The 119,794-nt window shown below is 51.2% G+C and overlaps 23 protein-coding genes across 23 annotated transcripts; 12 read left to right on the top strand and 11 right to left on the bottom strand.

Annotated features, from left to right (window-relative positions):
• Nucleotides 1–6,193: 6,193 nt before the first annotated feature.
• PG998_002970 (uncharacterized protein) lies at nt 6,194–6,572 on the bottom strand (the record flags this gene model as incomplete). Its single annotated transcript, XM_066869788.1, is given in 2 exon segments — nt 6,194–6,206; nt 6,223–6,572. 2 exon segments carry the CDS (start codon nt 6,570–6,572, stop codon nt 6,194–6,196), a joined length of 363 nt encoding a protein of 120 aa, XP_066733538.1.
• A 2,523-nt stretch (nt 6,573–9,095) lies between these two features.
• On the bottom strand, nt 9,096–9,897 carry PG998_002969 (uncharacterized protein; the record flags this gene model as incomplete). The annotated part of the gene is made up of 2 exons (XM_066869787.1): nt 9,096–9,168; nt 9,599–9,897. 2 exons carry the CDS (start codon nt 9,895–9,897, stop codon nt 9,096–9,098), a joined length of 372 nt encoding a protein of 123 aa, XP_066733537.1.
• Nucleotides 9,898–12,298: 2,401 nt separating this feature from the next.
• PG998_002968 (phosphoglycerate mutase) lies at nt 12,299–14,494 on the top strand (the record flags this gene model as incomplete). The annotated part of the gene is made up of 2 exons (XM_066869786.1): nt 12,299–12,607; nt 12,665–14,494. The coding sequence occupies 2 exons, from the start codon at nt 12,299–12,301 to the stop codon at nt 14,492–14,494; spliced, it is 2,139 nt and encodes a 712-aa protein (XP_066733536.1).
• Nucleotides 14,495–15,719: 1,225 nt separating this feature from the next.
• Nucleotides 15,720–15,935, top strand: PG998_002967 (uncharacterized protein; the record flags this gene model as incomplete). Its single annotated transcript, XM_066869785.1, has 1 exon — nt 15,720–15,935. The coding sequence occupies one exon, from the start codon at nt 15,720–15,722 to the stop codon at nt 15,933–15,935; it is 216 nt and encodes a 71-aa protein (XP_066733535.1).
• Nucleotides 15,936–20,251: 4,316 nt separating this feature from the next.
• Nucleotides 20,252–21,529, bottom strand: PG998_002966 (fatty acid synthase beta subunit dehydratase; the record flags this gene model as incomplete). Its single annotated transcript, XM_066869784.1, has 3 exons — nt 20,252–20,387; nt 20,479–20,912; nt 21,521–21,529. The coding sequence occupies 3 exons, from the start codon at nt 21,527–21,529 to the stop codon at nt 20,252–20,254; spliced, it is 579 nt and encodes a 192-aa protein (XP_066733534.1).
• An 899-nt stretch (nt 21,530–22,428) lies between these two features.
• On the top strand, nt 22,429–22,929 carry PG998_002965 (uncharacterized protein; the record flags this gene model as incomplete). The annotated part of the gene is made up of 1 exon (XM_066869783.1): nt 22,429–22,929. One exon carries the CDS (start codon nt 22,429–22,431, stop codon nt 22,927–22,929), a length of 501 nt encoding a protein of 166 aa, XP_066733533.1.
• Nucleotides 22,930–25,345: 2,416 nt separating this feature from the next.
• Nucleotides 25,346–26,365, bottom strand: PG998_002964 (uncharacterized protein; the record flags this gene model as incomplete). Its single annotated transcript, XM_066869782.1, has 2 exons — nt 25,346–25,846; nt 26,279–26,365. 2 exons carry the CDS (start codon nt 26,363–26,365, stop codon nt 25,346–25,348), a joined length of 588 nt encoding a protein of 195 aa, XP_066733532.1.
• An 11,647-nt stretch (nt 26,366–38,012) lies between these two features.
• Nucleotides 38,013–39,699, top strand: PG998_002963 (uncharacterized protein; the record flags this gene model as incomplete). Its single annotated transcript, XM_066869781.1, has 3 exons — nt 38,013–38,241; nt 38,295–38,976; nt 39,042–39,699. The coding sequence occupies 3 exons, from the start codon at nt 38,013–38,015 to the stop codon at nt 39,697–39,699; spliced, it is 1,569 nt and encodes a 522-aa protein (XP_066733531.1).
• Nucleotides 39,700–41,907: 2,208 nt separating this feature from the next.
• Nucleotides 41,908–43,311, bottom strand: PG998_002962 (uncharacterized protein; the record flags this gene model as incomplete). Its single annotated transcript, XM_066869780.1, has 1 exon — nt 41,908–43,311. The coding sequence occupies one exon, from the start codon at nt 43,309–43,311 to the stop codon at nt 41,908–41,910; it is 1,404 nt and encodes a 467-aa protein (XP_066733530.1).
• Nucleotides 43,312–44,539: 1,228 nt separating this feature from the next.
• Nucleotides 44,540–45,459, bottom strand: PG998_002961 (uncharacterized protein; the record flags this gene model as incomplete). Its single annotated transcript, XM_066869779.1, has 2 exons — nt 44,540–45,087; nt 45,342–45,459. The coding sequence occupies 2 exons, from the start codon at nt 45,457–45,459 to the stop codon at nt 44,540–44,542; spliced, it is 666 nt and encodes a 221-aa protein (XP_066733529.1).
• Nucleotides 45,460–57,271: 11,812 nt separating this feature from the next.
• PG998_002960 (uncharacterized protein) lies at nt 57,272–60,466 on the top strand (the record flags this gene model as incomplete). Its single annotated transcript, XM_066869778.1, has 7 exons — nt 57,272–57,556; nt 57,649–58,168; nt 58,206–59,072; nt 59,123–59,416; nt 59,480–60,253; nt 60,308–60,324; nt 60,443–60,466. The coding sequence occupies 7 exons, from the start codon at nt 57,272–57,274 to the stop codon at nt 60,464–60,466; spliced, it is 2,781 nt and encodes a 926-aa protein (XP_066733528.1).
• Nucleotides 60,467–63,712: 3,246 nt separating this feature from the next.
• On the top strand, nt 63,713–64,612 carry PG998_002959 (glycoside hydrolase family 61 protein; the record flags this gene model as incomplete). The annotated part of the gene is made up of 5 exons (XM_066869777.1): nt 63,713–63,764; nt 63,819–63,867; nt 63,921–64,338; nt 64,392–64,475; nt 64,526–64,612. 5 exons carry the CDS (start codon nt 63,713–63,715, stop codon nt 64,610–64,612), a joined length of 690 nt encoding a protein of 229 aa, XP_066733527.1.
• A 3,812-nt stretch (nt 64,613–68,424) lies between these two features.
• Nucleotides 68,425–69,692, bottom strand: PG998_002958 (uncharacterized protein; the record flags this gene model as incomplete). Its single annotated transcript, XM_066869776.1, has 2 exons — nt 68,969–69,692; nt 68,425–68,901 (listed from the first exon to the last, which is right to left on the bottom strand). The coding sequence occupies exons 1-2, from the start codon at nt 69,509–69,511 to the stop codon at nt 68,425–68,427; spliced, it is 1,020 nt and encodes a 339-aa protein (XP_066733526.1). The 5' UTR covers nt 69,512–69,692.
• A 913-nt stretch (nt 69,693–70,605) lies between these two features.
• Nucleotides 70,606–71,691, top strand: PG998_002957 (uncharacterized protein; the record flags this gene model as incomplete). The annotated part of the gene is made up of 1 exon (XM_066869775.1): nt 70,606–71,691. The coding sequence occupies one exon, from the start codon at nt 70,606–70,608 to the stop codon at nt 71,689–71,691; it is 1,086 nt and encodes a 361-aa protein (XP_066733525.1).
• Nucleotides 71,692–75,662: 3,971 nt separating this feature from the next.
• Nucleotides 75,663–77,872, bottom strand: PG998_002956 (uncharacterized protein; the record flags this gene model as incomplete). The annotated part of the gene is made up of 2 exons (XM_066869774.1): nt 75,663–77,510; nt 77,567–77,872. 2 exons carry the CDS (start codon nt 77,870–77,872, stop codon nt 75,663–75,665), a joined length of 2,154 nt encoding a protein of 717 aa, XP_066733524.1.
• Nucleotides 77,873–85,854: 7,982 nt separating this feature from the next.
• PG998_002955 (uncharacterized protein) lies at nt 85,855–86,829 on the top strand (the record flags this gene model as incomplete). Its single annotated transcript, XM_066869773.1, has 1 exon — nt 85,855–86,829. One exon carries the CDS (start codon nt 85,855–85,857, stop codon nt 86,827–86,829), a length of 975 nt encoding a protein of 324 aa, XP_066733523.1.
• Nucleotides 86,830–89,703: 2,874 nt separating this feature from the next.
• Nucleotides 89,704–90,005, top strand: PG998_002954 (uncharacterized protein; the record flags this gene model as incomplete). Its single annotated transcript, XM_066869772.1, has 2 exons — nt 89,704–89,815; nt 89,911–90,005. The coding sequence occupies 2 exons, from the start codon at nt 89,704–89,706 to the stop codon at nt 90,003–90,005; spliced, it is 207 nt and encodes a 68-aa protein (XP_066733522.1).
• Nucleotides 90,006–91,869: 1,864 nt separating this feature from the next.
• PG998_002953 (uncharacterized protein) lies at nt 91,870–93,698 on the bottom strand (the record flags this gene model as incomplete). Its single annotated transcript, XM_066869771.1, has 2 exons — nt 91,870–93,278; nt 93,353–93,698. The coding sequence occupies 2 exons, from the start codon at nt 93,696–93,698 to the stop codon at nt 91,870–91,872; spliced, it is 1,755 nt and encodes a 584-aa protein (XP_066733521.1).
• Nucleotides 93,699–96,212: 2,514 nt separating this feature from the next.
• PG998_002952 (uncharacterized protein) lies at nt 96,213–97,212 on the top strand (the record flags this gene model as incomplete). Its single annotated transcript, XM_066869770.1, has 2 exons — nt 96,213–96,414; nt 96,470–97,212. The coding sequence occupies 2 exons, from the start codon at nt 96,213–96,215 to the stop codon at nt 97,210–97,212; spliced, it is 945 nt and encodes a 314-aa protein (XP_066733520.1).
• A 153-nt stretch (nt 97,213–97,365) lies between these two features.
• PG998_002951 (glycoside hydrolase family 18 protein) lies at nt 97,366–98,774 on the bottom strand (the record flags this gene model as incomplete). The annotated part of the gene is made up of 4 exons (XM_066869769.1): nt 97,366–98,354; nt 98,410–98,459; nt 98,504–98,602; nt 98,656–98,774. The coding sequence occupies 4 exons, from the start codon at nt 98,772–98,774 to the stop codon at nt 97,366–97,368; spliced, it is 1,257 nt and encodes a 418-aa protein (XP_066733519.1).
• An 11,194-nt stretch (nt 98,775–109,968) lies between these two features.
• PG998_002950 (uncharacterized protein) lies at nt 109,969–110,386 on the top strand (the record flags this gene model as incomplete). Its single annotated transcript, XM_066869768.1, has 2 exons — nt 109,969–110,074; nt 110,295–110,386. The coding sequence occupies 2 exons, from the start codon at nt 109,969–109,971 to the stop codon at nt 110,384–110,386; spliced, it is 198 nt and encodes a 65-aa protein (XP_066733518.1).
• A 141-nt stretch (nt 110,387–110,527) lies between these two features.
• PG998_002949 (uncharacterized protein) lies at nt 110,528–111,390 on the top strand (the record flags this gene model as incomplete). Its single annotated transcript, XM_066869767.1, has 2 exons — nt 110,528–111,350; nt 111,374–111,390. The coding sequence occupies 2 exons, from the start codon at nt 110,528–110,530 to the stop codon at nt 111,388–111,390; spliced, it is 840 nt and encodes a 279-aa protein (XP_066733517.1).
• Nucleotides 111,391–113,149: 1,759 nt separating this feature from the next.
• On the bottom strand, nt 113,150–114,017 carry PG998_002948 (uncharacterized protein; the record flags this gene model as incomplete). Its single annotated transcript, XM_066869766.1, has 2 exons — nt 113,150–113,461; nt 113,511–114,017. The coding sequence occupies 2 exons, from the start codon at nt 114,015–114,017 to the stop codon at nt 113,150–113,152; spliced, it is 819 nt and encodes a 272-aa protein (XP_066733516.1).
• Nucleotides 114,018–119,794: the final 5,777 nt, after the last annotated feature.

Raw genomic sequence — 119,794 nt, 5'->3', positions numbered from 1 at the left:
GCCGCGCAACTTTACTGTAGTTTGCGGTAGTACATAACACAATTACATCAGCCGATGTGTATGTGAGGGCCGGGCGGCGGCCAAATATGGAATGTGTCAGTGAAAAGGTTCGTTGGTCATTCGAAAGAGTGAATAACAACCGTGGTCGCTATGCTATCGTCTCTTAATTGTTGTCATGCTGCCTTGCTCAAGTCGCGAGCTTGTCCCCGCTCATGTTGTGCTCGCCGCCATGCTGTGTCGGATTTCGACTCATGTTGTCGGTCGTCGGTCGTCGGTCGTCGGCGTACGTTATGCGGCGCGTTGCCAGCGCGATACGAGGGATCGCCTTTTTTGTGCCTACTGAATTACGTCGTTATGTCGGGTAAGAAGTTGATCATGGCATTTGTTGCTGTTTCGAGCACGGACTGCAATTGAACTAGAAGCCCGCCCACGTAGCACAGCCACCGTCTCCAGTGGCTGACACCAGCCACCCCCTTAACCCGCTTCTTCCACTTGTCCAATATTCATGCTCTTTTGGCACGTGAGCCGAATAGTTTCCATGCAATGGTCACAATCGCAACAATCCTTCAATCCAGTAGTAAATTTTCATTTCGATCTTCCACCAACAATTCTACGGTAGGTCCTACGGTATCTTCCCATACTATGTAGAGCGTCTCCGTACTAGGCTGGCACTGCTAGGTTGTCGAGATCTCCAATTGCTGCAGTGGTCATGCATATCTCTGCCGTTTGTCCTCTCCATACAAGGCCTGGCTCGCCTCTCGCTTGTCATGACTTCCCTCGCGGCTTTCCATCACGGCCGACTCCGCCAACACCATCAGTGGGCTGATCGGGGGAGCGACGGGGCTCGACTGCCGTGCGGGCATCGACAACCATGCGCGGGCTGAACTGGTATCGTCGAATGGTGACCATTCAGCCCTTGCCGGCAGTGGTGCAGCTTGACCTGCGGTCGTGGTCTCCTTTCCGAGGGCGATAATGAGCTCTTGTTGGGTGTGTAGCACCTGGGACTGTAGTGCATACATGGTCTGCATCTTGGCAAGGCTTGCCGACAACTCTGCAACAATGGAGTGAAGCATACGATTCTCATCACTCAAGTTGACGGCGCATGCGCAGAGCTGGCGTCGCGTCTTTGCATTCTGGGTCGATGTCGTGAAAACGCCGAAGGGGGCTGTGGAAAACAGGGAAATGTCATGTCCGTCAATCATTGTGACAAGTGTTGTGTCGGTTTGAGCTAGGCTGAGATCAGGTGGACAGTGTTGAGCCAGATGGCTATTGTTCGCTGCCTACTAGAATATGCGAAATGGCGGGTTTTAGGTAGGAAGGCCTTTCGTAGATGAGTGTCCTCTGTCACACTCCACTCGGCCAGACAAGCTGAACAGGAGCGGACAGTCGCATGATTAGCAAAGGTTTCTTTTTCTCGTTTTGGCTAGTTCAGTCCTTACAACATACTGCGAGCGTTCGAGGGTTGCCGAAATGCATCTGGTCGTACTCCTTCCGTAGTCCCGGAGTAGCACGGGGTCACTGTACGCCCAACCTCCCGTGCTACTGTTCTGGTCCGTACTTTCCCGTATCTCTGGGTAAAGCATACCCGTTTTGCATCTTTTCCTGACCATGCTACCGAAAGCTACTCCGATATTCCAGGCTTCGTATCTCGAGGTCCAGTCTCTAGAAGTGACTAGCGCAGTACAGTACCCAGCCTGCCATTTATGGGTTGATCATTTTGTGAAGCTACCGAGTTATCGAGTAGGAACTGCTTTTTGGCAGCCGGTCTAACCATATTGCGTCAAATCGCACGCCGGCGTACTTATGGTCCCGTACAGGCGTACCGTAGATGACCTGCTGTATCACAGTACGTACTGAAGAAACGGCTCTCGGAACGTTTGTACCGCTTACCGGCCGCCTTTGGCATGCTGGTTGCCAGCGGTCGTCTGAAAACGGAGCTGGGCCATAGACAGAGTACTGAATGCTTCCAGTGCTGGGGGCGGTAGAAGTGCGCTTTCGCGGTTGTCATGGCGACGCTCATCAAATTCTTTACTACGGCTTCCTTGAGAGTACGGTATGTACATTATGGACGTGTGAGGCGTTCTAGCTGTCCGCTTGCGGCGCCATAGCTACTGCCCTACTGCTCATATGACTCACACGAGTGGTGACTCTTGCCGTCTTCTTCGTGGTAGCTTTTGGCTGGCACGGCTGGCACGAATCCTGATCCATGCCTGGACTTCGTCGACGACACGCATTCCGCCGCTCCCAATGTGTATGTAGTCCTTTAGCAGCTGCCGAAATGCTTCTGTGGCTCTTTGCTTTGGCTAGACCGGTCCTCTTCACGATAGGCAGCTGAAATGCATCTGTTCTCTTAGGTACCTAAATAGTAGCATGTGCTCATTGTACCCTGAAGTCTCAATGCAGCCCTTCTGGTTCGTACTTACCAGTATCATAGCTCAGTTGTCTGCACCTGTTTCTGATCATGCTACCCAAAGCTACTTCCGGTCCTATTATCTTCGTACCTCGAGTACAGTTGCCAAAAAGAGACCGGTGCAGTACTGACGGTGTGACTTATATGCAGTTCATCTTGCGAAGCTCGACTCTCGATCAGGAAATGCTTTTTCGTAGTCGGTTCAAAGTTATCTCTCCTGCTCTGCGTCGTTAAGCGGCGGTAGGGCAGATGTAGACCTCAGGATGCAGAGCTGCTGATGGCGCCGCCGGTCCAAAGGAGTAAAGCCAGCGAACAGCAGCGCCGATATTGTTGTGTTCCGTTGTTGGCCGTGGCGCACTTGCTGGCTCACACGAGGCACTTTCAGGTCTCTCCAATTCCCAACGAGTACATTCTGGTCCGCACCACCGTAGTCTCCCATTGCACCCTTACCGAAGTGCGCCGATTCCGAATAGAACCAGAGTCATCCAGTAACATACAGTACTGTCTTTTGCTGCGTAAGCTGGAAGAGTCTCACGGGCTGTTTTCGGTCAGGAGTTTTGTTGGCCCTTACTGCGAAGCAGAATGGGAACTGTTGCGCAAGTGGCTCTGAGAGACGGAATAGACGCCGGACGGACAGCTTGTGATGCAGCCCATGTTCTGGTGCGTAGGACAGAGCCTGATGTTCCCACCGCTCCGCTTGTACCGTTCCGATAGAGGTCGGTCGCCTCGGGGCCTGAATCATCCAGCAGCGTGTTCTTCTTTCGCTGCATCCGTCGAGAGCTCGAAGATTCTCGCGCGCTGTTTCCGGTCCTGGCTTCATAGCCTGCAGACCTGTTGGCCCTACTGTTGGAGTGCAGAGTCGGAAGAGTAGCAATGGCGCACTAGCGCACTAGCGCAGCCAGCGGGCCAGGTCTAGAACCCACCGTTATTAGCGTAGAGCCGGTTCGCGAGCTCGCGTCATTTGAGAACCAACTGCCCAATCCTCCTGAACTGCGCAAGAACTTCTCCTCCTCAACCTCTCGCCAACATGGGTTCGGAATCGAATCAGCAGCTCCCTTGGCGACGCTCGCCCAGCTCGACCTCATCATGTCATCAACGTTTCGCACCCGCAAACCAGCACTTGCTATATCTACCGTTCCGCGGGACTGTAGCTCAAATGGACACTCCACGAATATACCCCAAGAGGGTCCAGCAAGTGGCCCGAACCGCAGTAGGTAGCTAGGCCTCCGCCATGGCCCACACTAAGGCGCAGAAAGACAAGGTCCGCAAGAGCGGCTTGTCGCTGCAGAACAAGACAAAAGACCTCGGGCGGTACTGCGACGTCTTCAGCGCGCTTGCGTACTGGAACCCGACACACGAGCGGATGGAGACGGCGATGCACGTCCCGCGCGGGCAGCGCGTGCCGGACCTCAACAGGATTGTCCGTCCCCATGTCCCGGTTACCGTTCCGTCGAGTGTATCCAGCTCTGTTGCTGACAGCCGCAGTTTCGACAATCAGCCGCGTCCCACGCGAGGCCGAGCCACGGCCGAGCGACACGATCGAGCGGCCAAGTCGAAGCCATCCGTCTCGAGGCCCAGGCGGACGCCAGCGACGACGCGAATGCCGTTGCTGGCATAGACAGCGATGCGGATGCCGAGTACGAAACCGACCCCGAGTATATTGCAGCAGTTCCCGCTGCCGCGGCGGAGCCTCTGTCTGTCTACGACGTCATCCCCGACGATGACGGCGGGACTGTCATTCTCAACAGTCCCACGAGGCAGATGGGTCCGAGACAGCTGCCTCCACCAAAAACACCGCAAGGTGAGTACAGCTTCTCGGCTAGTAACCGCGTGACGCTAATCATAAAACAGGCGCCCGAGCTCCCCGACAGACAGTGGCGCAACCCGCCCGCACCGAGCCCAGCTCCTTGACGAACACTGCACCAACCGCCGCGACGAATGCAGGTGCCCGGCCAGGACCCACGAGACATCCCGACCACGGCGCGATGGATGCGTCGCTGCAGAGAGCTGTACGTTGGAACAGCCGGGTGGCGGCTAGAAGGCCCTTGGCGCCGATTATGACGGCACAACCACGGCAATGCCCTCCCAGGATCGGGGGAAACGGTGCAAAGCTGTCACAGGCAGGCCGTCCAAGAGGATCTGTGCAGAATGCGGCGAGGCGCACGCCAGACTACTACAAGGACTATAGACGCAAGTTGCAGCGGGACACCTTGGCAAAGAAGATGGTGGGAATGCTGGAGGACCTTCGATCAAGTCTCAGTGGTATGCAGTTCGGGTGAAGACGCGGCACATGTTAATACGTCAAATATCACAAGGCAGCTCTGTGTATGCTTATGTTGAAGCATGTTTTCAGCTCTAGTTCAGCAACCAATCTAACGCTACTGTCGTCCCTTCTGCACTCCCGTGACTCCCTGGTCCTAGCCTCCACGGTGATTCTGGTGGGAAGAGATTGTACGCGACGTACGGCCGGCGCACTTCCCATTCAACTCGGGGTGAGTTGGGAACATCCTTGTAGCAGATGATAAGAAACTTATTCCCAAGGATCCCTCCAGATAGCTGTCCTTAGTATCTAGACTGACTCGAAGTTCATTACTTTGTTTTCTGGGGTAGTCCTCTTCTCATGTTCTTGCGATGGATCTAGATGCAAGGTGTGAGCTGGATTCAGTCGATCGTTCAGTCCTAACTTCAACACCGACGCTAGCATTTATACGTTAAGATGTAATCCAGGCTCGTCTTTGCCCGACTTCGTATCCCCCATACATCCATGGAGGCCTCGTGCGGCCCCCGGCCCTTGCCTGATTCGACGGTCAGCCCTTGGGCGAAGCTTAGAGCAAGAGGCGCTGCCTGAGCAGGATATCTGACGAAAGGACTCCCACATCGAGGCTGAGGGCCCCGAGGTCCTTCTATAGCGGGGCCGCCTGCATCCGTTTCCTGTGCCAAGATCGTCGGGAGCATATTTGGCATCTCTACTGAGGAATCCCCAGCGTCCCCGTCTTGGTCATGCAGCCCTTCTTGGCCATGCATCCCTTCCATGTCCTGGTGTAAGCCGATAGTATGCCTATTGCCCAAGCCAGACGCATCGGATTCAGGATTTGGGGAGGAATCTGCACTCTGTCGCTTATACCCTCCCCCCGCCTGGCTGGCACCGACCGGCTTCCAGTGTTGTGGGCTGCGAAGCACCTGCCGTTGCTACCATGCCAGTTCCTATCGCTGCGCCTTGCAACTTCGAAGTCATTGGCGTCACCAGCCACCGCATCGCACATTGGAGAGTCGAGACGCTCATTGCACCCCATCGACAATTCTGTCGCCGATCCTTCGGCAACTCCATCGCCGGGCGGATGAGTGGTCTGCGCTCCCTGTTGCACGGCAGAGGATCCATCAATATTGTCCTGTGTCGACTGTGGGCGACCCATCAAACTTGCCATGGGTTGCGGGCTTCGATGGCCTGCTCCTTCACTGTGTTGCGTCTGGCACCGGAGCGGTCGACCTGCCGAGCCTTGCCTCGTATTTCTGGCCTGGCTTACTTTGAAAGATGGCTTCCGCACTGGTCTCGACGTGCGGAAGACTCGAGCCCGTCTGGTTACGCGAGCCTGACGGCCGCGCAAGCCCCGGACCTAGAATGCTCAGTCAGCGTGGGACATGCCCCAAGGAGCGAGTACACTCACCGCCTCGCACACACGCCCTGGATCGCGGTAGTCCATTCCCGATTGCCAGGCTGGACCTTCTTTCGTTTCCCGTCGCGATCGGCGCCCGTAACGACCATCGAGGACGCGATCTGGCCCATCATGAAGCCGGTCTCGTCGAAGTTGTACAGATCCTCGTCGAGGATGCCGTACTTTGCTTTCATGTTGCGGAAAAGCTCGAACCAAGCCGCGATCTCTTCAGGATCTTCGCAAAGGGCCCTCTGGTAGTCGTATGCACGCGAAAGACGCGTTTTCAACTGTGGTTGGCGCTTGACGAAGTTCGAGGCCCAATGCGTCCCGACGCGTGACGCGTCACGCGCCTCGGCAATAATATTGGCCATATCTTCCACGTCGCACAGCCGGGGCGAGAACCCTCGCGAATCCAGGTCAATTATGTATTCCACAATCACCCTCTCTTCTAGTTTCGTTAATCGAGAAGTTGCGCTGCCCTGCTCGGCCTTCGAAGGCGTGCCGGCCATTCTTCGACGTAGGGTGGTTTCTGGGACGTTGTAGATCTTTGCAGTCGCTCGGCGGCTACTTTGAGGGTTATTTTTAAGAGATTGTATAGCAAGGATCAATTGAGTTTCTTTAGAAGAGGCAGCCATCATCATTTGTGGATGTGTAATGACTTAAAGTTGAACGATCGCGATTTAGCAGTAGGTGCGCCACTTGGTTGGGTGCGCCACATGGGTGGTACCTACGTTAAGGGGTTTGCATCAGGGAGATAAATAGCGTGTTTTGTTTCTAAGTCCGCCTTTGCTTGAATAGAGTGATTGATAGTTCTAAGGGCAGTTTCGAGGTCCTTTGTAGCCGGGTTATGCTTCAATGATGTGATGGCAAGAAAGACTGCGGAAGATCTAGTATTCCGCACATCGCTTTCAAATAGCCTTTCGCGCCAGAAATAGGATAGACTCTTCGAACAACGGCATAGAAAGGACATTTCCCGTAGAGTGAGGTACTCTGAAATCTCCAGAACGATTTCGAACGGCAGATCCGTAAAATGTAAAGCCATTGTGCGGGATAAGCGGGTAGACCTGGGAGAAGACGGATGGGGAAATGCCTAGAAATTCTGGACTTCTTATAGCCTTTGGAGGTAGCTGCCTTTTTATCCTTGCCCTGTTCCCTGGCCAATAGACGCTTCGGTGAAAGGCTGACATATCTCTACTACCACTACGGCACCTTTGTGGCTTCGAGGCAGTTCAGTCCTTGGCCTATGAGTCAGATGTAAACGTAGTTGGCTCTATATTATTTCAAACGGAGGCCGCCTAATTAGGATCGTAGACGACCTATGTGGCAATGGAAATCAGCTCTGCTCGGTGGCAGCTCACTGCTATTAACATACTCATCTCATACATCTCTTCATCGACGAGATGAAGGCCTCAACTTTGGTACGTCATTCGATATCTCTTCTAGATGGAATAGCTAGCCGTGAAGGTATCTAAATGATCTCTGAAGTGCGTCATGTATTACAGATATTATCATGCCGGAAAATGCCTTCCAAGGCTGATAGGTATTGAATTACCTTCCGATCCGTAGTGGTCATTTCAAGCTGTAGGGCGCCGGCAGGGGTCTGTCAAGCTGTCGGAGAGAGAAGAAGAGTCCCAAAAGACCACCAGGCAGGTTCCCAAGCCGAGTATCGGTGTACTGTTTTCCAGCTACGTCACTGCCTTCGAATATCATCCCAGCTGTGGACGCCGGCCTGCCGAACCTGGTGATTTCCTCTCAGCTCTCCTATGGGGCTCAGGATGGCACCTGAACGTGGACGAAATCATCTTCAGTGACGCCTAGCCGCCATTCGAGCAAGGACAACATCTCGACCTCCATCAGGTTGACATCCGGTAGAGTGAACCGGAAACTGACGGGCCCATAAGACCAACGACTGTATTTGGCCCACTTCTTGTTCCTCGGCGACCAGTCATGTAGATACTTCGTCGCTACTATAAGCGCAGCTAGGAAGATACGGTACATTGTACATTTGTATTTGCGTGTCGCCAACGCGAGCTTCCCTTTCAAGCGGTGTAAGTACACCAAGGTAGCCAGCAATGTAAGCGAACTGGTGTTGGAGGCCTTCACCAGATAGGAAATGAAACGTTGAAGCAATAATGCCTCACTATCCACTGAACTATCGGAGGCGCCTCCGGCCCATCCTCGGCAACACCTGGAGGCTTGATGAATCCCAACTGCATCCAATGATGTTATGTGTGAGAGGAGATCATGGGTAGTACGTGTTAAAAGGGACGTCATGGCTTCGCTGTCTAGGCTTAGTCGTGCAAGCGCCGTCGTATCCATGGCTCGTTTGGTACCTGACTCACATGAGGGATCCAACCCAGTTGCCATGCTTCTTACACTGCGACTTTCCTCACTCACCTAAGCCCTAAGGACGCAGATCTGACGAGATGCCCATCTATGTATCGTACCTTCCCGTGCCAGAAAGGCCTACTCACAGCAAGATTTGTTTGACCGGGCTACGAAGAAGCACTTTCCGCTAGCTTCGTAAAAGCCAACTCGTTATTGATAGGCTGGAGTACCGTATTGTACTATTTCGTCTCAAAACGCCACTACGATGTTTCCAGACTTCACAGAACGGTTCGCGTCGCATGTTGCCTTTACCTCAGGCGACATTTGCGGCGCCAGCTGTATCCAAATGGCACTTAGTCCCAGCACCCATCTGAGCAATGTATATAAGCTCCATAGTGTAAAGTCCAAATAAATGGTGGCAATCATGTCTCTCAAGCGCATGCCAGACTTCTGCCGTGATCGCAACCTCGTGACGGTCCGGGCAAGGCCTCCGCTCTATATCGACCAAACTGCGCATACCCACTATCGCCACCTAGGCACCAACGGCAGCGGTTGGCTTGGAATGCACCGGTCGGGTAGGGGGCACGTCGTCCAAGTCCTACAGGTCCCCCAATTCACGGTCTCGGAGTTGGGGGGTCCTCTCCGAGATCAGCCATCCCAGTATTGCACAACTCCTAGGGATCTACTGCAGCGGTCGTACCACATCAGTGGTCCATGAACACTTGGACTTGGACCTCTTTGCCATCGCGCCACTGCAATCCGAGGTAGAGGTTGCGACTGTTATGATGCAGGTATGTGTGCTGGGGTTGAGCGAAATTTCTAGATACTGACTGGCGGCAACAGATCGTATCCGCCATCATGTATCTTCTGTCTCTGCCTACGGACGTCCGCGCAGCGGATGTACGTATTGCGTCTAATGGGACGGTGAAACTAAGTAACAGACTAGCATACCCACATCGATGAGTTGATCTAACGATGGAACAATAGCCCTCGACCTGAGTGGAAGATTATCGACAGACCTCAGTCGCCGACGAGAAATGCATCGGTTTATGGTCTCGTATGTGGAACAGATCATGGCGGGTTTAGTTCGCAAGGGGTTTTACTGGTCCTACGACGCTGCGGACTTCCTGGACATGCTATACTCCGGACAGCTGCCGCCGATGATTGTAAGAGACCACAGCATGCCATGTGAACGTCGCCGACTGACGTCTCAAAGCATCCCTTCTTCCACAAGTCAAAGTCTTCTGCTGGCTTGCAGGGTGTTGTTCGCACAGCAGCGCGCGAAGCACTGGTAAGGTTGGAGTGTATTCGGTACGAAGGAGACAGGCATGGTCTTCGCAGAGGTGTGGCAGTCAAGAGAGGTGCCGGAGGTGGGAGAGGGAATGCAAGATCACTGCTAGACTCATTGGACAATGATGGGACTAAAATTCTGCAGGCAAAGGCCCACCAGACTGCCTGATCTGCGTGGAGAGATGCGGTCCTGGCAGCGAAGTATCTCGAGGGCATGTTTAGCTGTGGAAGGCTGGATGGGGGTTGCTTGCGGTATAACCATAGGTGACGTCGTCGGGTTGGAGTCGAATGTCCTGTGTAGCTCGGATAGGGGCAATAGTAAACAGTGGCGAGAGAGTAGGCCTCAATGCCAAGAGTGCCAATGACACCTACCGTAAGCCAGACGCGAGCTCAGGCATATAAATTACTGGCTTCTCCGCTAGATGCTGCTCAACTCTATTGAGAGTGCGGATGAAAGACCCTTCAGTTTCTTAAGACGGACAAGGTCAATTACCAGAATACATCAAAGCAAACCCAAGAAGTAACCTTTTACAGCGTGACATAAATGGCCGGTGGTAGGATGTGCAATGGCCGGTTGGTTGATTAAGGCAGGGCAGGGACACTATTAAGTCATTCAAGATGTCAGAGCGAGATCCCCCATGGAAACTGGCCCCTTCCTAGTCAAGAGAGGACATAAGCCTTCCACCTTGTGATAGATACTGGATAGAGTAAGATCGCCTTGGTATGTACAGAGGGAGCTATATGATGAAGGAACAAACTCAATACTTCCGTCTAAGCGAATATTGTAACTAAGCCCTACTCCGTGGTCTTTATTGGCCCCCTATCCACTTATCGATACTAGTTGTATAATCCTCTCATGACGCATTGAAGCTATCGTTCATGTACTCAAGCCCCATTATATTGACCAAAAGTGGGCCAGCCGCATGGGATCTGAGACACGTCACCAGTAAGTATCAACCCGCTCTCCATGGCGTCCACTGCTCGTAGGACTAACCGGCGTTAGTCTAGATTCGCCTTCTTCCTTGGAGTCACAAGATAACATTTCATGGCCACGGTGGTCCCTCGAATTCATGCACGCCTCAACAAACGCGGACTCCGCACAGACTCCTGTCGGCATGCTTAGTCAAAGTTTAAGCTGGGACTGATCGTGCTGAGAACCGGTCATTGGCGTATATCAATACGACTAAGTCGCTATGGGGTCTGAGATTGGTGGCTATCGTAATTGTCGGCTTGTATGAGTTTCGTCTACTCCACGGTGCTATCCCGTCGCTCTGGGCTTCGGCCCCGACCGGATTTCCTGCGATCCCCCACCCTTCTCCTTTCCGTGTATAATCGTCCACTCCGCGTTCGGAGCTTCAGCTTCCACTCCTTGAGTAGCTCCGCCATGTCCACCAGATTGCTATCAGGCTCGAAGGTCGGCTCCCACTGGACCCTATAGTGAGTCGCACCGTCCAAAACTTCTTCTCCGATGATAGTACCCAGCCACTGATCACAACGTTGCAGCACCACATGGCTTTCCAAGACAGAATCACGGTTGGGAGTAACCGAATTGTCCATCTCGTCCTGCCACGTTTGAAGCAGCGTTGTGCTTACTTCCGTTTCAGGCACAAGAGTGGGTTTCCAGCTGATCAAATAGTACGTCTTCTCGCCGATGACTTCCTCATCCAGGATTTCCTGAGCCTCCCATTCCTCGGGAAGCCGGAAGTTGGTTTCCCGTGTCTTTGATATAGTTGAGCTAGTATCTTGGGAGCATAACGGGTTATGTCTTCCCGTGGGTGTGGACATTGGCAAGTTCTGTGAACAGTGTGCCATGGAGGATTGCATTGAGCCCATGTGGGACTTGTGCGTTACGGTGAGTTGATATATATTTCATAGAGTAGGTTTGGAGGGGGTAGCTGAGATGTAGATATCTACAGGCGATTGCTTATGTAGTCTGGGTGTACCACACTCATGGCGGGCAATAAGATATAATATCCATGTAATGACAACAAAATGACATCTGATATGGTGCAGATAGGCAGATATGGACAGTTTATTCATCGGCCTGGCCCTTGCTCAGTTCATTGAAAACTCCAGAACTAGCTTAGTACGGCTCTTCCGTTGCGGTCGTGGGATCAGGCCCTGATAACCTTCTGACGCAACACAATTCAAGGCGCATACCTTCTTCCGGCTTGCGCCCAAATCGTTTCTGACACACCCCAATTCCGTCACAGAACGGCTCCATTAATTACTCTTGATCGGGCCAAATTTGGCACGCTATGTGCGCATTTAGGCTTGAGTTGATAAAGCCTCCTATTTCAAGGTAGTAGGGATGCGAGCTACTGTACCCTAATAACGGCTTAAGCATTTTATACTTCATACTCGTGACTCTTGCCGTCTTCTTCCGCAGTGGTCGTGTCTAGCACAAGTCCCGACCCCATGTCTGGTTTCCGCCCTATGACGCTGCCTGCTTACCTAAACCAAATTTCCTGTGTATATAACCAAGTAGCTCACCTCCCATTTCTTGACTTCCTCCTTGAATACATACATCGTTTTCTCACATTGACTACGCTCCCAGTTGTATTACTGGCCCCTTACCTAGCCTTTACCCCCGACTTGTATCACATCATCATTCAATATGGAATGCAGTTACAAATTTTCCCGCGTCCCAGGTGTTTTCTACGATCACACAAAAGGAGCCGAGGACGGCCCACCATCCCCGACACCCATCGCGACTCAAGATCAGCTAGGTATCATCCAAGACTGCGAGGATGATACGAAACCCTTACCGCCAGATTCCCAATCCCAGTGGCAGCGATTAGAGAACCACGTCACTCATCTCAACAAGCACGGTGGAAGCAATGAATCATATAAGGTGATCTACGTCGTCCGCCACGGCGACAGTGTGCATAACGCAGTTATGAGAGCTGTAGGCGGACAATGGAAGGTATGAGTGCCTGGGTAGCTGTTTACCCGAGTACAAATGTCGACTAATCCATTATAGGAGAAATGGGCTTATAAAGCCGGAGCTAATCTGGAAGAACTTCCTCCACTGGGAGACCTTGAGTCACTCAGTGACGACGAAAAGCGGGTGACATGGGCTGACGCAGAACTCAACCCAAAGGGAATAGAACAAGCACGTAAGATTGGGGAGTTGTTTGTCAAGTGGAAGAAAGAGAACGGGATGCCATCACCAGGAACTATCTACACCAGTCCTCTGCGTCGCTGTCTTGGTACCACCAAGCAGATCTACAACGGCGTGCACCATCAAAACGGGCTCGACCCCCGGCGGGTCATCAAGGAGAACCTCCGTGAGCGACTGACGAACCACACTTGTGACAGCAGGAGCAGTCGCGCATGGATTGAAGAACATTATCCAGAGTGCTCCTTCGAACCCGGTTTCAAGGAAGAAGATGAGCTTTGGAAGCCCAAACCAAACGACCCAGAGGATGAAGATAAGCACACATCTCGCGTCAAGAGCGTGCTGGAGGATATATTCAATACGGACAGTTCCCAGTTTGTGTTGATGGTAACTCACTCGTTCGCTATAACTGCTCTCCACTTGGCCGTCGGGTCTCGTCCAATCCGCCTCCTAGAGGGGGCTATGCTGGCTATGCTGGTCAAAGCCGAAAGAAAGCCAGCGATCGGAGGATTTGAGGACATGTACACGGCGGAGCGCAGTCAGATGCAGTATAACTTTACCCCGAAGGGAAACGAGATCATTCGGCAGTTCTCGCAATTCTGGACGCACGAGTCGGCCATGAGAGACGTCCAGGCCTACTTCGATGGTGAGGAGAACCATCACTACGCTCCACTCAACAAATGGGTAAAAGCTGAGACACCGTTTACCAATCCATCCAACCCAAAGCTGGCAGAAAACGATGAGGTTTTCATCATTGGCAATCGAGCATCCTTTGACGTCGCACAGTACGATAAGCCCTCATCTGCCGGCATGTCCATGATCCATCTACTCGCTCTTTCTAGGAAGCGCATTTACAACGGTGTCTCCTTGAATAAGGAGAATGTCTATCTGATAGACAACATGATCGATCTCTTCAAGTCGAATTGGAAGAAAGCGAAATTTCGGAATAAGGTGTTAGCTCACCAAAGAGAGGCCATCGAAAATGCCAAGGGCAGCAAGGACGACGAAGGCTATAGGCTTGCATTGAAGCACTACGAAGAGTTGGAGAGCAGCATACATCAGCTCCAGGCCGAAGACTTCAAATTCGGCTTGCACCTCTTCCCAGATCAAAGCATCCCCCACCTGCACCTGCACATCATTGCAGCAACCAAGAGTATGCGCAAATACAGCACGTCGCACCATGACCAGAAGACAAAAGATGCTCTGGAGGTACGGGATATGATAAGGAATGGAAAGGTCCAAGTTCCGACGCACGATACGACTACAACCGTGACGGAGGCCGCAGACTGTACGACAGAAATCACCATCTGCGAGTGTAGTGACGGATGTATGGTCATTGCCGAAAATGGCAGGTTCGAGAAGCCTGATAATCTCGAAATTTGCATGGAGGAATACAGCAAAAGTCACACATGGTTCATCAGATTGGTAGATACTACGGTCAGAATGGTCTCAATCTTTGCACAAGACGTCATGGGCCAAGAGGTGCTCGAGATGCTGAGGGAAGACCACCTAGACAAGGCAAGACCCTACAATTACACTCAGTTGGTGGCGTTCCAAGCTGCCGAGCTACTTGCCCGCATCAGGGCAGCAAAAGCTCAGCCAGAGCCAGAAGATTGGCAGTCTGACCTGGACGCGACGCTTCTTGAGTTTGCCCGCATACAGGTGACTGGGGCAATCTACGAGACGGAGTGACAGGAGAAGCTGTTCGTGGAAGTAATGGCGACGAGGAAGCAGAAATTCGGGACGGATCATCCTTCCACGCTGACCAGCATGAATAACCTTGCTTATACGTGTGAGGGCCAAGGCCGGCTACCTGAAGCTCTTGCTTTGATGCAGGAATGTGTGCGGGCTAGGCGAGATGTCTTGGGTGCTCAAGATCCCCATTATCTATCTTCATTAAAAACATTACATGCTTGGGAGCTGAAGCAAGCTGGCGCAGATGCCGGTTGAGTATTAAATGGTCGATCGTGTTAGGATTCTGCATTTCGGGGTAACGATGGTGATCGTGGTCTCAAAGAAAATTATAAGACTAAATTAATAAAGGATGTGACGATCACGAGATGGGAACTCGCGCATACTGTGATAATAGAAGATGAAATGTGCGTCGAAGCTGGCGATGGCCGATTGCTTCTGTCTCATCTTCCTATCCAAATTGAAGTCTGCGGGCGAAGTCCCCGGAAACATCGATTGGAAACTCGAATGGCTCAGGCAGGCCGTCCTTGGTGAGACAAGAGTCATATCAATCACGAATGGCTTGCACATTTTCATGACAGGCTACAGGCACAGTCAGAGCTTGAAACAGCAACAAATACCATGGCTAGCTTCCATCCGACATAATTGAGCAAAGTCCAGGCATGGGATCAGGACTCGTGCCAGCCGTGCTTCTCGTGCTTTTTGGGCCCTCTGGGTTGGGGCAACAGGCACATAATGATGGATATAGTGGTGATAAAGGCTCGAGCTCCGGTGTAGAAAGTCTTACTATCTCAGGCGCTCTCGAACAGGCTGTGCTTCGAGAGATGAACGAGATAGGTTTCCCCCTGGGCTCCAAAACTTCATGGATGGAGCTTCACATTCGATAACTTGATCGGATACCCATTTCTGGCGCTGTCCTGGATCAAAGGCTTACCCCTCAACTGGACTTCTACCGACCCATCGAGGCCATTTCGAGACAGGGTGCTCGCCCAGATCGCCGAGATACATGTGTCTCTCATTGAGTCCACAAAAGAAAACAGTACGTAAGGCCGTTCCTACAAGTGCAACTACTTATCGAAGTTCGTAGAGGGCCCCGCAATAGAGTTGGAAATCGCCAGGCCTTTATACTCGCTTGACCAGAGCCTCGTTGTCTCAGACTTTGCTGTGGCAGTGCCCAGAAGCCTGACTCTCCGTCATCCCGGAAATGCATAGGTCGTCGGTAGCCATGAATGCCACGCGGGCGAACCTGGAGTCGTCGAAGGCGGAACCGGCTTCATCGCTCAAGGATATGATATCATGTAAAATATTCTACGATGATTCGATGCAGCCTGGGGAGCACCTTTTCGAGGGGATGCAACGCGTGGAGGAACTGGTCCAGCGGGCCGTGCGCAGCTTCCACCTCGCAATGAGGGGCTTAGGACGGGCGGGCAGGTGGATCTAGGTAGGCGAGGGTCACTGTGTATTGTTTTGATAGTCAAATAGTATATAGGGTGGGCATAAGGCCATTTAAGGAAACGATATATTCGGGAACGATTGTATTCAGTTAGGTTTAGTCCAGAATGCCACTCCACTTCCGTATGCACCAAGAGCAATGCTCACTGGTTAAGCTCCTACGGTGTCCTCCATACATCTCATATGGCTCGTCCAAGATGACACGAGTATGTTTTTAACATCTCGAGACGAGTTTACCCTTAGCGTCTGTAATGGCATCTGTCGTGAGCTCAAGGCACTCTTCGGCTTGGCCACAAGTGCAGACTTGGAGGCACCCATAACAAACGCAGGCTCCCACGACTAACGGGCATATTTTTTTTTTTTTTTGAATCAAGTTTATTGTCCGTATGCAGCTACCTAGCTATGACAGACACTATGACAAACCTAGCCCTGAAGAGGGCTTACTCGTTTGAAGACAGGAGAGTAAAATCCGGAAATTCCACGCTCAACTTGCTGTCCATGCACAGCCAGTTCATTGTAGTTAGCAAAAGGGAAGCTTTGTTTCCCGTAGAAACGAGAGCAGAGCTCCCCGTCCACGCATGGTAGTGAAAAGGACGGTAGTTGTGAGAGGGAGCCCCATGAGCTGCCTCCGTAGTTGCTGTCGCTGTCTGCTGAAGTGCCGACAGTAGAGTAGGAGATGTGTTGTCGTCTGCCTCGTTCTGGCGCAATACCTACAGACGTCCGAGTCGGTTTTCCCTATGAGGTTTAGGTAGGTTGCTATATGTCCGATACCTGTGCGTAGTTGGATATACGCGGACGTGACACTCCGAGGGACTCCAGAGTAGTCGAAGGGCTTTATCGCAAACTTCGGCGGTTTTCTGGTTAGCAATCGGTATTGCTTCCCCAGGCCGTGAGCGCGCCGGCCGTGGTCTTCATTCTGTTCTTCGAGGTCCCACAGCTGCTTCCATCTTTCTTTCACCTTTAGGTGGATCTGGCTCTTCAGCCAGCTGAGGGACAAGAGCTGGCCTTGCCGATCGTGTCGTGGGAGGGGCTTCTCAAGCCCCTTCTTCGCTAGCTTGTCGGCTATCTCGTTGCCCCAGATCCCACAGTGTGCCGGACACCAATGGAGCTGGACAGGATGTTGGAGAGATTCTGCAATGCTGTTCACTTGCCTGGCCAGATAGCTAGTTCCTTGCGTCTGGCGGAGCGCGACCTGGCTGTCGGTAAAGATGTAGCATGGAGCGTTCCACGATCGGGCAATTCGCAGGGCTTTGTGTATGCATGTGAGCTCTGCGTCCGCAATCCGGAGGCCTGGGTCCAGATTCCAGGAGTAGCATTTGGCTGCTCTCGTGTGCGGCGCGAAGGAACAGAGGCCCGCTGCAGACCTCGTTGTATTCCCTCGGGCGTCGAAGGAGCCATCCGTGTAGATGACGGCTGTGTGCTGCGGGATCGTTCGGAGGAGTTCCCGATGTCTCTTCGCTGCCTCCTCTTTCCCTACGCTGAGAATAACCGGGCGCAGGGGTGGGCTATACCGTGGAGGGAACCAAGATTGGTTTGTCCTCTCTATGTTCTGTGATTTCGAAAGATGCCTCAACAAGAGAATGAGGGATTGGAGTTGTGTAGAGCATGGTGTTGGGGACTGAAGCCCGTAGCTATGGTAGTTCCCCGAAACGGGCATGTGCTGTGGTCCATTGGAAAACGCTTGCTTGACGGGGTGGTTGTCAGGTAGCTTGGTGAAGCGAAGTGCATACTGGTATGCGAGCTTCGCATGTCTACATTCCGACGGGAGGAGGGCGGCTTCGACCTCCAATGCCTTGGTCGGTGATTTGGGGAACGCTCCCGCGATCGTAGCCAGTGCTCGGTTCTGGAGCTTCTGGTACTGTTCCCACAGAGACCGGCATCCTCTCTGCCCGAACCAGAGCGAGGATCCGTAGTCAGCCACCGAGCTCACACAGGTCACGTATAGCTGGCGCAGGGCGTTCAGCCCGAGCCCTCTTCGCTGGCGGGCGATGCGCTGGATGCCTTGGAGAGCTCCGTTGGCTAGGGTCAGTCGCTTTTCTACGTGGGTCCGGAACGACAGTCCAGACTCGAACCAGATTCCGAGCCAGCGGACCACGGGTTTGGGCATTACCTCGGTGCCCTGGACTGTTATAGCGTCCAGAAGAGGTTGTCTGCCACGGTGGAAGTGGATAAGCTCTGTTTTTCCACTTCGAAGGTCGCGCCCGCCTTGTCGGCCTGGTCGAACAGTTGTCTCAGGGCGTCTTGGAGCACCCGGCAGTTCTTCTTTGCCGACGTTGAGCTTGCTGCGAGGGCAAAGTCGTCCATGTACGACAGCTGCAGCATGCCGTTCTGTGCGGTGATAAAGCGGACATACAGCAGGAAGAGGATCGGGGAGACAGGGGAACCCTGTGGCAGCCCTGAGACCGCGTAGGATTCGGAAAGCTGCCCGTTGAACAGCAGTTTGATTTCGCGCCCGTAAAGGAAGTGGGCGACCCAGCGGATCAGCTCGTCGGGCAGGTGGAGCTTCTGGAAGATCTGGATCAGCTTTTCTGGTTGGACCAAGTCGAATGCTCCCAGTATGTCGAGGAAGATCACGGTGGTGATCTTCATTTCTGGCGGTGCCGCTCGACATAGTGTTGTAAGAGTAGGGCCGCGTCCATGGCTGAGCGCTGTTTCCTGCCGCCGATCTGCGAGCTCTCTAGAAGGTCCGGCTCGACGTTTGCCAAGTACGCTAGCCGATTCGCAAAGAGCTTCTCAAGGAGCTTGCTTAGACAAGAAAGGAGCGAGATGGGTCGGTAGGCCTTGGGCCTAGAATAGTCGGGTTTGTTGCGCTTCGGTAGGACGATTCCTATCGCGGTCTTCCACGCTGCAGGGTGGTAGCCGCTGTGGAACAAGGCTTTATAGGCTTTGTAGAACACGTCCGGGATGGTCGCGTGCGCTTCTCGGATGATCCGCCAGTTGATGCGATCATCCCCTGGGGCTGTGTCCTTCTGCGGGATAGCCTTTTCGATCTCGCTTGGTGTTAGGGTAGGCCATTGCCAATCGTCTTTGCTGTTAGATCGAGCCCGGCTTCTGGGGCCGGTGGGTGATGGAGGCGGCAGTGGAGGTAGTGTTAATGGCGATGGAGGGTGACCCGACTGCTGTGGTCTCTTGAAAAGGGTGGAGACCAGGGCTTCGCATTTTCCGGAAAACGATTTGGCGATCTCTTCTTTCCCATTCACCTCATAGCGTAGAGTGGGGATAGATGGGTCTGTTCTTGGTTTGGTGTACCTGTACGCAGTGAATATCTCCTTACCACTGGCCTCCGACAGAAACGTGAACCAATGGTCTGTTTTGGCCCGGTCTATAGCATGGAAGTAGCTGTTCCTAGCCTCCTTGCAGGCTGTTTCCGTGTCACGGCTCGGGTTCATTTTGTATCGTCGGAAGGCTCGATGGTAGCGCATCCGCTGGCCGGTCAGGTCTGGGCACCACCAGGCTTTGGACCTGTCACATGGTCGCTTCACTGGGATCGATCCATTCGTGGCTTCTTCGATGGCCTGTTGAAGCGATAAAGCGACGCTTTCGAAGTCGCCTCGATTGGCTGCAGCGTCTATGGTGGACGCCAGGGAGACAGCAACCTCCTTGAGTTGTCTTCGAAACTTTTCCCAGTCGGCCTTTTTGGTACGACACGTACTGCTGGACTGCAAGAAGCACAGGAGGCTCCGCGAGGAGGTCTGGTCTGGCCCCAGGTCGGGCTGGAAGGCCCCCTCAGCCCCCGAAAAGCATAAAGGAGATATGGAAGTCCCAACGAGCCAAAACAGCCGCCATATTCATGCTTCATACTGGCCTTCTCGGACGATTCACTCGGGACAAGGTGGAGGACGACCCTCCGAAGGCCCTCCCGAAGGAACCCCCAAAGTGCCGGAGGAAACGGCCGGATAGGCCGTCCCTAACTTCCTCGTAGTGAGAAGAAGACCCCGACGAAACATGGACACCACACCACCCAGACCACACGCATTGGCCAGGAAGCCCCTTGTACGGTACCGACGGTTCGCTCAATTCGCACGGGTGTTAATTTGCCCATCCAGTCGTTCGTTCGCGTCGTATGTCGTCCGGGGCGCCCATCCTGGCCACCAACAGCAATCCGCACTGGTGGATTTTCGCAGGTATACGTACCAAGTACAACATCAGAGCCACACACGCCGGCGCCCACACTGGATCCCGCACTGCTGGGAGACACACTGAAACACCGGCGACACCGCCCACAGCAATGAGTTCCGGCCGCGACTGTCAAACCGCAGCACCCAACGCTCCACACCTCCGAGCCTCAAGCTCTACCACCCAGAATCATCTGAATCTCTTCGGGGCGGCAGACGATTGTTCAGTAGTGGATACAGGGGATAGAGGATCGGGGGTTCGCACGATGGGGATGCTGTTGCGCCACAGCCATGTACCATAGAAGCTCACAGCATAGTACCAACGTCTGCATAAGGCCCAGGCCTTCGGTCAGACGATAAATTGACAAAAAAAAAAAAAAAAAAAAAAAGTCTCGCCAGTAGACGTTTTGATCAGACGTGGGCCATATTTTTTTGACCCAGTCGTCCGCGAAGACGACAGCGTTCTTCTCATCACGGTCGAACAGCTCAGGCTTGTAGCCGACGTCCTTGAGCGTTCCATTTAAAACGCCGGCAAGGATTACGCGAACACCAGCACCCTCCTTGTTGCGACCGGTAAGTATTCCTAGACCTGAAATACCACCAGGACCAAAGTCTAGTACATGCGTAGCTCCTGCGAAGACGGTAGCTCTCTCCCAATGAACAGGGTCCCGTGTTATCATACGAACCAACGACGGAACAATGTCACCCTTGACTTCCTCTCTGATATCCTTGCCAGTGCATGTATTATAGACTGCAAAGCGCAGCGACTTGACATCGATCTTAACACCTTTGAGGTCTTCCTCGATGAGCTCTGCCGCGCTAGCCAGGACTTGTTCATCGGACAGGACTGGCTAGCAGAACAAGATGTATGGATTCATCCTCGTACCCGAACTTTTAGGTGGCCGGATAGCTCGCCGCCGCTAGCCAAGTTCTCGCCTGCAATCGATCGAACAGAAGCCGAAGACCAGCCCGGCATTGACCAAGACGCCCAGCAAGACGCCGAACAGCGCGATAGGGCTATGACGAAAGAAATGAAACGAGTGAAGATACTCCAGCGACCGCAGCGAGTGCCTGAGAGAGAACCACCAAGAATAGAAGACCCCAGAGACCCAGATGATGGTAAACCGGACGAGGTTCTGATCGCCCGGATTACGACCCAGGTAAACCAGGACCGACGAAAAGAACGATGGCAAAAGTCACCTATGCCTAATAGACCAATACCGATCGTCACGGGCCCTTCTGAACCAACCATCAACTTGTTGGCCATAAGCAACCAGACTTGGAAAACACAGAACGGCGAACGAATCCCGTTTCCGGAAGACGAAGATCCGGAACATGTCGAGTTAGTCAGGAGCAAGTTACCGAAGGAACTGGCACATCTCGAAGGCTTCTTCTCGAAGAAAGCCTCCACCAAGCTTCCCCCATCTCGACCGGGCTATGATGTTATCCTGGCGCTTACCAAGCCCATCGCGGGATCTCCGCCCACCTATCGCACGCCTTTGCAGCTCCTACCCCTGGAGAAAGAGACCGTTGACGAGCTGGTAAGGTTAAACACGGTTAGCGCAAGCGAATTAAGCACGTGACACTTTCATCCCATTTCAGCGCGAAGCCGCGCCGCTAAGCATTAGTAACAGCACAGGCTCCACGCTAGAAACGGATTGGGACGGCAAGATCTGTCGGGTGTGGTAGGACCTTGTGGAGAGATTGCTCACCAACCCGTTTTGTCCCTGTACCCAGATTAAACACGTGGGCGAGACCACGATCTGCCAGGCCTAAGCGTCACTGGTGCCACTTGTAGGGCTGTGGGTCTAGCGCAAACTCCCCCCACTACGCAAGCTCCGGTTCGCGTTGTTTACTTGACGCTTGTCTCCGTCGCGGTGGGGGCCTTGCCAAGATCGCCTGCTATATTACCGAGTTCAATAAGTTGTTATGAAATACACTGCGCTCGAGTTCTCAACCGTTGACGACGACATCTTGGAATTTGTCAAGACGGGTCGTGGTGATCGCTAAAGTTCATGCATGTTTTCGAGTCACTTGCAGAGACAGGTATCGGCATGCAGTACGGCATACAGCGCACGCTGTCCCACCTCTACGTGTCCGACGAATTCAGGAGGACCATCCATCTTGCACCAGGTCAGCTGAACGATAACTTTTTAGTAAGTCGAAATATCACACGGGATTCAGGCTATTCTAGAGATCGGCTAACTTTTACTGTAGCGGCCGGTGGAATGGGTCCTCTGGAACCCGTCTAGCAAGTTGGCCCTGGTTGTAATTCCAGAGGAGGCAGAGATCCTGTTGGAGACCATCCGACGGCAATAAAGACCACACGTGCATCTCATACTATACGCAGCTCCCGCCAACAAATCCATGCGTAGCCTTGGAGACCTGACGTTTTACGTGGTGCCTGAGCTGCCGGCTGGCTACACGATGCCCAGGTGGCTTACCATCGAGCTCGGCGTCTTTGCCGGTCGGCTCTATATCGATTATGGCGATTATGCAGCGATCCGAGATGGAATGCTAGATGTCTACCCAGAGGCCGACTCGAATGACGGAGAGCCGGGGCTCGCCGGTACGATCACGGCCACCAACCCTACGGCATTCCTCCTGGACTGGCTTACCCTCCGGCGCCGTGGCCAGGACATCCTACACACCCCGATGGGCTACCTCTGTCAGGGCCGCTCTCTCGCTGCGGACCACTACCTGTTCGCGGCCGTTGAAGGGAGTCGGAATGGCATAGCCAAGAAGGCTACGCAGTCCAACGGTGTCTATAGTACCAACGGAGCCCATGATATCGACGATCATGAATCTGAGATTGAGGAAGAGGAACATGAACCCCGCCACGCCATGATTCCGGAGGACTCTAACTAGCGCCAAATTAATCGTTGTAACCGTACCATCACGTCGTTATATATATTTATTGGAGGCTGGTAGATTGCAAATAATATGTATCTACGGCGAACTGAGGAAATGCCACAATTGCTTTCCTGTCCCTTCCAACTCTCCCCTCGTTTTCTCTCGCGAAGCTTGGTCTAAAGCCTTTAGTATTGAGGACAGAGCTTCCCAGTTGGGGTTCGGATTTTGAGTAAGCGGTATTGCGCTGGCGACTTTGCGAATAGCTTTACTTTGATCACATATTATGTCCACCCATGTGTAAATCCACCCGTGAATAACTTTATTACTACTCTACCTATGCATTCAAGCCTCCCGGTTGATGGATGGTGAGCTAAGGAGCGGCTGCAGGGACGTATACGGACGCCACCAAGACCGCATGTTCCGGCAGCCGCACGACTGCTGCGGTGATGTCTGGGGACTCGACCGGGACCTGTTCCGCTTCCACCTCCTTGCTGACCCAGAGCATGCTCCGGATCGGCCACCTCCCTTCTCTCCGAACTGGCGGAACCATCTTGACCCACCGATGGTGTCCCATCGGTGTCGTCAGGAGCCGCCCCTGCGCCATCCTCGCGTGAGGCTCTTGAATCGAAATTACTGTCGCGTGCTGTACATCTTCATCGTTGAGGAGGCCGTCGTGTACGGGTCCTTGCTTCCTCACGTTGTTTTGAATAATGCGGAACGGTCTAGTCATGGTTCGATGGGTATAACTCCGGATAGTGTCGGCTAAACGACTCGTGTGGTCCTCCACACGGGACGCACTTCAGAACCGTTGCTTCGCAGCCCTGGTGGCTGTGTCCCTGCTTTGCGCATCGTCCACAGGTCTGGGCGTTCTTGCACTGGAATGCCTTGTGTCCCACCTGCTGGCAGTTGTAACACTGTTCCGGCCGCTCTCGTCGCTCGAATACCCTCGTGTAGCCCGACTCGCCTCCGGCATAGAAGAAACCCTCCTCGAGGAACTTCCGCGCCTCGGCCGCCTTCGTCAGGTAGACGACCATGGAGCCGTATGCCTTCCCGTTGTCTTTCCGGCTCAGCCATGCCACCTTGGCGATTGTCGTCTCGTTCTCTTGCCCGAACGCCTCGGCTGCTCCGTCTCGTATGTTGTCGTTCTCGTCCAGGACCGCTGTGCGCCTGACGCTGTCTACCTTAATCGGGTACAATTCGTCTCGCAGGACGCGAGCTCCAGACACGTTCGTCTTCTCGGCGGCTCGCTTGACTAGTCGGTGCTCGGTCTCATCTCGGCAAACTATCTTGATACGCTGGGGCTTCCTAGGGTCCATGGTTACGGCGCGGCATCGCCAGTCCTTCTGTTCTCCCGTCGCTCGCATCTCCTTCTTGATGGCGGCTCGAACCGTTCTGGCGGTCACATTTGCTCGTTTATCGTCCTCTATCCGGGACGTATCGATAGTGCAGTACAAGGTGTCGGTAAACGTAGAAGGCGTCGTGTTCATCGAGGTAAGTGTGCGTACGTTGCTCGGTTGGCTCGTTGGGGGCGTGCGTGCGATTTGCGCGTAAGAGGCCTGCGGGCTCGTCTGGGCGCTGCCGGTGAGGGCCGCGCTGTTCCTGAGTTCTTCCAACTGCTGGGTAACATTTTGAAGCTCGGCGGTGAGCTGCTGGATGATTGCCTGCTGGTTGTTGATGATCTCTTTCAGGTCTCGGACCTCGTTACGAGAGTTGGCCACGAGCTCGTAGATGCGCTGCAGCACCTCCGGGTCGATGGACACGTTGTTGCTCGGGCTTGTCTCCGGTCCATTGTCGCTTTCATTCGAGAGTAGGGCTTCTCGTGCTTTAGCGCTGGGCTTCGCCCGCTTCGATCGTTTGACCGACGTCGCGATAGAGTTTGGCGCGTCCACCACGATCTCCATCTCTGCACAGGATCATTGCAATCATGCTTGGAAGATTATGCGCACCTCTGCCGTTTGCGTTCGCCGCACAAGGCCTGGCTCGCCTCTCGCTTACCATTGCTTCTGTCGTAACCTTCCATCACGGCCGACTCCGTCAACAACATCAGCGGGTGACCTGGGGAGCGACAGACTCGACTGCCTTGCGGACATTGCGCGTCGACGAGCATGTATAGGCTGAACGGGTATCGTTAAGGGTGGGCGGTTCATATGTTGCCGACAGTGGCAGTGGCGCAGCTCGGGCTACCGCCGTCGTCTGCTTTCCGAGGGCACCGATGAGTTCCTGTTATGTGTGCACTACCTGGGATTGTAGTGCATATATCGTCTGCATCTTGGTAAGGCTTGCCGAAAGCTCTGTAACAATGGCGTGTAGCATACGGTTTTCTTCACAACAGTCGATGGCGCATGCGCAAAGCTGACCTTGCGTCTTTGTTTGCTGGGTCTTTATCGTTAACTTTAGAAAGCACATTCTCGTTGATCCCTGTGCCTATTCTCTAAAAACTAAAAATTGGGACGGGATTCTGAATTTTCTCCATGTACCATGTGCCCTCTGGCCACCCCAAAACCTCTCTAATGACGAATTCGGAGAGGTCTAAGGAGCGGGAGGTAACCGAGTCAGGCCACTGGTCACGAATTTTGGACCGCAAGGTCCTCTCGAAGTCGGTCTGATAACGTGAATCTCGGGGGATTCCACGACGTAATTGGTTGCGAAAACCTTGAACATACCACGCATCCGCCCTGTTGAGGTCAAGTTCCAGATGGTCCCAGAGGTCCTTGCTGCCGGCGATATCGTCCCAATTCCAAGTGGTAGTGATAGCTGCTGAAGGCACCGGACCCAAAATCACCCATTCGTACTTCTGTTTATCGCATGCCGAGCTTGCGTATTCCTCTTCTGGAAAACCGATCTCGCGGCGAAGGTACTTGAGGTTGGCAATAGAACCACAGGAAAGGTTCTTCGGATCGATGATGTGGACTTGGATATCTTTCAGGCCGTCCTGCACGAATTGAGATGCAATGCTTAAAACCCTGATGAAATCACAGGTAAGAGAATTCCACGGAGTGGAATGCTCCCTGTTGTCAGCATTGCAATGAGATTCAAGCGATTTGAACAAGCATAATTTGCACGTAGGGTCCACATCTGTCGGCCACTGTCGAGGTTTCAGATCTCCATTGACCAATATTCGTGACTTCGAATGTGTGACAAAATAGGGGCCTGGAAGGACTAGAGCTGCGTGGTGGGGTTGGGCATCGGGAAGGCTCTTTTATAGTAAGATTGCGAAGTGCCAGCAAAGCATCTGAAGCTTGGTCAGAACGACCAGGAATTGCATGCATACTCGTGGTTGTGGATTTTCTTATTGAAACGCTTATAGAGTTCGTCGACGAGGGTTACCAGGAGAGCTTCTAGAGTCGAGAATCAGATTCCTCACTGGTGAGGGCGTGATGGCTGGCTCTGAAGTCGCGCCTACGAAGTTGCAAATGAGTTCCGACAACATGGGCCCATTGAGGATGTGCATATTGATAAAGGTGCCCTTCTTTGTTGGAATAGATTAGTTTCTGATCCACGATGACAGATTTAGAGTTATGGGTTACCGTGAGAAGACGTTGCTATTAGCATATATTGACGTTCAGCACCGAACCATAATGCCGAGAACTGCGACTTCAATCAACACTGCTTGTTGTATGAGCCCGGACTCCATTTAGCAACATTCTATTTGCCACGAATGCAGCACCTAATCGGTTTGGCCAACTCTGTCACAAGTACGTCTTAGGTCGTCAGCTACCTTGACACGAGTCATTGAGCACTATCTTCATGAATGATAGCGATCAAGTACCCCAGATACAAATCGGACGAAATAGTTAAACTTAGACCATTGCCGCCCAGATTGAGAGCTGCTTTAAAATACGAGTTGAACCTAAGATACGCTTCAGATACATCACAACCAGTATGAAGATACGTCGTGAATTACCACATGTAAGAGACTGATACAATCCTGATCCCAGTTCATTGTCGATCGTTCTTTCACCAGCTGGTAATCTAGGAGTTCTAAGCAGCTGGTGGTTCGTGTCGGGCGTGCCCTTGGTGTGGGAGCCCACTCTGCTGTCCGTGGTCTAGACGGCTACCTCTTTCTAGTGTGGCAAAGTCGAGCCGGTGGTTGTGTTGTGAGGACGGACAATTGGTAACAACGAGTACGTCAAATCCAGTGTGGTACTTGTAGGCCTCTTCCATGTTGACCCTGTGTCTGTTCGGGTTGCTGCCCGTGTTGTTGTCTGTATTGCTGCTCTTATTGTTGTTATTTTTCCCAGAGTTACCGAAATTGAGTCCCCAGCTTGCCAGATCATTTATCGATGCCATTCGGATACCAGATTGCCCAAATTGCAGCCAGAAGGTCTTCTAAAGCATAGCCCACCGAGATAACCTAATCTGTCAGAGTAGTCATCTACAGATTCGTGGAAGATAGGCCACTCGCCAATATCAAGTAGAACATGCGTACAGGAAGCAGGCGCCATGCGTTGGCATACGTCACGCCCAGAGCCCCGGCTATAACCATCAACGACGCAGCCAACATCTCCATGAGGGCAAAGCGTTTCGCCCCATGCTTCTGCTGAGGAAACACCTCCCATTCACATGCCATCCATACGCGAAACGCGGTGGCGGCGACCAGAAATGCAAGGAATACACGGCATGCCTGATTAACTTCGAAAACAGATCCGGATCTAGCCTGATGTCTTCAAAGTACCAATCGCCCTCATGCTTCTGAGAAGTATTATGTGTCTTGTAGTACCGCAAATTCCGTTCACGCGCAATGGCTCGCAAGCCACTGTACTGGAAGTCCGGTGGAAAGATCTCAACCACGGCGCCGCGCCCTCTTTCATAAATAGGCTGTGCGTCAAGCCTACGCCGTGGACACTGACGAGGATATCGGTTCTGCGGGCGATGCCAATCTGTTCGCGAAGCGGGATGGCCCCAAAGTCGATCGACTCCACGTTGACGCTGGGATGCTCTGCCCGTATCCGATCGAGGACTTGGAGAGCGTCGGCGAGGTCGAGAATCAAAGCTGGGGCTTATACAGCTGTGAATCATATCCTTTGGCCTGTCGTGGCCTTTACTGCTATAATTTAGTTCGGCCAGGCCCATAGCTGAGGCCCCTAAACGGCTATTCGCCAGCATTATCTGGCTCTCTATGTCCATCATACTAAGGCTAGCCAGACCCAAGCCCCGAGCCGGCTACAGTAGTGAAGGATATGCGAGATGCCGCCCCCGATTATGGCTGCAGGAGCCAGTCAACATCACGTCACCTCGCCTACTTCAGACTGTCTCCTTCTTATAACAAGGCGGCGAAGTAAGTGAGACCTATAGAGCAAGCGTGCAAATGTACGCCTGCCTTAAAGAGACTAGTGTGCTGGCCTGATAACGTACTATGCATTCCGCGACATACGCGGTTAGGGCTAAGTAACAACCCCGGGACTCCTGCTCAGTCATGCTGGGTCTCTGTTTCTGCTTTCCAGAGAGTCCAAAGCTAATGAGTTAATGGCACGCAATAGCCTTGCTTAAGCGAAAGATTTCTACGCGACATATCTCCTCGGTATTAGAATAGGATAGAGGAGGGTCCCTGCAGGGTGCAGCTTATTCTCCACACGCGCCCAGCGGTCCACATTCAAACGACACTGTATTGTTTCCTAGCTACCCTACTCGTTGCTCATCTTAATAAGTATTGGCAAGTCGCCGGAATTGCCTTGGCGCTAAGTCATGTTAGCCCCGGCACACCTGTCAATAGCTGTGCTGCGCTTGAACTTTGCCTTTGCACCTCTAAATTCACAGCGCAATTGCCCCAATCTGACCACCATAGCTACTGGTTCTATGATACACCGTGCGTGCCTTTTGAACGCAGTTCAAAGTTCATAGAGCGGCCTAATATTACACGCGAATGCTGCCGTTCCATATAGCACCTGTACCACTTATATGCTGTCTACCACCACCTGCCGAGTTCCTTAAGGCTCTTTTGGCGGGCGCGCAGCGACTGGTCGCACCTGTGGTGTACTTGCTGCGCACACAAAGCACTTTAGGGCGGCCCCAGCTGGTTGGCGGGGTCTATCCCTTTCAGTAATTTAGCTACCCCGCCCGTTCGACCTGCTCAATCTCGGAATCAGTCACATGACATGCTAGCGCTACGCCCTAGTGGTTCGTGACGTGCTCTGTAAATAATTAACTTCCATTTCTTCGTCGCTTGCGCAGCGTCACGCAAACGGAAGTAAATGGCAATCGTACCAACCAAGCGAGGGCGCTGACGCATCGACAATTCCCATTACGCGTTTACGGATATTCGATTAGAAGCAGACTCGAAAACGTTACGTAGGAAGATGGGTCGCTTAGTATTAAGTTCAACATCGAAAAGAAAGTCTTTAGTGCTAGTACAAGAAGATGTACTCCATGAGTAGCGGGCATCGACTTCGGCAAAGTATACACCAGGGACACGCAACAGCACCCGACCTACCGAGATTTGCAGCACCACTGACCAGTGGAAAAAGCCTACGGGCGACTGCGATCTTCTGGATGTTATTAACTTAACTACATACGATAATAACCCCCTCACCTCTAATCCCATTACTAATAGTCCTGAAACCACAGTGAGTGCACAAACTCTAAAACAGGAGGGTTCACTAATGTAATAGAATCAAGCAAAAACGTCGCATCGGATGCGAACTTAGTCGATCTAGCCACCTCTCTGCCTAGAATAATGACTTCCCTAACGCCGATTACGTGTCGGTAGAAAGCACGCCTAATATGTCTAAAAAGCGGAAGCTTGCGATAGGATATACTCTTATAACACCCGTTAGCAAGCACTCGCAAACTGCAACTCTTGGACTACGAACGTCGGAGATGCTCCCCTTACCCACTAAAGATATATCCAACCCCTAAGATGTATCCATAGGACTAATTCCAACTAATTCTTCCAAGGATAATACTTGTACGAAAAAGGAAATCTTATCCAGTAACGCCCAGTTTTTCTTTCTGATAAATAGTGAATAAAGCTTGATATCAGAACTAGTAAAGAGCCATGAATATTCAGAGGCGAAGCTGATCGCGCTTCATCCTGTGTGCAGGACGGCGTGAACGGCTTCGCCTCTGCTGACTCATAAGGCCAGCCTCCGCGAGCATTTTACCCCCGAAGCCTTCAATGTCTGGACGGGCTCTTTACTTTGTCCCAGTAAGAAGCTGTGCACGCCTCAGATACCCAAAGCGTGGCTCAACTCCATGCCATTGTAACCGCCAAGATAGATCAGCGGCGACCACACTCTCCAGTGAATAAGGCCAAGATGCGCCAGCCTGGCGGCTATGTCTTCTATTCCTCTTTTCTCGCGGGATTCTTGGGTTGAGATACATATTGCATTACTGGACATAGGATGAGCGCTTGGCCCTCCCCATTGTCCATGGTTACGGCGACCTACAGCTGCCGAGAAGAGACCGAGACTGCCAAGGGGTTTGAGCATCCCGACACGTTCTTGAAGCTCTGCGATGAGACGGATCCAGAAGTGCGATTCAACGTCTTGGAAGAGCTGCGAATTAGGCTGGTAGAGATGTTGGCCAAGCTCTTCCTCGAGTTGACGAAGCGCCTCTGTAGGCGCATTCGTGGAGCGGAAGATCTCAATTGCGAAAGACTCCCTCATCAGCTTCCTTTCGCTAGCAGACCCGGCGCTAGCTGGGGCTGTCGGCAGCAGGTCTGTGAGGGCGTTGTAGAGGTTATAGTGGCTCCTTTCCGTGTCTTGCGCGTATAACTTATCTTGGCGTAACATATGGTTTGATGAGCGGCAAGGCGACCTTATCGTCTCGGGTGCCGCCACGGAGAGTGAACCTGATGAACTCGTAATGGAGGCGAAACCGGTAGCTTGTCCGTGGCTCCTAGCGTAGATGGAGCCAGGAGTGACTGGACTCGATGTGATTAGGGTTGGGGCAGGGACAGAGGTAGGGATGAGGGTACTTGCTCCTCTCGAACCTCGGTACCTACTCTCGAGCTTGCTGGACAGGCGCATGCATATTTCCAGGTGGATGCCATTGAGTACGTCGCTGCGCAGCTTTGTTATTTGCTTCTCGTCAAAGGCGAACGTATTCGGGAGTTGCTGGGAGCTTGAAGGAAGGATCAACCTGGATAAAGCCTCGAAAAACACTGCCATATCGCCGAAAGCAGACGCGGACCCGGGACTGAGGCCAATATCCCTGGTGGCTGTGACGTACCATTGATTTGCTGGATGAGGGTCGAGCCTGCCGCTCTGGATCTTATAGAAGAAACGCCTTTCGAAATTTACAGTGTCCTCGATTAGAGCGGATTTCCAACAGCGAATAGAATGATTTGCAAGGTCGAGCTTCATCCCTTCCAGTAGGTTCAAGAGACTACGCAGTCCCTGAACCAAATCTCCCATGTCTTTCCTTCGGTTACCGTTTGCCAGCTTGTTGTACATTTCATCCACCAACATATCCCTCCCAGGAGCACAGTAGGTTTTGAGCACGCTTGAAAGCCACGATGCTAGTTTCTCCAAGTCGACGGTCCCTTTGTAGAACTGCTGCATGATCAGCTCCACATTGAACCCCTCATCAAGGTAGACTCGATCCTGAGAGGGAACAAGAGTGGGGAGAATCTCCTTCACTTCCTTCAACAAGACTGGAAGACACCAGTCGCGGTCCATTCCGAGGCGTTGCTGGGATGATGCCGGAGCTGTAATGAACTCGTGCAATTGATCACTAAGATTGGCCCAGAATTCATCCGCCTTGGCCTGCTTCTTCCTGCCCTTCTCGCCATCCCAGTTCGGTCGGAATTGCAGGTCCCGGTCGAAATTGAGGTCATGGCGTAGTCTATGGTTGTTGGGGATCCTGTCAATGTCCAACTCGCTCAATTTGGCTTTCGTTACTGGGGGACTTGCATTGTGCGATCTGTACAAGTCTGTCAACGGGCTCCCTGAAGCCATTCCAGGGTGGTGGTTGTTCTGGCAAGACTGGCTCAGCTTCTTTGCTTCCAGGCACTATGGCTCTGCTCTCGGCTCTAGACCCCAGGTCTCACGTGTATCTAGACTAGATTCCGGGCGTTGTTGTGGTTTCTTTCCTCCCATCCTGTTACCAATAATTTGGTCCCTTGTTTTGCTAAGTTTTGCAGGGAACGGATAATCAACAGAATAAATAAAAATAGTTAATCGGCCTCAGGGTATAAAAGCGAAGTTTGCGGAAGAAGTGTTCTGAAAGTTGACCTGGGCAAATTTCGCAAGGAGAACAAGAAATCAAAGTTAGGCCAAAAAAGGACTGGAATAAAGCAAAGACAGGTAGTCTCTCTACCAAGCGAAAGCGGCGTACATAATTCCCCAAGCCCCCAGCCCCTATTATTTGCCACCGTAGGGTATCTGGGCTGAGCAGGTGAGAAGCACCAGCTGCCATGTCAAAAAAGCCCTTACGATGCAGGAAGGTCTCAGGTAGGCCTCGACAGCTCAGGGTTAACACCTGCGCGTAAGTTCTATATCTCGTCTATGCGAGCTATGTATAAGAGCACGATTGCATACCATGTCACTCCATAATGCTATAAAGATCTGATAATAAATATGAGCACAATGAACTTGGCATGCTGACAATTATTTAGAGGTACACTGTACTCTAAAAAGCACCGGGCCTGTCGCCAACTTTACGAAGTGCTCGCTATAATAGCGTGGTCAGTCAGCATTAAAGCCTCATCATCCATTTTGACTAACTCTAACTAACCTACAGAAGTAGATATTGGGGCGTACATAGTTGCTGAACAGCCGCTCAAAACAATGAAAGTTAGTGGCAGCAACAGTACAGGGGCGGATGGGGAGACTATACAGGCCCAGGGTCTTTAGAAAGTGGACTGGGAGACGCAAAACATACTTACGGCTTATCTGGTGCAGCCCGTCGGTTCTGATATTCGCAAGTACACCCAGAGTCAGCACACATGAAGCAAAAGAAGCAGATCAACTACTTTTGCCGTTTGGTGGCGGTTGACCCAGATCAGCAATTATTACTATACAATTTCTACCACCGCCCCTCCTGAGCGCCCCTATCTGATGTGACAAGAAGCTCAAAGATCCACAAATGACGCACCACCAGCGCTTTTCTTTGTCTTCCATATGTATGTTGTGTCCAAACGCTGTTTTGTTACGTTAATAGTACATGTATATAAGCTGCACAGTGTCATTGAAAGCCTTGATAACTACATAAAGTGCAGTAGGATATGGGTCTATTGTGTTATACTTAGTTATTTCATATGATTCCAAGCTGGTCTAAGTGATAGAGTTAGCCATGGCGATGTGTTCGACGCCAGACACAATATTCAGTCGATCTACTCCATTTAACTTCTCTGCATCACTGCCTTCCACAACCTATGCTATCGATTGGCCTTCTTCAGGGTCAGACACTCTGCTGGGTACGGCCTCGTCTTCGATCGCTAGTACAGTTACAATATACGCAGAAGGAGCCAAGAAGGACACTACTTTGACGTCCGTCGTTGTTATAACTACAACAGCCAAGCCTCCACCAGTCCCAACGAACGGCGTTTTTATAACCTTCATTTCCTCTAAAGCGACGAGTTTAGTAAAAGTGAAGAAGAATCCGACCTGGGCTATGTTTGAACAGAAAACCGCAGATCACTATGACGACATATGTGCTTGGTCCGCAGCAGCGACTGTTGCTGCATCGGAAGAGATTGGGTCCAGTGATGTTCCGTGGCCGCCTGACTTGGAAGCCGGAAAATCGAAGATATGGGGCCACTCTGGGTGCAAGTACTACGGCGTGAAAGATGGTGCCGGGAGTTTCTCATGTGACGGTCTGGAGAAGGTTCAATGCACAGTGGATTCAAATATCCTTGACCCCAAAGCGACAAAAGTCCTTCGCTGTGTTTACCCACTGATCGAAATAATGCTGGTACCGAAGGTCAGGTGTTTCATACGGTAGGATGTATCAGATATATATTTAGCGGTATACTGAGCCACTCGATAGACGACATCATGGGAGAGCTTAATCAAGACAATGGGCCTTAGAGTTGCCCTGTTGAGAGATAACTGCTTCGGAACCCAGTTTATCACACTATCGACCATCCTATAAATCACTTGCAGTTCTTAGCAACTCGCTAGTGTAGATACTGATCTGAATTGAGACTTGAAGCGGGTTGGTATACTCTCTATTGTTGACTTCTTAGTAGCGACAACCTCGCGAGCCTACTCAAATGTCCACTCTCTAGCCTTGCCGTGTAGCCCCGACTCTGCTTTCGCTCTCCCACTTCCCACTTTCGTCACATTCTTCCCTTATTGTCTCGTCGTTAATGCCATTGAAAATTGACAGACTGCCTTCCGAGGACTTCCAGATCTGCTCACACGCGCCTTCCAGAAACGCGCCTCCAACACTCAAGCTCATCCAGATAACGGCCAGTTTTCCACGGGACTCTTCGTTTTGCCGTCCCAGTTGCATCATCGGCTGCTCGCCGCTTCACCGTCTCGTGGCTGCTTGGCTCTCCGCCATATTGTGCCAAGAGTGACAGATCTTCCACAACCATGTCGCACAAGGTAGGCTCTGTCATGCACGCCGTAGTAGACGAGTTAGACTCGAGCATCGGCGATAGTGTTTGGGGCTGATAGGCCGTAGGTGACTGAAGAAGCGGGCTAAGACGGCGCCGTTCACTCTCTAAAGCACTGATGAGATCCGTCTGGGTTTCCACCACCTGCTCCTGAAGATTGCGAGACGCCTGCATCTCAGCTCTTTGCTTCAAAAGCTCCGCTAACTTGATCTGCAGCTGAACATTCTCCGCGCCTAGCCTTTGGGCCTGAGCCTGGCCATTATGGAGGTGGACTGCGAACTCGTGCATGGCTGCATTGAAAACTCCTAACGGCGCCCATGGCGTCGCTTCTCGAGGGGTCTGACTTGATGCCATCATTATATTTTTTAGATCCTGGTTCCCGGCTTATCGATGAGCTAGGTTAATGTATATAAATATATATGGGCATGACGAAGGCCAATTCCCGCCGTTAATATTGTACTAGCTAGATCCAATTATCCTTTATTTTAATAGCATTAATGACGTAAGCATAACCCAAAACCATGAATGCTCTAAGACAACAATACGATTGTACGAGAGGTGTATCGTGATCTCCCACGTGTTTCTATTGATTTCGTTATCGGTGGCACTCATGCTCCGTTATGGCTCTCTCAGATCACATACCCATCTGCCCGCTTATAAAGAAACACTTTAGGGTTCCTTTCCCATGTCTATTCTGGTTCGCCTGCTCATAAGAGCCAGAATTCCCAACTGTTACGCTTGTACCGTTCCGGCGTAAACGGCCGATCCACATCGGAACCAGAACTATCCAGTATTCTTGTTCTGCTGCATCCGATAAGAGCTCGCAGATGCTTAAGGCTCGCTTCGTTAGATGCGAAACTGGCAACAACATTAGATGAAGGGAGCGCCTCAGGTGAAGCGCAAAGATGCCAAACTATTGCGAGACCTAGTCTGAAGCTGGTCGAATCTGGCCCGAGTCAGAATGTCTGTGGCTACCACAGGAGTACTTTCTTTCCACGTGGTCAACTGAATTGGTCCTGTAATGGTCCTATAATAAATCTATAATAGTCCTATAATAGTCCTGTAACGGTCCTGTAATGGTCCTATGGTGTGCCGTCTCACGCGAATACCTACCTAGAGCGGTTAATGGCGTAATAGTAAAAGACCCTTAAATATTACCCTGTTGTTTGTTTATATAAATATCGTTGGCTCAAAACTTCATTCGAATATGTATACGCAAACCGGTTAGCATAGGATCGATGGGGATTGTATCAAGCTGCCTTGGGATGAGTCCTCGCTCTACAATAGACGAGAAATACGCAGTTAGCAACCGTTACAAGGCCATGCCAAGAACTCGGAGCTCTAGTCGACCCAAGCGAAAACATTACTCGGAACGTCGGATCCGCAGAATGTACCCGTGCCATCGACGCAGTTCTGTTCGTTATGTTCTTGTAGATATCCCACCTAGGAATGAGAGACAAGCACCTCGAGATGTTTGTTCTCGCTCACGTAATCATGTCTGCCCGAAATACGTACAACTGTATGATGGAGCGAACAACAAAGAACTCACTCGGCAAGACATAGATGACCAATTGCATCGAAACTTGGCAGTTGCGCGACACAATGCCGAGATAGCATCCCGGTCAACACTCGAACGTCAACGGCGTGTGCATTTCGGGTCGGTTACCAATGTTTGTTGAAGATTTGGCTATGGTTATGCACTAACTCCAGCGGATGTTATTGCGATGTTATTTTGGGGGAAAGGAACATAGAGAGTCGCTTTGTTCAACATCTTGCACTTAGCATACGGAAAAGAAATATACAGACCTGAATACAGTAAAGGTCATATAAATGCATGTCTAATAAGATGGTTCGTTGAATTGCTAGTCTATTTTTGTGAAACGGGCGCCCTCTGATGTGTGAATTGGTAGTAATACTTGGATGCATGAAACTGCTTTCGAAAAGAATCGTGGCCTCCTCCTTGGGTTTTGAGGAGGCAACCAGAATTGCAGTTGAGTAGTCTACAGGGCTTTAATGGAAAAGTGCGCAAATCATACATGTTCTAACGGCGGCATACCATACGTTTTGTGCATCTCCCTCAAGATCCTTCTCTAAAGATTGGATCCTCGTCTATATGCCTAATTGGTCGCAGTACCTTTGCTGGTTCGCCTAGGGCTTATCGATGCCTCTATGCGAAAGCTAACGAACCGGAAAACCCTCATTCCAATCTTTCGGGCCATAACTACTGCCACATTTCCACATGAGATGGTGGCGGCCGACTCTCAGCTTCTGTGGGTGCCCATCGACCGGGAGTTAAGTCGCGAGGCACTTCACTGGGTCCGGTGGCTTTGTTGACTGAGTTACTATTCAGTCCTTGTACTTGAGCGTCGCCTCTCCACAATGGGTGTACGTTTTCGGGCGGCCACTGAGCTGGTATTACAGATTGTACGTTTTGCGCTTTTGTATGAGGTGTATCGATGGATTGCTCTACATTGCACGCGTTTGTATCGGTTTGACGCTTAGCGTTCTTCAGAATAACAGAGACCAGAATTGCGCCCGTTAACAGAACTAAGGTAGCGACTCCAACAAGGAGACCTACCAACAGCCCAATTATGATGTTATCATTGGGTCCGCTAGACGGGACCGTCAAAGGGTAGTAAGGGAGATCTAGTGGAGTCGATTGGTTTCCCATGGTGTAATTTATAAACCCATATGCAGTGACTGAACTTCAAATGTCGCAAACACGCATGTAGAATGGCGAAAATATATATATCAACATATTAGCACACGTCCCCTATTGGCCAAGTTCCCACTGCTCTGCTTGTACCGTTCCGGCGCAGAGGGACGGTATAATTTCTGTTTTAGACCCATCATGCTCGCAGGTACAGAGCCAATTTCTGCCTTTGCTTATCCTTCCCTTGTACATCCAGAAATCGATTACAATACTCTCGAATTACTTTATGCTCGAAAAGCGCCAGGGCTAGAAACTACCGATATCCGTGTATGCTTTCCTCGGTACTACAGTCGTTCCTGTAAGGGTTGTAAATAGATGTTTTGACACGAATCCGGTCAACGTCGTATTTGGCGTTGTGTTATTACAGTAACGTTGACAGATTTCTGGCAAAAGATCTGTTTGTAGTGCCAAGTAGAGCATGCACAAAACCTAGTGAATAGGGGACATCGCCAGGTGTTGTATTCGATTTATGGATGAGTGCCTCAATTGTCTTGTAGGTGTCGCCAAAAGCCGAAATGCAATCTTTGCCTTTAAGAGTTCAGTCAATATTGGCTGTCTCATTTTTCGTCAAAGTCTACTTTTGAAGCAAACCTGATTATAAATGTTGGTGTTGGCAAGGCCCCTCACCTCCTGTTTCCTGCCATCCTCACATCCAACCCCCAAATAATACAATGCCAGCCGGTAAAACGAACAAAAAGCCGCCCCAAACCACCCACTCAGATCCTAAGGCTAAAATAACAAAAACCCCAGCTAATCCTAAGGGGAAAGCAGCAAAGAAAGTGCAGGAGGCAAAAGCACAACAGGCGGTTTCAAGTACCGAGAAGAAGCCGGATGATGGTATGGAGGGGAATCTGGATGATGTTATGGATATAGATAGCGACGATGACAACGGCAACGAGGATGCGAAACAAGGCAACCCAGTTTTGGCAAGAATTCAGCAAGAGTTTGACTCCAAAATTCGAATTTCTATACCCTTTTCGACTTGGCACCCCGAAAGGCTCGGATGAGCCTTTAGATACCGACAGTCAATCTCACGTCCAAAAAAGGGAGGTGGAATATTTGGCAGCTGTGAACGGGAGTGATGTTCAGAATAAGGAGGAGTGGGTCCGGTGTAAGTCGGCAAGCAGGAGTGGGCGAGATACAGCGTACTAATAGGAGACTTAGTCATCAAAGCCGCGACTGCTACGCTCTCACAACCGGACGCGAAAAGGGAATACGACGAAGAACGCGTGAGACAGAATGCGGCTGAAATGGAGGGACTGAATGCGGATGAAATGGGGGGACTGAATGCGGATGGAATGGGGGGACAGAACAATAGCCATTCAGGCCTCTTCATACCCAACAATCAACAAACGCACCTACTAGAACTTTACAATGGGATCACCACCGACTTGAAAGCCTACCTCGATAAGGCCGATGATCCTAACAAGACGTCTGACGAGCTTGCGAAGGAGAGCTATGAGTCACTTGATCGATTCAACGAAAAGCTTGTGGCAGATTTCGGTGACGAATATGGCAAGAAGCACAAACTCCACTATCCCTTGCTGAAAGCCAAACTCCGGGAGGTCTCTGGGCTGGAGAAAAAGATCGAGACAGCGGGTGACGCAGACAAGGAGGAAATTTCTAGAGAACTCGAAACCCTTCAAAGGTCGATTCAAGGATACCTAGTAACAAGAAACCTCCCTGGAGACTGGGCATCCTTGCTGCATACCCCCTCCCCGCTAGAACTTTATAATGGGATCACCACCGACTTGAAAGCCTACCTCGATAAGGCCGATGATCCTAACAAGACATCTGACGAGCTTGCGAAGGAGAGCTATGAGTCACTTGATCGATTCAACGAAAAGTTTGTGGCAGATTTCGGTGACGAATATGGCAATGAACACAAACTCCAATATCCCTTGCTGAAAGCCAAACTCCGGGAGGTCTCTGGGCTGGAGAAAAGATCGAGACAGCGGGTGACGCAGACAAGGAGGAAATTTCTAGAGAACTCGAAACCCTTCAAAGGTCGATTCAAAGATACCTGGTAACAAGATATCTCCCTGGAGACTGGGCATCCTTACTGCATACCCCTCCCCCACCAGCCAACTTTGATACATCGATTAATTCCAAGTGGGACTCTGGCTACGGTGCATACCACAGAAGCAGTAAGGATGGGAATAAGATCTTCATCTCGTGGAAGAGAAAGTCGAACGCGGTGTCATCCAAAGACAAAATCTTTTTGATGACGCCTACTGGACTAATTTGCGAAGAGGTTCTCAAATCTGACTGGCAAGAATTTGATAGCTTCGCGAAGAAGTACCCGAAATATGAGTATCTCAAAAGCGTCGAAGATTACAAAGAGACCGACATCACCGGGATACTGGATGCTTGGTCGCAAGGTGGAGGAAAAGAAAAGAGGTACCCAGCAATCTATTGCCTCCTCGAGTTTAAGGGCGATAATGTCTTCCGAGTCGCCAGCCGTAGTACAGCACAAAGCTATCAGAAAGGTTTTAAGCACTCAGCTGTTGCTCTCTGCGAGGGTAAAGGCATCAAATTTGAGAAACCCCCGCGGCAAAAGCGGGACTAGCAAAAGGACGCAGGGAAAGAAGACGAGAAGAGCTTGGACAGACGAAGATAAAACCCGTTTGAGAGAACAGTTGGAAGACTCTGAAGTGTTGCGTTTGCGACGACAGGTGGAACAACTCGCTGAACAGTTGAATCAAGTGCTTGCACTCAAGGCTCCTGTCATGGCCTAGTAGAATGACAGATTGACGCGGGGGACCATGGAAACAGCAGGTCTGATTTGATAGTCTTTCCCACATTTCTCCTTTCTCCTTTCTCCTTTCTCCTTTCTCCTTTCTCCTTTCTCCTTTCTCCTTTCTCCTTTCTCCTTTCTCCTTTCTCCTTTCTCCTTTCTCCTTTCTCCTTTCTCCTTTCTCTCTTCCTTAGATACGTAGTCAAATTCAATTAATTCATTGCCTTGTTTGATTGAATATACATAGTGTGTTGGCGGGAGAAGGAGTGTGTTATCTAAATGCCTTGGCCTTCCATTCCTAACAGTCGCAATAATCAACCGTCAATACAGGCAGTAAACCTTCATTCTCGTTATTCTACCGCCAATTTCACGGCAGGTTCTACGCCTTCTTCCCATACTACGTAAAACGTCTCTGTGCTAGCTTGGGGATCTCCAAGTGCTGCAGTATGGTCATGCGCATCTCTGCCGTTTGCCCTCTCTGTCCAAGTCCTGGGTGACCGCTGGCTTACCATGACTCCCCTCGCGACTTTCCATCAAGGCCAACTCCGCCAACACCATTAGTGGGCTGGTTGGGGGAGCGACGGGGCTCGACGGCCTTGCGGGCATCGCCAACCATGCGCGAGCTGAACGGGTGTCGTCGAACAGTGGCGATTCAGCCCTTGCCGGCAGTGGCGCAGCTCGACCTGCCGCCTTCGTCTGCTTTCCATGGGCGATGATAAGCTGTTACCATATGACCATTACAGGACCAATCCAGTTGGCCGCGTAGAAAGAAACCGGGACCAGGATGTCCCTCTACAACTTGTCCCTGTAGTCATTGTATTATTCTATTCCGCACCTCGCCGCATTCTGTATAAACTCAATGCCATCCCATCCATTCTGTAGTAAAACATCCCATCCCACTATAGTTAGGACATATTGCCACTACGTGCCACCCCACCAAGCCTAAAAACTCGAGGTTGAAGGGTCGGCAATAGATGTGCTATTCGTCCTGGCCTCATCCGCATTCTCCAGACATTCCGAAAGAACTATGCTCAGGTTAGCTAGGGCTTACGTCTCGCGGGAAAGGATCCATCGGAAATGCATACTCTCAATAACGAGTTCTTCCCGGACACCGTACTCGTAATCAACAAGGCCATGTCGTTCAATCCCGTCACAGAGCCGTACTATCTCCTTCCCCATCTTCTTGAGACTTTCCTCGCTCACCAGCGTTTGGCCTCTCTGGGGTGGGATACCTGACTCCCCTGTGCTGCTCTGGCTGGAGACCGCCGCATCTCCTCTGCCCGGCGACCGCGCCTCCAGACTTGCACAGCGAAATCGTTGGAGCGCAAGCAGGCGCATCAGCTAATGCCCTCTCCAATCATGTCCTCCATCGACCCTCCTCTCCTGTGCCCCAGTGACTTGAGCATCAATGCCCCGACCTCGCCCTCCTCAAAAGATGGCGGATTCGTAACAGCCGAGCCGAACGCCCCAAGGGTCTCCCACGAAACAATTTGCCGGTCTCGAGATCCAGAGAACGCGGTGGTAGTATGGAGATTGCGCAGGACTCGAAAAAGGCTTTCTTTGTGCGACACAGCATGTCACTAGATCAGCGGGCTGCCACGTCCCAAGAGTGCCGAGTGAGATTGGTAGACTTGAACGAAGAAGACAAAGAAGGAAAAAAAGTTGATAGGAAAGAAAAGGCAGTATTAATGCTAGCTGCCTATGAAGACGAGGACGATGGGGGTTTTCTAAAAAGGCAGTGCAGGGTTCCGGATGCGTTGGGCATTACATGGTTCAAATGTCCATAAGATAAAGCACAAGCACACAGTTAGACTAGGGATAAAAAACACGGCAACCTGGCTTGATATAAAGGTACCATGGGTTGCCTCCAAATTGATATTGAACATGGCCAAGAACAGCCTTCGCCTTCGTTGCTTGAGAACAAATCCTAGACTTTCCACTACACTTTACCCCAGCCTACTGGCGAAGCAACCCGCCCGGATAAGGATCGCCGAGTGCGGCCTTGACAGCGACTACCTCTTCAGTAGATAGCAAGCTCTCCTAAGTAAAGTAGCGACACTCCTCGTCCAGGTGAATATTGCTTGCTCCGTTTACGAGACCAAGCAGGTGCATCCTCTTCCTATCCCAGATAGCGAAGCCCAGCCGGCGAAAGGAATCAAATCGCACACCAGACAGTGGCGAATTATGGAACCTGGCTTTGGGCCATGCGCAGTGATCCTCCATGTGCAACTGGGACGTCGAAGTAAGCTTGAGCCATACTTGGACACCTGGTGCTTCTTCAAAGAGACAACTTGGTGTCTGGCCCCAACGTCGAGCTTCTGACCTCTCCGGCTTATGCTGCTTGTACAGCTCTCGCAAACGTAGCCTTCCCGGTTCCTTTCTCGTATCCGGCCCCAGAGCTTGGCCTCCGAGCAGCCACTCCACACGCTCCGGAAGCGGAGTGGCAAGTGTTTCAGACATCGCCTCCGCTGGTGGGCGGGGCAGCTCATGGTATTGCCGTGCTATGTTTCCTAGACGAACGGCAGATTTCGTTTCGTTGGTTTGTAAGCTTTGAAGAAATTCTTTGACTGAAAGTATTTCCTCGAATGCGCCACGCTCAGACGGTACGGCAAGGTTGCTCGGTTCAATGAAATCCTCTGGTGCCATCTTGAGAAGCATATGCATATCTTCGGAAGGCCAGCGGGTACGAGTAGCACCGTCTTTCTGTAGGACTGCCCGCTGAAGGTCTCCAATGAGCTGCAGGAGCCAAAGTGCCCGCTTGACACGCATCTCTTCCACCCAGCTTGGCGGGCCAGCATCAGATTTCTTCATTGGTTTTCCCACGAACGATCTTTTCCAAGCGGGTAGCCATTGAACCTCTTCGGGGCCGCAGCCAAATGTGTACACGGCGTCGGGACAATACTGCGGCCGGAACTGAGGGCCACGCACGCGAGCGAGGTAAGAGGCCAGACAGGCATGAGTAAGCCTGTTTATGTGACTATGGGTGCTGAGGACCGAGAGCAACACGGCAGGATCGAAACCCACTTGGAGGTCCGTTAACGATCCTATCGTGGTTGATGGTCGCCGAGAATAAAATTTGGGAACCAGAAAGCCATAGCGAAATTCATCGAGAGTATGGAACGGTAAGCCTAGTGTGCGTACAAATACTACGGCACGAACCAATTCTCGGACTGGATGGGCCAGGAGGCCATCGCAGTTGAGGCCATTCAACGCCGCTTCGAAGAGCGCTGGTGCCTGTGTCTGAAACAGGCCCCGTGAACGAGGGCTGGCGCTAACGAGATTGCAGAGTGTTTCAAGGTTGGGTATGTAGAAGAGAATGCACAAAAGGATTTCGGTGGCTAGAGATTCGAAGGCAGGAGGATTCCCGCGATTGCACTCCATGCTCCTATTTGCACAGTCGTCCAGTATCTTCGTGGCGTTGTGTGCTTTGGAGAGAAACAACATTCCTCATAAAGAGTGAATGAGAATAGCCGGACTTGTCACATAGATGCAAGGGGGAAGCTTTGTAGACCCACCGGAACCGAGGACGGATGCAATCATGGCCTGAGAACCAGTAATAGAGAACTGCGAATCCCCCGCATAGACTACCGTCTCGGCTCTTTATCATATGCATTAGGGGCCGAAGGAGTCGATCCATCTTTTTCGCCCCGCACATCCATAATGATCCGCGACGCAACTGCAGCGCCGAACTGCTCGAAGGCCTGCCACTTGTGCCGCCTCGATCGATAGCAGGATGAAAGAGGCTTTCGAGGCAATTAGAAAGACCCTAGGCAGCCTACGATAGGGTATTAGCTACAAAGGTGGCAACTACATGATGTTGGAGGTACAGTACATTAGGACGCGAAATCCGATGGCCCATGTCATCCTACTGGCTTAATTCGCCACGCTGTACGATATGCTCTCTCCCTACGCATCTAAGTTCTGGCGATAACAGCTGTAAATAAGTTGTGAAAGTAAATCCTTCACCGGTTCAACTTTCTTCCTCGTTCTCGGCATCTCCCATGCTACCTACGCAGTACACTCACCACCTGGTCAACCGGATATGGATGTGAACTTGTAGCCTTTCCTCCGTTCGCACAATTACATTAAGCTAACTTGCCGCCAGAGCTTTAATGGTGGCATGGTATGTCCAATATCCTCTGCCATCACGACCTCGACCTCGAACTCGACCTTCCCACAGTCTCCAGCATCAACAACATCCCTGAGCCAAAGTCCAACTTCCATCAGCACCTCTGGTCAAATTAGTAGCGATGGCGTTATCGTCAGCATCAACCCAGCCATATGGCTCTCACCGACTCCGACCATTGCTTGCCAGCCGCCTTGCACCCTCGTACTACCGCCCTGGACTATGGAGGCTCCGATTACAATCAGTCTCCCCCTGCGATTGAAACGATTGACGAGACTTGGGAAACAACCGCGGATGGCTTGACAGGATACGGGAGGTCGACCCTCCTGGTCACTATCACGCTCCCCCGGTTACTACCTCTGTGCTTGACCTCTCGAATATTATCCTCTCCTCCTCGGCACCCACACTGGCGAACATCACAAAGAGCATCACTCTACCGCCGGTGACGCTAACGGAAACTTCTCATGGCATTGTTTGGACTTACCATCCAGCGCCTTACTACATTACCAGACCTTCTCCCCCGCTTGAGAACAGTCCGACCCAAGTCTACATCCAGCCTGGCCCGCCGGGGCCACCCTGTCTCGTAGGCTGTGGCAAAGTGTGTCTGATCAATTGCACCGGTGGTGGGCGACGCGGCGGTGGTGGCCTGCCATGCCTTGGCGTGGGTTGTGGTAACAAAGGCCCCAAGAACTGCGTTGGCGGAGGTTGCGCGAACCAACAGGACCCGGACGCCTCAGAGCTGTCGTCGTTGGCTTCGAAGACGTGCGCGACCGAGACACATACCGAGTGCCACCCGGTGTGTACGACATCGCCTTGCTCTACAGTCTGCAACACATACCTTGGCTGCGACTGCACCACGTCCATCGTAACGGACCACTGGGTCTCCTGTGCCGCGACCTCCTGCACTACGACATCTTCCGCGTTGATCACGGGGTGTTTCCTTACGGCGGCGGCGACAACAACTGGCTTGTACTGTCCCCAGATACCGGCGGCTGACCCCAACGAAGGGTCAGGAGACGATGACGAAGGCCTTTCCAGACTTGGTTCTGTCACTACGGTCACCTTCCCCGCTGGTGCCTTGGTAGGGGCCCGCTCTATCGCGATTGATAACAACTATGTCGTGTTCAGCGGCACTGCCTACTTGGTACCCCCTTCACGCGGGCGACGATAACGTCGCTCGGGAGCCACAGAGCCATACTTATACCACGACATGTTGGTCAGAGCATGGCTGTGACTGTCGATTGGTTAAGTATTCCTACCAAAACAGAAACACCCCCGGTTATAACGATTGGAAGCGATGGCAAGTCAACAAGTGCCCCAACGACCACGGAAACGACCACCAGCCTACCCGAACCGCCAGCAACAGCGAGAACATCGCAGCCTGCCCCGCCTCCAAAGCCGCAGCCAACGGAGACGGCACCGCCTCCGTTACCGTCTCGGTTTGTGTACATCGAATACTGGCTCATGGCGCTGCAAACAGGAGATGAGATGAAGTCTTGGGTTGTTTACACTACCAAGGGCGGAGGACTCGATGTATGCAAGCAGGCAAATGTCGCTGAGTTCCGGACAGACCAGGGTGACCGCACAAAAGCCCATCCGGGTGGTAGCTTCACGTTTCGAGCCTTTGGGATCGATGGGTGCAGGTATACCGGTACAGAATCGACGGTAGGAACTTTGGTTTGCCCTGGCGTGGACCGAATAACATGCATTAAGGATCCGCAGCTCGGCGAGCATTTTCCTTGCGGCCAAGGGGACAATTCGGTATCCCCTAACGTCCGATGCTACTGGTAAACGGGGGAAGTTTTGAATTGAAGCCATCGACCGCATCCGGGCTTATGGGGCCGCGTCACAACTGGCTGTCGGTAGTGCGGTCGCCGCAGAATGCGACCGTGTGATAGCAGCCGTACAACTGGTGCGTGACAGACACGTGACGCAGGTGGTGAGTCATCTATTAAAGATATTTCCATCCAAACCTGCCATCATTCCTTTCCAGTTCGCAGTAGCCGTTCACAGACTCTTACTTCCTGATCTCTGTTTTACCTTCAAAGCCGCAAAACAAAATATGCCACAATGATGGATAACCGCACCCTCTCCCTTCTCTCTACAGCCCCTTTCGGTGTCTCCATAACTTCGGCACACGATGCAAAGACACGACGACAGGTCTGCGCATGCGCCATGGAGTTGAGCGAAGAGATCCGTATGCTTCATGCCATTGTCGCAGAGCTCTCGGCGCGCCTTACGAACATGCAGACGACGTATGCACTGCAATCCCATGCAATACATACGCAACAAGAGCTCATCAACGCCCTCGGAAAGAAGACTACTGTTGCAGGCCGGGTTGCGCCACTGCCGCCAGCATATGAATTGCCACCCTACGACGGTACCATTTCAGCCCGCGCATGGTTGTCGATGCCCGCACGGCAGCCGAGCTCTGTCGCTCCCCAGATCAGCCCACTGATGGTGTTGGCAGAGTCGGCCGAGATGGAAAGTCGCGAGGGAAGTCATGGCAAGCGAGAGGCAAGCCAGGTCTTTTATGCTGAGAACAAACGGCAGAGATATGCATGACTACGCAGCACTTGACGATCTCGACAAGCTAGCGCGGAATGTGCTACGTAGTATGGGGGACCTGCCGTAGAATTGTTGGTAGAATATCGGAAATGAAGCTTTACTACCTGTATTGATGGTTGATTATTTTGATTGTGACCATTGCATAGAAGTCATTGTCGCTCGGCCCACGTGCCAAAAGCGCATGAAGCTTGGAGGTGGAAGAAGCAGGTTAAGGGGTGGCGCTCATCAGCCACAGGAAAACGCGGCTGTGCCATGTGGGGGCGGACTACCGGTTCAATTACAAGCAAAGCTCAAAACAGCAACAAATGCCATGACCAACTTCTTATCCGACATATCGACGGAATTGAGTAGGCACGAAAAAGGCGAATCTTCGTATCGCACTGGCAACCCCCCGCATAACGTACGCGGACGACCGACGACCGACAATACAAGCTGCAATCCAGCACAGCATGGTAGCGAGCACAATGGGGGCGGGGACAAGCTCGCGACTTGAGCACGGCAGCATGACGACAGTTACTACCAAGAATACCAGTTGAGGTGACCGTTTACAAGAGAGACGACAGCACATCGACCATGATTGATATTCACTGTTTCGAATGACCGTCGAACCCGAAACAGGCACGCCGGCACACAGCGACTCCCTATGGCCCAATCCACCGACATCCAATATCCTCTTGCGAAGCCTTACACCTGATCGAAAAAGGTGTCGTCCAAGGGATCGGCGTCGACCACGGGGACGAATCGCTCCAACAGGGCTTTCACCTGCGACAACCAGCCCGTGACCCTCTGCGTTTGCTGCAGGAACCTGTACTCGATGTCAGTTGACGATCTGCGCCAGACTGAACACACGGTGACGTACAGCTGTTCGACCTTCTGTGTGCTGTCCGGGCACTGTGGTCAGATAAGCGCATCGTTGCGACGGCGGTGGAGACCTACAAAGTTGTGAATCTGGCGAGACGTGGGCGTGCGTGAGTAAGAGAGCTATGCCGTACGGGCGGGGATAGACTTACTTTTCGTTGTGGAGGGCCAGCTCGGACTGGACGGCGTTGAACTTTTCCAACAGCTCATTCACCTTGTGCAGCAGTTCTTGGGTGTCGCCCGACGTTCTTCGTTTTCAGTACAACGCGCGGACTGGATGTGGAGGGACCTACGGTAGCGGAGAGCTGAAGGGGCCCGAGTCGTAGCCTTCTTGGTCGTCGAAGAAGTTGGGAACGTCTGGAAAGGACAGTGGTTGTTGGTTCGGAGGCTGGAGCTGCGTGGCAGAAGGAGCGACAGTCTTGGGCGTAGGGGCAGGAGCGGGTGCAGGCGCGGGCGCCGTGGTGGCATGGCTTGCTGATGGTCGGGCCCGCCGTGGGTGGCGCGGACGCTGTGCACCGTATCGCTGCGAAGGGAGCATGTCGGCGTGGATGGAAGTGACGGATGAATAGAGGAAATTACAGGTGAAGGAGAGCAAGGTGGACGGAGGATAATGGAATATGCAACTCACCGAGAGCCTTGACCCCAAAACTGGTATTTCTGTGGCCCAATTCGTGCGGTGCTGTAATGAAGCAGCAAGCATGGATGCGAGCCCAGCACGGTTTGGTGGCTGGGCTGTCAGGCGCGGAGTTGGGCTTTCCAATTGGGAAGTACTGATCCATAACCTACACGTATGGGCAGAGGCGACGTTCTGGACAAAGTACGACTTGTGAAGCATAGCCGTGCAAGAGCCGATTAGCAGCATCCGACTCGGAGCAGACGTGGCGGAGGGTCGAAGTGAGCCTGCACCGAAAGCGGCCGACAGCGTGTGATTTCGGATCTTTGGCCTATTCGTGAGCAAGCGGCTCATCTGCAGCTGCCGTCAGTCCGGACTCTACGCGTGGGACGTACCACCGTGTTCTGGCGTGGATTCTGACTCAGAGGCATTCCATCCTATGGTCCTCAGTCGAGCGCCAGATCAGCAGAACGAGATGGACCGGGGCTGGGATCCGGTTCTGGATTAGCACTGCTTCCCACACCCGAGTGGCTCCAGTACCGCTTCCGCCCCCGCGCGTGAACAGCCCTTTCGGTGCTGGTTCTGGGTCGCTGATTTAGACGCTGGATGGTTTCGGCGCGCCACTGACCGACCCGTTCCTGAGCCAGTCTAGATGTCTGCAGAATTGCGTGGGCGACATTGTGATCAAGGACCGGAAAGAGCGCGGGAGGATGTACATACCCTCGGAGAGGCGAAGCAGCAAGGTCTCGCATCGTCGTGGACCAGTTCTGGGGTGCGTCCGTTCCGGCGAACGTCCATTCGACTTTCGGCCTCCTCAGAGCCAAGCGCAGTTGTTTCCACCCCAGATGAACACAGGCAGACATTGCACTGGCGAACGAGCACGAGCGGTTCCGGCGGCGGCATGTCCACCGCAGTACGCCTTGACGAGTACGTGTTGCCAAACCACATGGATCTATGCAGTCCGTGCTACAATACGAGAGCGAGTGACCGCACGAGCGCGGAATCAGGGCGCAGGGTCATGGAAAACTACGGGCGGCGGCGACGATTTGCCATTCAAGAAGCACGGCGAGGGAAAGGGTAAAGTGCCATGTATGTACGTAAGTATGCACCAATACATTATATTCATCTATTCTATTCGCGTCTCTGCATTGGCTCTGCTCACGGGGTCGGGACTGCCCGATCCGCGCCAACAGGTTCGTAGCCAGCACCACGTACAGGCGCAGAGGCCGGCTTCGCTGGCCGCACTGCCACTAGCAGGTGCAGGGAAAAACCTCGGTACATGAGATGCTCGAATGTAGGAGGAAAACCCGGGTGGCCAAGGCGGGCAGGAGATGACTCGAACTGCGGACGCCAGAGCCAGGCTCGATACCACTCCGCAGGAGATGCTCGACTGGATGGGTGGCAGAGCCCGTTGGATTATCCGGCAGGAGATGACTCGGACTGCCGGAGCCCAACGAAAAACCCAACCCCAAGAGGAAAGTCGTTGAAGGGAGGGCTGCCCCAGGAGGTAATAAGTCGCTGAAAGGAAGGGTGCCTCAGGAGGTAATAAGTCGCTGAAAGGCAGAGCCAACCCCAGGAGGTAGTAAGTCGCTGAAAGGAAGGGTGCCCCAGGAGGTAATAAGTCGCTGAAAGGCAGAGCCAACCCCAGACTCTGAAAGGCAGAAGAAAGAAAAAAACCCAACCCCAGGAGGTAGTAAGTCGCTGAAAGGAAGGGTGCCTCAGGAGGTAATAAGTCGCTGAAAGGCAGAGCCAACCCCAGGAGGTAGTAAGTCTCTGAAAGGAAGGGTGCCCCAGGAGGTAATAAGTCGCTGAAAGGAAGGATGCCCCAGGAGGTAATAAGTCGCTGAAAGGCAGAGCCAACCCCAGGAGGTAGTAAGTCTCTGAAAGGCAAACCCAACCCCAGGAGGTAGTAAGTCGCTGGAGGGAAGGGGGTGATCCAAAAGGATGCACAAGGAAAGAAAGAAGAAAAGAAACCTTGACTGCGCTGGAGAAGGTCGCCTTTATATAATCGTGTCGACGGCTAAGGTCTGTCAAGGTGGGCCCCTACGTACATGCTGTGTGTGGTTCCTGCCCATGTCTTCCGTCTGGCGTTTCGGCTCCTCTACAGACGTCCACTGCCATCCCAGCCACCGCTACGGCACAACCGGCGACATGAGTGACTCTCCTCCAAAGCTGGCTATGCGCCTCTCGGGGAGTGTTTTCTGGTCCCTTCTGCCAGTGTCACGGCTCCAGGATCTACTCCTGCATCTATGTCCCTCTTCGCCTCCTGGGCCATGTTTGTCCCTCCCCTCTCTTTTTCCTCTTTTTCTCCCTTGCTCCCTCTCGCTCCCTTTCTTGCTCCGCTCGCCCCTCTCGCCCATTCCTTCGCCCTTGCCCATTCCTTCGCCCTCTCTCGTTCCCTCGTCTCTCTCGTTCCCTTGTCACACGTTCCCTCGTCCCGTCGCCCTCTCGCCCTCTCTCGTCCCCTCTCTTGTTCCCTCGTTCTCTCCCTCTCGTTCTCTACCTCTCACTCTCCTTCCACTTCCCCTCCCATCTCCTCTTGCTGCCACTACGCTTACCTACTTTACGCTCATTGTCTGATACCCCCTCACTCGTCTTCCATAAGTAGACTGCTCCACCGTCACATTGCCAGTCAGCGAGTATGCCCGCCGCCGCACGATGCGCTCAACGCCGACTTCGTGACTCGAATTCCCCAACAGTATCCGGCCGCAATCCCTACAACCTCGAGGCGCGACCGCCGCCATTTCGAGGCCACAACGGAGGCCACAACGGAACGGCCGTCATAGGAAACGTACCTGGTCGTGCATGGCCAGGAAGCACCCTATCGGCGTCTGTACCTCCAAGACGCAGGCAGTGGGGATTGCCTATAATACGACGCGGAGGATTCGATCGGAGGACGCAAGGCCAGTGACTACCATGGTCCGGCTATTCATGCAACAGGACCAACGCAGGAGACTGCGAGCCACGGAAGAGTTCCACTTTAGCATTTGGCCCACCCACGCAATTGCTCCCAATACCAACCGGCGGTCGGCTTTGGCCTACTGGCAGCGCCCGACGAAGACGTCGCATAACTCCTATCAGTTTGCTCGGCTGTTCTGGCGTAGTTACGGCAAGTGGACAAATGGCTGGCTGGACGGAATGGCGGAGACTGGCTCCGATGTTCGTAGGCTCCTTCTACTTCCCAACGAATGCACCATGGCCGACTTCTTGCGATTTGTTTCCTAGAGTATCCGAGCCTGCATTGATTGACTAGTGGCTATAAGTACGATGGGGCTTCTGTGTGCTCCATTTACCCCGGCCATGGCTCGCTAGTGAGACTTGTCGCGACCCATACGAGAGCCCTGCAGTAAGACCAGTCGCTCCACACCCAAATGGGTCGGTCAGAGCAGAAGCCGGCCCGAGTAGTCCAGGTAACTCTAATGCGACTTCCATTCTCTTGCCTCCAACATTGTGACGAAATAACAACAATGACAGCCCGGACGATGAACAATCGAGTACGGGGCGGTGACGCTCGAAGTCTCTTCGTTGGATTTCTCTTCCCGTACAGTGCCATACCCCGCAGCAGCGACGATTGACCGTCCCCGGATGCAGACATGACCGTGATGGCCGCTGATTGGGTTCCGACTACACGGACCGCAATTTCGCGTTCAGCAGAATGCCACTATCCGGCTAGGCTCGGCGTGGCAGCATTCCCGCTTACGCTTGGCGCAATGAACCATGCCGCCTCTGCTGTTGGTTGGCTGCCTACGGTCGGGAGAGAACAGGACTCGGCACGAGTCATGCAAAGGAGACAACAGGAATGCCGCCAGGTTGCTATGGCCTACCCAGCGCTTGCCTACCGATGCGGCCTAATAACTGCAGGCTTTCTCCCAGCGCAGCCAATGTCGGAGCACTCGGACCAGACAAGGGACGCAGATACGCCGTTCGCAAGATGCAATCAAGATAGGAAACGAACTGGGCCGACAAAGAGCCTGAGCGTGCTGTAGCCAGATGCAAGACACAGAGCAACTGCTCAGCGACATACCACCTCTGCGGCTGTCCCACAAGCCGAACGACCCATGCTCCAAGGACGTGTTTCCCTACCGGTTCGGCATGCCGAGCATGCTTGCACTCATTCCAGTCATGCCATTTTCTGTAGCGGTGCTGCGTGATGACTGTTGGCTGACGGCCAGTTGGGAGGTGACGGGGAACATCTGTGTCAAGAAACGAGCTATCAGACGTTAAGCGCAGTTCTACCTGAGCCGCCTACCAATAGCAGTGCCATGTCATGCCAAACCAGGCGTCATACCGAATCTCCAAGCTGAGTTCTCCGCATACAACTTCAACGTAGACGAGTTTACGCCCGCGCGAGACAAGGTGAGCACCACACGAAAATGGTGCAGTGGCCATGCTCTGTCCCGTCCTAGCTCGTTTAGCATCTTTGCCTTCTTCACCACATCTTGAGGCGCAACAAGGTGGCATTGTACTGGCCAACACCTGCTGCACAGCGTCTTGCCTGGATACTATCGCCAATCGCCAGCCGCCGACCTGCCGCATCGGATTTTGCTCACCTGATCGGATCCTACACCCAATGTGGGAGCTACAATGTGGAGACGTTCATGCGCATTCGGGTGTTCCAATGAACGCCAAGGATGCGGAGGCCTTCCCCGCTCCTAGTTCAGGTATGTGACTGGCACGCCCTGGTGACGCATGCAAGGCGGATCCAGCGTCCAACACCTAAGCGAGGCCTGGCCCTGGGAACACCAGTACAAGCGAATGCAGAACAAGAAGAGTAGACCTCTCGATCTCTCAGAGGCGCCGAATCACGGGCAAAGACACAGGTAAGTGGGCAAGATATACAATTGAACTTCTGCAACGCACCTACGTCACGAAAGTCCCGACGCACCGCGTCTCGTCGACACTCCTAGAGCACATCTGCCATACTGGTGAAGCACCCTGGTAAAGCACCCTGGTAAAGCACCCTGGGCAAGACCGGATATGAGCCCGCTATAAAAGCCCGACATCACTGGAGACCTACTGATTGTTGTACATCTTGTCCTTGATTTTGCGAAACAACTTCCCAAATCTTCCCAAATAAGCGCAATCTCTGCTAGCGCAGCATAAGCGCTGACACACTATTGGAAATCGCACCGCATTCGGTAGGAAGAGGGGGAATCCAAACCGCTCGAACACGCCTTTATTCGGACCGAGCACGAGTTGGATCGCTGCTCACCCTTGGCCAGCAGTTCGCCATAGCATCCTCGTCAAGCCGCCCGGCGAGCGCTGGCAATCGGCGCGAGGTTCCGTGCCAGGATGAGGACTGGGAACGCGCAGGCCTGTGAAAAGCAGGTTGGAAGAGTTGCGACAGACATGTCCACCATGGGCCACCACTTCGTCACACTGAAATCGGTTCGATAATGTAGTCCTTTCGATATGACCTCGCTCCATGACCCGTGTCACAATCCTCAGCCGTCGGATGGAGTGGATTGACCATGCCGCTGCATCTCGTCTCGGTGATGCATGTTGTTACTGCTCGATTGTCAGTGATTGTCGGTGATTGTCGGTTGCTCGGGCATTCCGAAGGAAGGAATGTGTCCCGACAGATTGGGTCACTAGAGAAAGGGACGCAAGGGAGGCAAGTGGTTTTTATAACAGCAGGACAGGTCCAACAAAATGGGCAGCGCATGGCGCTAATTCCAGATCAGCTAGTGCTAACCCCACCCAACGGGCCAATGGGTGTTCGGCCTGTGCCGGCCAAGCAGTCGAGCTGTGTAGGTCGTAGCTGCTTTGGGCCTCGTGCCAGTGCGCGGGCCGCCTTTTGATTGTCTGTCACCCAATAGACATTGGATTTTGCTCATGCTGCGCCTGTATGTCATGTCGACTTTTTCCAGCTTTCGTGTTTACCATGCTCAAGTTGATTGACTGCCACCGTCAGAGGGCCATCACTCGAAGTCGTCCGGAGTGGTCTATCTGAATCTAATGACCTTGGTGGAGGTTAGACTTGGGAGACGACAGCTGTCTCTGTAGTCTCTGTAGTCTCTGTAGTCTCTGTAGTCTGTGTAGTCTGTAGTCTCCTCGTAGTTGTGACCGAGCCACCATGAGCAAAAACGCAAAGCCCTTCAAGATGAGTGTACAGCACCGTGCCCGACCTGTGCTTCTCACTGCTTCGCACCATCTCAGCGTCGGGGTCGTCTCTACCTGCCATTCCAGGAACAGCGGGCCATCCGGGAAGTCAGTGTCTACCGTGGCAGCTAGAAGCGACCTGTGTCGCGAAGAGCCTGAGGGTTGAATCCGCCCACTCGGCCAGACAAGCTGAACGGGAGCCAACAGTCGCAAGAGTTTGACAAAGGATTTTTCTGGTGTAAGCTAGTTCAGTCCTTACGACATACCCAGCGTTCGAGGGCAGACGAAATGCATCTGGCCGTACTCGTACGCAGTCCCGGAGTAGCTCGGGGTCACTGTACGCCGAATCCCCCGTGCTGCTGTTCTGGTTCGTACTTCCCCGTATCTCTGGGCAAAGCATACCCGTTTTGCACCGTTTCCTGATGATGCCACCGAAAGCTACTCCGATATTCCAGGCTTCGTACCTCGAGGTCCAGTAACCAGAAGTGACCAGCGCAATACAGTACAGTACCCAACCTGCCATTTATGGGTTGATCATGTTGCGAAGCTACCGCTTTCTCGATTAGGAAGTGCTTCTTGGCAGCCGGTCTAACGATGTTGCGTCAAATCCCATGCTGGCGTAGCTATGGTCCTGTACGGACGTACCGTAGACGACCTGCCGTATTACAGTATGCAGAAGAAACGGCCCTCGCAACGTTTGTACCGCTTGCCGGCGCCCATTGACATGCTGGTTGCCAGCGGACGTCTGAAAACGGACGTGGCCCATGCCAGAGTACCAAATGCTTCCAGTGGTGGCTGTAGAAGTGCGCTTTCACGTCGTGCTTGGTCGTTCACACTCGTCAAATTCTTTACTTCCTACGGCCTCCTCGAGAGCCAGTATCTACAATTTAGACGTATGAGATGTCATCGGTGCCTGCTTGCCACGCGTAGCGACCGCCATATGTACTGCTCATACGGCCTATACGGCTGGTGACCCTTGCTGTCCACTTCGTGGTGGCTTTTGGCTGGCACGGCTAGCACAAGTTCTGACCGCATGGCTGGACTTCGCCGACGACTCAATTCCGCCGCTTCCAATGTGCCTCGTAGCTGCCGAAGTGCTTCTGTGGCTCGTTGCTTTGGGCTAGTTCGGTCCGTTCACGAGAGGTAGCAGAAACGCATCTGGTTGTTCTCCCAGGTACTCAAATAGTAGCATGCGCTCCTTGTACCCGAAAGCCTCACTGCAGCTCTTCTGGCTCGTACCTACCAGTATCATAGCTCAGCTATCTGCACCTGTTTTTGGCCATACTACTTGAAGCGACTTCCTGTCCTATTGGGTTCGTACCTCAAGGTACAGTCGTCAAAAGCGACCGGTGCAGTACTGACGGTGTGACTTACGTGCAGTTCATCTTGCGAAGCTAGACTCCCGATCAGGAAATGCCTTTTCGTAGTCGGTCAAAAGTTATCTCTCCAGCTCTGCGTCGTTAAGCGGCGGTAGGGCAGATGTCGACCTCAGGACGCAGAGCTGCTGATGGCGCCGCCGGTCCAGATGAGCAAAGCCAGCGGACAGCAGCGCCGATATTGTTGTGTTCCGTTGTTGGCCGTGGCGCACTTGCTGGCTCACACGAGGCACTTTCAGGTCCCTCCAATTCCCATCGAGTAGTATGCAGAAATGGTACTGGGAGGCCCAACTACCATTCTGGTCCGCCCGACCGTAGTATCCAATTGTACCATTATCGACGTGGTGCGCCGATTGGAATGGGGCGAGAATCATCCAGTGACATACAGTACATACTGTCATTCTGCTTATGTACACCCACGAGCTGTTTCCGGTCCTGACTACTGTTGGTCCCTGCTGCTGTGTAGGGTTGCAGAGTCGGAAGAGCAGCAATGGCGCACTAGCGCAATAGTGGGCAACATAAGCACAGTCAATTCGCGACCCCGCGCCATGAGGGCCAACTGCACAACCTCCCCGGACCGCGCAAGGACTTTTCGTCAAAACGGCCGAAGAGAAGCTGGGCCCGAAATCCTTCTTGCCAACATGGGTTCTGGAACCGGATCAGCAGCTGCTGAACCGCTGTACAGGGGGCCCTACTGACGATGCTCTGACCTTCAATCAGCGAGCTATTACGGTCACTAGCGAAACCTACGTCCTCTTTCCACTCTTTGATAGTTTCCGTTTTAGACCTTTTTGCAGGGGTAGCTGTTGACACCATGTACCCCGCCATGCTCGCAGGTACAGAGCCAAGCTCTGCCTTTGCTACTCCTTCACTTGTACATCCATGAATCGATTGCTATACTTACTCTTGGGCTACTTATGCTCAACGAGAGCTAGAGCTAGAAACTTTTGGCAGTCGTATGCATTCATTATGGCACTACAATTATTCCTGTAAGCGTCTACAAACAGATGTTTGACAGAATCCGGTCAACGTCGTTTTCGGCATTGAGTTATTATAGTAATGCTGACTGGTTTCTATTAAAACACCTAATTATAGAAGCTTACAAGAATGATTGCAGCGCCGAATAGAGCTTGTACCACCTGTCAGCAGCTTCTCTCGTCGAGGATAAATCGATTCAAGAGTATCGTAAGTCGGTTTGTGGATGTACATGGGAAAGAGACGGAAAGGCAGAGATTGGCTCTGTACTTGCGAGTATGGCGGGGTACATGGTGTCAAGAGCTACCCCGCCAAGGTGGATCCAGAACGAGAACCATCAAAGTGAGTCGATCCGCTCTGACTGCATCCCAAGATTACCCAATTTGCCATCCTGGCACCTCGTAGCCCATTTTGGGCTATTGATTCGGGGTATGGCAATGGAGTATGACCCCGAAAACTATGTGCAAAGAATACCACTTGGTGAAGCTGGCAAGGATTTTAGCTGATTGTGGCAGCAAGACATCACGAATCAATCGTTATACATCCGACAGTCTGGGTACGCTACATCCAGTGCACATCAAGCAATGTGTATTATAAACCGCTGCGGGATCTAGCATGCACCTTTGCGAAGTTTGTCTCTTTCTTTTACACACAAGATCCCGCATCTAGCAACTTGTCTCCTCTCCTCTACGCTCGAATCTTGGTTCGTAACTAGACTGAAGCCTTTCAGCCACCCCGCGATCGTAATACTATTGAGCGGGCACCGAGCCACTAAGTCGACAAAAAATGACCGACCGCGAATGCGACGACTTACCTCAGAGCGCCGCTTTGTGGGAGCTCTACAACCGAAAGCGCGCACTCGAGTCCAAGCAGGAGAAGAAGAATGACCTTGCAAAGGAAGTGGAAGCGCTTGCGAAAGAGGAGGAAGTGCTTGAGAAAGAGGCGGCCAGAGTTGCCCAAAAGCGCCGCATCGTCGACGCCAAGTGTAAGACTCGGCGAGCGGAACTCGCGCAAGTCAGCGCGGGTTGCGAGTCTGAGAAGGCAGATCTGCAGCGCTCTTGGCGGTATATGGTAGGTCAATCAATCTCAAGTGAAACTCTTCTTCCTTTCGCTGTTCCCATGACGTCTCGTTTCAGAAGATCAATAAACCTAATGCACCCAAGTTTGGTGGGAGCGCCGACCGCCCCAGCTCGCAGCATCCGTCCGATCCTTTGCCAACATCGGACGACGAATCGAGTGAAGACGTGCTGGACCCCCCACAGCAATCCAGACAGCCACAGACCCATACAGTGGAGAATGCAGCAAGATCTACAAATAATCAGCCGCCTGCTGCCACACGTACCGGTCGTATAAGCAGACCCCCACCTCGATACTCGCCCACTCTACGCGCGACCAATTCCACCCGTGCTTCGCCTTATGTCTCTGCGAACAATGGAAGGGCAGCTGTAGGACAGTTGGCATCCCAGCCCAGCTACCGCACCGTGGTAGATGATACTCCTGCAAATAGCCGCTCGAAACGGAATCAGCAACGCCGGGAGGAAGATCCCGAGCTTTCCGGACATGTACAGAAGAAGAGAAAGACGGCCGCGGCGACGCCAAAACCGTACACCATCGACTTTGCCGATGTGTTCCAAGAGGGATTCGCACAACACAAGCATATGATCATACAATACCCACCAGGAAGTGACCAGTGGTACATCCTACGATGTGATGTTCATAGGCGCCATTTCAAACAGAATCCACTCTATGGGGCTGCGAACCACCTGCGAGCAGCAGAGCATCAGGGTCCCGAGCGGCACCCTAGATATTGACATGTCTGAGTGGCCCGTCCGGTGGGCTTCAACTATCAAGAAGATGGGGCTGCGCGTATTGAATTGCGACGCGACGAAGGCAGAGAAGAATAACGCGGCGTTCACCCAAGCGTTGGATGCTGGCTATAAACCCCTTGGACCCGATCCGAACCAACAACCCACCCTGAAGGAGACACACCAGATCCCTTCTCGGCCATGGCCAGCATTACGGGAAGAGGTCGCAACGGACACATCCAGACCGACTACCAGAGCGGAGTCGGAAGAGCGTGAACGTGAAGTTATCACGCAGCCTCTCGAGGGGAAGCCCTATCTTGGATACTGGCGATCTGGTTCGCGTGGTCAAGGCTGGTACGCCCTCATCGTACTACCCCTCGGGAGCTTCAGTGCGATCGGACTGCACGGCAGTTTTCTCGAGACAGAGCTCACGAAGTCTGTACCTGCATGCTACGAGCGCCAGAATGGCGCTGTTCTTCAATGGGCTGAGGGATACCGCGATGGAGAGCGTCTCGCCAACAAGCGCCAGTTTCCGGTCATGTGGTTTCATGACGCCCAAACCTTCTCTCTGTGCAAGGACCTAATGATACCAGACCCGGTTTGGTATAATTGGCTGCAAGCTTCGGACCTCCGGCCGCTCAGCAGTAATTGCGAATCCGGTGGAAATAAGCGACCTCGCGGCTATAGTAGCGCACTTGAATATGCCAGTCAACTGGACAGAATCAAGGCGGCCAGGCATCACCGTACGGCCAAAACTGGTGACACTCAAACCCAGGCTACGGGTCTGTGCATCTGCTCTGACCGGAACTGTGCCTATGCTGATACTTCATAGGACCGCTCCCAACGAAAAGCGTCGCCGGAGACACAACTGAGGAAGGGCACGAATGTGGCCGGCCCGAGTCGGCTGGCAACAGTACTTCAGCAGACCGATTTCTTGCTATCGCATCCGATGCTAAGATAGAGCCTTCCCAAGATAGCAGCGAAAACGAAGACTGGGACGACATGGTCTCGAATTTGCACCGCAGATATGATGAGAGAGACGAGAGCAAATCTTGTGATGGTACAATTGATTACACGACTGACGATCGGCTCAGAGCGGCATCGTTTGATAGCTCGCTGATTGAAGGTCAGACCACCGTCAATAGGGCCCCGTACAGCGGTTGAAGGTGTTAACGCTAAACTGTCGCAGGCCAACATGGCATATCCACTAATGACTACGACGCGCCTACCATCTCAAACAAGACAGAGGCGGTGAATCCTCATTTGGAGGATCCGGAGGATATTCAAAGAAGTGCAGATCGCTTTGCAATTCGCAGCTCTCAGCAGCCGCTGCCTTCTGAGCTGCTAGAAACTGCCGTGCCGAGCTTGCTAACGATCGGTCAAGAAGCCCCGCACCTGGTGTCAGCCTCTGCGCCTCCAAATGGTTCTGTCGGCGGTCAAGAGCAGGCGTACACTGTGCGTACTATGGGCGAAGGCCACCTCTTGCCTGTTCCAAGACCCGTCTTGGCACAGCCTGCTGCGATAGCTCTGGATAGGGCTTCAACCCAACAGCAATCACCAGCCTCGGTCAACCCTAAGACTGGCCTCCGTTATGTACTTAATGATGCATCACATGCGCTTTTGAGGGGTGGAGCAGAGACAGTAGCTACGCTACTAGGTAGTCCCGGCTTCCACTCCGGTAATAACAATCACTCCGGAATGCCTCAGACTCTTAGTATTGCTAACGCGCCGACCACTCCTAGCATGAGCAACTACTATTCGCTAAATTCTCGAGGGTCAACTCGAGTTTATCAAATGGAAAGTTTCCATCCACTTTCTCAAGCCGATAGCAGCAACGTTGAGCATCCTGAGGGCTTAACTACTCAGTCGGGTCACAAGACGAAGCAGAAGTTCTGTAGAACGAAAACCGGCTGCTTAACGTGCCGGAGGAGAAGGAAGAAGTGTGACGAGCAAAAGCCCGAGTGTAAGTATAAAGGATCAGTATGAAGATTGCGCCTCATGCAACTAACGGTTACAGGTAATAATTGCCTCAGAGTTCGTTCAGCCTGTAACTATCCGAATTAAGGAAGGGAGAAGCCATCTGCTGTCCTCTCGTCTCTGCTTAAAGCTATATAGGGGCTTGACTGGGTGACACTCCTGCTCATTGATTTAGGCGGCCTATGTTGATAACTGGTAGATAGGCGAAGGCGGCAAATGATTGTTGTAAGACTGCGTTGTCACGTAGAGACATTCGAGATCAGTGAACCATTCGATGAGCGGGCGAGTACATTCTGTAAAATGTGTATATGATGTGTATACATAAGCAACCTGTTCTACGTAGCCTGCCAAATCATGCCCGTCAACTCAATAAGTTCCAGCTTCTGAGTCTCACTTGTATCGAACCTGAACTCTCCCCAAGTTTAATAATAATGTTAAGACCTCCATTATTGGGTATAGTTTCTAGGAAGTCTCGAATAGCGTGCGTTGAAGCTAACGCCTTTGCTTGTCAGAGTAGCTTTCAGGATAATTCAGAGTTGACTTACTATAAGTGCGTTCGGTAATGGCCATGGAAGCATGCATATTATGCTCGCCAGGGCTGCCAAAATGTGAATTGTCAGGTTTATTCGTATTATCAGCTTGTTCCTTTCAGTCAACGAGTTGATTCGAATCCACTCCCAAATCATCCAAAAACGAAAGAGAAGGACAGAAGCCCCAACCATTACCCTGTCCCAAGGCTGAATCTTTCCGACAAGTGCACTTCCAATGATGAGCAGTAGGATCACAAAGGCCAGTATAGCTCCTAACAGAAATGGTTTGAAATTGGGCAGTCCTCGCTGTGCCGAGCCAATGGCCCAGATACTCTGCATTCGTGAGTCGAAGCGATACCAAATGTGATATGTAACTCACCTCTTTTACGATACTTGATAGTACGACTGAACCGGCAAACGGCAAGGTCCACCCAATTCCGGACGACCATGAGAGAATTGTGAAGATAACCTGCGATGATGCTGCCACCATAATTTGTATTCCAGCGAGAAATGAGAACGGAAGCTTGTACCGAGAACAGTAGGAATCAGAGGCCGTAGAAAGCCGGAAATTCAACTTTTAGATGCGATATACCATAAAATGGACAGTTATAAGACTCAAAGCAAGTGTGATGCCCATGGCAACACGCTGCGAGGTAGGAAGGTCCATAGTATATGTGGTGGTTCTCGTGTAGTTTAGCATTCTCAGAAAAAAGGATTGTCTGCTGTCTGTGTCCTTTATATAGGTGTTTGGCAACCCCTTGTACTCGAACTCTGACATAGAGGTAGTATCAACGTACCTTGTATCTTGTTCACTCAGCCTACAACTGTCCGCTTTCACTTTGACTGCCCGTGCAATCCAGAGTGAAACTAACCTGATCCATTATATCTTATCGCGCTGAGATGTCCTGGAACCAATTATTTTCGAGTGCTAGTTGTTTATTTATGTTGCAAACAAGGTAGAGTTGAGCGGCATCTAGCGGAGAAGCCATTCATTTATATAGTTGAGCTCGCGTCTGGCAAACTCAGAAGGAACAGGCGCCGGGCCTTTACGTGGTAACTAACTCGTTCAGCTTTAGGTTGCTTCAAGCTACGTACGACATCATATAAATTATGAGCGTTCGTAGCTTCCAGTATTACCATCTTCTTTCGTAAGAGGGGTGAAGGAGTGTATTGTCTAAATGCCTTGGCCTTCCACCCTGAAGCCTGGTTGCAGGCTAGATCTTTATAGACCTAGTCAGAAGTGGTCAGAGTGCAGAAGTGGTCAGAGTGTCTGTAGAATAATCTAGATACATCTGAAGTCTGGTAGACTTGCAGAGAATGGAGGAGAGGTACCTCCCAACAAGAATAGAGTGGAATGGGAGGTTTAGTGGGACGAAGCATGTTTCATATAGTAACGACGTAAATTTCCTAGTGAAACCCAGCTTCCTAGTTTACATCTCCACGGCATTCAACAACCTTACAACCAATGTGAACGACATAAATCGACAAGGGCCCTTAAACGGACCCAGCCTTAGCTTGTACAAAGGCGGCTCTTCGGACGAGGGACAACATATTCTGTACCTGCTCAATGTTTTGAAAGGCTAGATGCCCATCTAAGCCCATATGCCAGCTACACCACCCATGATATTTATCATTCCCATCGTATCAGCAAGTACCTGTTCTATGGTTAGGGAGCTCTGAGAATCGACTAGATGAGGTGAATGGTCGAGACATACCAAGCCTGCACAAAGGACGATACCTAGACAAATTGCCATCACTTGGCAAATACCAGCGAGGTGGACGTGCCCGGCCGCATCCAGTTGATGGGACCAGTTCCAGGCCAAGAAGATGGTTCGAATAGAGGACGCTGCCCAAATCACTGTAAGCAGATTCACGATACGTGAGATGCGTTCTTTAGCTCGTCCAGTTAACCGTGGCTCGAGGCTCAGGAATGGAACCATCCCCCAGATGACGATGGTAAAGTAAACTGTGATAAAAGCAAGGTGTGCAAGGTATTCGTCTACATGACGGTAGGCGTCGTTTGTCTCAAAAACTGGCCGAAGTCTGTTCTGTGTAAACCAAGCAAAGTAAGCGGTTGCCCCCGGGATGACCAACAGAATGGCAAGAAGCATGAGCATCTCAGTAAGGCAGCCTAGGCAATACAGGAAGTATGAGGCCTGAAGAAGGCATTGAGAGACGGGCGCCATCTGGATGTAGTACATGGAGGCCGACGATAGTTGAAAAGGCTGGTTGCATAGCTTTGTATACTGGATGTATCTCGCGGAAACCCGGGGGAAACAACGCTTCCAGCTATATTTTAGAGCTCGATTGCTGGTTAGTACAGCCACAGAATGCTGAGTTTCGCCTATATCTGTCAGGATCTATCAAAGAGTACGCTAGTCTATTGTGGATTCTTGAGTCGTTTCCTTGTCCCCCAAAGTCCTTACATACTCCAGATTCGGCTCATGTCGCTCCTTTTTGTATTGCTTCTGGCTCAGTGTCTAAAAAAATATCGCATCAAAACCACCTTCACGCTCAGCCGCAGCCAATTCGCTGCTTGCGGCTTCCTCCCAAAAGCGTAGCCCATCTGAGACAGCCATCAGTTCCGCAGCTGGCTCCAACCTTACATCCTGGTTGTACGAGAGCCAGGTCAGCAGAAAGGATCCTGACTAGGGGCCGGATCGGGTCCTGCATTGGGTTTTGATTCCTCTCAGCATAAGGACTAGCGCAGGCACGCTTTCGCCTCATCTAAGTGGCCGCAGCCTCGCTACTGGCCAATATAGGATTGCTAAGGCAGCCAGCCGGTCGATGTCTTCCACGGTGGCTCTGCCCAGAGCCTTGTCATACTAACTTACATACATACATATTAGACATACTGGCTGCTCACCAAGGGGAAACTCGGAGACTACCGTGGATTCAACGAGGAAGAGAGCAGAATGAAGCATGTTATTCTGATTGCGCATTTGCTTGGCCTGGTATACGCCCACTGTAAGTAATCGAGAGCACGACTGCCAGGAGATGGGTGACTGATATGGTTGGAAGACATATTCCCTAACCTGATACATGATGGTGAAGTGACGGAAGACTGGGCGTGAGTCCCTTTCCTATGCGTGCCCCTGCCACCAAAGACTTATTTGTAAACAGCTATGTCCGTCAAACCTCGAACTACGAGAGCCAAAGCCCGGTCATGAATGCCTCCGCAGCACAGATCCGATGCGACGAGCTGGGGAGTCCCCCTTATAGCGCCGGAATTCGCCAGGTCATAGCTGGGGAGACAGTGGGGTTTCGGGTCAGCCCAAGCATTCAACACCCCGGCCCAGTGGCATTCTACATGGCCAAAGATCCAAAAGCGCATACGGCAAAGACTTTCGACGGCGACGGCGACGTCTGGTTTAAGATTGCTCAGGAACAGCCAGACTTTGGCATCTCACAGCTGACGTGGCCGTCGGAGGGAAGAACCGAACTGTCTGTCCGAATCCCCCAGTGTATAGTCGCTGGAGACTACTTACTTCGAGTGGAGCACCTCGGTCTACATGGCGCCTATAATATTGGCGGTGCACAAGTAAGAACATTGTCTTTATTTTGCGGTGGCCTCTGCTTATAACTATGAGACAGCTCTTCCAAGCATGCGCTCAGCTGTCTGTGTCTGGGTCGGGCACTAGGGAGTTCCCTGGAGTCCATCTTCCTGGTGCCTATTCAGTAAGCAGAAGAGAATTTGTAGTATATCGTGATACCTAACGTGCTTGCAGGAGAATGACCCCGGTATCCATGTGAACTTGTGGTGGCCGGTACCTACAAACTACACGAATCCAGGTCCTCTACCCATACAATGTTGATAGGTTCTTCAGCAAGAAAGATTCCACGCAATTTCTCGTAAGGCAGGGGAATCAAGCTTTTCGTTTCGCATACCGGTCATCATGAGTGAGGTTTTGGCGTTAAACTCGAATGGAAGGCATGGAAGGAAGCTTTGTGTCTTGACGCTGTCTTGTTAGCATAACAATTACAAGGGTGTTAGGGGAGTAGCACACTATAAATACCTACTCTACTCCTGTTATCTCCCAGTGATCTCTTACTGCCGTTTGCTCTATTCCATTCAACAGCTTCCCTGCATACAAACAACCTCAAATCATACCTTTACTCTAGTTTCTCTAGCTACTACGCACCACGTCAACCATCAATACGACTATTTTGACTTCTCAGTCTATCGATACCGGATTCAACAAAATCAATAGACTCTATTGAGCTCGTAGCAAGGAACGCCACCTACCTACCACCATTTACTACCCAATCGTGTTCGAGAATGCCATCAAGTTTGACGCCACTTGGGAGCCAGTGTGGGTAGATGCATACGAAATCAGCGGGGAGGGGGTTCCATATCTCTACGAGGCACAAAGACAGAGATGCGCATGACCACTGCTCTCGACAAGCTAATCTGTTCCATTGATGAATCTATAGTGTCTCGCTCTCCTAGAAATAACGAAAACGCAGGATGTGTCTCGTGAAGGGAATATCCAAATCTGCATCGCCCTCTATGCATTGCGTATGCTTTACCTGCTCTTATCCTCCGCCAAAATCGGCGACGCTGTCTGCTGTAGTACTAGCTCTTCCACGACCCCCATCGACTTCTGAAGCAGGACAAGTGCTTTGTGTAGATTTGCAAGTAGCCTGTAGAGATGCCCAACATAGGAGGACGATCGCTCCTCTGGGGGGGATCTCGACGTGCTGGACTCACCCTCGTCACCGGTCGAGGGGCTGTGCTGCTCTGATATAGCGAAACTGCTCTCGTTTGAGGCTGAGTCATCGATAAAATCCTTGAGGCTACCTGGGCTGTCTAGCACATCACTAGAGCAATGACTGTTGGTCCCTACATCAATTACTTAATGAAAAGCCATCTTTTGCTTAACCATCGACTTACCTATGTCGTCGTCTTCCGCTTCCGAATCATCAAGGAATGTGTTGCAGTGAGCTGACATTGCCGTGGCTGTCCTTCTCGATATGCTGTCTATATATACCAATTTCGTTTGCAAAGATGTTTTGGATGAGTAAAAAAGCTCAGGTAGTAAGGAAAGGTGGAGTGATGGAAGCCTTGAAGTTCTACTATACTACAATCATTGCTTTACTAGACATATATACTGAAGCCGAACTGTATGTACGGCCAAAATGAAAGCGCAGTGTCATCAATCGTTCAGCTTCTTGCTCTTTTCGCTTTTTAGCCGCTTACATTGTAGAAAGATTGATACTGTAGCCATCAAGAACATGAAGCGGTGATTCACTCGGGACTGTAACCCTGTTTCAGAAGAGACGGATCCTACATTTGCACCGGGTGCCCTTTGCATAGATACTGGATTGCAAGATGCACAAGCTACAGTAGGGTAGATGTACACCTCAGGATGGGGAGGAAGCGCTTTTTGTAGCCGACTCACATGCAGCTTGTTCCCAACTGCATTCGGATTATGGACACCGGGCTGTATGATCGCGCGTTTATGGCGTACAGGACGATAAGATCCATATGTTACAATAGGCTAGATATAGACCCAAGAATGGATGGAGGTGTTGATGACGCCGCCACTCCATATTGGCGAACAGCAGCAGACCCGTGGAGGGTGGAGATCATGCAGGTACCAGCACACTCACGTGGCAAGTCACTTGCTCTCTTGATGCTACTTCACTGTGCTTACAACATATATTGTACAATGCACACGGTCGTACGTACTGTATCATAGAGACTATATGCGCTCTGTAGTCTCTCCCCATACCTTAAATACTTTGTTTCCGTTCTTTTATCTTCTTTCGTAGCCCCTCCCTCTTCCTCCTTGGTGGTACCGTAGGCGTCGTCTTATCCTCCTCCCTTAATTTCAGGGAACGACCACGGTCTCAGTAACGAGAAGCCCGACACTCAGCATACGGCTCCCACCGACGCTCTTTTTACGTTTGGGATCGTTACCGACGTACGGAGAGGCTCAGAGCTCGAGTCCCGATGATCAACGGGGCGACGGCTTTAATCGACCTCACAGTCAACGTACTCAATTGTCGTCGTTGCCGCGCCGTTATTTCAAGCGATGAGCAAACTGCCGAGTTCTGCTATGTTCTTGAGCGTTGTCGATGTGTACGTCTTGAGGATCTCCACGTTAAACCACGCTGATCAGCGATAGATCCTTTGCGCAAGCTGTCAAGTATATCGGTGTCCGCAGATCTCCCATCAAGGACTTTGTGGGCCTCAAAGACCCTTGAAGACATTCCGGCTTGGGACGTGTGAGATATGCTGGCAGTGGATGAAGGTTCCGGACCGGCTGCCGTGTGGTACGCTGTCTTGCCCCATGTCGAACGTAGCTAACATAGGAAAGGACACACATTTTGCTGTCGATGCGTGGCACTGAACCGTATGTACTCGGCTGCATATCCAACATGCCGGACTGAGTGGCGTGATCTGCCCCTTCGACACCCCCGTCGCATTTGCCGCATGTGGAATATTGGGATGGAAGTGACGCTTCCAAAGCCAACTACGCACCATAGAGATCATGTAAAAGGGGGTTCATTGGTACGAAGAGTGAGATATGGACGCCATAGGAGGTATTTCCTTTTCGACGAAACAGCCAGAGCCAGCCGGGAGATTGTGGGCAGCACTCAGGCTAGCGTTGACGAGACGCGTTTTTAGCAGTTGCTACATAATTCAGTTCAGTTTCCTAATTCATTGTGCTCTTTGCGCTCTTCTCCATCGATGTGCGACAGTGTCCAACATGATCAGTCACTGCCTTGCTAGTGAATCCCTCTCTTACTATGTATGCAATCCAGCTCTCCTTCTACAAGCACGCCACTATGCTCTGGGCACGGAAAAGTACGATGTTCCACTCGCCGCTCCCAAGTCGCTTAGACTTTATAATGTTACCGCAGTATTTGCATAATATACCAACCGATTTCCCCCATCTCTATACAGCTCTCAAGTGATAGACTATGATAGGAGAAGTCGAAGCACGAGGAATAATAATCTTCCTCTAACTGATGAGCTGGGTCGTTGGTCCGCGGCAAAGTCATGATAGGTAGGCCATGTGCTTCATGAGCAGAGTTGATGGTGATGTTTTCGGAGGTGCACATCGTCGTGGAGGTCTTGTGGTTGAGGAAAGTGAAGAAAGAAAAGGAAAGAGTGATTCTATCTGATGAAGGATGTAAGCTAAGGCACCCCTTCACGGACCGTCCCACCATTAGCGACCATTTCAATCAAAGTTATCTCCACGGCCGAAATCGATTTAAAACTGCTATCTTCGAGTATTTCCAACAACAATACAATCTTCTACTTCGGTTCCGTCCCCTTCAATGATTTCATTAACGTTACGTGTACAGTATCAAATCATCTGGTCACCATAACGATAACGGCGCCACTGTCCACGGTCCCACGAGGCAGAAGAGGCAGAGGCAGCTGCCTTCAAATGGTTTCCCCACCAACCACTTACCAGCAGGTTTTCTATCTCCTTTGGCTTGGGGAAAGCGGAGCTATCCCGCCAAACAAGCTACCAAACAAACTACGAAAGCTACCCCGCCAAACCAGAAAAGCTATCCACCAAAGAAACATCCCAGACTGCCTAGAAGGAAAGAGTCATTTACGTATTTGGCTAGATCAGAGCTGGCGGAAGATCAGTACGGCGATAGCACTTCAATTCGCTCGATGGGCACTTTGAGGCTGACAGACTTCCAGTGTATGACAGGTTGTGAAACCTTGCAGCAAGGCAGCCAGGTGTGTATACATTGCGCATAAGATAGCGATATGAAAGATCTGGTGTGAGCTTCCCCAAATATCAAATTTACCCGGTGCAAAACGCTCCGGAATGCGGAACTGCAGATATTCGTCAGAATCCAAGTCTCTCAGGAGATGGCATACGCGGTGAGCGTATAGACTTACCGCGTACAGGCTAACTCCGGTGCCGTAGAAAGTAAGCTCGAGCAGATACCATTTCATTCCCGAATATTGGAGCATATATTCGAGCCCGTATCGCTGGACTCCATGCAGCAGTGGTATAAACGATGAAGCGCCAAAAGCAACGAAGGCGCCCACCCTCACTTTCCGCAAGCGGGGCGTTCTGAGCGCTGGATGCGAAATTAGAACACCGGTAGCAGTGCCTGTGGATAGGATCTGGGTAGCTCATGTCAGCAAGGGAGATAGTAGAGTGGGGTGATGAAAACCGCTCGGGGAGACTAACAATAGCCCAGTGTAATCTCTGCAAGCCCGCTTCACAGAAGAATAAGTAGTAGATGCCAGAAGAGAACGTGCCCACTGTCACAATAACAATGCCTAGCAGATCCATTCCATGCCAGAATTCTTCTACGCCTCGCGAGTGGGGCTGCACCAGGTGGTACAGTGCGCTAAAGACCAACCAAATCTCAGCACACCATAAGTAGATCCCAAATATAGTATAATCAATGGACGAGACATTGAGAAACCGAGGCTCGCACAGGTGCTGCAGGAAGACAGTTGCGATGAGTGGTAGGAGGAGCGCCCCAACCAGATGAGTGTATACATTGCAAGTCTCGTTATGTAGGAAGGTCAGGCTGGTGAAGATCTCCAGATAGTCTGCTTTCTCTAGTCGATAGCCACTGAGGATATAATGGTTGTCGACATGCCATTCAGGGACCTCTTGCCACATGACGGTCCGCACTTTAGCCTTGGATCGGGTTGCTGGGCCGTTCGTGCTGCTCATGTTAACTTTCGGTACGTGCCGTTTTCTGAGTTCCGATCTTGACATGATTCTTCTCCCGAGATGGGTATCTGTCGAAAAGAAGTAGGTACAGTATATGGCGGAGATAGGGAAGGACACTCAAAGCGCTAAATTTCTGAAGAAGGGGTAAAGGAAGGATAGACGTTGCAACGAAGAAGCGATATACATTTGGAACGGTGCTGCATAATTCGATCCGTGACATTGTGACTTAGAATCGGATACGGTCTCGTATCCTCGTACTTGCGAGTATGGCGGGGTACATGGTGCCAACAGCTACCCCTGCAAAAACGGTCTAAAACGGAAATTATCAAAGAGTAGAGAGAGGACGTAGGTTTCGCTAGTGACTTAGATCCCGTAGCGGACTTTGTCGGGGCGCAATGTGACCTTTACTTGGCCAATTGTCTGACAAGTGTCGCTAAAACTACGTTGCCTTATTTGTCTTCGAAATTCCAGTCATTATTGGCGCTCTTCTATGTACGTCAAAGCCAAATCTTGGAACTACAGCCGAGTATAAATACCGGTGTTGATTACGTCTCTCATCTTTCGTGTCTCTCATTCCCACATTCACCCTCCAAACATACAATGGCAGAGATTAAGAAAACCCCAAAATCGTCATCAGCTTCCCAAAAGGTCCAAAGAAGGGCGAGAAAGGCTGTCCTGCGGGCAAAAGGAAGCACGGGGACTTTAAGTCCCGATGAGCAAGCTGAGTTAGAAAGACTGAAGGAGAAGGCGGATGATATGGATATAGATAGCGACAACGATGATGACGATGGTACGGACGGCGTGAAACTGAACGATCTAGTTCTGGCAAGAATTCAGCAAGAGTTTGACTCCGAAAATCCAAACTACTATACCCTTTTCGGCTTGGGACACCCGAAAGGATCGGAGGAGCCTTTAGATACCGAAAGTCAAGGACAGCTCAAAAAAGGGGGACGGAATATCTGGCAACTGTGGGCATGAGTAACGTTCCGAAGAAGACGGAGTGGCTCGAGTGTAAGTCGACAAGTAGGATTGGCCGAGATACAGCGTATTAATAGGAGACTTAGTCATCAAAGCTGCGGCTGGTACACTCCTACAACCAGACAAGAAAAGAGAATACGACGAAAAGCGCGTGAAACGAAATGCTGCTGAAATGGGGGGGCCAGAACAATAGCCATTCAGGCCTCTTCATGCCCGGCAATCAGCAAACGGGCCTGCTAGAACTTTATAATGGGATCACCACAGACTTGGAAGCTTACCTCGATAAGGCCGATGATCCTAACAAGACGCCTGAAGAGCTTGCGAATGAGAATTACGAGCCACTCGATCGATTCAACGACAATCTTGTGGCGGATTATGGAAAGGAATACGGCAGAGAACATGCGCTCCCGTACTCCTTTCTGAAAGCCAAACTCCGGGAGGTCTCTGGGCTGGAGAAACGGATCGAGATAGCGGGTGACGCAGACAAGGAGAAACTTTCTAGAGAACTCGAAACCCTTCAAAGGACAATTCAAGGATACCTGGTAAAAAGAAATCTCCCTGGAAACTGGGCATCCCTGCTGCATACCCCGCCCCCGCCAGCCAATTTTGATACGTCGATTGATTCCAAATGGGATCATTGCTACAGTAAATACCCCAGAAGCAAGAATGGAGATAAGATCTTCATCGCGTGGAAGGGAAAGTCGTACGCGGTGTCAGACAAAACAGACAAAATCTTCTTGATGACACCTCAGGGACTCCTTTGCGAGGATATCGGCGCACCTGATTCAGAAGAACATAAATTCATGACGGAGCATCCAGAATACGAGTATCTCAAAAGCGCCCACCATTACAAAAAGGCCGACATTAGCGGGATTCAGGATGCCTGGTCGAAAGGTGGGGGATCAGAAAAGGCGTACCCAACAATCTATTGCCTCCTCCAGTTTAAGGCTACGAATGTCTTTCGAGTTGCCAGCCGTAGTACATCAATATGCTATCAGAAAGGTTTTGGTGACTCAGCTATTACTATCTGCAAGGGTAAAGGGATCATGTTCGAGAAACCCTACGGCGAAACGGGGACTAGCAAGAAGACGCATGGAAAGAAGAAGGTTTGGAAAGATGATAAAACCCATTTGGAAAAACAGTTGGAAGAGTCTGCAGTATTGGGTTTGCAAACAGAGGTGTACGAACTCACTGCAAAATTGGATAAAGTGCTTGGAACATTCAAGCCTCCTATCTTAACCCAGTAGAATGACAAATTGACGCGGGGAACCATGGAAACAGCAGGTCTAATTTGCCAGTCTTTCCCACATTTTCCCTTTCTCCTTTCTCCGTTCTCCTTTCTCCTTTCTCCTTTCCTTTCTCTCTTCCTTAGATACATAGTCAAACTCAATTAATTCATGGACTTGATGCAATATACGTAGTGTGGTGGCGGGAGAAGGGGTGTGTTATCTAAATGCATTGGCCCTGTTAACTAACCAACCATACAATTCACTTCGCCCTAATATACCAACCAACCATGACAACTCAGAATATAGTACCAACAAGCAACCGCTGTTAGTTGGTTTGTTTGGTTGGTTGGTTGACAACACTGGAAAATTCTACATTATCAGATATACAAGTACACCAGCTGGATTTGATGGATATGTTCGTGAGGAGTTCTTGCTTTATCAAGTTTTAGCTACAACGCTAAGGACAAGCCGAAGTGACTAGTCACCAGAACCAGGGGTTGTCTGCTCGAACATGGTTCTGGACACTGGGTTACGCTCTAGATAGCTAAAGGTGCCACAGCTGGCGGTCCTACTGAACACATGGCCATGCTTCTGGCGCCGGAGCGATCACTTCATCTTGATAGTCACCATGGTAGCCTACCTAGCACCAATACAAGCGGAAATTGTCATAAGCAGCGGTTGTAAGCAGCAGATACATGTTACTGATCCTGCCCAAATAGTCGATGAGCAAGTGAGAAAGGTAGGACGTCAAATAGATGGGGCTTTTGCAGGTCAGTTGCTCCACAATCAGAGGGATCTACGCCAAACCGGGTTCGGGTTCCCGACCGTATATCCACATTTGATATGGTCAATAATATGGACTCCCCCTATTATAACCAGAGCAAAACGGAAGAGGCCCAGGAAGATACTCCGGGCACTGCAAGGATACGAGAAGATACGGAGCCCGGATAATTGGTCAACTCCTAGAGTAATTACCGAGGACGGGCCGAGCCGTCCTCAGAGTCGAGGTGCGCCGCTTTCGAATGGAACCAAAATTATCCAGTAACATAAAGTGGTGCCTTTTGCTGCTTAAACTCGAAGACTCTCGTGAGCTGTTTCCGGTCCTGGCTTCCATAGTTGCCCGCAGAGTCGGAAGAGCAGCAATGGCGCACTAGGGCGACTAGCGGGCCAGGTCCCCTGGAAAGCAGCGTGGTAACCCCGCGTCATTCGGGTCAACTGCCTAATCTCGAGAACTTCTCCTCTTTAAGGGAAGCTGGGCCAGAAACCTTTTCGAATCCTTTTCGCCAACATGGCTCCTGAAACCAGACCAGCAAGTGCCGTGGCGAGATCACTTCCACCCAACTCGAGCTCATCATGTCAGCTACATTTCACACCCGCAAGCTAGCACTTGCTATATCTACCGTCCCGCGAGACACTATTGTAGCTCAATGGACATTCAGAAACACGCCTCAAGAAGGTCCAGAAATTTGACGGAGCCGCTTTGAATAGCTAGACGTCCATGGCCGACGCGCGACCTCGGGCGGTACTGCGACATCTTCAGCGCGCTCGCGTACTGGAACCCGACGCACGAGCGGCGGGACACGGCCGCGAGGCGGGATCGAGCTGCAAGTTGTTCTACATGCAACGTGGGAGAAGTGCGACTGTGAAAGCAGAACTGACGTCGAATGTATGCTACTGTGATCCGTGATTACGGTAGGAAGGCAGTGGGGAGAATTAAATTGGCCCAGAGCCTCTCCGGGATCCCATATTGTTTGGAGTAGAGATAGGAACACTGAAAGAAGTAGTGTCGGGTAGCAGCACAGTAGTAGCTCCTTATCTCGTGGTTTCTGCTCTGATGCAGGTGTGGGAAGTATGTGACGGGATAAGATGGCACATACGCCTGCTGGTATTGTACATATAGCCTCACATTGTACCGACGAAGGAAGCAGGAGGGCTTTGTCAGTATTACGAACCGCAGACAACTATTATAAAGAGGGAACATAATCAAAGAAACATCTTGGCCATACTGAACCAGCCTTAGTCTATACCTCTTTGAGTAATTGATGTTCTTCCCTTTTCTCTTCACCTTCCTCTACCAACCAGCAAACCTCGAAACCTTGTTCTTCGCAATTTCAAGGACGACCAAGACGATGGGAGACCAGCTGCTTCCCAGCACTGTGCCCGCTGTACAATCCACGGGTCCCGAAAGAAGACGCCAGACGAATCGCGATGCAGCCAGGGCTACTCGTGCACGAAAGGCAGAAGATATTTCACAGATGAAGGCGACAATAGAGGTACTGCGCGATGAGATACGGAAGATGAGAGCTGAAATCAGCGATCTGACGCTGCTCATTATCAAGACCCCTAATCCGCATTTCGCTGGTTCGGGATCGATTGATCCTGCTTTACTTGCGTCTGCAGATTTTCCAAATACGTACAATATGGGCGACCTATCCGACTTCTGTCCGTCATGGCCCCGTACGATGAATTCAGCACTTTTCGGAGATGGCGCGGAGTGTAATGTACGATGGCCTGAGGAGATTATCAGCGATAGAGCGAACTCTGTGGATAGTAATGCTGTGGCCTCTATGAAACAGTCGGTTGACGCGCCATCTTTGCTGCCCGACAGCAGTATCGAGAGGCTGGCCTAGCCTTGTATGGAGATGACAAGCGGTGGAGGTGCGCATGGCAATGCTTCCGTGTCGTAAAACTGCATGCAAAACTGCAGTAGATAGAAAAGCAATTGGAGATTTCGGCAAGCTGGCACTGAGACATCCTACAGAGTACAGGAAAGAAGCCTTACGGCCTTGGCGGTAAAATAGCTGTTAGAATATAGAAATGAAGGTCTACTACCTGTATTTAAGGTTGATTGTTGTGATTGTGACCATTGTATGAAAGCTATTGTTGTTCGGCTCATGTGCCAAAAGAGCATGAATATTGAACGGTGGAGGAAGCGCGTTAAGGGGGTGGCTCCTACGTCAGCCACAGGAGAAAGTAACTGTGCTACATGGGGCCGGGCTTCTAGTTCAATTGCAGGCAGAGCTCCAAACCGCGACACATGCTTTGGCTAAGCTCTGTCCGATGTAACTAAGCAGTCGGGAAAGGAAGATTGTTCATTAACACGCCGACAAAACACAGCGTAGCATCCGCCTGACTACCGTCAACAGAGCCTAAATCCGACACGGCCCTCAAGAGTCAGAGGCCCATCGAATCCAAGTCGCCGCTCGACTTCCGGACCTCTCAGGGCTTGATTCACTGGCAGAGATTGCGATGGTCCTCTGTACTGGATCAGAGCCACGTTTGGTAGGAACAATCGTTACTAATCCGAAGTCACTACTGTATGTCCTTCCTCCCTTCGCGGGATACGGAAACGTCCAGTATCCCGCGTAGCTGGTTAGGGCAATTAGCTCGCGTCACATCACACAGTTACACAGCTGTGTCTTATTTGTAGCAGGTTTTGGTTGGTAGCCATTTCTGCTGGTGTTCCAACCGCTATCTGCTTCTATCGGGGACTTAACGTGTAACGGGTCACTTGCAGCAAGGAAGACGAGAACAGCCACTACTGTTGGCAGTGGAACGACAAGGAACCTTTCGAGATCCTGAGGAAAGCAGCTATGTCGGAAACAGTACAAGCGGAGGGCTAGAAATATCAGGCGCTATGATCGCGCGGAACAGGGCTGTCTAAAGATAGTTATCTGACTAGATTGAAAGCACAGATTGAAAGCAAGTTGTACCCAATTTCGCAAATCTTCAAGAGAAAAGAAGCAACAGCAATAACTAAACATGATTTACAACAGTAATGTGCTAAGTAAGAATTCCAGATTAGGTTTGAGCCTGAGAGGAGAATGAATATTCTTCGAATTCCACGACCTTTGACTTTCGAGAAATACGTCCCCCCAGAACGTCCACCAAACAGCAGGCGAGAATCTAACAAGACGTTAGAAATTGGCACCACGACCAGAAGAGATGGTGGTACGACCACAGGAAACAACACGGCTTCAAATGATGTGTCACTCAGTCTCGTAGATTGCCCCAGTCACCTGTATGCGGGCAAACTCAAAAAGCGTCGATTCCAGGTCTGTCTGCCAACACTCTGGCCCTGGCTGGGCTGCTACTGCCCTGATGCGGACAAGTAGCTCGGCAGCTTGGAACGCCACCAATTGGGTGTAATAGTAGGGTCTTGCCTTGTCTGAGTGATCTTCCTTCAGCATCTCGAGCACCTCTTGACCCATGACATCTTGTGCAAAGACTGAGACCATTTTGACCGTAGTATTCGCCAATCTGACGAACCACAGGCGACGCTCGCTGTATTCTTCCATGCAACGGTCAAGAGTGCCAGGCTTCTCAAATCTGCCATTGCGGGTAATGACCATACACCCGTCACTACACTCGCAGATGGTGATTTCTGCCGTACAGTCTGCGGCCTCTGTCACGGTTGTAGCCGTTTCGTGCTTCGGAACTTGGAATTTGCCATTCATTATTATATCCCGTACCTCCAGCGCATCTTTTGTCTTCTGGTCATGGTGTGACGTGCTGTATTTGCGCATGCTCTTGGTTGCTGCAATGATATGCATGTGCAAGTGGGAGACGCTTTGATCTGGAAACAGGTGCAGGCCGAATTTGAAGTCTTTGACCTCGATCTGATGTATGCTGCTCTCCAACTCTTCATAGTGTTCCAAGGCGAGCCTGTAACCTTCGTCGTTCTTGCTGTCTCCCTTAGCATTTTCGATGGCCTTCCTCTGGTGAGCCAACACCCTACTCCTGAATTCTTTCTCGTTCCAACTCGACCGGAAGAGGGCGACCATATCGTCTATCAGACAGACATTGTCCTGATTCAAGGAGACGGCGTTGTAGATAGCATCTCTGGGGAGAGCGAGTAGATGGATCATGGACATGCCGGCAGCTGAGGGCTTATCAAGGTACTGTGCGACGTCAAAGGACGCCCGATTGCCGATGATGAAAGCCGTGTCACCCTCTGCTAGCTTTTCGTTAGGCGGATCTGTAAACGGAGTGCGAGCCTGCACCCATTTGTCGATCTTGGCGTAGTCATGGCCCTCATCACCTTGCAGGTAGGCTTTGACGTCTCCCGTTGCCTGACTGTGCGCCCAGAATTGCGAGATTTGCTGAGCGATCTCGTCTTGCTTCTTAGTAAACTTGTACTTCATCCCATCAAGCTCCGTCTCGTACAACCTCTCAAATATTCCCCTCGCTGGCTCCTTTTCAGCCTTGACCAGCATAGCCAGCATCGCGCCCTCTTTGAAGCGGACTGGCGGACTCCCGACGACCGAGAGGAGAGCAGAGATGGCATACGAGTGAGTTGTCAACGATACGAATTGGGCGATGTCCGTCTCGAATATATCTTCCAGCAGCCCCTTCTTGCGAGCTATATGCTCGGCTTCCGTCTCTGCATTCTCCGTACCGCCGTTTGTTCGGGCCTTCCACAGCGTATCTTCGTTCCTGAAATCAGGTTCGAAGGAGCACTCCGGGTACCGTTCTTCAATTGATGCGCGACCTCTCCTTTTATCACAAGTGTGGTTCGTCAGTCGCTCACGGAGCTTCTCCTTGACGACTGGCTGGAAATGGAGGCCGTTTTGTTGGTACGCGTCGCTGTAGATCAGATTTGTTGTCTCGAGACAGCGAGTCAGAGGACTGGTGTAGACAGTTCCTGGTAATGGCATCCCGTTCTCTTTACTCCACTGGATCAACGCCGCTCCGAGCTTCTGTGCCTGTTCTCTTCCCTTGTCGACGAGTTGTGCATCAGCCCATGTCAACCGCTCTTCGCCGTCATTGAGTGGCACTGCCTCAGCCAGTACAGGAAGTTCGTCCACCTTAGCTCCGTCTTTATAAGCCCATTTCTCCTATAATGGATCAGTCAACATCTGAGCGTGGGTGAACAATTTTCAGGCAATCATACTTTCCATTCTGAGCCTACGGCGTCCATAACTACGTTGTGCACACTTCTGCCATGGCGGGCGACGTAAATCACCTTATACGATACATGACTCCCATTGTGCTTGTTGAGATGCGCAACGTGCTTTTCTAGTCGCTGCCACTGGGACTGGGAAACCGTTGAGGGCTCCGTATCATACTCGCAGCCTTGAATGATTCCTAACTGATTCCGAGTTGCGATGGTTGGCGTGGATATTGGGCTGTCCTCGGCGCCACTTGTGTAATTGTGAAAGATATGTGGAACGATGGAAAATCTGTAATTGGATCCCATATTCGACGAGATTGTAAAGAAGAAAGATTGCAAGGGTAAAAGCTAGAGAGGGGGCAAATGGCACAGCAGAGAGCGCAGCCAATGTGATACAACTGTGTATTCGAGGAGGGATTCTATCAAGGAATGGGGGGCTATCGGGTTATATACACAGGGAATTGGGTGGCGTAAGCAGACAGCAGCAAAGGGCGCAGTGAAAATCCCAATCAGATGGAAACTCGGCAACACAAATAGGCTTGTGAGCTTTGACTCCTTATGAGGCGAATATATCGGGACAGCTACAGTATAGTGCCAAAAGCTTCCAGTCTGGGCTATGTATTATGGCTGAGGAGATTGATAATGAACTCGCCTCCTAGATGCGCTGGTCCGTCATATCTGCTTTTATGACTCTGCATCGTTACAATATGTACATACAATAAATGCTTGCTGTGTTCTCCTTCACTGTATGGGCCAGCGACTGTCTGTTGCTGTTCATACAGCACAGTATACAGCAAGCTGGTGGTTTGCGGGTGAATAGTTGATGATATGATGAGCTCGAGCTGGGCGAATGTCGCCAGGGACGCTGCTAGACCGGCTCCTAAATCCCTGTTGGCAGGATGGATTTCGGGCCCTGCTTCTCTTCGGCCTCTCTTGACGAGGATATCTTCTTGCGCAGTAGGAAGATTGGGCAGATGGTCCTGATGGCGCGGGGTCTCGAACCGGCTCGCTAATAATAGGACCTGATCCGCTGGTACGGCATTCCACTCTTCTCTTCTGTCTCTGCACTCCAAAGGTACACTAGTGCTGACCGCTGTGCGGAAAACTATGTAAGCTAGTCCGGAAACATCCCACGAGAGTCTTGGAGCTCTCGACAGCTGGATAAAAACGAATACGCTGCTGGATAGTTCAGGCTCCGAGTTGAACGAGTCTCTAGGCCGGAACGGTACAAGCGGGGCGGTGGGAACATTAGGCTCTGGTATGGGCTGCATCATAAGCTGTATGTCCGGCGTCCAATCCCGTCTCTCGGTGCCGCTTAAGCGGCGGTTCCGACTATGCATCAAAGTAAGGGACAATAAAACTCAAGACCGAAAACAGCCCGTGAGACTCTTCGAGCTTAAGCAGCAAAGAGACAGTACTGCATGTTACCGTGCTGGATGATTATGGTTCCATTCGGAGCGCACTTCAATAAGGGGACAATGAGAGACTACGGTGGTGCGGACCAGAATGGTTGTTTAGCTTCCCAGTCATACTACTCGGTGGGAATTGGAGGGATCCCAGAGTGCCTCTTGTGAGCCAGCAAGTGCGCCACGCCCAATAATGGACACAACTATATCGGCGTATGCTTAGGGTCTCCGTCTCACCCCCCTACATAAAACAATATTTGCTGCATTGTGTCCAGAAGAACCCAGTAAGCTGGCGGCTTGTTCATTCTCGATAACTTGATCGGAGGTCCCAACGTCTAGCACAGCCCTATTCAACGAGAAGTGCAGCATACTCCATCTACGGTCCTTCAACTTTTCAACAAGCATCTAGAGCATACCTGCACCGTAAGTACCCATAAGCTGTCGTTTGTTGTCCCAGAAATCCACAGTGGTCTCGCTGCCCCTAACCATGAATTTGGACAGCGAATGGTTGACTCCCATTTCGCGGTTCGTCCAGTCTGATCACCCCGTATTGGACGAATCCTCCCACAGCTCAAAGCCGATTCCTAGTAACTCGGCCGCGTCGATGTCTCTACCAAGACGTGTGAGAATCAACTTAGGTCCCATCCCTAGTGTCTTGGCCCTTGACACTGGGCCGACTCCCACCGTAGCCCCGTCCATGACCGCCGTGCCGCCAGCAACGACCTATATCATCCCTGAAACTAGTATTACAGCCACGACAGGAGCAATATCCACAGCAGCTAAGGTCGGCATTGGAGTCGGAGCTGGGGTCGGGGGCCTGGCGCTGGTTACCCTGGGCGTATTGTTGACCTTTAGGTGGCATAAGAAGAAAGTCAATTCCAGACGGATGAGCCCACCGAGGTAGATACCTTCTGCCATTAGGGTACATAGTTAGGTCGTGCGGCTTGGGAGAGATGAATGAAGTTGCTTCAATTACCCTTCCATCTCATCCTCTTCCACAAGTCTTCCTAGTATGATAATCTGCACTGGTGTCTTGCCTGTGAGTATGAATGTTGGAAGGAGTTGGAAGAAGCGGGTTAAGGGGTGGCTGCTTTCGTCAGCCACAGGAAAAGCGTACCGTTGGTGGAGGAGTCTTCAGGATTGCGGAAGCTGGAGTGACTAGAGGTGAGAAGATAGAAGGCACTATTAAGCCATTTGTCACACGCATGCCAGCTAAGGTATGCAGAACGGCCCAGCCGGATAAACTACGTTCCTGGAGGGATACAGCGGCTAGGGGACAAAGGATGCTCGATGTGGTGTATATAAACCCGACGAATCACCCTCTCGAAAAGAGAGAAGGAAACCAGAGCTCCTAGAAGTGCCATAGTCAATTATTAGCTGAATCAGACCCAAGCCCTTACTGCCCTTGTCACACAACTTCACTCCTGCTGTCCTAATTTGCGCTTCTTGCATGGTCCTTCATGACGCCGTATATTTTTGGTGGCCATACTTTATCACAATACTTGCATCGGATCTTATCGGACTTTTCGCGTTTTCTAACACTTTGTAAGCTAACATATTTGCACATGGTCTGAGTACTTACTCATGAGCGGTCTTCGTATGTGAGCCCACCTCGGGACGAGATCCTTGAAAATCGCAAGTACGGCAACGGACTTTCTCTTCCTCTTTCTCTTGGGCAATGGATGATGACTCGACAATGGGATGTGTTACTAAATCAAAAGAACCGCCGACTAAATGATCCGTTATGTGTGGAACTAGGTCCACCGCAGAATGACGACACAATGGACAGGTCTTCTTCGAATGAGAATCAATAATGTGTTGCGCAAGTCGAGTTTCGGCAAGGACCTCGAAACAGGCTGGTACGGGGCATGTTTGGACGTTATGTACCACCCGGCGATGTGTATCAAGTTCCTCCTGCCTCAGCAATTTGCCGCAATCATCGCATTTTACTCAGAAGTGAACCGTCGTAAGGTGGTATTCGAAGATCGTAGACGCTAGAGTTAGATCGCACTCGTCACATTGTTTCTCTAGGTGATAAAGTTCGATATGACTCCTCTCGAACTCTGACTCGAGATCGGGGCAATCCGGGCACCTTTGCCACCGACCCTTTTGCTTCATGTGTGAAAAGAGGGACCCATTCGCGATGATTGTTTCGCATTTTGGGCACTCGATCCACTCATGATACTTGGCAACATGGTTGGCAAACCCTTCTCTTTCGGGCTTGCACCTTCGGCATAGTTGCAATTCATGATGGGAAGTGAGATGATTCTGCAGTAAACAAGCAGGCATCAAAACCTCAATCTTTTTCGCTTAGCAGAGAAAACAAGCTTGCATCTGTAAGTGTTTCTGGGATCATCAAGCACGGAGTTGCAATGTCCACAGGTATGCACATCGATCGTATGTTCAGCCATACTCACAACCTCCCCCAACATATTTGGCAGATATGCTCAGCTTGGTGATGTTCACCAATACCACTAATAGGTATATAAGATTCGCAAAGAGTGCAATTTCGCAAGTGGTGCGAATTGTTCAGATGATCGGCCTCTGATGTGGTTTTAGTGACCATGTAGCAGTAGGGACATGTGACGAATCCGGTCTTGTCAACAATGCTGTAGGCTATGGGATCGCCTGCATTGCAATCGGCAGGGAAAAATGATCTTGGATAATCCTGGTAAAAGTTTTCGCATCCTCTGGTGGACAGAAGGAAATCCCTAGAAGCTCGTACATGGTCAATGGTAGGCCATCTATTGTGTGGCACTTGTTCACCACGGCGATCGGGGTGGCAATGCAGTACGGCGATTCGGAACGCTTTTTGAATAGCTGGTGGGTCGTAAATGGCCGGGTCAAGACCGAGTGCATCGAAAGGGCTATATTCCAGCCAGGGTGAGTTCATGATGGTGAGGATGGTGAGGATGGTGAGGATGGTGAGGATGGTGAGGATGGTGAGGATGGTGAGGATGGTGAGGATGGTAGGGTGGGGTATATGGGTTTGGCAGATTAATAGTTCACATCCATTTGTCTAGACTGGAAAATGGTTTCACCGTAAACCGGCGAATGGTAAAGCTTACACCGCCCACTTTCCTCCCGTTATTTAGACTAGCGCACAACATACCAAGGACCCTGACTAAAATGAGGATACGGCGACCTTTTACGTAGAAACAATGATAGTGCTTCAAGATTGTTTAAGATTCAAACCACAATCTGACTTTTGCTTGCATTGTTAGATTCAATTATTAGCTGAATCAGAACCAAGCCCTTACTGTTCCCAACTCCCCCCGAGTTGAATGGGAAGTGCGCCGGCCGTACGTCGTGTGCAATCTCTTCCCACCAGGATCACCGTGGAGGCTAGGACCAAGGGATCACGGGAGCGCAGAAGGGATGACAGTAGCGTTAGATTGTTGGTTACTGTACCGAACTAGAGTTGAAAACATGCTTCAACATAAGCATACACAGAGTTGCCGTGTGATATTTGACGCATTAACATGTGCCACGTCTTCACCCGAACTGCATGCCGCTGAGACTCGTCCGAAGGTCCTCCAGCATTCCCACCATCTTCTTTGCCAAGGTCTCCCGCTGCAACTTGCGTCTATAGTCCTTGTAGTAGTCTGGCGCGTGCCTCGCCCCATTCTGCACAGATCCTCTTGGATGGCCTGCCTGCGACAGCTTTGCACCGTTTCCCCCATTCTGGGAGAGCATTGCCGTGGTTGTGCCGTCATAATCGGCGCCAAGGGCCTTCTAGCCGTCACCTGGCTGTCCCAACGTGCAGCTCTCTGCAATGACGCACCCATCACACCGTGGTCGGGGTACCTTGTGGGTGCTGGCCGGGCTCCTGCATTCGTCGCGGCGGTCGGCGCGGTGTTCGTCATAAAGCTAGGCTCTGTGCGGGCGGGCTGCCGTTCCACTGTCGGTTGGGAACCTGGAGTGTCTGCTGTATGAGGAGCGTCAACGGCCAGTAGACTATGTAGTCAATAGACAGGAACTTGCTTACCTTGCGAATTTGGCGGCGAAGGCAGCTGCCTCGGATCCACCTGCCTCATGGGACTGTTGGGAATGACAGTCCTGCCATCCTCGTCGGGGATGACGTCGTAGACAGACAGAGGGTCTGTCGAGGCAGCGAGAAATGCTGCAATGTAGTCCCTTAGATTAGTAAGAAGCTCAGCGCACTATAAATACTCTCTTTCATGCTGTTCTTCTCTGTTAGTTCTCCAGCTTTCTCATTTCTTCCACCGCCACTATGAGGTATCAGTCCCGACTACAGCATCAGCCCCGACCCCAGTCTCGATCCAGAATATGGGATCCCGATACAATACTGGAGTTAAAGCATCCGAAGAAAAGTGTACACAGTTGCACAGGCTATAATAAATCTTCTGGAAACCCTAGATGCATGAATTCCGTGGGGTCCTTCAAGCACGGTTTCGACATCCTCTGCACCCTCGCCAACATCAAGCCAGCAGCCGCTGCATCGTCGCGCAGCTTGAAGTCGGCAGCTATTCACACGCTGTGTCACCTACACCAGGGACAAATAGATGACACGGTACGACGATGGAAGTTAGCCTTGGGGGAGACAGGCGCAGGCCAGTCCCAAGGCCAAACAAATAAAACCTCCAAACAATATTGGAGCTGTTATTCTACGCCAAATAACGGAAAATGGATGCCCGAAGACAAGGCGGAACGGAAGTGTCCAGGAAATTACACACCTGACAATCAACATATTCGAGAGAAGGTGCAAAAAGAGGAAGAGCAACGAAGGGCGGCGGAGGAGGAAAGACGAAAAGTGGCGGAGGAAATACGGAAAGCGCGGGAGAGCGCTCGTGAGAGACTTCGTCTCGCCCAAGTGGAAAGGGAGCAGAAATCAGCTGCCGAATGGACAGAAGCCTTGAGTAGATACCGCATGCGTTGGGCTGATATCAAATCCATACATCCAGGCCAGGTTCGTTTATCCAATCGCCGTCTTACGTGCTCTCTAACAAAACTTATAGGAAATGACGGGGAGAAATATTCCTTGGCCGGTCAAATCCGGCCTGTTGCAAGACGTGAATAGAGACAGCGTTTCTGAATTTTTTAAGAAAGCAATGAGCAGCGAAGATACGGCTGAGAAGAAGTTCATGCTGATCAATGCAGAGACTAAGAAGTGGCACACTGATAAGGTGATGCAACACTTTGGAAGGGACATTGTCGAAGGGGAAGTGCATGAGGAGCTGGCTACTGTTGCGAAAGTGATGATTGAGTTGAGGCAGGAGGCATCCCGACAAAGACAGCGCTAGACGGACACTTACCTAGATACGGATGAGCTTCGGGCTGCCGTACTTATATTAGACCATACTTAAGAAGATCTTGACGGCTAGTTAGGCTTACGCATGCTTTATGGATTGGCCCTGGTGCTTGGAAGCATATGGATAGGTGGGAAATCGTATTTGCCTTGCTGCAGTCGGCCGTGGCGACTCTGGTAAATTCAGCCAGGCCTGGCCGGCATGACGGACAGCCGCGCTTTCCTGTCAATCATCCTCTAGGTATTTTGGAAGTCAACTTGGTACCGTGTGTCTAATCCCCATTTCTGTCCTCTTCGAGAGTGTGACCACGCGAGACTCATGTCTCTTGATAGGCAACATAGCCGCCTGCCGACGCTGCCTAAGGCTCCTAAATCTATCAGTGGCAACGTTGCCATAGCATGACCATCTTCATTCTAGAACCGTTGGGTCAATCGAACCAAGCCTCTCAAACTTAGATTCTCTTACGAAGCCACCGAACTAAACGCTCCTGCTTAAAGGCCGCCAATGTATAAGCAGGTCCAAGCTACCGTCTCTCGGATAGAACACGATGTGGTCCTCCGCTTCAAGCAGAAGTTGGGGAGGAACCAAAAAGCGAAAATAATCCAATGTCTCTGTAGAAATTTGATTCACTAAGAGCTCTCGGACTTGGCATTCGGCTTTTGACATCGCACTAGAATCCCGTCGTATTGCTGCTGAGGTCTCGTCCAACGACGTAATCATATTATCTTCGGGCGAGAGACTGTGATTGGCAAGGCCCCTTTCCCGGCTGCATATTTTCACCAAGGCTAGACGGCCTCCTCCATCCTTAATAAAGGCCTCATGATATGCGTACACTAATCTGGCTCGAGTATGAGGCCTGCATCATCCCCTGCGCTGCAGGACTCCGTTGTCTAAGCCACATAGGCACCCGCCGAGTATAAGTAGAGCACTGTCTCTTCTAGTCTGTCCGTGTTGTTGGGAAATCTTCCCACTTGAATTTTACAGGCAATCTTCCTTTATCACTCGCCAGTCCACACGAAGCTGACAATGGATCACTGTTTATTACCACAAGATATTTTCGTCGTCATCGCGCGGCAGGGCGACGAAGATGCAGTACGGGGGCTATGTGGCGCCATAACCGACAGTGACCGATATTCGCCGCTCCTGATGTGCCGTATATGGCCTCTAATACGGAATTCTGCCCAAATGCTGCTGTTGTTCTTGCGCAGTTTAGGAGGATTGGGCAGTTTGTTCTAAAATGACGCGGCTCGCGAACCGGCTCTACGCTAGTGACCAATAACGAAAGATATGTTATAATTACTGTAAAATCCAGGTTCAGCGTCCGGATTTCAATCTAGGATTCTTGCCAATGAGGTAGATCGGGGTATCTGTACAGCGGACAAAGGCTCCCAACGCCGGCTGTACGACTTTTCTATCGTTTCTTTACTGTCATTTTTGTTTCCGCTTTTTCCTTGTGGAAAATACCACCCTTCTGATACGATATTAGGAAGGTAAAAGGGCTTCATTATCTGAAGCCTTAATAAGTAGTGTTCTAATTTTAGCCTCGCGCGCACCTAATAACGCAACTTTAAATATATTCTTTGCATTATACTTTGTGTAGCTTATAGATTCAATGTATCACCGCCCATACCCCCACTCACGCTCACGATCCCGATCTCTCGGATCAGAGCAATCGGTATCTCCCATCGGAGATCCCTCCAACAGCAATAGTGAGGGATCTCAGCCATGGTACACGCCGTCCCGGCTGCTGCTCTTCCACAAGATTCCTTCGTGGCAACAAGACAACGAATACATTCTATCGGGCTACAGGCCCACTTCCGGCTCTGTTTGGAGGTCACTCACAAGCCTCTTCTACCTCCATAACCAGACAGTCAACGCTTATTCGCACCTTATCGGTGCAGCCGTTTTCATTGCGCTGTCTGTATATTTTCACCAAGTCGTTTACAAATCCCAGGCCAATAGGCAGGTAGTCGACTTGGTCGTTGTGTCTACGTACTGTCTGGGAGTGGCGGTTTGTTTTCTCTTTTCTGCAACCTTCCATATCCTATGGAACCACAGCCATCCCCTAATGTCGTTCTGCAATAAGCTCGACTATCTAGGGATTCTCATATTGATGTGGGGAGCTGGAATCCCAACTATCTACTATGGATTCTTCTGTAACGAAAGCCTGCGCTTGCTTTATTGGTCCTCTACCAGTGGTACCGCGCTGACTTGTGCTATTCTTACGCTTGATCCGCACTTTGCTTCGCCAAAGTTCCGCAGCTGGCGGGCTTGTTTCTACGCTGGCTTTGGACTGAGCTCTATTATTTACGTCGTGCACGGACTTCTGGTTTACGGCTGGGCTGTGCAAAAATCGCGCATGTCGTTGGTTTGGATGGGCTGGATGGCGACGTCAAATCTCGTGGGCGCTGCCATCTACGCGGCTAGGATTCCTGAGAGATGGGCACCTCGGCTGTTCGACATCTGCGGCGCAAGTCACCAGATTTTCCATGTGGCTGTAATGATTGCAGCATACATCCATTTCGATGGAATTGTATCCGCTTTCCGTTTTGCTCGATCCCAACCAGGTGCATGTTCCGTTGTTTAGATGAGGGGCAGGTGCAGCTCCAAGAGGAAGGGTCGGGGGGAATTCCGGACAGTCAAGTCGTCTCTTTCTTCGCGGCCTCGGTTGTCTGAGCTGCGTTCGCTCCCCGATACGAAAAAAGAAAAACAACAACAAACAGACAAATCAATTTTTTGCGACCGCTGCATGGAAGCTATTATTCAACTCAGCCAAAAGCATATGAACATTGGAGGGAGGTGGAAGAAGTGGGAAAAGGGGGTGGCTGGTCTCGTCAGCCACAGGAGAAAGCGTCTGTGCTACGTGGGGCGGGCCACTAGTTCAATTGCAAGCAGACTCGAAACAGCGACACATGCTATGGCTCACTTCTTGTCCATCATAACTGAGCAGCCGGGTAAAGGGCGATTCTTCGGAAACGCGCCGCCGACATGCACAGCGCACGCCTGACGACCGACGATATGAGTCGAAATCCGACATACACGGAAGCGAGCACAACAGGAGCGGGGACAAGCTCCCGAATTGGTCATGGCAACATGACAACAATTGCTACTAAGAATACTAGTTGAGGTGACTGTCAATTCTGTGTTGCAAGAGGCGTTCGCGACCCCGCGCCATTAGGGCCAACTGCCCATCTTCCTGCTGCGCAAGAACTTATCCTCGCCAAAGAGAAGAAGTTACCAACGCCAACATGGGTCCTGGAACCAGATCAGCAGCTGCCCTGGCAACTTTCACCCAACTCGAGCTCATCATGTCATCAAGATTTCAGCCAACCAACTTGCACGAGACGCCGGAGGCCTTCATCGAGGATGCCCAGCTCATCTTTGACAACTGCCGTAAATACAACATCGGGACCACACCTTACACTAAAAGCGCCAACAAGCTTGAGCATTACATGTGGCAAAAGCTAAAGGCCGTTCCAGAATGGTCGCACTTGGAAGCTTAGGAACCCATTTGCTTATGCCGCAAGGGCGCGCAAAAGGCAAGGATATATCAGAAGGAGAATCTTATTGAACGCGCCGTAGAGGCCTATTACCAGAGCATGGAAACCAAAGAGTATGAGCATTCGATGGGAGAAATAGAAAAAAGGCACTTTCCACGATAAAATAGTTAAGTCTCAGCACTGCCTCCTTTTATGCCATCCGTTTCAGCCTTGTGGATCAATACTATCTTCCCCCTTAAGAAACGATTGATATATTATGAAGTAATAACGAAGGCCTCGAGCGAATACCTTGTAAGTGCCTCTTACATCTGTCTGTTCTAACATAATTCAGTTAGCAATCGTTTTCATGGCCTAAATGCTTGAGATATACATACGAAGCACTCGTCGCTATTGTGCTCATTATAAGACCATTGGCGCCAGTGCTTGTGAGGCAAGGGCAACGGGGCCTCTTACGCCCTCCACTATCCACGGTCACGTTGATATTCTACGTATATTTCTGCTTTAGTTATGTACCAGACGACTGTAGCTGCATATTGCAATGAAGGCGGTACTTACAATACAAATATTGGAAGAAGAATCGTCCTCAGGAGAATAGTTGTCGATGGTGACAGCCCTGTTGTCGACGGCGACAGAACTGTCACCAACGGTACCGAATACACTCCAACCTCCCCAGCGCTTCACGCGCAGCCGTGCGAACAACGCCCTACAAGTAAGCAGAGAACTTTGATTTGTGGAAGAAGGGATGCTGTGAGATGTCAGTCGCCAGGTTCGTATGACATGCTGCGATCTCTTACAATCATTGGCGGCAGCTGTCCGGAGTATAGCATGTACAGGAAATCCGCGGTGTCGTAGGACCAGTAAAACCCCCTTGCGAAGTAAGCCCGTCATGATATGTTCTATGCAGGACTGCGAGAAACATCACTGAGTGAGCATGGCCATTAGGATACGTCTAACAAGAGACCGAAGCCTTCAAACAAACGAGGCAGCAAAAGGAAACATGGAAATATAGCCGGCTTTATGAACCTTGGCCTAGCAGATCCTAAAGACCAAGTCGTGGCCAACAGCCTGATCAAGGGGTTCGATTGCAGCCACTTTCAACGCCTGATAATCGGATCGCTAACAGTCAGCTATCTTTGCGAGCAGTCGAGGATGTTGGTTGTACAAAGATATTTCATTCAGACTATAATTACTGAGTGTCCTGCTCACTGGGATGACGCTGCTGGGTGTCGGCGAATTCATTGAGTGGTCAATAATACGGGGCGAGAAGACCCAATGATGTTTCGATGGCTACTGATAGATATAAAGACCATGTAGCCCCATGTTTCTGGCCTGCATCGTACAGCGTTCTAACCTTTACCTATATCACGCTCGCTCGTTACCGTCCCTTCTCTGTAGTACTGATACCAGCATCTCATGGAGCCAAACAATTCTAGACTTGCCATCGCCAGCGGAGCGCTATTCATCGAAGTCCTGACTACACTCTGGAACTGCTATGCTGTTCAGAATACTTCACGGGATGAGGTCTCTACACCGACGCCGCTCAATGTACGTTACCGGTATACATTCATGGCCTACTTTATTTTCATAACAATTGTTGGAACATCCGCGTCGACGGCCCTTTTGGCCCTATCCTGGCAAGGATATGCTTCCTGCTTTCGTTACTTGTTGATGACACTCTCACTATGGAGTATGCTCCGGGAGGTAGGTTTTGTCCCGAAATATTCTAGTTATGGCTTCCTAACAAGCAAAAGTCTCTCCTCGCAGGAGGGACATGGAGCCCCGGACAACGGCCATTCGCACCTCTGCCTCTCGCTTGCATTTCCCTGGGAGCCTGCTTGTGCTTCGCAGTTGGTGTTGTCTCTGAAGTGTTCTTAGTATCCTGGAGTGGGACTCTGCGTCGAATAGCGACGACTTTATTTCGACTTTGGCTAGTCTGGGAGTGGCTTCGGGTAGCCCAGGATATGTCGCAGCGCCGGTCGTATATAGCTGCCCACAACGTGCTTCGAGTTCTCGCCTTTGGCGCCAACATGCTAGGCTACTCGGGCCAGGGTACGACTGAAGAGCTTCTGGTATGTATGTAGCTGATGTTTAGAGGACTGGGCTAATCCTGCAGATCACATCAATAACATGCGCCACGTACGACCTGACGACTACTTGCCTGACTGTAGGCTCGATGTTCAGACAGCACTTTGTGCCGAGGACTGCCACTTTAGAGTCCTCCATGCCCATTAATCTGGTGCCGATCTCGACTGGCTCCTTATGAAGCCAGCTTGGTCGAGGCTATGGCAGACTGTGGCTTGGGACGAGCCATGTTTATTTAGTGTGGGAGCAGGGAAATAGCATTTGGTACTTTGTTGTTCAGATCTGGGCTGGTATGTCTAGCACTCTTGTGCAAGTTATTAAATGACGTTGACACGCGGCACAGCTATACAAGCCTGGGCTAGCCTCTTGACGCTGCTGTCGGGCGGCAAAGACGACATGTCAAGCGACTGCTTCATAGAGTCCGCAGCATCACTGTCCCCAGAGTCCGCTCTGTCGCGGAAGACGTCTACTCCAGGGTGCTGTTCTCGTTCCGTCGCTTTGGGCTTCGACCACGACAGGACTTCCTGCGGGTCCCCACTCTGCTCCTTTCCGTGTACAATCGTCCACTCCGCGTTCGAAACTTCAGCCTCCACTCCTGGAGCAGCTCCGCCATCTCCACCAGATTGCTATCAGGTTCGAAGGTTGGCTCCCATTGGACCCTATAGTGAGTCGCACCGTCCACCACTTCTTCTCCGATGATGGTACCCAGCCACTGATCACACCGTTGCAACACCACATGGCTTTCCAAGACAGAATCATGGTTGGGAAGAACCAAATTGTCCATCTCGTCCCGCCACGTTTGAAGCAGCGTTGTGCTTACTTCCGTTTTAGGCACGAGAGTGGGTTTCCAGCTGATCAAGTAGTACGACTTCTCGCCAATGACTTTCTCGTCCAGGATTTCCTGCGCCTCCCATTCCTCGGGAAGCCGGAGGTCGGTTTCCTGCGTCTCCGACATAGTTGAGCTAGTATCTTGGGAGAATAACGGGCTATGTCTCCTCGTGGGTATTGTTGTGTTGTGTGAACGGCGTGCCATAAAAGATTGCGTTATATCCATGCGGACTTGTGCGCTACGGTGATTTAGTATATATTTCAGAGAATAGATGTGGAGGGGATATCTGAGATATACATATCTACTAGTTATTGCTTATGTAGTCTGGGTGTTCCATGCTCAATGGACTAGAGATTCATGGTGCACTGCATGGTGGGCAATAAGATATGATATCTGATATGGTGTAGATAGGCACATGGACAGTCTATGCATCGGGCCTGGCTCTTCCTCAGCTCATTAAAAACACCAGGTGGAAAGAGGACGTAGGTTTCGCTAGTGACTGTAATGTGTTCCTCCTGCTTCTGTGCCACTGTCGGTCGTTGTGCCACGGCAAGCGCCGGTACTACCGCAGGGAGCAGCATTGGACAAAATGGGGAAAGAGCCATTTTGCATCAGGTGAAGGTAGTCCCTAGTAACCTGCCGAAATGCTTCTGTGGCTCTGTGGTTAGGCTGCTCTGGCCACGTCCACGACAGGCAGCCGAAACGCATCTGGTTATCCTCCCATGTTATGAAATAGTAGCATGCGCGCATTGTAACCCCAATCCTGCAGCCCTGTTGTTCCCATGGGAACAGCCTGTGAGACTCTTCGAGCTTAAGCAGAAAAAGACAGTACCATATATTACTGGATAATTATGGTTCCATTGCGAATACGTCAAAAAAATGTATAATTGGAGACTACGAACAAAGCCTCTTTTGTCATGGTTCTAACGTTGTTGTACGACGTCCATGTAGTACTTCACTCATCATTCCACTCTGTTACTATCCTCTACTTCCTACTGCACATTGGCCTTTTCGATCTTCTCATTGCATTTCCGCACAGTCGTTGACAGCCCGTCGATATGATACCGCAGTACGGCTAGCAACGGAGTGACCACTCCATTGACTATGCAGTCTGTTGCAGCTACAGGAACACTGGATACGGGTCGCTCAACCTGCTTGAGGTACTTAAGAATCAAAAGGGGATTCGTCTTGTCATTGGCTTCTGGGGTTAGGATGACTACCCCGCGTGAGCAAGGCCAAGAAGCCCCTTATCCATGCCTTCAAGGTCGTCCACGTCTTCCATAGTGGCCTCACCATTAACCGTGCCATTCGTACGAGACTTTTCTTTGTCGCTGAACTCGGCTCGCTCGCTTCTCTCAGAATATTCTCTGTTCGCGCCCGGTGTGTCACCATCACGCGCGTGGTGCGTTCTGAAATGTCGCACCACACCGCGGTTGGAGCATGCAGGGGCTTTCCAGCGCGAAAGGCGCCGACCTAAGCGTCGGAAAGCCGAGGCGTAAGACATAGTCTCCTCGCCGTAATCGTCAGCTTCCGATGTCAACTGACAAATCCCACCGAGTCCCCAACCGCGGTATGGTACTGATTTCTCCATAGCTTCCTCCTCATCGCTGTCGACAAAGGGATCCGCCATGGTATCGAGGCGGTGTATTACGCGAATGATGGCTCCCTCCTGCCGCCGCAGTTTACGAACTTTGCGGTGGGCCTTTCGTAATCCTCGATCTAAGATGTACTCAACACGTTGGTTTCGGCTGTGCTCTACGGCAAGCTGGTGAGTAGTAAGCGGCTGCGGCTTACGTGGCACTACGCCATCGAGTACTGCAGGCTCAGGCGTGGCGGGAGAGTATGCATCATGCACATGATTGAGGGATCCTGCTCCTCGTGTACTGGCACCGGTATCTACTGGACGAGCTAGTGCCCTGGGCGGCGGATTCGATATCAGTCTATCAAGGTGGGTCTCGTGGTTGGAAGGTCTGATGCGCAACAGTATCGCGTCAGAAGGCCCGCCCTCGCCAATTGGTTTGCCTCGCGCTGCAGCACGCTCTCTTGGTTGGTGATCTTGAGCATATTGAGCGTCGGCGGTAATTATATTGGCTCGGTGGGCTTGTTTCTCGCGGCCAAAGTCGATTTCTATTTGAGGATCGACATTTTCCTTGTCTTCCTCCTCGGTTAACATAGGGATCAATTTAGGCACCCCTTGGACTGACAAATCCTCGTCGTACACTACGCCGACACCAAATGGGTTCTCATCACATCCCTCCTCTGTAAAATCGGATTCGAGATAGAGCCACATTAGCCACAGAAAAGCATTGGCACGAGAGCAGCTGGTGAGGTTAGTCTTCATAACCAAGTCATGGAAACCACTATCATTTGGAAAGTGTAGTCCAGCGATGTGTGATGCCTGTTGACAGAGGAGGAATATCAGATTGACCGGATTTGTTCGCGGGACCTTAAGATATCTGAAGTCATAAAGATTGCGAAGCCCAGGTCCGTTTTCGGCTACGCCCTTGAGGATAGTTTTTAGGCGAGGAGCATCCTGCAGTTGTTTGTATGCAGTGGTGTCCTGATAGACCTGGATAGAGGGGATGGCATGGTAAGTGCGAAGCTGGGCTCGCATCTCTGGAAAGACTGGTAGTATACAGTGGGCTTAGTAAAAGTATGCAGGCAGTGGGGAGTAAAGGGCGAAGAGGATGACGACTTACAGTTTAAGGTGGTATTTATACGACCAATATTGACCAATAGACAGACCATGGCCATGCTCTTCGCGGCCTCCCAGTCATTAAGGAGTTTGTCGCCAAGGACTTTGCTCGTCTTGCTGCTCCTAGCCATTGCGTCAATGTATAATCTGGCAAAGGTCTGCTTTTCCCTCTGTGTGATGTCGTAGCTGTTGGTGAAGACCTTGCACTCGTCGTCGAAGACGGCGCGGAGGAAGTCGTACTGGATGTCTTTCCTCCAGAGCGGTTCACCATCCTCCTTCTTGAGTGGTCGTATCTGGCGGATGTTCTGATCGGCAGCGGGATGGGATGGATGATTGTCTGATTTTTCCATGATGTGTTGCCAAAAATGCGTTGAGTTCGAGAATTTCGAGTCTGGTTCATCTCTTTGTCGCTGTCGCATTTATTTGCGAAGCTACCAAAAAGAGAGACGGGGGTCTGGCCACCACTACAATTGGCATGCAGACATAGCAAAGATCGGACAACTTATTTGCTTTTCGGTAATCGTGAAATCATGCCAGCGATGAGCTTGAACAGTGTCAGTAACGCAACGGCATAGTGAGTCGAGAGCTGCTGTCAGAGGATGTATTATTGAAAAGGGACGCGTGAAAAAGGGTTGGGTAGCAGATCATTCAGTAATATGTGGGGGAATATGTGGGAGCCGCTGCTTACCAAGGCGACATGCCAGTTCCCTTGGTCAATAATGTGGTACGTATCGTACGTAGTGCATAGTTCTTAGGTATCTTTGTTTATCGCCACCACGTAGGTACACTAGAATTTTGGTGTGCTCAAGAAGCCGGACATGCATGTCCAGCGCTAAGGCAATGGCATTTCATGATTAGGAGCCACGACGTACTAATGTAACCCAAATGCTTGGTGGCTCGTAAGGGCAGCTCCTTGCATCTTTGACCTTGATAGATTGGGCGGTCTGGCATTGCCCCCAACTTCTCTGTAAGACACGTCACGAAACGCAATACTTGACAGGTTGGTTACGTGTGTGCATGAAGAACCTCTTCGAAAAAAGAAGAAGGTTAGTCGAGGCACTGCAGCGCATATGGGTCAATAATGAGCGCTGGAGAGTTACCGAGCAAGAACCTCGGTAATGGTTTCCGCACCCACTCGACAATCGGAGGGGAACGGGAAATTGACGTTCACGAATTTATCATGTATAGTAACAAACCTCCTCATTATAACTACGAAGTATCTCTATGTATGCGGAACCCTGGCTTACAAGGGCCATCGCCAAATATGGATGGGCAGAGATGTAACTAGGGGCTCCGAACGGTAGAGTATTCTTTTCGCCCTCCTACAGATAACTAATTTAGCCACGGCCTGATTTACCAGGAGAAAAGAACGTTGTTGTTACCATTGCTACCCATTTACCATTCCACCTTTCAATGGAAATGAGATTTGAGAGAATCGCGACAGCAACAAAGATAATAACATGCCACGCCTAACGGTATCCATCCTAATAGACACGAGCAAAACAAACTACAACCTTTTGATTGCCATCCGCAACCCTCCTTCCAGCAACCCAAAAGGCGACGTCGGAAACTGTACTGTTCCGGGAAAGCAGAATGCATTAAATACTAGCAAGGAAAGGAACGGCAAAATCCCGAAGGATCGAACAGCACTGGCTCCATAGGGATCCAATCTGTTGCTACACCCGCATCTAAACCGCTACGTTACTTGTCATGTACAGTCCAAAGGTGGACGGCCGGGGAATAGGTTCGATATGACAAGAACTATCATCTTACTAGGGGGCCAATTAAAACGGTCAATACAATGCAGTGATTACAACCTCCAATATTCAAATTCATTTTTCTGACAATAGTCCCTCAGGGTCTTCTTTTCCCTGCGCCAACCCTCGACTCGAGAGGTCGAGGAGGAAGACTTCCCCGATGGTGACGAGATCAGCGGGGGGCAGGACGTCGTCCCACCGTTTCCCTTGTCGCCCGCTGCAGACCAATCAAAGAGGATATCCTCGAATTCTGTGATGGTGGTCAACCTAAGCAAGGGTCAGAGCCTGCATTACCTCCTTTTCCTCATAGAGGCAACCGGTTAGACGCCGTACCCGAGAAGATAACACACCCTCACTTGCCTCCCCTTGACGACCAGTCGGATCAACGTACCGGAGCTAGCATAAAGTTCCCTAAATAGTACCCATGGAAATACATTGCTTTGGCACTAGTAATAATAGAGCATCCAAGCAAGGATATAAGTACGCGAGTCCTATCTTAGGGCACCTCCTTGCAAGTGTCCGGTCTTCGACCCTGGACATCGATTACGTGCGAAGCTGCGATCGTGGGATACGGAGCTGGGTCAAACGACTTGGGTAGGATGCAACTAAGACCACCAACTACACTAATTTGGAAGACAGTATAAATATTTATTAATGAAGCGGTACACAGTATTATTGTCTTGTAATTGATGTTGTTGTTCAATTTGATACCTCACTCGCTCGATGACAAAGTATAAATTATGTACGAGCTGGTGTTCGCATGGTCCTATGCTTCCCTCAGCACTTCCCGTGCTTTATAATACAACATATTGGAGGTGGAAACCGCGGATCAGCGTTAGCACAAACCAATTAACAGTCTTCCAAAACGTCTATTCGCCACAAAGAAACATGGGTTACCTCAATCCACTAAAAGTTGCTGGTAACAACTGCGGCCAGCCCTCGACAAGGGTAGTCTAAAAGTTGAAACGAATATTCAATATAAAAAGGTCCCTCCCTCGCGCGTCCCGTTAACCATTTCTTTACCTTTTTTCTATTTGCTTCCAGGTCTCGCAACACTCCATGATGAGCTTTCAATTCCAGCCGACCAAAGGCCCAGAGACCTATAAAATGGCAAAAGCTAAAACAGAAGCATTTAAGACCGCCTTCGTTGGGATTGGGAATAGAAGCCCAACGGGTCCACAGGTTACATATCTTCGTAACCCCCCTAACGGTCCTTTCTACAGACCAAAAGCCGACGGAGAACACGCAGACCCTGCCTACGGTATGAAACAATCGAACCATACTTTTGATAGCACGCAACCATATCAAGGTAAGGCTCTTCTTACGATTTTGTGCAACCTGCTGATATGCCTTCACAATATCAGCCGATCTTTCACCGGCCAAAAGAACTCCTCATAGGTCCAAGCCATCATCGAGTCAAGACACAAAGCACCACCACGTCATCGGCACAGATCTCAACAGAAGCTCGGCTCATCTTGATGTTGTAATTTCTATACACGCTACGGAAACCCCATTAGCAAAGCCTAGTTTCCATACTTTGGCTAACGCTATGACCGGCACGGTTGAAGAAGGCGGCCCAACCGTACACGGACTGTATAAGATGATCAACGTTCAAAACAACAAGAAAGCTGCTGCTTTGCCCCTGCTTGGCGGTGCAAACGCTTCAACTGGACATAGCCCTTCGCAGAATGCAAAGCACGGAACCTCTATGCCTACGATCACTACCTACCAATGGAAGGATAAGGCCGAGTTCCCCAAAAGGAAACCTCCACAACTACCTCGACCTGGACCGAGGCCCGCAAAACGAAAAAGGCATATGCCGGCCACACTTCAGGAAGCTAACATTCTCGGCGTAAAGCTACGACCGCAACCTGAGAGGCTCCCTCCTAATGCTAACGGCGAAACATACGACGTAGAGTTGTTAGTTTCTCACCGCATTATTGACGACTCCGGTGACGAATCCACTGAATACCTAGTTATGTGGGCAGGCGACTGGCCTCTCGAACAGAGATACACCTGGGAGCCGGAAGAGAACATCGACGCGGTAAATTTAGTGGGAAGCTACTGGAGGGAATGGTGTAAACGGCTCACGGCCCGAGAATTCTAACACTCTTATGCTAGCGGTTCTATTTTGATGGGGCTCTTGATGGGATAATACCTTGATTATTATTCGACACAATTTAACTGTCATTTTTGAAGGGTCATAAACCTTTGGCTTTGGTATGTAGCAGTCTACCACGTGTATCTTGGCTCCTCCCGATCAGGGCATGCCAGCAGCAATATTTGCATATGTACTGTCCGGATACTGCAGATTGTTCTGGCTCTGTCTAAGCGCACCGAGTGACAAGTAGCTTGTTCGAATGAGGCTCTCAGCGTCGTTCCGGTCCCCACTAGCCTCCCAAAACATGGCTCCTCCTAAGCCTTTGGACCTCAAGTAGTCTATCTTCGCCTTGACCATACCAGGCGTGTCGTAAGATATCAGCTGCAGGCTGTTATTGTCGTATTCGTACGTGGCCCCAGCGATGATATCTTCCTGTGCGTCTAGGTGAGAACGGGGCAAGGCTTTATAATCCCAAACTCCGTTCTCCCAAGACCCCTTACCGATGCCGGAATAAGGTTTCCCAAGGCCAGAAGTGTTTTCAAATGCACGTCCGAATAAGGGCATACCCAGAATGATCTTATACCTCGGGACGCCGGCAGCAAGGTATCCAGTAATCGCTGCATCCGTGGAGAAGGGAGTAGATCCCAGGTTCCCTGAGTTGGGATAAAGGTTGGCCTGGTGCGCACTCAATGGGGAGAAAGAGCCCGCGTAATCATAAGCCATGAGGTTGAACGCGTCCACTATCTGAGCCATGTCGAACAGCGGCAGCTTGGTGTACTTGTCAGGACCGGCCGGCATCGCAGCCGTCAGGTGAAAATGGTACCCCGGCACGGACCGGGCGGCGTAGTCGTTCAGTTCGGCTCTTACTGCCTTCAACAATGCTAGAAAGTCTGCTGCCTCATTGGCGTTCGCAGGATATTCCCAATCAATGTCAATTCCATCAAAGCCCCAATCCTTCATCAGTGATACCGAAGATTTAGCAAACTGAATGCGCTTCGGCTCTGTCGATACAGCTGAGGCGAACCGCCCGTTCAGACTATATGTCCACCCTCCAATTGATAGATGAACTTTGGCATTCCGGTGGGCCTTTTTGAGGAGATAAAGCTGCTGAACGCAGCCGTATGCATGGCTTGCAGAGGTTGGCGTTGCTTTGGGGGGCTCAGTATGTTTTTTAAGAGGCAGCTAGGTACTATATAAGCTTACAAGCATCAGACCAGTTTATCTGGATGTCCGCCCAGGGATCGGAAGAGAACCTGAAGGGCATTAGAGAAGGCGACTTAGAATGTACCTTACTTACACTGTCCCGTCGTCTTGAAAGTTTGCGAATGCATAGTATATATTTGTCACTACATCCGCGGGCAACTGCTGAGGCCAATAATTCCTTGCATAGATACCCCTATTCCAGCATCCGTTAGCGCGAAAACTTTGAATGAGAATCATAGTACCAACCAATTCGCAAAATAGGCAGAATTTTCGTAGCCATCTACCCGTTTGTCCAAAGGAGAAATGCTAAGTGAAGTGCGCAGAAGTGAGCACGCCAGTAAGTGCTTGAGTAGGTTTGCCAACATCTTGAGAACCTCACGATGATGACCAAATTGATGTGAATGGCCTAATGAGAAAGTTAGGATTCGGCCAGCTTCGACAGGTTATAATGCTTTATACGGTACGTACCTATAAAGAAAAGAGCGTAAGGCAGAAACAGATCGAACGTTGGTAAGAAGGTCCATGAATGGAAGCATATGTAGAATTGCAAGAACTACTCTTTTAGCCCGGGCCAACAAGAGCAACATTGGCTTCAGTCGCGGTTAAGAGATCTAAGAACCTGCCCACAAAGAGAGTTAGTAGATTATATGCTTCGTCCAAAAGGGGAGTATTATAATGCGTCGACTATATAGGTCCAGCATTCTGTGTGTTTGTGATATTTGACGTTTAGAATAACTCCACGCAGCCAAGTCGTGTCCTCACTATCGGGAAGCCATACGTACCCTTCTTCGTCCTTTGTATAGAGAATGCGCCTCGCTGCATTCTGCACAGACCCTCTTGGACAACCTGCCTGTGACAGCTTTACACCGTTTCCCCCATTCTGGGACGGCACTGCCGTGGTTGAGTCGACATGATCGACGCCAATTCGCCGGACCATGCCATACAACCACGCATCCGGATACCCCTAGGGGAATGTGGCAGAGGCCAGCAGCGAGCGTTAGGGCAGAATAATCATTGACCTGAGTCCCCTGGAAGCTAGGATCGACGTGCGCGAATGTACCTACCGCTCGCGATGTGTGTCTAGTACCTAGCAGAATGCTTCTGTGGCTCTTTGGTTTGGGCTAGTTCAGTCCGGACCACGACAAGCAGCCGAAACGTGTCCGGCTGCTGTCTCGAGTAGCCGCATAGTAGCATGTGCTTATTGTACCCCTCAGTTATTTGCATCTGTATCGGACCACGTCACCTAGAGCTACAGGCTCACGACGCTAGCAAAAGCCACCGATCATGATTTGAGAGACTCATACAGTCTTGAAGCATTGCCAATCCCCGCCAACCTTTCACTTTTTCAATGAAGACAATGTGGGCAATAAATACGACCTGTTAAGGACTTGAGCTCTGCCAGGTATCCGACCCGTTAGACTGGTCTAAATCGTCTACAATGGAAATCGTTGGCTGACTATAATGCAGACAGGCTGCTTCAAGTGACCAATGTCACCTTCCGCGCTCACTGAAACATCCTTGTGCTTGTTCCATTAACGACTTCACCCCTTGAGAGGGTGTTTTGCCCCTATTGAGTGTCTCGTCAGAAATACTACAGACCGACCTTGCCAACTTGGTGTTGGGACTACACCGCTATATCGCGACGTCGGCAGGTCTCAGGATTGATTCAGTTGCCCAGCGAATCAGGAGTCCTGACATATAAATTTTCTCTTATCAGAATGCCGCGCTATGTCTAGCATCTTGCATGGCCAAGGCAAACGTTGCTGCAGAGTCTGCGGGACGGCCTGGGACGTGGCAGACACTGCAGCCACCCTTCTCTTTATGGCTAAATTAAACTCTGGATGCAAGAACATGAAATTCGATCATACTAACCACTCCGACTTATCGAATCCACTACCTTTTCTCTTGAAACCCTCATCTGTCTACATTTTAATATCCACTTTCTACTATTTCGAAAATCTTCACTGTCTTAATCATCGTAGATTCTACCATTCACACAAAACTAGTGATACTCCCTGGTATAGCCCGCACTGAGCGTGATGGAAGAACGTAAGCTACTATAAAAATGCTTTATCTCAATTGAATAAACAAGAGTCCGACTGATTAGGTAACCAACGCAGTTCTTGACTTTATGGACGAACAAGCCGAGCGCAAACCATATCCGAAATATCTCTATCGAGCCCACGTACATGGCCACATTTGCCCAAGGCTTATTGACGATTCTGAGAAAACTTACGTCGACACATTTGGTTCAGATTTACACCTGCAGTATGAAAATGAGGGAAAACGTCCTCTCGATCATTTTATGATTGATGAAGGCATAACAGCCGCATCTGTACTCGCGGAGCTTGGTCGACACCTCGGCAAAACTCAGACTGGCCTACAGCAGTCGAAGTTTGTGTCCCTTAGCGCTAATTTCTCCTGGACAGCGCAGAGGACATGCAGCGTCGGCCAAAAAGCTGGACATGGGAAACTCCCGGGACTGGCCATCTTTGACACTGGGCAGATCATCTCCGAACCGGCATGTCTCTTCCGGGTGGGAGATATGCTGAAGTTTCTTGATCAATCGTCTTATAGCAACTTGGTTTCCGTTGATAAGAAGCTACATAAGTGGGCAGCGAACTGTGACGAATACGTCTGCTGGAACTTGGTCCCTCGAAAGGCCACAGTTGCTTTCGTTCCTTTGACCAAGTTGTGCCAAGATATTGACTCTACTAGTTGTCGATTTCTGAGGTCAGACTTTGTGTCCTCGACATATTTGGGAGACTTCAGGAAATGCTCCAGAGAGGTTATTACCCTGGAGAGGTACGCCGCGAGGGTATCTCGATTGTTTCGTAATATACTCGGGACTGTTCCCGCGTATGTGAGAATTGAGCAGCTGGTTGATGAAGAATTTGCATCATTGTTTCACTGCCCCAACGAATTTGGCTACGTCATGGCCGATCAGTCGCTACTCGAGACCAGGATGTTGGAAGTCGTCAGGTCAGAGATGAAGTTGGCTCTGGATAACCGGGCAGCAACTCGGCGTCAGTCGGAGTACAATGAGGGTTCATGTGGCAGGACCGTTGCTGTTGGAGAAGACTGCCTCAGGACGGCTATGGTTACCTTGTCGATATCGAGATAAGTGGGAAGATGGCTGTAAGCACTTTGATCTATCGGTACAAACCAGAAATTGCTGGGTTAAATTGCCGAAGGTGGGACTATGGAAATGAGCAAAGGAGTGCTGTGGCCAGATGTATATTTATTACTTCTACTACCTACATAACCTCGTCATTTTCATATTATCAAACATTTGTTTCCATAGAAGGCAAACGTCACAGGGCAGAGCAAGGAGGGAACAATGTTCCTATTTTTCTTTTGTAGCTTGCCAAAGAGATCCCAGAGAGGGTCACGGGCTGATTGTCGCAGGTGAAAGCCCTGTTTGATCGATTCGTCCCCGTGGCCGACGCCGATCACTTGGGCGACAGCTTTTTCGATCAGGGTATAAGCCTTGAGACAGGGAGTGTTGGGGAGAATTGGGCCATTCACAAACATGATGATCCCTTTGCGCGGAACCGTGTTGTCTTCTGGCATTGTATGTGTCGACCGCCGGTGCTCTATTCCTCTACCAATGCGCTGGCCTTTTGTAGCTCGTCAACTCTTTTCGCACGGCTCGTGCAGTGCTGCTGGGCTGCCGGTCGGAGAATCGTCGAGTAGGATGCGTCTATCGCCATGATGCGTGCAGGTCGGTCGCGGGAATGTGTATCACTGGTCTCGTGGGGACTGGGTAGCCTCGTTGGCCTCAAGGAGTCACTGTTCGCCGGAGTGCTTCGGGGTTCGTTGGTCATTCGAAACTGTGAATAGCAACCGCGTCGCTATGCTGCCATCTCTCTTGCAATACCGAAGTGACGGTCATCTCAACTGGTATTCTTGGTAGCAATTGTCATCTTGCTGCCGTGCCCAAGTTGCGAGCTTGTCCCCGCACCTGTTGTGTTCATTGCCATGCAGTGCGGATTTTGACTCATGTTGTCGGTCGTCGGCGTATGTCATGCGGCGCATTGCCAACGTGATACGGGTAATCGTCTTTTCCGTGCCCTTTTCAATCACGTCGTTATGTTGGATAAGAAGCTAATCATGGCATTTGTTACTGTTTTGTGCTTCGCTCGTAATTGAACAGGTAGCCCGCCCGCCCCCACATAGCATAGCCGCGTTTTCCTGTAGCTTACGCTAACACCAGCCACCCCCTGAACCCGCTTCTTCCACCGTCCAATATTCATACTCTCTTGACACATGAGTCGAATAGCTTCCATGCAATGGTCACAATCGCAACAATCCTTCAAACTGCTAAGAAGTTAACAATAGAGAGTCACCAATCTGCTTCAGAACCCTGTTAAAATGAGCGTCTACACTAGCGAGTTGCCAAGAACTGCAAGTGATTCATAGGTCATAGGATAGTCGATAGTGTAATAAACTGGCTCCGAAGTAGTTATCTCTCAATAAGGTAACTCTAACGCTCATTGTGTTGATTAAGCTCTCCCATAATGTCGTATATCGAATGGCTCAGTATACTGCTGAGTAGATGTCTGACATCTTACCGTATGAAACACCTGACCTTCGGTACCAGCATATTTTCGATCAGTGGGTAAACACAGCGAAGGACTTTTGTCGCTCTGGGGTCAACCACATTGGAATCCACTGCACATTGAACCTTTTCAACACCGTCACATGAAAAGCTTCCTGCGCCGTCCTTCACGCCGTAGTACTTGCACCCAGAGTGGCCCCATATCTTCGATTCACCGGCTTCCAAGTCAGGCGGCCACGGAACATCACTGGAACCAATCTCTTCCGGTGCAGCAACAGTCGCTGCTGCGGGCCAAGCGCATATGTCGTCATAGTGATCGGCGAGTTTCTGCTCGAACATAGCCCAGGCCGGATTCTTCTTCACTCTTACTAAGCTTGTCGCTTTCGAGGAAATGAACGTTATGAAAACACCGTTCGTTGGGACTGGCGGAGGCTTGGCTGTCGTAGTTATAACAACGACGGACGTCAAAGTAGTGTCTTTTTGGCTCCTTCTGCGTATACTGTAACTGTACTAGCGATCGAGGACGAGGTCGTATCCACCAGAGTGTCTGACCCCGAAGAAGGCCAATCCATAAACTGGGTTGCGGAAGGCAGTGATGTAGAGAATCCAAGTGTAGTAGACCGGCTGAGTATTGAGCCTGGCGCCAAACACATCGCCATGGCCAACTATATCATCTAAACCAGCTTAGGATTATATGGAATATGTGTCAAGCAGAACACAGTTGACTCAGATTAGGTTTAAGTAGTACAGTATCACGGCTTGCAACGATTCAATGATATACATATATTGTTAATGCAGAGAAACGCTGGGTTTGACACAACATACATACGGAAAACGAAGAAAAGCGCTCACGGGACGTCATTTCTGTATCTTTGAGCTTCTTCGCACAACAGATAGGGGCGTGAGGGGGCGGTACTAGGAATTGTACAGGGATAACTGCTGATCTAGGTCCGGAATCTATTTCAGCGGGTCGAATTTCTGGCTCAAGTTTTTCCTTCAGAATCGACTTGACGAGGATGAATTCTTACGCATAGAGCAATGCTGGCAAGTTGGTTCTGGTCAAAGTCATTCTAAGTGATCCTCCCTTTGCATCGGGTGCCCCTTGCTTGCATACGTACAGCATTGTAGAATACATAGGCTACACGGTAGGTATAGGCTTCGGGAAGTGAAGAGTTGCTGATCCGCCGTTCACAGTAGAACCGGGGCGGACGATAACACTATCTAGGCGCCAGTTCTTTAGAAGCGTGAGCTGGGAGACGCATAACGTACGGCTTGTCTGGTGCAGCCCATGCCCGCCTGTTCTGGTTCCCGGAAGTGCACCCAGATGCAGCACACCTGAAGTGAAAGGAACGCATGAACTGCTTCCATCGTTCAGTGACGTCTTATTCGGGCTTACGGTCCTGAGTCACCACCGGTTATCACTTTTCTCCTCTTCAAATTGCAGCGAATAATATCCGTCTTGCTCAACGCTGTCCAACGGATCCCCGTTCTGGCTTCAGTTGCGATCCAACGCTAGCCACAATAATCGACGCCCACGACTTTTCCGTTTCATCCTCCGCCCACTTTGGCGTTTTCACGAATTTGGCACTAGAGGCAAAGACGCAACGCCAGTTCTGCGCATGCACCATAGAGCTGAATGAAGAGAACCGCATGTTTCATGCCATCATCACCGATCTTTCGGCGATGGCCGTTTACGATGCACCAGACGCAGCCACTGGCTGATCACTTTAAAGGCAAGGAAATAGAACAAGAATGTAATGGGCTGCTACAGTATTGCAATGCGATCCTGCAATGCCGATTCCGCATCCTCTCTGACTGACGCCCAGTATCATCCACCAACTCCAAGCACCTATACAAAGGACGAAGAAGGGTACGTATGGCTTCCCGATAGTGAGGACACGACTTGGCTGCGTGGAGTTATTCTAAACGTCAAATATCACAAACACACAGAATGCTGGACCTATATAGTCGACGCATTATAATACTCCCCTTTTGGACGAAGCATATAATCTACTAACTCTCTTTGTGGGCAGGTTCTTAGATCTCTTAACCGCGACTGAAGCCAATGTTGCTCTTGTTGGCCCGGGCTAAAAGAGTAGTTCTTGCAATTCTACATATGCTTCCATTCATGGACCTTCTTACCAACGTTCGATCTGTTTCTGCCTTACGCTCTTTTCTTTATAGGTACGTACCGTATAAAGCATTATAACCTGTCGAAGCTGGCCGAATCCTAACTTTCTCATTAGGCCATTCACATCAATTTGGTCATCATCGTGAGGTTCTCAAGATGTTGGCAAACCTACTCAAGCACTTACTGGCGTGCTCACTTCTGCGCACTTCACTTAGCATTTCTCCTTTGGACAAACGGGTAGATGGCTACGAAAATTCTGCCTATTTTGCGAATTGGTTGGTACTATGATTCTCATTCAAAGTTTTCGCGCTAACGGATGCTGGAATAGGGGTATCTATGCAAGGAATTATTGGCCTCAGCAATTACCCGCGGATGTAGTCCCACGAGCGTCGCCAAAAAGCCTACTTTCGAAGACTTCAATACCTGGTATATATTCCTATCTCCTGTCTCCTATTTAAGGATCAACATTGTCTATGTTACAATCATGTTAGTAGTAACACTGAAAGTAGCCTACCACCCTCCGTCCACAAAAAGACCATTACTTGCCACAGCATTGCCTTCTTGCCTTCGTCATCCCCAACCCACGGGATCCCAGTTTCTGCGAGGCATATAACGAAGGTACGCCATAAAGTCTCTGGTATATATTATTCTAGTATTTCTTGCTAACTACGGTTTTACTTTAAAGCACGAGGCCACTCGGACAAATCACGACATGGCTAGGGTGAAGCGAGGTGCATATGACACAACTGGTGTGCCCAAGCCTCCCCCACGACCGAAGCCATCATAAGAGTCCCAAGCCTGTCTTTACTTCAGGGGATGACAAACACCGACTAACGGGCTGGGAGGAGACTTAGAATCATGGGCGAACGGTGCATGTACACTTGGCTAGACTGATAGAATGGAGAGTTCCTGAGATTCGTAGTAGGCTTCATATGAACACGCTTTAATAGAGGCCTCGTAATGCGAACCCCAGGGACGTATTCACTACCAATATGGGTTGATTATACATTTATGGCTTCTCTTCCCCTCTCAGTCCCAACTGGGCTGATAGCAATCTGCAACTGAGTTTGACCCATAGTGATTGTAAAGGGGGCTGCCGGATTGAGTGTACAGGTCTGGTGCTTTGGAACGTGTCTTCAGCTTGGTTCGCACCTGTTATGCTTGCTGCTATGCCTTATTGGATTGCAATCATGCTGTCAAGAGGGGGCTACACTGAGTTGTCGGCGCGGTTCCCGACTGCTCAGTTCCGTCGGACAGAGGTTAGCCAAAGCACGTGTCGCAGTTTGGAGCTCTGCCCGTAATTGAACTAGAAGCCTAGTCTCACGTAGCACAGCCACATTCTTCTATGGCTGACAAGAACAGCCACCCCCTTAACCCGTTTCTTCCGCCGTTCACAGCAGATTGGCGTCGCGCAGGTCGCCGTGGTCCCCTCCGACAAGTGACGCCTCTGCGCCTCCAGCTCCTGCCTTGCAACATAGAACCCTCTCGTCCATTCTTGTATAGATATCAGTTTTGGTGTTGAATTTCGGCACACCCCATTTTCTATGGTGGCCTGTAAGAAAATTTGCAGGTAGTTTGCCTCAAGCGGCCACCTTTGGTAAATATGGATGAAGGAAACGATTTTAGGGGTGATAATCGTGTTGGCGGTTTCGAAATAATAAACAAACGACGAGGGTGAGCAAGGCGAATTCGCACGGCGACGTATCGAGACGACGCTCGAGGCCGGCATGAAGTTCTTGTACCGGTATTCCCGCTGTGCATGTAGCAACTGGCGTAGCAACTGGACGAGCTTGGTCAAAAAGCCATATGTAATTACGTGAGTCCTTTTTTCTCCCTGCTTCTAATTAAATGGTTCAGCTGATACCACTCACTATAATCAGCAGCTGTGGTGCGCCTACGCTCTTCACAGGCAACCTTCAGCTCGCTGGCCTTTCTTGAGACCCTCTGATGCTTTTCTCGCTGTGGCGGAGCACAGCCAATTTGGACCCCGAAACCCGCCACTACCCCCGAAAGCCGAGTTGGTCTGGATGTTCTTCTTCACTATGGCCGTCAAGCCTCTAGGTCTCTGGTGTTGCTGTCCTCAGGACCTCTGTTCTACCATGTCCCTATCCTCTTTGGCTATTTCCACGGTCTCATCAAGATCTCTGCCTTGATTACTCTTAATAGGGTAAACCCTTCCACCGGCTTATCACCCTGACCGGATTGATTGACACACCAAACTAGACGTCGTGGGGTAGCCGACCTGCGAATGAAGCTGGGGGGGCCCTTGCTTGCATGAAAAGGTCTGAAACTGCTGGATCATCAGTTGGCCTTGTACAGAGTGCAAACGGAAGGTGTCAACACGGAGCTTGGTGATAAGTTCTACCGGTATCTAAAAGCTATGGCTACTTCGGACGTAGGTCTCCCCAAGATGGATGATATCTACTCTATCGGCGTGGTTCTCCTAGGGCTCGGGCTCCTTGATACGGCAGAGAAGATTGCTGACAAGCACCTCGGATCTGACCTTGGATCTGGGGTTCCAACGGCAGAAGACATTCGCAAAATCTGGGTTGAGAAAACCATTCCAGATTTACGGAGATCATGGACGAGAAGTACACAGACGCTGCCTGGGCTTGCCCTGATGGCTCGCTAGACAAGGTTTTCCATCAATGGCTCTAGGCAGCCTTTGATGAACAGGCCGTTCGTCGACTGGATCATCTTTGAGGAAGTGATTGGGGCTGTGTAATTACTATATTATATCGACGGCGAAAGACAAAGACTAGCAGCCATGGGAGCGGGCTGGTGTGCGGTAAGGCGAGCTTTAAGAAGCGTGAAGTCAAAGATGGGTCAAGGCGGCGGGGGTACCAAGGGGAAGCCTAATTGTGTAAGATCTAGGATACACAGATTCAGGTGATCCTGTGTCATGGAACATCATGTGGCGATCAACACAATGTTGGAACGAGAGGCATTCGTCTGGATCATCATACTTTCTTGGTGTGTCATCCCTTGACAGGTTGTCAATCAGAGGCCGTCCATTTTGTGCATTCGGTTGTTTTCTCTAGTTGAGCGCATGGCTGATCATGGCCTGAGTAACTAACCTACTAAACTTAACCAAATTTAAGCGTTAACCGCTGCCTGTCAAGTATACCGACCTGTCCTATGCGGGGTTGGCGCGGCCATTCCCGTCAAACCTTCTGTCACTCTTGATAACACCCACGATCGCAAACATTAGTCATATTGACAACCGCACAATGGGCACAGATAACGAAAGCCCAGAGACTCATGCGGAGTCGACTCCTGCATCCGAAAAGTCGAATTCGAGACGCGAGAGTGCCGACGCATCTGCACCCCCATCGGTTCGACCATTCTCACACCCAACACATCACATCGATGGCAGCGTAATGTCGCACGATGATGTTGAGGTATCCTTGTCTAAGTGCATTTTCCCTTTCTTCCAGTAAGCGGTAGGAATTCCCTCCCAAAGGTATTCTGGTCCAATAGTGAACAAGACAGCAATCCTTAACCACTGCCATTCGGTCCATAATGCCACGCTTCTATATGAGGTGGTGGCGTAGGCCGACTAAGAGCATTTGGTGCTTCCCGCTGAACAGGAGTTAAGGCTCGAGGCGCTCCACCGGGTCCGCTTTGAATGTCGGCTGCATTGTAATCCCGATGCGCTGGGTGCGTTCCGGGCGGTGGGTAATAAACTACGTGTGGTACATTTGATGGCTTTGGGTGATATAGATCGATGGAACGGTCCGCCTCTTCAACATTGTTTTTAGGAAGCGGATCTTGCCCATCACGTGTGTTCGTATCATCTGGACGCTTGGCCTTCTTCAGAAGAACAGACGCCAGAATTGCGCCAGTTAATAGAGCTAAGGTACCAACTCCAACGAGAAGACCTACCAAGAGCCCAATTATGATATTATCATTAGTTCCGCTAGATTGGATCGTCAAAGGATAGTAAGGAAGGTCTATTGGAGTGGTTTGGTTTGCCATGGTGTAATTGATAGGCTCCTCTGCGTAGCAGTTTATATAGCCTTCGAAGTTCACAAACATGCTGAACAACCTAGATATATATGTGTATTCAATACATCATAATACTCCATTATTGGTGAAGCATATAATATACCCCCTCTGGCTTTTGACTGGCTTTAAGCTCTTTTAACTTGGAAGCAAAAGTTGCTCTCGTCGATCGGGACCAAAAGGGCAGTTTCTGCCATTCGACATGTACTTGCATTTGTGGACCTTGGTTACCATCTTTCGATCTATTTCTGACTTACGCTTCTTCCCCTGGCAGCTCAGAAAATACTGCCAAAACAATTACCCAATCCTGGCTTGACAAGATCAAGAGGAGGCACATTATCGGACCGGGTTCCATGATCCGCAAAGCTTCAGGGACGGCAATTCCACATCCTCCAGCTTTGTCGATACCGCATACTTCTAGAAGTGTAAGCCCTTACTTGCTTACAGATTAGAGCGCACCGCCTGCGTCGGGAAACGAAAAGAGCGATACACCATCCAACTTCACGGATTTCGAGATGAGCGGGTACAAATACCCTCGCTCCCAAAGCGCGACATCGCTGTCGAGTGCAGAGCATAAGCCTCATAGTATAATAGGTTACTCTTGTCCATTGCGCCATGAATAAGCTTCCCAACTAGTGGAGCAGCACCTGTGACAAACAGCGAGAGTACAAGGTCAGGCTGGTCCAATGCGAGGCATTGGCCTATGTAGCCGCCCATGGAGACACCAACGACATGCGCTTTCCCGCCGTGGGCGTGCGATTGAATAAGCTGTGCGACATGCCAGGCTGAGTTGTCGGTTGTGGCCGGTTTAATGCAACGGGACGCGGAATGCAACGGGACGCGGAATGCAACGGGACGCGGAATGCAACGGGAGGTCGGGGAGAAGGACGTGGAAGTCAGAGAAGTACGGAAGGACGAGCGCAAATTCGAGACGACACGTAAAGCCTCCGTGGAGAAGGACGATAGTTGTAAGTTTATCGTCATTCCATGAGGTAAATGACAATGACTTGGCCGGTGCGTCTACTGGAGAAGGCAAGGCCATGGTGAGAAATGTGAAGGCGAAGAGTCTTTGAAGTGGAATCAGTAAGCGTACAGATTAGTTTAGGTATTCTTATACGTGTTGACTCCGGGCTCTAATCGCATGTTCTTAAACAGGAGAGCCCGAGTAACGAGAGAAGTTGTCATCAGTTCGGGCCAATCTAGAGGTCGAGCAGGTGAGCGGCTCCGGGCTGGCTTCGGTGCCCGAGAAGGAACCCGAATTACGGTGGTACATTAGATAATGGGTTGGATCTCGCTGCTGAAGCTGATGAGTCAGTCAGTAGGGATTGTGGAGGCGGGATTTTCGGTGCTTAGTTGGTCGACTCCGGCCCGATCAAATCTGCATTTACAGGCAGGAGGGCGAGACTTCGACACAGCGCACAATGCTGTACATCAACGAGTACAAGGCGCCTCACAAGATCACTCCCCAGCATCTCCGCGTAGGGCTTCGCTCGATGGATATATACAAAGAGGTCGTGAATCGGGCTACGATCCCAACCGCAGCGGACCCCGAGGCTCTGTTCCAATACCATTCGGAACGGCTCGTCGCGGCTGCCATAACACAGACGTTCCACTACATGATTGAAGGTGGACTGGAGTACGGCCTGGTCACTACAGGAGAGGCAATTGTCTTTTTGAAAGTGGACTGGTCCGACCCTACGACCCTACAGTACCATCTCGCCGAACCGCGGGCAGAGGTGGTCGCGCACCCGCGTGATGCGCGTTATTGTACGGCGGTCAGCCAGATGCTTGCTTTCAGTCTGCTAGCGCTGGACTACTCCCAAGGTAGACGGTATCATCGCCAGGACGAGCGTGAAGCGGTCATGTCCAGTCTAAAGACCTGGTCAGAAGATGTCGAGACCATACTCAAGTCGATACCAGTCGATCAGCGGAAGGCACCATCAAGCTCGCCCGCCTATGAGCCTGACCCATACAGCGATGTTGACCGATCGCCATGTATGTCGCGGAAGAGGAAACCAAGGAAACCGCCCGGGAATATGACGAGGATTGGTGTGCCAACGCATTCGCCGGAGTCATCCGACGATGAGAACACGAGGCGAATGCAGGAGACACCCACGCCACTTGAGCCGAGGCGCAGCGGACGGATTCAAGCGGCGCAGCGGGCCTTGCCCAATGACACGCGGAAAGACGGTTACGACGCCTACCGCAGTCGCCAGCAAAACGATGGATACTGTACAGAGGAATGTCTGCGCGGTTTGACGCCACAGACGAAGACGCGGCTTGATGAAAATTGCCCCAATGTTGCTGCTCATCGACACGATGGGGATGGTCTCCACCACCGTATTCGCCATGCCAGATTTGTGACACTGCTCCGCGACCAACTCAAGCGCACTCTTGACGACGGGATCGAGAGCCTCGACAAGGGAGGTGCTCGTGGGGTCCTCTTCAAGGTGACTCTTCTGGCATATGGGTACACCTTTATTGGCAAGGGCACGGTGCCAGCATTTATCGAGGATCTCGAACACGAAGCAAAGGTCTACCAAGCCCTGCAGCCATTGCAGGGTAAAGTCACGCCGATCTTTCTCGGGGCAATCGACCTACGTACGATATCACGCACTTACTACTACGACTTCCGCGTCCGAGTTCAATACATGATGTTTCTGTCTTGGGGTGGTGATAGCTTGGACTCGGTGCGCACTGCAGGCGACGATGGCGATCTAAGCCGTCAATTAATCCACGCAATCCGTGCCCTGCACACTTGTGGGGTTGCACACAAGGATCTCCGGTCCCCTAATGTGCTGATCAATCAAGAGACTAGACAAATTAGGATATGCGATTTCGAGAGGGCTGTTTTGATGGAGCGTCCTCGGCCCCCTCTTGGGTCGGTGGTGCCAAATAAGAGAAGGCTCCTGACGAGAAACAGCGGGGTTGGAAAGATGGGCCGTGACTTGCCTTATAAACGGCAGATGCGCGAGGATTTGAACGCAGTCAACATGATATGTTTGCGATAGGTATAAGTACGAAGATATCACAAGCGGCAGCTTTGTCTGGTTGTCTTGCAGCATATTTTCAGGTTCAATTCATTGGCAAACGCTCTAAACGCTAACTGCTACCCCTTCTGCTCCCGTGACTCCCTGGTCCTAGTCTCCACGAGGATTCTGGTGTGAAGAATTAGTGTGCGACGTACAGCCATTTCCTATTCAAACCGAGATGACTTGGAGAACATCGCTAGGATGGATGGTAAGAAATACATTCCCACGGATTCCTCCAGGTAGCTGTCCTCGGTATCTATAGGCTCGAAGTTAATTAGTTCACTGCATGGCAACGAATACAACAGGTGCGGGGACAAGCTCGCAACTTGGGCACGGCAGCAAGATGACAATTGCTACCAAGAATACCAGTTGAGATGACCGTCACTTCGGTATTGCAAGAGAGACGGCAGCATAGTGACACGGTTGCTATTCACTGTTTCTAATGAACAACGAACCCCGAAGCGCTCCGGCGCACAGTGACTCCTTGAGGCCAACGAGGCTACCCAGTCCCCACGAGACCAGTGGTACACATTGCCAGGACCGACCTGCACGCATCATGGCGATAGACGTACCCCACCGACGATTCTCTGCCCGATAGCCAAGCAATACTGCGTGGTCCATAACGAAAATAATAGACGAGGCTACAAAAAGCCAGCGCATTAGCAGGCAGAGAATGGAGCACCGGCGGTCTGCATGTACGGGGCCAGTGAGGCAACGCGATTCCGCGCCAAGAGGTTGTCGTGTCTGCGAATGGCGCTATCCACTCGACACTATTCCCAAGGCCTCCTAGGTAGAGTTTATTCCGGGGAAACCGCGCTTCGGTGATAAAAAAGACCTTCTCCTCTGCCAACTCGTGCCTGGATTTCTTTTTTATCACAACATTGCCGACGGGCGGGGCGAGAAAGACGACACCGGTCCAGGAGCCGCTGTCTTTGCTCTGACACCAGAGCGTGGCCTTTCGTGGGACAATGGCAATGTCGGTTCGGACCCTCGAATTTGTCGTATCCGCGACTAGGATCTCGCGGTGCACATCGGCATTGCAGAACAGCGTGCTCTTGCCGTGGTCGCTCGACCGTGGCTCAGGTCCCGTCTGCGATGGCCACCGATGGGGCGGAGTAAACAAGATGGTGACTTGACGAAGGCTTGCTTGGTGTAGTACAGTACGTAGGATCGGCCTTGGTGGAAAATGCTATCGACAGTACCGTTCCAAATACCATGGATCTTCTGAATCTGGCGTTCCACATCTTGATGATTCGGTACTCGTAGTAGCTTGAAAGACTCTTTGCAGAATATCAAGTCCATAAGGGTTTGTCCCCTCTTTAGCTATCGTGTTCGCTATATTCATCAAGGGTCTATATATGTGACCTGGCACCGTGCCTAATTTCATCTCCACATCGTCTTCGAGACATCTGTCCAGATTGTGGAGAATGGAAATGATAAATCCACGACACCTTCCAGGGTTCTCGGCTCGGTAGGGTTGCATTACTCTCTGTGGATTCTGGGCTTGCTCATACGAGCGAACAACTCTCCGAAGGTGGGATTCGAGATAGACTTCCATATGTGGGTTTCTCCAGATGCCTGACGTTGCGGCACACTGGTCAAGGAAAATTTCAAGATTCTGAGCCGCTCTGTCGGATTGAAGAAGGTCTTCCCAAGCATCAGACAGATCAACACCCAAGCCCAAAGTTTGATTAAGGATATCGATGTCAATGAGTTCAAGAATGTGAACTCCATCTAATACAGAGGAGATGATTGAACGGAAGTAATACTGAATTTGACAGGCGCCCTGGGTGCTTTGCTGTTGCGTGTCCATGGAATGGAGCTGCAGTTCCTTGGGTTCCTGCGTCTGCTCCACAGTATCGAAATGTTGTTTTGCCATTGAATGAGTGCCTACTACTTCTAGGAGGAGGGAGGCAAGAGTGACAGAGAACTAGACCTGAAGATACAGGGTCATATATCTTACTGAATACTCCTTCCCGAAACTCAAGTCGTTCGACTCATTTCTCGGATATACATCGCCACGTGCCATTATTGTAGATGGTAGAAGGTTCAGATGAAGCAGACGGACTCGAGCAATTCTTTTCAAGGTCAACGGACAGATCGCTTTGAGTATACAAGGCAACATTCGATGCTGATCACTAGGATTTACAAACCAACGGTATGGGTAACATCGGTATTTGCAGAAGAGTTGCTGCAATCAAGCGCATCTCAACAGTTATTCTGGTAGGCGACTTAAAAGTAGTTAGAAAAGCCAATAATTGTTGATAAACTGAACTAGTTTATTTTGCAGAAATTGGTGTTCCTGAGAAGTCTCATAGCCGGTGGTGACTTTGCTTTGTTCATTTAGTGGAAGGGCCATTTCTAAGTATGCAAAAGGTAATGCGAAGCAGTCGGAATGTCGACGCTAGGATCCGCACATCCTTATCCAGTTGTTTCACCTTTTCAATAAGCTTGAGCACATACTCCTCTTTCAACTTTAACGCACGCCTCTTCTCTCAGGTGTCGTAGTTGGCGAGCCGGCATTCGTCGTCTATGATGCTTGGTTCATCTCGTCTAAGATGATGTGCCAGATTAGGAAAACTATACAGGTACAATAAGATCTAACGTTAGATGCCACACCCATCTCGCGCACTTCCGGCTAAAACGCGTGGCTCTAACTTCAAGACAGTACACACACACACACACAATTTATTAACGCCCGGGCGGCGGAGCCGAAAGGGCAAATGACGCTAATCTACGGTACATTCTTAAATCGCTTCCTTATGTGTGCCGGCCGTACGTCGTGTGCAATCTCTTCCCACCAGGATCACCGTGGAGGCTAGGACCAAGGGATCACGGGAGCGCAGAAGGGACGACAGTAGCGTTAGATTGTTGGTTACTGTACTGAACTAGAGCTGAAAACATGCTTCAACATAAGCATACACAGAGCTGCCGTGTGATATTTGACGCATTAACATGTGCCACGTCTTTACCCGAACTGCATACCGCTGAGACTCGTCAGAAGGTCCTCCAGCATTCCCACCATTTTCTTTGCCAGGTTGCCCCGCTGCAACTTGCGCCTGTCGTCCTTGTAGTAGTCTGGCGTGCGCCTCGCCGCATTCGGCACAGACCCTCTTGGACGGCCTGCCTGTGACAGCTTTACACCGTTTCCCACCATTCTGGGAGGGCACTGCCGTGGTTGAGTCGACATGATCGGCGCCAAGGGTCTTCTGGCCGTCACCCGGCTATTCCAACGGACAGCTCTCTGCAGCGACGCATCCATCGCGCCGTGGTCGGGGTGTCTCGTAGGTGCTGGCCAGGCGCCTGCATTCGTCGCCGCGGTTGGTGCAGTGTTCGTCGTGGAGCTAGGCTCGGTACGGCCGGGCTGCCGCTCCACCGTCGTTCGGGAACCTGGAGTGCCTGCTGTATGATGAGCGTCGACGGTCGGTCGACTATGTAGTCAATAGACGAGAATCATGCTTACCTTGCGGCCTTCGCGGCAAAGGCAGCTGGTTCGGACCCTTCTGTCTCATCGGACTGTTGGGAATGACAGTCCCGCCGTCATCGTCGGGGATGACGTCGTAGACAGACAGAGGCTCCGCCGCGGCAGCGGGAACTGCTGCAATATACTCGGGGTCGGTTTCGTACTCGGCATCCGCATCGCTGTCTATGCCAGCAACGGCATTCGCGTCGTCGCTGGCGTCCGCCTGGGCCTCGAGATGGATGGCTTCGACTTGGCCGCTCGATCGTGTCGCTCGGCCGTGGCTCGGTCTCGCATGGCACGCGGCTGATCGTCGAAACTGCGGCTGTTAGTAACAGAGCTGAATACACTCGATGGAACGGTAAGTGGGACTGGGGACGGACAATCCTGTTGAGGTCCGGCACGCGCTGCCCGCGTGGGACGTGCATCGCCGTCTCCATCCGCTCGTGCGTCGGGTTCCAGTACGCAAGAGCGCTGAAGACGTCGCAGAACCGCCCGAGGTCTTTTGTCTTGTTCTGCAGCGACAAGCCGCTCTTGCGGACCTTGTCTTTCTGTCCCTTGGTGTGGGCCATGACGGAGGCCTAGCTACCTACTATGGTTCGGCCACTTGCTGGACCTTCTTGGGGTATATTCGTGGCGTGTCCATAGAGCTACAAGAGCGTCCCGCTGAACGGTAGATATAGCAAGTGCAGGCTTGCGGATGTCAAATGGGATGGCATGATGAGCTCGAGTTGGGCGAGCGTCGCCAGGGGAGCTGCCGATCCGGTTCCGAACCCATGTTGGCGAGAGGACCCCGGGCTAACTTCTCTTCGGCGTGTCTTGAGGAGAAGTTCTTGCGCAGCAGGAAGATTGGGCAGTTGGCCCTGAAGGCGCGGGGTCGCGAAACGGCGCCACGCTAATGATGGTGTGTTCAAGGGACCTGACCCGCTAGTCGCACTAGTGCGCCATTGCTACTCTTCCGGCTCTGCACCCCAATAGTACACCAACAGGTGCGGGCAACGAGGAAAGCCAGGACCGGAAACAGCCCAGGAGAGTATTCGAATCTCGACGGAATGCAGCAGAAAGAAAGCAGCCGCGGGATGACACTGGCTCCAAGGTAACCTGCCACCCTGCGCCGGAACAGTACAAGCGGAGCGGGGGGACATCAGGCTCTGGTTCCATTTGAAATCGGCGCACTTCGGGAAGGTTCAATAAGAGACTACGGTCGTGCGGACCAGAATGGTAGTTGGGCCTCCCAGTACCATTTCTGCATACTACTCGATGGGAATTGGAGGACCCCCAGAGTGCCTCGTGTGAGCCAGCAAGTGCGCCACGGCCAACAATGGAACACAACAATATCGGCGCTGCTGTCCGCTGGCTTTGCTCATCTGGACCGGCGGCGCCATCAGCAGCTCTGCGTCCTGAGGTCGACATCTGCCCTACCGCCGCTTAACGACGCAGAGCTGGAGAGATAACTTTCGACCGACTACGAAAAGGCATTTCCTGATCGAGAGTCTAGCTTCGCAAGATGAACTGCACGTAAGTCACACCGTCAGTACTGCACCGGTCTCCTTTGACGACTGTACCTTGAGGTACGAACCCAGTAGGGCCGGAAGTCGCTTCAGGTAGCATGGCCAAAAACAGGTGCAGATAGCTGAGCTATGATACTGGTAGGTACGAACCAGAAGAGCTGCAGTGAGGCTTTCGGGTACAAGGAGCGCATGCTACTATTTGAGTACCTGGGAGAACAACCAGATGCGTTTCTGCTACCTGTCGTGGACGGACCGAACTAGCTCAAAGCAACGAGCCACAGAAGCACTTCGGCAGCCACGAGGGGCCCATACACATTGGAAGCGGCGGAATTGAGTCGTCGGCGAAGTCCAGCCATGCGGTCAGAACTTGTGCTAGCCGTACCAGCCAAAAGCTACCACGAAGTGGACAGCAAGGGTCACCAGCCGTATGGGCCGTATGAGCAGTATGGCGGTCGCTACGCGTGGCAAGTAGGCACCGATGACATCTCACATGTTGACCAAGTATCCAATCTGGAGTAGGTCGTAGCAAAGGACTTCACAAGCGTAGATGACCAGCACGACCGCGAAAGCGCACTTCTACAGCCACCACTGGAAGCATTTGGTACTCTGGCATGGGCCACGTCCGTTTTCAGACGTCCGCTGGCAATCAGCATGTCAATGGGCGCCGGCAAGCGGTACAAACGTTGCGAGGGCCGATTCTTCTGCATACTGTAATACGGCAGGTCGTCTACGGTACGTCCGTACAGGACCATAGCTACGCCAGCATGGGATTTGACGCAACATCGTTAGACCGGCTGCCAAGAAGCACTTCCTAATCGAGAAAGCGGTAGCTTCGCAACATGATCAACCCATAAATGGCAGGTTGGGTACTGTACTGTATTGCGCTGGTCACTTCTGGTTACTGGACCTCGAGGTACGAAGCCTGGAATATCGGAGTAGCTTTCGGTGGCATCATCAGGAAACGGTGCAAAACGGGTATGCTTTGCCCAGAGATACGGGGAAGTACGAACCAGAACAGCAGCACGGGGGATTCGGCGTACAGTGACCCCGAGCTACTCCGGGACTGCGTACGAGTACGGCCAGATGCATTTCGGCTGCCCTCGAACGCTGGGTATGTCGTAAGGACCGAACTAGCTTACACCAGAAAAATCCTTTGTCAAACTCTTGCGACTGTCGGCTCCCGTTCAGCTTGTTTGGCCGAGTGGGCGGATTCAACCCTCAGGCTCTTCGCGACATAGGTCGCTTCTAGCTGCCACGGTAGACACTGACTTCCAGGAAGGCCCGCTGTTCCTGGAATGGCAGGTAGAGACGACCCCGACGCTGAGATGGTGCGAAGCAGTGAGAAGCACAGGTCGGGCACGGCACTGTACAGTCATCTTGAAGGGGCTTGCGTTTTTGCTCATGGCGGCTCGGTCACAACTACGAGGAGACTACAGAGGCTACAGAGACTACAGAGACTACAGAGACAGCTGTCGTCTCCCAAGTCTAACCTCCGCCAAGGTCATTAGATTCAGATAGACCGCTCCGGACGACTTCGAGTGATGGCCCTCTGACGGTGGCAGTCAATCAACTTGAGCATGGTAAACACGAAAGCTGGAAAAAGTCGACATGACATACAGGCGCAGCATGAGCAAAATCCAATGTCTATTGGGTGACAGACAATCAAAAGGCGGTCCGCGCACTGGCACGAGGCCCAAAGCAGCTACGACCTACACAGCTCGACTGCTTGGCCGGCACAGGCCGAACACCCATTGGCCCGTTGGGTGGGGTTAGCACCAGCTGATCTTGAATTAGCGCCATGCGCTGCCCATTTTGTTGGACCTGTCCTGCTGTTATAAAGACCACTTGCCTCCCTTGCCTCCCTTTCTCTAGTGACCCAATCTGTCGGGACACATTCCTCCCTTCGGAATGCCCGAGCAACCGACAATCCCCGACAATCACCGACAATCGAGCAGTAACGTGCATCACCGAGACGAGATGCAGCGGCGTGGTCAATCCACTCCATCCGATGGCTGAAAGTTGTGACACGGGTCATGGAGCGAGGTCATATCGAAAGGACTACATTATCGAACCGATTTCAGTGTGACGAAGTGGTGGCCCATGGTGGACATGTCTGTCGCAACTCTTCCAACCTGCTTTTCACAGGCCTGCGCGTTCCCAGTCCTCATCCTGGCACGGAACCTCGCGCCGATTGCCAGCGCTCGCCGGGCGGCTTGACGAGGATGCTATGGCGAACTGCTGGCCAAGGGTGAGCGGCGATCCAGCTTCAGCTCGGTCCGAAGGAAGGCGTGTTCGAGGGGTGCGATTTCCAATAGTGTGTCAGCGCTTATGCTGCGCTAGCAGAGATTGCGCTTATTTGGGAAGGTTTTGGGAAGTTATTTCGCAAAATCAAGGACAAGATGTACAACAATCAGTAGGTCACTGGTGATGTCGGGCCTTCATAGCGGGCTCGTATCCGGTCTTGCCCAGGGTGTTTTATCAGGGTGCCTTACTGATACGGCAGATGTGCTCTAGGAGTGCTGACGAGACGCGGTGCGTCGGGACTTTTCGTGACGTAGGTGCGTCGCAGAAGTTCAATTATATATTTTGCCCACTTACCTGTGTCTTTGCCCGTGATTCGGCGCCTCTGAGAGATCGAGAGATGTAGTCTTCTTAGTTGCCACTAGCTGTGCCAGCCAGGGGCGT

Source organism: Apiospora kogelbergensis (assembly GCF_038363985.1).
Source record: "Apiospora kogelbergensis strain CBS 113332 chromosome Unknown utg000002l_segment0_segment0, whole genome shotgun sequence".
NCBI lineage: Eukaryota > Fungi > Ascomycota > Sordariomycetes > Amphisphaeriales > Apiosporaceae > Apiospora > Apiospora kogelbergensis.
Note: the sequence above shows the minus strand (reverse complement) of the source record. Positions and strands in the feature narration are given on the sequence as shown.